Below are 144,179 nucleotides of genomic sequence, written 5' to 3'. Positions count from 1 at the left end.
AACCAATTATTGCGATTTTTTTATTATTCGAAGACTTACCCTGTCGCATAAAATGGGGCTGTATTTAACTTAAAATAGTTCTGTATATTATTGTCATCAAGAAACTGGAGCATTCTCTGGCTCTTAATGTTGTCCATTAGCGACACGTACAGGTCTTGCTGTCTTGAAGTCGACAGTCCAGCCCCTTGCAGTCATCTTATTCTTGACGGCTGTATTCCTGCAGGCATGTCCTAAAAGGTGGCGAAGATCCACCTCGGCGGCCGGCCTTGAAAACTTAGGGCATGTGCTCGGCACTGCATCTTCTTGAGAGCCGCATCGACACGTGACCGACGGGGTAGGGACCACCTCAGCCCGGACCCTTGTAAAGGACATCTCCAGTCTCGTTCACTTTTCCTTACAGCAGATACCAAGATTGGGAGAGCGGAGCGGGGATCGAATGGGAGGTTGTGGGTGAGGCAGTCGGGCTTGTCTCTTTTTGTGATCAATGTTCTTAGTGTCTTGTATTCAATGTACCTGAATTCAATTTGTTATTTTCTTATTTAAAGCATGCATCTAATGAGTAGTTCTTCGGGTTTTTGTAAATCTCTTGAGTTGCTTAATAGCCGCTAGAGAGTCGGTGAAAATGTGATCAAGACTACTGAAGGGAAGATTTAATTTTATTCATAAGATCTAACGCCTCAATACAACTAAGGCTGCGACATACATCGTTAGTGGAGGGCTCCGGATAATATCTACCATCTGCAGTTCCTAGGATGCACTGTCAATGCACAGCTAGTCCACGAGCGCCTAGCGTTACACCTCCATCGAAACGCAGCCGCCGTGGCATGATTTGAAACTTGTCTTCCATCTTATCAATCGAGTGCCTTTACGATTTTTCCACTGAGGCGGGATGATTAGCGGAATGCGTTAACACGAAGGTTTGTGAACGATTTTTGTGAACTGAATTACTTTCCGTCGATAACAATTTAGGCTCCACTTACACACCTTAATTCTTTGCATGTTTTCTAAGTATTTAAAATCATATGGGATAGTATACAGTTTGATCAAAAGTTTGATGGAGTACAGTCGAACGTAGGCTTCAAACCTGAAAAAGGCTTCAAAAAGCCAGACAGTCGGACTTTGGCTCGCTCGTCAAACATCAAGGTGGCACCGTACTCTTGCGTTTTGACTGGTATAGACTAAAAGTCCGCCATAGTAAACCCGCATATACCAAAGTGAAAATGAAGTCCCTGTTCCCCTTCCATGGACGACTGTACATTTTTCACCCTTTTATTAAAGACATTTTTGATTGAAATCTCTTTATTAAAATGTCTCTGGCCGCGGCCTCGTGCTTCCCAAGGATTTAAATCGCCTCAGGTGTGCTATCTGGGATCGCAAGGCAAATGTTTTTATTGAAAAAAAAATTAAAAAGAATAACACTGACCGTTCTTTTTGATTAGCTTTGCCACTATGCTTGTCTGCACAAAAAGAAGCCAGCTTTACGTAAACCTTGGAGTCGTGCGGGAAAGCGTACATCTCGTAGCAAAAGAAAAAAAAAAGTAAAAACGCTGCCTACAAATATGGAACGAAGTGGCGCAGTCCGCTCAGAAAGTAAAGGAGAGTAAAAATGCCGCAATAAATAGGGAAGAGAAGAAACAGTCGAACATTCGCAGCACAAGGCAGAGCTGGCAAAAAGTGCAGGCGAGGCGTGTACGGTTTTGCGCGGTGTTTGACTGTCGCCGCATTTTTTATCTATTGTGTCTAAAAGACAGAAACAGCGAGAGATGACGCACTGTTCATTCAAGGTTGTGGTTTCTACATTAAATTAAGTTCAATTGTATTCGTAGCCATATTTCCTTCATGCTTCCACAAGATGCAAACAAAAAATCGTTTTTTTTTTTTTTTTTTATTGCTACACAGGAAAGTAAACGCGCAGTATCTGTCGCACTTGTTCTGTTGACACCTGAATCGCGCCGTAAAGAAAGGGAGGAAGGCGGGAGCGGAAATAGAGAAAGAGGAGGCATAGTGGAGGGCTTCGGAGTAATTTCGACCACCTGGGGATCTTTAACGTGCACTGACATCGCACAGCACACGGAAACCTCTTCGTTTTGCCTCCATCGAAATGCAGCCACCGGCGGTCGGGTTCGAACCCGGGTACTCCGGCACAGCAATCGGATATCTTAACCACTGAACCACAGCGGTGGGGTGAAACAAAAAATGTTATAACTGAATAACTGAAAATTGCACAGAGACATAAGACTGGGTAGAATGTATTTTAGGGTGTTTTATTTTATTTTTATACAGCAACAAGACGTGTTTAGTAGGTAGCCATTTAATTAGCAGAGAGCATCTTAGGGACCATGTCATCACCAACACCTGATCTAGTAATGACTATGATATAGTAAAGTAGTAAATATTTTTGCTGGTTCGAATTATAAAGAGGTTCTACTATAATATAAATTGGTTTATTAGAAAGGCGCTGTATCTGTCAGAGCGTGTCCGTAGATGCCTGAACCGCGCCGTAAGCGTAGAGGAAGGTGGGATTGAAAGCAGAAGGAGAGAAAGAAGTGTCGTAGTGAAGGGCTGCGGAATAATTTCGACCATCTGGGGATCTTTAACAAGCACTGTCATCGCATAGCATGCGGGCGCCTTGCCTTTCGCCTTCATCGAAATGATGCCGCCGCGGCCGTCATCGAACCCGAATCATCTGGCCCAGTAGTCGAGCGCTGTACATACTCAGCCGCCGCAACGTAGCGGATCAAAATTGATTAAGGCGACGATATTGAAATCAGTACGCTAATGATTGACAATTTATTACGCGCGGGCAAAGGCTGCAGTGATGGCCGAATAGTCTAAAGCAGCGGCAAGCTTATGGTAGCCGAAGTGGCTGCATACAAGCTGTGTGCCCCGCCGAAGTAGCTCAGTCTTCGTTGCACTAGAGCTTTCCAGCCAGAGCTTCCACTAAGGAAGCTCTGAATGCCTGCTGCAACGTGCCAATGTAGCTTCGGATACCAGTGAACATGTCGCCACAAAAGTTCTAATACGTCATCAATGTGACATTCCGATACCTCCAAACGATAATGTTATAACTGTGATGTCATGTGTTTTAATGTGCAAAGTTCGTTTTTGAAAGTTAACTTATTCATTCAATAAAGTTAAAGGCGAAGGATAGGATACTCTTCTATGACTACTTCCGGTTCCAACTTCCTCTTTTTGCTTCATTGCAGTGAATGAGCTCGTGTTGACATCGCTGATTCATAAACTTATATGTGATAGTTTGGCATCGCTCTTCAATAGCATCGTTCTTCAATAGCGATGCCCATTTCTGCCTTTCTCTTACTTTGGCTTACCTCAAAACCAAGTTCAGCTGCCAACAACAGAAGTTGATATTTACTTAACTTCTTAATGTCCATGGTTGATGAGAGTCCACTACCAAGTCTTCAAACTAATCACACACCCAGCGGTAATTAATGAAGTATTCCCTGAACAGAACCCGGCCAGTTCTAGTTCGCCTGGCAACACGTAGTCGCTCTCACTCACCTAACCAACAGTCTGCGATGGCCGCTGTGCCTCCCGGAGCCACGAGCTGCAAAGTCCGGGGATCTCAGATCGTCGAGGTTGCCCCTTGAGCGGTTGCTTTCACGCCTTCACGTTGCGCTGCGACGAAGGTGACTGACTCCTTGAGCCACGTAGTGGAACTCCATTGATCTCATATCGTCGAAGACACTCTCCCGTCAGCAGTTGTCCATCAGCCTTGTTGCGAGGTACGGGCTGCAGACTCCGTGAAGGTTTTTAGAACGGGTGATTACAGTTGCGACCCAAAAGAAAAGAAGAGGTCCCCAGGCCCTTAAGAGGTAGCGGGCTCCCCTTTCAGCCGTTCTCATCCGCTGCTGGAGAACTTCTTCCTCGCTGCTGGACGCACTCCACACAACGTGGTCACGCGACCCATCCACGGTACCAGGAAGCGATGGTTCTTGGGTGGCCAAGCCGGGGCCACACCCGAATTCCAATGCTGGAGTTCCATGCACAGATCGAAACGTAACACTGGCTGGCTGTCCGGCCGACCGGCCGACCGACCGGCAAGTTTGTAACGGTTGGTTTAGGCGCCTCTCATAGCCTGAGTCGCATTGGGACGTCAAACGCCATAAACGTAAACCAACCTGAGACAGTTAAGGATTTATTGAAGGAAACACCTGGCTTGAGCATCTAAACTGCACTCACAACAGTTTTGTCTCGCTACAAGAATGTCCCGCGTCAATCCGGATTTTCACCCTCAGAGGTACTGTTCCGTTATCGAATACGCTCAAGAACTGACGTGTTTTTCTCTCAGGAACAAGCCTGTGCAGTCCAGACAAATGTGGAACGATGTCAGCCTGAGTTTCGCTACGGGGAAGCCAGTCACCCACACCGTAGCTATAAATCTATGGTGTGGGTGACAAGTAAACACCATCAACAACAGGAGCTTGACCATGCAGTTACCGTCGAGACGGAAGATATGTGGTGGTTCGAGGCGTAATGTTGATCGAGTGCGAAGTGCATTCTTTGGCCTGACTAGGCTACCTTATGCATCAGCGGGGTGCGGCGTATCCGCCGACAACTGCTTCCTCAGAATGAACTTAAAAGTTATCAGCTCAATGAAGTTGAGCCGGCAACGCGAGTTTCTATGGCGATGTCACGAAAGGGTTCCTCAGTAACGCTGAGATTTTTTTTAACAAACAAAAGCAGGAAACATTTCCGGAGTGGTCACTGTGTGCGTACCAGTGCTGGCAAAGAGCAGCGTTCGCCGGCAAGGCACGCTGAGTGCTGGGAAGGGCAAGCTTTTACGACCTGTGGACACTTGGCTCCGAGACGAGCCCCAGGGAGGCGGGGCGCGTGTATAATGCACAGCGTCTAGTGAGCTACGGCAGCGGCATATACAGTCCGTGCAATGGCATCGCTGATACCATTAGCGTCATTCGTGCTCATGCACACGACCACGCACGCAAAGGCGGCTCGCGTCCAGTGCCATAATAGGGCACGCCGCGAGCGCTTAGCAGATTAGGGCCGCCGAGTGAGGAACCGCCGCTGGCCGCCGTGCCCCTCGGCGCCAAAGTTTCGTGCAGTGGAGTCACGCTGTGGTCATCGCGGAATGCGAGGTTCTGTAGCTCGGCGTGGTCTTCTAGTCGCGGTTTTTCAAATGTGTAAAGTTTACCGTACAACGTGAAATTCAACTGTAGCGTCGATTCTTCGTCCGGTACAAACAAATTGAGCATCCAGGTTAGAGGAGTATACGTTGGGTACAAAAAATCAAAGGAAGACAGACAGGTGTTGAGAAGGCCGCCTCAGTCCACTAGCCAACGTTTCGACAAGTATATTTAGCGTTCTTTCCGAACATAGGCAAGCAATATGTGTGTCAGTGCAGGCAATGTAGCATTTTACCCGTGCTTTAACCACGTTTCTACCATTCCTGCAGACAAAAATTTACCATCTCTTCCGTTTCCAGCACCGTGCTTGTGCACAGTTAACAGTTACGTTTAACAGGTCTCATCGCATACTGACGCCATACGATCAGGAGCAAGTGTGTCGTAGGCTGCACAGCCTGCCGGTAAGGGGAGAGATGTTTCCGCTTGTGTTTTACATGTATTTCAACCAGAAACTTGAGGGTGCTCAATTTCATTGGACCACCTTGCAGAGTTTTTTTACGTGTTGTTTATCACCCTTAGCAGTTTTGCTTTGCATAGTTATTGTGCTCTCCTCTGGAGCGTTATTTACAAGCCACTCGGTAGGCGGACCGGGGTTGACCGAAAGGAGTTGAAGCAGCTGGGCTATAGAATCTCCAAGTTTTAACGCGGATTTCTTTTTTTCTTGTTATTGAGTTTCTCCTCCCTCCACATTCTGCTTAGTATCTAACCACCGGCCCGGAGCAGTACACTCTCTCCGACGTGTTGCACTGAATTGAGGAGACGCGGGATAACCCCCGGGGCTGCATAACGATGCGTCGACGACGACGGCGACTCTGCACCGAGCGGCTCAGGAACAATTTCCTGTGGCAGGCGCAGGACGGCCGTCGCGGAGGCGGCGGCAGCCAAAGAAAGACCGTCGCGTTCGCTTATGCACGACCGTGGCGTGCTTTTATCCTCGACCGCTCGGTGCGTGCCGGAAGAGTTCGACGAACGCTTTGGAGTATATGCCACACCGCAGCCACTGCCGGCCCGCTATGCATGCGCTGTGTATGCAGCCGTTGTTTGTCCTCGCTGTCGGTGCCGATCGGAGCTGCTGATGCGAGCGAAAACTGGGTGCGGGTGTGCACACGTGCACCTGATGTTTGCGAGGGCCGCTGGAGAACGCGTACTGCCAGGAGCACGCTAACACTACTCCCTGTTGGATGTTCAGCACGGAGTGGACGCCTGCCGCTTTTCAGAGGCAAATGCTCGATGACGAGATTTGTGTAGCGGCCGCTCTGGGCTGACTCCGGTGGTGTGGCTCCGCAGAGTTTTGAAGTTTATAAATTAATCGCCAGTTATTTTCGCATATTCGAGTGATGCCTAGCTCTAGAAATAAATTCGCTTGCAAATCGTGAACTATTAACGCCTTAAATACGGAGTGTTTCTAAGTTGCATAGGCGCGCGACGCAGGAGCCTCTTCTAATTGCCGCCTTCTGGTTCTCCTCTACGCGGACCCCGGGAAGCTTGCCCGGTGAGAAGTTTCACAGATCAATTTGTCTATCCCTCCACGCAAATGGTGGGCGCTCGTACATGGACAAAATAGAGAGAATCAATTTTAAATATGAGAAAATGGACTAGAAAAAATGGCAGCTGCATCTGAACAATTGACGCATTGAGAGATGGACAAGGTTCCTATAGAAGTTTACTTAGGTGCTAATTCACGTCTTATTGGGAAAAGGTAAGAAACAACTGCCCTATGCACGTTGCCCTACATATAATAGGCGGCAAAAAGCCTAATACCCACATATGCCAGTTCTTGGAGACGAGTGCGCGTAGGTCTATAACGGCAGGCTCTTGTGACATTATATAGTAGGTCTTTCCAGAAGTGGTGGCATTTTAACTTATGCATCAATACAGTGTAATGCGTCATGCAGTATTAATACCTCTGCGATTTTTTACGTCTTTTATGAGCAGTTCTAGCACTCGAACTAATTTTGAGAAAACGAAACTAATGGCCTGAGACACGAAGTGAGTTCGCCTTTTTCTGAAATCATTGCAAAGCAGACGAATAACCGTTCAGCGGACGCAAAGCAATCGCGGCGCTTCTGCTCCGTGCTGAGGTTAACATGACTGTTTCTTCGTGTGTACACCCCGATGCCTAGCCGCGATCTGTCAGACCACGGTGTGCCGAGGAGAGGCCGACCGACGGGCCGAGCCCTTATATGGCCGGCCGTGGATACAGTAAGGATAGAAATCTCCTCTGGCGCTCCGCATGTGTTTGCAGATAAGATCAGCTGCGCGCTAAGTGAGTTCAAATGCGCGCGCCGAGTGCCGGCCTGTCAGATAGCGGCAGCGGCGCGTTCTATTCGGCACACACAGCGTGTAGGCACACTCGTGGGCCACTCGCTCACACAGACCGCAGTCTTTCGGCCGCAGACGTCGACTGTTGAAGAACGACCGTGAGGGCTTTCTGTTCGGGGACTCAAGCAGCCGCGGCAGCAATCTCTTTTTCTATGGCGGCAGCACCAAGAGCAGCCGCGGGATGCAATCAATCGCTCGAAGAGGCGTCGCCGCATTGCTGTTCCTACTCGGCTTTGAAGTTTTGCATCCTGGTACTGATTCTTTAACTGGCCTTGCATTTCTAGCGGAGTTTCCGGGAGTGCTTCGCCCGTCTTCCACCTTTCAGTGACAGGAATTCTGCGTGAATGGTTATTAATCCAATAGCTTTAGAGCCCACATTCCAGGAAAATGTCGGAGCATTTCACGAAACTCGCAGGTTCGTTTAGAGGGGTCACGTGGCTCCCAGGTCTATAAACCTCTCGGCCAATCAGCTGTCAGCTATCTGGTCACAACGACAAGTGCCCTGAGCGCTGATTGGTCGACGGGGTGTGCAAAACGACGAAACCGTATCGCTTTGGTGCCATGGTTTTGATCTCGGACCTTAAGAAAAGCGCGTTTAAGATTTCCTATCACATCCACGAATTTGCTCATCCGTGGCATTTTTCAGCCTGCACTGCTGTCACATGGAAAGGTCGAATAGGCAGGAGTTCTGGCAGGTTGCAGTACACAGGTGATATGGCTGAGGAGTGTGATGGTTAAGTGCCTGTGCCGGAACTTGAGATCCAGGTTGTGTGGTGATCCGGGAGCCACCGACCTCTCCGCAATTTTGCCTGCTTGTGTCGCTTTTTTCCCGAGAGCAGGGTGCGAAGAAGGTGCGCGGAACGACATGCTGAAATGCGGGGGCAGTGTGCTAATTACGGCTACACGGACGCTGTTGCGAGGATGACGGGGGTTCTGAGAACGGGAAGAAAGGACCCGAGGTGTCAAGGCAAGCCGCAGAAGGACGGCGCGGCAGAGAGGAATGAGTGACGCGCTAGAGCAGAACCCAGCCTCGTGTCCCGAGGGACTACTGCCTGAAAGTATACGAAGATGGCTCGCCAGTCCTGCCGGCGCGTATATTGCCACGAAACCTTCAAAATTGTATTTGTTGTTTTTTTTAACAGCCGCCGGCATGCGGCCTTATCACTCTGATTCTGGATCGCGTATCAGTTCGGCATTCTTTGTTTGTTAATGCGCGATGTCACGAGACGCACCTTTATCAGTTTCTTTGTAGCGCAAGATGCACCGAGATCTGTCTCGAAAATTCCGGCCACTCGTGTGTCTTTCTAGAATGTTCCAGCTTGTGTTTGCAGTTGCGACGTTATCTAGATTGTTCTGAGCAGCCTTTAAATTGAGCGTTGACGAGTGCGACGGGCATTCTTTGTTCGACGATCGATGAGCACGTTTGTTGCTATCGCCGCCGCCGAGTTGCTTAGTTCTTTTGCAGGCGCAAGTCAGCCCAATAACGAGTTAATTTCAGTACCATCAAGCCTGTGTCTTCTTTTGGTGTCAACGGCCCTGTCACCACCACGTGACAATATTGAGCTCGCTGTGTAAACCGTTATCATTAGCGCTGCCTGCAGCTATGGTCATCATCTCCCACCTCAAGCACCGGATCACCGCAGCGGCATCCAGACACAGCCTCAAGACCGTCGGGTGAGCCGGGTATCTAGCTCTGATTAAATTTGTTAATGGCCCTATTTCGTGTCTGATTCTGCCCTCCACCCAGAAAAGAGCCTTATAGCCGGAACATGACACGAGTACTGGTCAGCTGCTGCGGTCGTGACATCATGACACGACGGGACATGGCCGGAAGTTTGCAGGTGCTGACAGCGGGGACGGTAGGTTAAGTCCACGACTTCGTATAAAAGCTAAAAATATAAAAAACACAAATAGTTTAGTTTGGTTTGTGGGGTTTAACGTCCCAAAGCGACTCAGGCTATGAGAGACGCCGTAGCGGAGGACTCCGGAAATTTCTACCACCTGGGGTTCTTTAACGTGCACTGACATCGCACAGCACACGGGCACCTTGCTTTTCGCCTCCATCGAAAAGCGGCCGCCGAGGCCGGGATTCGATCCCGCGTCCTTGGGAACACTAGTTGAGCGCCGTAACCACTGCGCCACCCCGGCGGGGCAAAAAAAAAACACAAATAAAAGAAGCGGCAGAGAGCATGCCGGACTACAAATGAAAAGAAACCTAACAGCAACACTGCATGCTACCCCGTTTCACACTTAGTGTTGCGGGGACTTCATCGTCCCCCGCCAATTTGTTCCAGCCATCTCTCACCTGGTGCGTCGCTCTCAAAAATTACTCCAGCCTTAGTTTCCGCGGGTGGTTTCTCGTGATGTGCGCTCCGGCACAGTGCTGATGTGGGCAGTACGTATGCGGCATGAATAACGTTTTCCTTTTTCGCTTTCTTTTTTCTTGTAACTCTGCACAAGTAATTTTTCTCACATTCGCTCATTTAAACGAAGGCAGTTCTTAACGCCTAATTTCTAGTTATCACGCAGCGTGCTGCATCAGAAAATGAAGTATATGCAAGCATTAACTTCGCAATGCTGTTCAAGAATAAAAGACAGCGTTTGTATGCAACATTTCCTCGAGCCCAGCGCATTTCACGAATTCGTAAGGACACTGTGAAGCGGTACAAGCCCTGCGACGTCGTCTGTATAATGGCAGAGTTCGAAAATGCCCCTACATGCTTACTTCATTCCTTGCAAAAGATCAGGCACGAAAAATAAGGTTTACTCAACTGTTGGGACGACCCCCGTATATATGCTCCTCGCAGTCTCCAGCCTTCCTGCAGCTCCTACACTATTTCTTCCCATACGTATTCAATTTTCACTTTTTAGTTAGTTTGCTTTTTTACTTCAATTCTCTTTTTGCTTGCCCAAGCCCTATAAAAGGGGAAGCATCAGCGAAGATGTCGTTGTTATTTTTAAACCCATATGTATAAACGCCAAAGTTATTTAGCAAGAACAGGATAAGCAGCTGAAAACATGCTTGCAAATGACACAGAAAGAACGCTACAGTATTCTCGGTGTAAATTATTGCGTATTATGAGGTGTTATTGATGAGAACAATTTCATTTAGGTAGTCAGTGCTATCACACGATTTTTTTTTTTAAGAGCTAAATTTAACTCCCTGTACGGAAAGCGTGCTGGCATTTACAAGTCTTTTTTTTTTTTTTTTTTTAAATCTAATATGCACATAATTATTGGCTTTACAAGTGCTTTGGAAAATCTTTGGATACAGATATTGGTCGCTAATCAGGTATCGCTCTGTTATGACCCCTGTTATATGGTGCAAAAACTTAAGCTGTCTGCATTTTAGCTGTAAATATCCCAAACATGAGACAAATATTCTTGACACGCATATCAAACCAGGTGCTATAATGTCTGAAAAGTGTTTTCTAGATGCAATCGGTATCCTATTAGTGCCACACGACGTAGTATTAAGTAACTCAATACAGTAAGCGTATTAGCACAGATTTAATGTAACACGTAAAAAACACTACTCGGGCATGTTACCTCAATATGGCGGCTTGCTTTTCCATCTTCAGTCATGACAGTGACACTGATATAATAATCGTCAAAACAGTCGGAAGCACATCGTTTGAAATACTAATGACATATTTATAATCTGCACGCTTCTGCGTGAGGGGAGCGCTTGATTTAGCATATTTTTACGTGACTGCAAACGGATAAAGACGGAACGACATGATTGATGGTGATGGTATGATTTAATGACTGCTGGCCTTGCTATCCCGTGCCACCGGCCTCTTGATCTTGTTCTATAGTCCGTGACACGACCCTGGGCAACCGTGTGGTCGTCCCGATCGCCAACTATAAGAGCGCTGACGATGGCAACCAGGGGTTGACGATGGACGTACAAGGGCAGCTGCACGGAAATAAGAGGGAGGACTTAGCCGCCAAGATCGATGAAAAGATGATCAGGTGAGGACTCACCCATGAAACTTCGGGACTACAGGCTGCCAGGAGCCTATGGTACTAGGCCCGCTGGCACACTGAACTATTTAGGCTTGGTGCTGTAGTCGTGGCTAGTTTTGCGCGTCCGCGTGATTCGAGACGTCTAGTCGCTTCGTCGTTTTCAATTCGTCGTGACACCTGATCGGGAGACGGGGCTGATGGGAACGATAAAGTTGGTTCCGGTCTGTCAGCTGTACGGAGCCGGCCAGGAACACGCAGCCGAAGGCCAGGGAAGGCACAGGGCGCCGAAACTCAAGGACCACGGCGATGAAGGACGCACAGTCTTCACCATGTGTTACATGGCGGGAAGCCGACTGATGTCATGATTTAATGGGTGCTGGTCTAACACTAAAGCGCTCCGTCCTGCGTCACCGCGCGGTTCGTGACAATATCATATATTTTTGATACGTATGGCGCTTTGAGCGAAAAATCATTAAGCAGGTGGTAGCCTTGGCCGATTATTTGGCTGTGGCCCTGACTGGTCGCTGGGTTGTGACCACACCTCCACACGATTTGCCACGTGATCATAATATGCTTACGAGATGCGGACACAGTTCACAATATTTATACATTGATAATTATTATAACTATTGCTAACACAGAACTCTCAGAATGCCCCCTTGAAAATCTCATAAAATCTCATGCAAAAGCGTAGGAGTCGTGTTCGCGTTTAACGAACTCCCGCTCAGCGGAGTATTCGATATAATGAACTGCGCGCCGCGCCTCTGCATGGTGCTCTTTTTCTAATGACGTCATTATAATCATCTTTTGTGCGAGCAGCCAGACCGGGTGTGCAACCTAGGGTACCTCTAGGCAGCGCTAACACTGTAAACCTGCTTGATTAAGTGAGCGTCGAGTCCGCTTGAAATTGGCCTTCTGTACGGCGTGGTTGTTTTCAACGCGACACCACTGTTATGAGAAAAAGCCAGAGTTCAATGAATTGGTTGTAGCACGGTGAAGCCGGCTTAGCTGACCGAAGGTTTGCGGCGGTTGTCGCATGGCCTACTCCGAGCTGAACGAGACGGAGAAATCAACAGTACTCTAGTTTAACTGAGTTAATATAGCATTTATAATGTACCAATAAGAGAATTACACCTCCTTATGATGAGCTGTGACGTTTCCCAAAGCAACGTCCTCAGCAGCTTTGATGGAACCCCAACCCTAACGGCACATGTGCCATGCGGCGTTAAACGCTCGATACGAGCAGCTTGATCTTCGACGATATGAATCATCTGACACTACTAAAAATTTAAAGCACGCGCTCGTTCGCGGTGCGGCACGTGGAGTTATGCCACTCTTTTAGGCGCTTGGTGCTGCCAATACGCTGGCGTGCAGCACATCATGGCAGGAAGCCTGCACACCGTATCGACGCTTCTGTGTTACGCATCAGATCATCACTTGGCATGATTTATACATAGAATTATCGATATATCGAACTTATTTCGTGATTCCCTTCAGTCTGATACTATACCTAGCTGGGATTAACAAGTATGGCTTTCCGAAGCTAATTATGCAGACTATTACTTCAAAGTCAAAATTCGTGTATATCTTTCAGATTACGTGACTTGACTAATTTATTATAAAGTATGGCCTCATATAAAATTTATTTTGTGTTAAAAGTACTACCCTGATCAATGATTTGCGAATATCCGACGGGTATAGAGCGAATGTGTCGCAGTAACTTTAGCTGAAAATTAGCAGAATAGATTCATACATCACTCCTGGCAACTGTGCGACACATAGGTCGCTAAACCGAGCGACCCAGTGAATTTCGCAACGACTGCTTTCGTGATTCGTTCTTGCGGTTATGACATTTGTGGGCGTCATATTTGACATCGAGGCCAGTTACTTACGTTTCTAGACAGGCCTGATCGACGTCTCAGATTATACCTTATTTTTATGTGCTGTATTGTTGTTTTGCTTCTGTACAGACGCTGTCACGACGAAAATTTTCTCCAGCAATAATTAGCTAGGAAATAGACAGGAGATAGAGTAGGGATTATGAATCACTTGCATGTCGTGACTCACTTGAGGCGGCCGAAGACGCCAAAACAGAACAGAGGGCAGGGCGATCGGCGAAGGGTTCTCTCACCCCATCGGAGCAATCTAACAAACAAAAAAAAACGCCCATAATTGATGCCTAATTGTTCGTGACGACTTAATACATTTCTGTAGCAGGAGCAGTGCATCTTGAGGCAGATTCGACTCGCGACTGTACGGCTCATTTCTCGTTCTTATCGTGATTGAGCTTCGGAATCTTCCGCTGTCATTAATGGCCAGGGCTTATTTCTAATGCAACTCGGCAAATCTCTTGAGTAAGCGACGTATTTGCGAAACTGGGGCAATACGTTTCCTGGTTTAGTTTCATGCTTGATTTCTTTAACTCAGTGTTTTCCGTATTTCGCTGTTCGTTTATACATATTTAATAGATACTCGCAACTCCTCGTCGAATATTCACATTTGCGTCCACAGGTCTCAGCGAGGGTGCTGCTTTCGGGGCTGCTGCTTTTACAAGCTTTTCCGCCGCTGCAGTCGAGCGCAAATGGAATGTCTATCTGGGCGATTAGTACACAGAGCACCAGTCCGAAGCACCTTCGAATCACTTGAGGAACCATTAATGAAATCATTGGTGATTCTTCGGTAGCTTTCTGCCTGATGTACTTATTCTCCCCTGGACACTTATGCGGCGCAATGTTGTGACCAGTAGGCTAATACCTTGCACGGAGAAGCAAACCAAACTGAACGATCAACGCCGCGCGCCCTCTTTCACCGCGCACCGCATCGAATTCAGCGCCAAAAAAAAAAAGGGGGGGGGGGGGGGGGGGGGGCTAAATATATTGGGTAGATTTCACCTTATGTTCTTATACACATTATTCTTCCTAGAAAAAAAAAAAGAAGGAGGAGGAGGAGAGGGAGGCGGAGCGGGGGCCGGAGGGGAGGCGCGCTTTGGCGAAGTTGGCACATTCCGTTGGTGCTTTATTCCGGCCAAGTGAACATTATTTTTTTTTAATATTACAGAATTTTATTTTCAAAACAGCGAGAGATACTTCGGCGCGGTCTCTGCAGGCGGTTCGCACAACATGGCGTACATTATGTATGTACATGATGCAGCCTAATATTTGAACGCTTAATTGAGTAACATTAACCGATTAACCATATATTTCTTTTCAGGAAGCAAAGTTACTCAGCGCAGTTGAAGGCCACCAACATCGAAGGCGAGCACAGTTCTTATTTTTGTTAATCGGCTGCGCTGATTGAAATACTAAATGTCAAAAATGCGCATTTCGCAACTTTCCTGAGCTATAGATCGCGTGGTATATCGTCGCCCGATTCATATTAACTACTTCTACATCATCGGCTACACAAAAGGCTTTTTTATTTGGTGCATAAGAAATACTAGTGTTAGTGTTTTATGAATATTTAATGCGAAAAAATCAACTCGAGGAGCTATCAAACGCGCATGCACATCAGACGTTGGATATCTCAAATCAAACTGCCGAGTAAGAGAATTAAACTTTGTTCGTCTTTAATGTTGAAGGTCTTCAATTTCACAGTATATTTCTTTCCCGTAGAATGAGAAGTAAAAAAAAAAAAAGCTGGCTAGTTCATTTTACCTAACTGTCCAAAATATATCGCTATGACGTAAACTCTTAGAGCCCATGGGGTCATGCTTCTAAGCATTGTAGAGGCGTTCCTTTCTCATTGTGGAAGTGCTTTCTCTCGGAAGTGGTAGGGGAAAAACATCTTCCTACCTTCAGGAAATTTGGAATACTGGAAACGCATTACGAGCCACAAAGTGTGGCTCAGAATCAAACATCGTCGGCTTTAAATTTTTGGCAAAGACTGCTCATGTCTGTCGTGCCTATAACACAACCTCACAAACCAATCGACGACCGTCAGATCGATCGATTGAACTGATTCGACGGCTACCGTATTCGATTGTCACTCACTGCCACTGAGTTTCTTGTTCGTTCAACAGGCATCAGCTGACAAATCAGTTCATTCTTCCATTTTTCCGTTACCTGCTATCTATATTCAAAGAATCACAAATGATAAAAAAGGCAGCCAATTTTTGTATTCACACCAAAAGTCACGCTTTGATGAGGCAGATTAGATAACATAGCCTAAAACGCCTTTCAGTGTAGCTAGCTGGCTATGAAATAAAGAGTATTTTTATTTGTAATCAAATAAAGGTAATGCACCGAAGGGCTTGCAAGCTTTTTGTTAACGGAGGCCTGCAGAAAGCAAAACTGGTCGCAGTTGTGCACTCGATACCGTGAAGGAACGGGTGGAGTGGAATATTTACAGATGCTCAGAAATATCTTTAGAGCGATAGGTATTTGTCCTGTCCGTTTTTGTCTGAGTCTGCACTATTGGCATCCCGCTATTATACCCGGGTGATTTTCTATAACGTTTAGAAAGTTGTGTTTTAAAAACTATGATAGGCGTTAGTCCGGTCTCTGCAGGTTGTTGTAATGTTCCGTTGTACCGGAAGGCGAACATTGTATGAGCTGTAAATCCTAATGAATGCACAAATAATTAACAACATTTTGTTGCACAGTAAGGTATACATTATGTACGTCGTAAATATTAATAATTGGAGGATTAATTAGCAAAGAATTTACTAATCAAGATATATATCTTTTTTTTTTTACTGTTAAGGGCAATATCATATTGTGAAACTAAATGTAATCAACCTTAAATGTTCGTTCGCTTGTTAAATTTTCTTGATCAGCAATGCGGCTCGAAATATCGAAAGTTAGAAATAAGCGTATTAAAGCTCGTTGAGCCGGCCTTCACACATTGCACGTTTATAAAATGGCGCCGCATGCTTTTCTAAGCATCACAACGTTCATGTATTTGATCATGCATGATTAGTCAATATGGATGTGATGACAATACCACGTGCAGCGACGTCACTTCAAAACGTACATTGTGTGGAAGCCAACTCAACAAGTTTTCAGATGCGTATTTTATAGGTTCGATGTTTATAGCCACTTTGCCGATTAAAGAAATCGAAAAGAGGACTGATAATTCATTTTGACGGCTTTCAATTTCACCATCTAATAATATCATTAATATCAGAAATAAAGGAAGCCTCAGTAGATAATTTATTTATTCTCCTGATCATTACTCTGGGTAGAAAACGAACGTAATATTCCCGCTGCTGGGCAATCCAGCTCTTCAGACCAAACCGACCATTTTTTGCAAGTTTTAAAACAAAAACATAAACTGTAATAAAAGGTCACTTTTTTATAACAAGCTCTTAAGAAAATCCAAACTTTCGCTTCTTTACCAAGCGTCAACAAAAGCTAAAAGCCAAGAATTTGGATTGAATGAGAAAGGATGCGGATGGGCCGATCGTTGCTGCGGCAGGAGCAGTAAGCCGTGTAGTATAGGCTACGAGGCAATCACATGTGCCATTTACGCTTTTATCCAAATAGTTGCTTTTTCGCAATGTTCCCGGAACAGAAATGGCGCTTCTCCGCGTGGCCGGCTTGACCGCGTACTTGCGCTACCGATAATATCCCGCGCTTTTCCTTTTCCTCCTTTCCTGGCGGGAGGTCAGATAGATAGGATCATCACCAACTCCGTGCAAGTCGAGAGCAAATGGTCATAACGACCTGTGCACTGAACGTGCCGGGCTCACAAGTGATGCCTGTCTTACCACATTCGTCGGCTAAGATTTATTTTATCGCGAATGGCATTTTTTTTTTTTTTCACTTCCTTAAGTTCGCGTGTCTTTGTTTCGCAGTCTCGATTTAGACGTGATCACGACGGCGTTCTCGAAACTAATCCGTCTTTTCTGTCCGCTTCTCTCACTCTTGCTTCATCCGCAGCGCTCACGTCTCAGGCTTATGGGATAGAGATTATGAATCGGTCGTGATCACATTACGCGCTGGAGTGCGCAGTTCGGCGACAAAGAGAGAGAGAGAGAGACGGCGTGCAAGTAGGGCTGGAGGGACGTCGAATTGCACAAGAATGCTGTCATCCTTGCCGGTCTTTCTTTGCCCACTCTTAAGGCACGAGGAAAATTGTTAGACCACGCGACGTTGTAAAATGGAAAGAAGTGCTAACGTCTTCTTAGTATAAGCCCCATTGACTGAGCAGCAGCTATCGCCGGCTTGCCGTGAACAAGGCAGGAAAAGGTCAAAGGTTTCTTTTTATTTTACCTTTTTGTTTTAACTTACCCAACCCTTTCATGTTCGAGCGCTCAGAGAACTGTGCTGTCTTTCTGCTGCTACGTTCCATCAAAGTGTCAATAACTCATTCATTCACTTTCCTTTAAACCAGCGAAGGTATTATAGAGTTTCGAGCATGGACATGCAGAAATAAGAAATAGTTATAACACAAAAGACGGCAGCCTTCACATCTATATGCGCGTTTAGCCTGGTTCCCTAATCCTCTTTACTAATAGAACCTTTGTTCTTCCTTTTTACCATTCGACCTTTGACATGTTGGACACAGATAATTGCAAGGCGTTCGACAGAGACGCTGATATAGCATAACTACTGGCAGCTATGTTGCTCGCATGCAATCGTCTGCAAGGCCGACGAAAACAAGCAGAGATTATGTCCTCTGTATTCGAAGGACACGGCAAGAGCCGGGCGCGCCTGATTCGAAGGATTTGCGTGCCTACTTTTAGATCAGCTGTTTTCTGGCCTGGTTCGGTTTATGAGGTTTAACGCCCCAAAACGATTTAAGCTATGAAAGACGCCGTAGTGGAGGGCTCCGGAAATTTCGACCACCTGGGATTATTTAACGTGCACTGACATCGCGCAGTACACGGGTGTTTTGCTTTTCGCCTCTGTCGAAAAGTGGCCGCCACAGATCGAATCCCGCATCCTTCGGTACAGCAGTCCAGCCCCCTAACCACTGCGCCACCTCGGCGGGGCGAGCAAGCAGTGGGCTGATACGTTGATTCAGTGATTTGGGCTCATGTTTCCTGTGTTATTATCAGGGATAGTTTGTACCACGGACCGTCTAATACGATCAAAGTTTCCAAGCCATGCGTTCGTGGAATAGTGCTAAAGGCAGATGTAAAAATTGGGTTTTGTTCTTCTGGGTGTTTGCCAGTAAATGTCGCAAAAGATGGCTAGTGTTAAAAGAGAACTGGCTTTTTAGTTACCACGTTTCTAAAGTGTTGGTTTCCTTATCCATTTTTTTTTTCTATGATTTAGCTATGGCCACCATTGGTCTTCAGCTGCAGCTAGTCATATTGCTATTTGGCATTCATATAGTTGACGTTGTTATAGGCACTACCAACTGCAAAACGAAGCAAGCAACTGGAATATGATGTCTCAACATGGTCCTTTGTTGACATTTCTCCGATCGCAGATAATTTGATGACGTTCAGTGACCGCAATAGCTAACATCATTCGCAATCGCTTGCAGCAATAACTTTTATCATTCGTTGTCTCAACAATGAATTGTCGCCTCCGGTACCCGGAATCTGTTAGTGGTGTATGATAGTATATTGCTAAATGCCTTAATTTTTTGGTTGTATATTTAAAAAATCGTGGTGTTAGTGCGGGGGGAGAGAGGAAGGTAAAATTGCGCGACATTTTTCCAAATCACCCTACCATCAATTTTTTTTTTCTTCAACAAAATACGCCTTCATATCAGCGCTCGTGTTTGTGCGGGACATATTATAAACCGTGTTTTTGTGTGTGATATTACACAAATGTGGAAATGGTAGATTTCACTAAAAGCTATCGAGCAAATCAGCGCCTCGTCTTCATTACAATTGTAGCGACTCGAGCGGCATTCGTGGCACGCAGTGTGGCACACGCATCGAAGAAGAAGGACCACAGCTCCTCGGGCAGGGGAGAATATTCCTTTGAAATAAGGCGGTAGTCATCACCTGGTTATGGCTAATTCCCCTTTTGGGTATACTCCATTAAAATATGTAACGAAAACAATAACAACGACGAGGAATAATGATCTGAATATTCAGGGGTGCAACTGTAGTTCGCAAAGCTTTGATCATCGCCAGGCTTCTATCCTGCTACAATAAACAATAAATATGGCCGCGGCCTTGCGCACTTCACATTTCTAGTGACCCGAAGAACCACACTCTCCATAACTCCAATGCACAGATAGGTGTCTCAACAGAATCGCACTTCGGCTCCCCGCTGTCCATGTTCCAGCCCCATGCCGTTGGTGTCTGGTTTCGACGCTTCGAAGTTTCACTCACCCTCATCTATACATGACAGTCCTGAAGTATATGTAGTAAGCACGGCCGGTCTCAAGCAGTGCGCCGTCGCCGCTCGAGTCCGGCCATGGTAATAAGGGAGTGATTACTCATTCGCAAGTACTCTCTAACGGTTGGCAAGACAGGAACCAAGCCGGCGCCGGCGAGTGGCAGTCGTTGAAGGCACCGAGGTGGCGGCAACGATGGAGGGCGTTTCTTTCACCTTATATTGCGGCGGTCAGCCACGTCGTCGGGTGGAGGGGATGACTCCTTCACATCTTAATCCTGCCTGGGGCTCCATGCGACCACAACGAGTAAATCTCCCTTTTTGTTGTTGGAAACAGAGGCGTACTGCCGAGGTGCTTAGGGGCAGAAGAAAGCATCTGCTCAGAGCTAAAAGCCGCATTGACCCAGCTCGAAAACCACTCCAGGCAGGTGTGTGAGATTTCGGGAGATGACGTTGGGCGATTGACTTTCGCCGACGACCGGCTTCTCAGACTCAACTTGTAGCTGAATCTGCTCCAGATCGCCATCGCAGCCAGGGAAGTTCACCCTTGCCACCGAAAGTGTGCGAGGAGGTTCAAGTATACCATCCCCGGTAGTGGATGACACTTCAAGCGATCGGCGTGTGTCCTACTGATTGCACTAACCGAAATAAACTCTTTCCCTAGCTTGTATTCACCAGCAGCTCTGGTCTCTTCTGTCGACGTGAAGTACATACTTCGCTACATAAAAGTTGTACATAAATGCTTTCTTACCTTCTTCTCCATGGCTGCTCCTACCTTGATGTCTAGCCTCCTACTGGCCACACTGCGGTGAAGCTCGCCCACCGGAATCCAGATCACATCAGTACGCGGAGCTGTCTACATACGTCTTCACACGAAAGAGCGCATGCAATATATATCCACCACCTCTCACAACCGTGTCACCGCATCTGCCAGCTGCAACGCACTTGCAAACTCGGCCATGTCACGTGGCCTCAGGACCTCACACACCCGGCGCGATCAATCAGCGCTCGGACACGTCATCTATAGATTCATGACGCCATCAGTCTGTCGGCCAGTCAAGGAATTCCTGGCACTGCCGAGTTTTTCTGCTAATGCTACCGTAATGCTCTCGCATAATAATAATAATAATAATAATAATAATAATAATAATAATAATAATAATAATAATAATAATAATAACAACAACAACAACAACAACAACAACAACAACAACAACAACAACAACAACAACAACAACAACAACAACAACAACAACAACAACAACAACAACAACAACAACAACAACAACAACAACAACAACAATAATAATAATAATAATAATAATAATAATAATAATAATTCAACGATGCAGCGTCCATTTTGGACTCCCAGAAATTTCGGTGCAAAACTTCATTAGCCTGGATAGTTGTGGCGGTGAAGAAGCGCCCAGTGTCCGCCGGTGACCAGTGTGTTCTGGATGCACACCTGCGTTAAAGAAGCCGACGCGCGCTGTCGGCACGCAGAGGGAGAAACGTAGCCTGAAATGGTCCCATCGTTCCCCCGCCCGGATACCCAGAAGGGGAGAATTCCCGCGCGGCTGCCTTGGCAGTAGCGGCCGTGCGAAGCCACTTGGGCTCTTTTGTTCCCGACCGTCCTCTCGTTGACCGGAGTCGCTGACCGGCCAAACAACACCGCATTCCTCTTCGACTATTCTGCGATGGCTGCAGTCTCGCCGTCGCCGTCCATGACAGCTTCACCGCTTTCAGCTGGATGGCTCCGAGTTGTTGCAATGGTGGTCCAAGGCGGCTGCTTCCATGCTCGACTGGTTGTCGTTGCACTTAAAAGTTCTTTAAAATGTCTTAAAGCTCACGACTTTGGCAGAGCCTGTTCAACACGTCAGTATAAAGGGACCCACCAAAGTTTCTCTCCAATGGTGTCAACGATGTACTGGTTCTGCACTACTAAACGTAAGCCTACTACGCCAAACGGCCTCACCGAGCGCCTCATCCGCACTCTCACCGATATACTCGCATTGCATCTCACCGCGTCACCGTCACTGGGCTGTCGCTCTCACTTGTGTTAGATGCGCTTACAGTCCCTCCTGCCACGGCACTGCCGATGGCCCCCATAGTTAGCATGCGCTTCTGATGACGGTTTCACTAATAATTTCAGTATGTGCTTTACAGTTGTCAGACGGCACCTGCAAGATCTTGAAAGCACGCCTTTCTTCTGAGGACAAATTTACATCTGCTGTTGATTTTCTTGTCACCCGCAGGACATATGTAACATGACTGCGTTTTTACTATTTTGATCGTTCTGATAATTTACCGTCAGCTATGCACGGTACTAGAGGGAGGGGCGGATGTTGACGCTGTCCCGCTTGCTTTGAAAATTACCTTTATAAGTGCAATAAAATAATCAAAGTGCAATAAAATAATCAAAACATTGTTTTGCATGTAAGCTTCTCTGCACGACAAGCACGGTGACGAAGCCACCTTGCGAAGCAAGAGACTTTGAGAGGCTCCGGCCCATTCTTCATTGCCTGCGATCATCGCTTCCGTCGTTAGGGGGCGCTCACTTCTGAAACCACAGTGTGAGGAAATATTTTAAGCGTACGTGCTCATCTAGAAAAATTCTGTAAGAGGTGCACGCGAACCGAAACTATACGCAAGGCTAAGACAGCTGTGGACGCGATTTGAGAACGTCGACGCAACTCGTCCTACAAAACTACGTTGGAGACTGGGCTGCTGCATTAAGGAGTCTCATTGTTATCACCCATCGTGAACTGCGGCTGGGCACTGTAATCACGCACAGGCTTCGAAGGACTCTGCTTGTACTTACACCTTTAAAAGCACCGTGTTTATCAGACGCCCTTCTTCATTACAGATATGTCTACCCCTGTACTTCTGCTGAGATGGGTTTGAATGCACGCGTTAGTAGAGGCTAACTGGCATCTCAGCATTCCATGCATCCCCCTGTAGCAAAAACAGGAGATGGAAGTAAACGTGTGTATGAATTCGTGAAATACGCTTCCTTTAGATAACAGAGTAAAGTGGCCCTTTTTATGCTTCCTGAATAAATTATTTGTGGGGTGCGGAAGAGCCTATAGAATGGGAGACAGTATTATGTTCGCTGGGTATAATTTATGCTTAGTGATTTTGAACTTACAAAGAGCTCATTGTCCTTTCTCATAACTTCTTGCAGATCTGTTTGCATGCCGATGTAAATAGTCTGCCTTCCTTGCTTTTCAATGATTTGTTCATATAAGCCGGTGGAATCAAGCTGGGCCCTTTAGGACCGTGAAGATTTTCAAGCGCAACGAAACGCAGTAGCAAATGGAAGCCTACATTTATTCAAGTGCACATAAGGAAGCGCTGTTGTACACCTTAGAATTTCTTGTTTGTGCGGAGAATAATCTGGGAGGATTGTATACCCTAGTGCGTGATACAAGGGACAGGGATTGGATGGCACGGATGTGTGTTGTTTACGACTGTAGCAAAAGCGCGCGACACGCCCATTTCCTAACGGCTTAGGGAGCAGACGCAAGCTGCGAAAACCTGCGTTTGTCACGCAATTCGGCGGAAAGGTATACGTTCTCGTATCCCGGACAGACCATCTAAACTGGCTTTAATAATATTATTATAATAATTTTCTCCTTCAGCACAGCCCCTAATTTATCACCCTGTCAGCACCCGAGTCCTGAGAAATTGTTGGACAGGGCGGCTGACCGGCATAAATCAACCACTGACCGAACGTGCACGAGTGCCACTATATGTGAGAAGAGCGCATCGTTTACCCAGAAATGGAGGAAAAAATAATAGGAGCAGAGGCGCACGAACGTCGAGCTACTGCAAATCCTGCCATAAATCAGGCTTCCCCCATATGGCTTTTCCGCCGGTGAAAATCTCGGTTCCGATGGCGAAACAACCTCCTTTCCGGCATAGCACGTCTGACGACTCCTGTCGGCTTTCTTTTCCTCAATGCTCCAAGTGCTCCAAGCGCAAAAGCGAGGAGGCGTTTCCCTCGCAAAAAGAGAGCAAAGCTGGCAAAGCAAATTCAAAACCTGAACGCGGCATCCAATCAGAGAGCAGCAGCATCGCTAGCGAGGCGAGCGCCGTCTGTGGAAAAGAACGTGAAGCAGCGTCGCCGACAGCTAGAGACGCGTGAGCGGCGACCGAAGACCGGAGACGGCGCGCGCGCGTTGGTACGCTGTTGGTTTTTTCTCTTGTGGTTTGCGTGTGTCAGTGCTATGCTCCCGGCATCTCCCCGGCGTTAAGACCAACAGTCGGGCTCAATCTCGGAGGATGCAAACAAGTGGCTGAACGAACGGCGGACGTTGGCAGTGCGCCCGACGACCGCCGGTGAAGCGGCGTCCGTCCGCGAGCTTCAAAATGGTCGCTGGCGACCGGACGGCGTCGTTGTTTGGAGCGGCGGAGCGTGCTCTGGATTTCGTCTGATCTTCGCTCCCGTCGCCTCTCGGAGAATTTTGTGAGAGCCTCCCTCTGCTGCTTGCGCTTCTCTGAAGGGCGAGTGTGTGCGTGGCGCGGCCGTCTTTGACGCGCACCGCCTTGGATTACGGGCGCGAAGAATACCACTTCGCCTTGACGTTTCGACTCATCGGCAGCTGTAACGCATCAATTTAAACCGGCGTACCACTCACGTGCACCTCCGACGACCGGCGCCTCACCGGTAAGTGCAGTATTCTTGCTCATACGAGTTCAGCCGTCAGTTACACAGCTGCGACTTCTAAACAAATATTGCAAACAGTGCATGTCGGGATTGCAATTTTTGTTACTCATCAAGCACTTGCGATCATATTTACCGCGATTTTTCATCATATTCAGTCCATAATATACTCTACTTGCGTCGCACTGATCTATTGTGGTCCTATTATGGTCTTTCTTTTGCATCGTCTGGCTCGAACCCTACTTTGTGCATGGCGTACAGGTACAGTTGCAATTGCAAAGGTTTGCACCAGTTAGGTGTTTTTTTCCTCAGTGTGGCTGGCTGGTACAGGTGTTAGCAACCGTGGCACGATCTCTGATTGGCGGGTACTTTGGTCGTAATCGCGCGCGTGCTGGCGCGAGGGGCGGCTGTTCGCGCGCTTCGCATCTGGCATGCCAACAAACTCGAGACAGGTGCGCGGGTTCTTATGCACGTGAACCACGTCCGCTCCTTTCGACCTCATATTATTACCGTCTGCCTTATTTTTGTTTTCAACGCGCGTCGACGGCATGTATGAAACTCAACCAGTGCCTAAGCGGCTGTTACAAATTGTGACCCTCACACAATCATTAGCAATTTTGGGCACTGCGATGTAAATGTCGTGTGTTGGTCATTTCCGTGGCGCGCGCGGTGCACATACAATACTGGACGTAGACTTTTCTTGCGCATGGAGGGGTGAAATGCGGTTGCACCAATGTTGCAATGCAATTGCTGCCAAATTTCCGCATAAATTGTGCTGCCAACAAGCCCTTTGGAGCATTCTGTAAGATGAGAAATGGAATAGTTATGTGGCGACTGCTTTTGCGTCTTCGGCTGCAGTACCAGTCGATCGTCCTGTGGAAACGCGCCCTTGCTTATTATCTTGAGGGGGCTAGTTTTATACAGTACTTGCTAAAATGCTGCTTTTCCGAACATAAATAATGCGGCGCTTCTGTGATTTCAAGAGTGAGCATCCTAAATTTTTCAAAATGCCACTGTGTTTAGCACCCGGCCTCGGCGGCCGCTTTTCGGTGGAGGCGAAAAGCAAGGCGCCCGTGTGCTGTGCGATGTCAGTGCACGTTAAAGAACCCCAGGTGGTCGAAATATCCGGAATCCTCCACTACGGCGTCTCTCATAGCCTGAGTTGCTTTTGGACGTTAAACCCCACACACCAAACCAAACCTTGTTTGCTAGGATGTATGCCTCTTGGGTTGCTTGTATTCACACCATCAGACAATTTGCCATAGTTCTATCGGTGCTTGCGTGTTAAGTTGTCGTCACCTGGTGTACTGCTTTCACTGTAAGGTGTACTGCATGGAGATAAACGGAATAAATGCATTAGTGTTTACGTCGTTCATAACTCATATTTACATCCACGGGTCATCAAGTACAACCAACTTGTGCGCTACTTCCCGCGGGTGGTGGGACCAAACGGGATCATGCGAGCCAACTGCCACGGTTTGTATAGAACATTGACAGAAGGTTGCGTTAAAGGAATGAACCTCAAGTAAGGAACCAACGTAAAGACGCGCCTAGCTGGGAGGGATCATGTAAGTAGCATTTTCTTCGTGTACAATGTCGACGGTTGCCAGCATTGTTGAAGCTTGGAACGTTCTCGACTTCGGCTTGTCAGTCGTTTACTACCCGCGTTTTACATCCAGCAACTCCTTCAGACTGTTGCCGAAGTGAAATTCCGTGTGTCGATTTCAGGCTTACTCGTGCGTGTGGGCGGGGCTTATCGCTTTTCAATACGTCGTTTCCTGATTCCCATTGTTCCGGAGTCATTGTCTTTCTCCTGTCCGTTCAAGGGGCCTCTTGTCGATGACGTTGTCCGTTCTTCACGATGGGGTCTGAGGCGATTTTGTTCGTTATGAAATCTTGCAGGTCTATATAGCGTTCTCTACTGAGAAGTACCCTTCCGTAGTATTTTTTCCAGTGCGATATATTATGCAAAAAAGCGATGGTACTGGCGCTTACTGACTGTTCTTGTAATAGAGAGCATGTCGTGTGCTTAAATGTGACGAAAGCCCCGCCGTGGTGGCGCAGTGGTCAGGGCGCTCGACTGCACAGTGCCCAAGGATGCGGTTTCGAATCCCGGCCGCGGCGGCCACTTTTCGGCGGAGGCGAAAAGCAAGGCGTCCATGTGCTGTGCGATGTCAGTGCACGTTAAAGAACCCGAGGTGGTCAAATTTTCCGGAGCCGTCCACTCTGACGTCTCTCATAGCCTGAGTCGCTTTGGGACGTTAAGCCCCACAAACCAAATGCGACGAAACGGTGGCAAAATATTAATCAATTGCGTCAGAAGTGTTTTCTTCGCTGTGCACGTTATCTAGCCAGTGCTGCGCAAAGAATCATAGCCCATCTAGATTCGTAAGTGTTGGGGCTTACATAAAATTTGGCTCACTGCATTGGGGGGCTTGAAATACCGCTGTCTTTCAAACGTCCCGACACGAAATGACGAAGGTCTAGTTTAAGCTCCTGTGAAGGTGTGGAAGGTTCCTTTTTCTTTAGAAAAAGTAGAAAAAGCATTGAAGGCTGTGTTAACAATTTTTCTGAGCTCGTGTTTTGCAAACGTTTGCGCAGTGGTTAAACGTGTACTCCGCATTGATATAAAACGGTTGATTAGCGGTAGCTTTATCGTTTCCTTCTTCTCGTCGTCACTTCGTTTTGTTTTTGCGTAACCACGTATTTGCTGTTCAGAAGTATCAGTATGTGTAGAATCAATCTATTCGCTCGTGTTGCTGTCCATTTCTTCTCGCGGTCATTATTGTTGTTGTTTCCTCATAAGCTTGACTGAGCGATGTTTTGCCAGGGAGAATCTCCCCCTCCGAAATTCTTAGTTGAAACGTCGCGATGTACGGCCACCCCGCGAGTGTATCCTATCAGCCGGGCTGTGCTGCTTGTCTCGGTTGGCCCAAGGTCAAACACGTACGAACACGCAAGGAAAGCTGAAGTACTTGCTCGACCTAATCGTGTTTCTTTCAACTGCCGTGTTCTCCTCCACAGTGTATTTATTGCTGTCTTTGAGATTCTCCCTTTCATTTAATTCCTACAAGCCGATTTCAAGTCTCTTATGATCATTAGCCTCTGGTAGGTACTGTTTGCCTTGAGGGCTGTTGCAATTTCCAGCCCTTCCTGCACTTGAGTGACCCTGACAGTGGCACTTTGATGTTTAGCTTTCTGAATTAATTTTGCCCACCCGGTGATATTTGGCTTGTACTGATATCGCACAGCACACGGACGCCGTTGTATCTTCGCCTCCATCGAAACGCGACCGCCGCTGTCTTGATTGGTCAGGTTGACATTGTGGTGGGTGCAAAGGGCAGAAGACGCCCTTATCCTGTAATATTAATATGACAGTGCAATTCAAGAGTTTTCCCGGGTGACCGAAGTTATTTCTTAACCCTCCACTCCGGCAACCCATTCTCTATTCCTCTCTCTCTCTCTCTCTCTCTCTCTCTCTCTCTCTCTCTCTCTCTCTCTCTCTCTCTCTCTCTCTCTCTCTCTCTCTCTCTCTCTCTCTCTCACACTCACCACATCCTTCAAGGCCAAGTTCAGATCCCCAGGTGGTCGAAATTACTCCGTAGCCCTCCACTACGGCTCCTCTTTCTCCCTTTCCACTTTCACTCCCATCTTCCTCCCTTCCCTTACGGCGCGGTTGCGGTGTCCACAGGAAACAAGTGAGACAGTTACCGCGCCTTTCCCTTCCTATAAATAAATAAATCAGCGATTGAGGGAAACGAAGAGGCGTCCGTGTGCTGTGCGATGTCAGCGCACGTTAAAGATCCCCAGGTGGTCGAAATTGCTCCGTAGCCCTCCACTACGGCTCCTCTTTCCACTTTCACTCCCACCTCCCTCTCTTCCCTTACGGCGCGGTTTCGGTGTCCACAGAAAACAAGTGAGACAGTTACCGCGCCTTTCCCTTCCTATAAATAAATCAGTTTCAGCTGTTGAGGTGCCCACCAGAGTGACGCAGTTTCTGCGCCTTTCCTATTCGCATAACCAACTTCTTCAGGGCTGATAGGGCCCGAAGAACTAAATGTGGCAGTGTCTCCCAATCTGATTTCGGGAACAAAATATGTGCAAGTATTTAGTAGCATCTCACTGCTTGCTTTCTTCTTTGTTTGTAGTTGCATTTTCATATAGTGTATATATAGAACGACGAAGAGCACTTGACACCCGTCTGCCTGCCCGTGGGGTTAAAGACCGGCTTGTTTTAAACCGTTCACGTCCTTGTCTTCGCCAACAGTGCTTTTCAAGAAATATCGTTCGTTGTCATCATCATCATCATCATCAGTTGTTGAACTGCGGTTGAAAGCCTTATCTAGTTAAAACCAGGTGCAAGACTTAACGGAGCTTTTGATCGGCGCTCTTTTTCAACAAAACGATTCTCCCTCATACCTTTCTCAAGGATAAGATAAGATCATTGGTTCACTGGAAGGGAAAGGCACAGTATCTGTCACACTTGTTTCTGTGGACACCTGAACCGCGCCGTAAGGGAAGAGAGGAAGGTGGGAGTGAAGGTGGATAGAGAGAAAGAGGAGCCGTAGTGAAGGTCTACGGAGTAATTTCGACCACCTGGGGATCTTTAACGTGCGCTCACATCGCACAGCACACGGACGCCTCTTCGTTTCGCCTCCATCGAAACGCAGCCGCCGAGGTCGGGATCGAGCCCGGGTACTCCGGCACAGTAGTCGGGCGTCTTACCACTGCACCACCCCGGCGGGTTCTCATATTTCGTCATTGTAAAATTTGCTATAGTTTGGCTAGGCGCTGTTTCCAGGCCAACACGCCCGCGTGGATTCGTCCAATCCGCCTGAGCCAAATTGTGTCTGTCAGCTTGAAATTTCGCAACCCTCCACCGACGACTACGATCACAACACGCCAACCGGATTGTCAGCGCCCAATGCGCGCTGAGGTCCTTCCTTCTGAATAGCTTCACCCTAGGGACGCCGTCTAGCGAGGACGAAGTGGTTCTACCTGTCCGCGCGCATGCTTAACCGGCGGCGTCTGCAGCAGTGGTTACGTACCGGCCGCAGCCGGTCGAAAACTGGCGCAGCGCGACCACCAGAGAACTGGGTTAGCGACGCACTTTACTGTTGTGCGCATATGCGCAGCCTAAACTTCGCCTGGCCTCGGCAAGGGGCAGAACCGCCGCCACACAAGACCGATGGGCTGCGTGAGCGCGGCGGTCGGCAGCTCCGCTGCCAGGTAGTGGTAGTGGCAACCGTTCCTAATCGCCCGATGGCTCTCTCTGTCTGCCGCTCTCCACCCGCTGCGCCTCTTTCTCGGTTCGTTGGTTGATACGCGTTCGAAAGGTGCGACTGCCCTCCCCTCCCCCTGTGCGGCGTCGTTACTTGGTTCTGGGCTTGATCGATGGCGCCTCAGGGCCCCTGTCCACCGCCGCCGCCTCGATCGGACCATGGGTGGCGGGGGATCGACGTTTCCCCTTTGTTCTCCTCGGTCGGTGCTTATGGGTGCGCGCGCCGTGAGAGCAGCAAGTCCTGTGGCCGACTGGCCGCTCCTTCGTCCTGACCTCGCTCGCAGCTTCCCGTGTTTCTTGGTTGGCGTAAAAAAAAGAAAAAAAAAAGGGTATCTAGCATGTGCGTTGGATCTCAAACCGCGCCTACGTTGTAACGAAAGAGGGTATGATTTTACTGTATAATTTCGCATACTCCGGCCTGGTCGACCTGGTCGATAATACGACTTCCGAAGGGCACGCGTTTTTGCGGTTCCGGTTTTTGATAGGGTCTCTCCATCGTTTTCTGTGCCAGCTTCTTTGTGCGAAAGGAGGGAGGAGGGACACTTTTTATTGCTCAGAAGAGAGTTTCGTAGTCCGAACACCTCGCCACATGGTCTGTGTCCTTAGTCCGGGACACCGCACAACGAGGCCCCCCGCCTCGTGCCCGCTTTACTATAGAGCCCTCTGGGCCTAGCCAGTGTGTGGAGCAGTTGAGGAGGGCAGTCTCCCATGCCTCTTGGTAGGCGAAGGGGGAAGGTGTGGATTCTGAGCACATGCCCACACCACGTAAGAGATATCGCAGGTCTCTCCACAGTACGGGCAACGCCCATCGATGTTGGGATCAAAGTGTTTGAGTACGGCAGGACAGGTTGGAGACTGCAAGCGCCGCAGAGTTCGCTGTGCATCGACGTTGCAGTTTATTTTCCCAAAATGTATGACATCATTGCTCTTACGCCTAGCGGCGACTCCCTTCGTTCGCTCTAGTGCTGCTTCATCCAAACGTTTTGGTTTGATTGACAGCAACAAGACTTGCTGCGCATTTTTCATCTGCTTAACATCACCACCATATTTTCGCTCCCAGCTTTGATAGATGCCGGATAGTATTTTCTTTTCTTTTATTTATTTTTTTATTTTTGAGATGTCAGCGCCCATCTTGTAGCCGCCTACCACGTGCTGTAGGGTCACAAAAATGGCCGCAAGGAACTCCACCACATCTCTGAAAGGGATAAGTGGCGCTTTATCAAGTTCTTCCGCAAAAGCGAAGTCTTAGCTCACTATGTTCAATGCTTGCGCATAACCTCACTTAGAACGCGCACAGTCCTGACAACATATGTACAGTGAGGGACAAATGATTGCAGAACATGAGTTCGTGAAAAACTTTTTTTTTTTTTTTTCTGTGTGACTAGGCAAACATACTGTAATAAATGTCCTGAATCACGAGGGGACATGCACACTTCAGATCAGAGAAAAATTATTACAAGAAAAAAAACTAGAAAGGCAACGAAAAAGTAAATACTTTTCCATAAATCCGCATCCCACAAACCTTTTTACCTGCCTGTACGTTCTTACGCAGTTCCAGCGTGCTCATGGTCAGCTGATTTTCCGCAGCGCTTGGCACCGCGGTGTCGTTATCGTCCTCAAACGGGCAAATCGCGGTGCCTTTCACTCCCACTTTCCTCCCTCCCTTTACGGCGCACTTGTGTCCGCAAAACAAGTGTGACAGATACTGCGCCTTTCCTTTTTTAGATCGTTTCATCGCATTTGTATAGCTTCCGCCCTCCGCTTTGCGCGCCCCTCCTGGCTCGAACTCCCCGTCAGTTGTCTGCGGCTGGGGCGAAGAAGTCGTTCGCCCGTGCACATCTCCATTCGAGTGTGTGCATAATGACGGGACAGTGCTCCATGCCGCTTTCAGCCGTAGACCCACACAATGGACTTTTTTTTTTTTTTTTTTTTTCCCCACCGCGACCACTGGTCAACGGGCATATGGGTCACACGCCGACGGTGCTGTCAGTTGTAGGGAGACGATCGTGCGCAAGGCGTGCTTACTTCGCCTGTCTATGCACGAAAACTGTGCGTACAAGTATCTTGGATACGGATACAGAGACGGTGTTACAGTACGTCGTTGTGCCTGCATGCTGTATCGAGCATGGTTTTAGCGCTTGCTCCCCTTCGGCCATTGAGAGTGGCGAAGTGCTTACATCCCTCAATTTATTTAAGCCTTCCTTTCGCCGAAACAGGGTTTAGTGCACGGCTCGATTGCAGTGGCTTAACGCAAGCCGAAATGTCAGAACATTGGAGCTCCCTCTGTAAGCCTGCGCCAGGTTACCATAGGGGTATTGTAAAGGCATATACCACTGAATAATGGCGGCTGGTTATTTGTGCATGCTTTTACTATTTAAAAAACATCGCGCTAAAGACAAGGGCTGATGCAACAGAAAGAGTCTTCGTTTGAGTTGTGTTTTTCCTAAAATTGTGAACCGACAGGTCCAAGCATTTACACTTTTGGCAAGTTTCTTTTTTTTTTTTTTTTTTTCTTGGTAGGCTTTGACATGCGTTCATTGCTATTTTCTTCCTGAATTATTTTCGCAGGCGCCTTAATTGGCTCTTAACTATAACTGCGATGGGCTGCCGAAAATGTTGGGGGAATAGTTGTTTACCTGATGGTTCTTACATAGTGTCGTGGATGCGAAGTAGGTGCTGGGCTCGCGACCCATTTTGGACAGAGCTTCATTTCCGGTACATCATCAACCAGTTGCTTTGTTTTTTTTTTTTTTTTTTCAGCGGAATTGCTTGGCTCTGACGCCACGCCCTTTCTCAACCAATCAATATATCCTCGACACAGCATGATACCTTAATTGAAAAAAAAAAAAAAGGAAGAAAGGAAAAAAGGAAAAAAGGGCTCGCGCTGAAAAATTACTGCCTACTAGAAAAAAAAAAAGTACGCAAAGTACGTACGTGAACACATAACAATGATTGCTACCTTCACTCAAGATTTCAGTTCTACAGCTTGGGCGGAGTCTAGAGCTGCCAGTCACGCAATATTGCGCCTATAGTAGCGTCAGCGAGGTTTGTATCGACGTCACTCAAAGCCCTTAATCAGCGTCACCTAGACTGCCTTAATTCAGTGGTACCGGATAGAGTGGAACTCGGGGACGGGTATTGTGTCCCACTCGAGGCGGAAAATCGATCTAAACAAAACTTTATTTTGTTTCAGCGAGCATTTGCTACGTTCATTAACGCGCCGTTAGCTTCAGGGTTCTTTGTTGGTCGGAGCGACAAATGGAAAGAACACGACGTGCGCGCTCGAAGACTGTGCGTTGTAAAGAATCTATTTCATCGATCACAGACACTCACCCTCTCCCCATTATTTGGCTGAAGGAAGGTGCGTTGCTGCTTGTTATTAACATGCCCGTCCTCTTATTGCCGGCAGATGTGTCCGGGGGTGAACGTTATAAAGACCATAGAGTTTCTTACTCTTACCTAGAGGGAAAGCTGTGCTGCCATCTATGGGAGTTTACATGGAGTTTCCAGACGACCAGTTCAGCCACCATGGGCTAATCATCATGGGCCGGAGAGCTACCGAGTGCAGAACAACGTTTGGCCAAAAATAATGCAAAGATAAACGTTGTTCTACCGTAAACAATGCTCTAACACTAATTTTGTGATTATAAATTGCAAAAAGAGAGATAAACAGCATGTGAGTGTGAGATTTATCCAATACCAGCGATGGCTCTTTCTCATATTGACTTAGTTTTGAGCAGAACAAATACCAATATTTTGCACGTAATAGACACAGTTTGAAAGAAAAAATAAAACGTTTAGGAAATATTTATGGTTTGCAATCACTTAAGAAAGTTTTTATTGGCATTTTGGGAAACAAAAACCTTTTATTGGCGACGTCTGCTTTTGCGCCTTCTACTATGGCTTTTGCTGTCTATTTACGCACCTCGAGATGATGATGATGATGAAAAAAGAAACATCATAGTAACGCCACTCCATGCACCCGAGAAAAGCCGACTGTCCCGCACCAAGTAGCATACCGGCCCATGATTCTTAGCGCGCCCATGGTGGCTGAAGTGCAGCGCCCTCAGCTTTCCCTCTAGTTAGCTTAAGAAACTCTATGATTAAGACTGTTGGTTGGTATGAAGCAACATGAATGAAAACTATAGTCTACGATCGTACGAAGTTGACTGCAGTCTAACCATACTAGGGGGCCCCGTCAGCGGACGGTACCGCACGCAGCCGCTTGCTGTGCTGCGCATACGCGAGCGACCGGCTACAGTACAGCGTTTTCAAACGAGGCCCGTCGGATTGTGTAAATCATCCACAGCCGTGGCGCATCGAGATCGGAGAGCGTTGTGCCGTTACCGATCGTCCCTCCCTCGGTCTCGTGCGTGCCCGCTTAGCGTTCTCGCCGCACAAAAGGGTGGCGCGAACCTGCCTCGGAGAAATAAAGCAGCGTGCGCTATAAAGGGAAAAGGGGCCCCCGCGTATAACGGTACGGCCGCCGAGGTGCGGTCTTCTTCGTGGACGAGAAGCAGGATGTGTACGCATGCATGGTGTGGGCTGGTGGAAGGTGCACAAAGGGAAGGAGAGAACAGACTCCGAGGCGGAAAACAAGCGCGGAGCGACCGCGTGCAGCTGCCTCCTTCGCTGTTGTTGTGCCTCTGATCCTCTCCCCTCCTGCTTGTCTCTCAAGAAGAGCTCCTTCGTGGCAGCAAACCAGACGCCGTCGTGTATGCGTGTGTGCCGTTGTTGTATGGAATCTCTCCGGGGTCGAGCCGCGCCGTGGCCCGCTTATGGTCGAGCTTCTTCCTGGCAGACCTCCCGGACGAATGCATCCTTCTCCTTCCAATCCGTGCAGCTTCCTTTCTTCGTTGGCTGCTGCCTCTTGCTTCTAGAACAAACCCGCTGCGTGCGGGGTGTGTTGGCGGCCGATGCACCGTTCCGTGTCCATTCTGGGCACGATTGGTGGCTTGCCCGATCGATACGTCCCGCGCCTCCGCCTGCGCTCGTTTTGCGGCTGTGATTGACGTCCGTCAGCTTCGATTGTCTGCTGCTTTCAAGTTTCACCTTTTTCCTGGGTGATGTAAAGCTCAGCCTGGGTGCACTTGTGGACACAACATGTTCCGTTGCCTGATGATGCCAGCATGTCTTTTGGCGGTCCCGTTCTTCGCGGTGTGTTATGGCGATGCGTTGCAGAAGAGCTGTCTTCTAAAAGCGATTAATGAATCCTTGAGGAGATGAATGAAACGTAAGACAATGGACCTCCGGGATGGGGTATGCCCAGGATAAGCTGTTGCTTAGCGACTGCAGCTTTTGTCACCGTATATTAACTGATTTATTTATAGGAAGGGAAAGGCACGGTAACTGCCTCACTTGTTTTCTGTGGACACCGCAACCGCGCCGTAAGGGAAGGGAGGAAGATGGGAGTGAAGGTGGAAAGAGAGAAAGAGGAGCCGTAGTGGAGGGCTACGGAGTAATTTCGACCACCTGGGGATCTTTAACGTGCGCTGACATCGCACAGCACACGACGCCCCTTCGTTTCGCCTCCATCGAAACGAAGTCGCCGAGGTCGGATTCGAACCCGGGTACTCCGGCACAGTAGTCGGGCGTCTTACCACTGCACCACCCCGGCGGGGCCGTCGTATATTCTAGGCTTGCTGCTCGGAAAAGAAGAGAGAGATAAAGTTGGTTTGGTTGGTTTGTGGGGTTTTTAATGTACCGAAGCGACTCAGGCTACGAGAGACGCCGTAGTGGAGGACTCCGGAAATTTCGAACACCTGGGGTTCTTTAACGTGCACTGACATCGCACAGCACACGGGCACCTTGCTTGTCGCCTCCATCGAAAAGCGGCCGCCGAGGCCGGGATTCGATCCCGCGACCTTGGGAACAGTAACCGAGCGCCGTAACCACTGCGCCACCCCGGCGGGGTAGAGTAAAAAGTAAGCTAGTAATGGCGCTGAGGGAGGAGCACTGGAGGAAGGGATAGAAAATTAAAGAAAATGAACAAGCCATGTGAAGAGGTCGCGTGCTGCGTGTGCCGACTCCATCCAAAACAGCGCAAGTTGCACAGCTCACGCATGCAGTTCCTCTCCGACCTTATTTGAAAAATACTCTAGCGCAAACGGGTCACGGCCCCTTCACATTGAATGGACTCCGTAAGCCTCATTGTGCTGCCGGTCGTGAACTGTCTTGTCACACGCAGCAAGGGGTCCTTCCGCGCGGCTCACTCAGAAAAGGGGTTCCCTGCCGCTCTTTTCACGTGGCTAACGCGATTCCTGCGGTACCCACCCGCTGCTCTGTGTGTGTCCATGTTTGGGCCTTCGAGGAGGAGGTGTACACAGTGCGTCTCTCCGGTGTGGAGTCGACGACCCGGCGCCCAATTGTGCGCGGCTCAACGCCGCCGCCGCCGCCGGTCGCGTCGACCTTTCCTCCCGTTTCCTCGAGGAGACGCGTGATCTCTTGTTTGTTTTCGTCTCTTCCGAGGATGCGGCTGGACGAACGCGCTGCGGTCGCGACTCGCGTCACGAACGGTCCCCTCTTCCGTCACGGAGCTCCGCTCACCTCTTTTTCTGCAGTTCGCGAAATGCGTCTGCGCCGCCGCTAAAGGAGTTTCGTGCCTTCGTGAGGAGAAGCCATGTGGGCCGTTCCGACCGAAACTGACCCGAAAAAAAAATATGTATAGAAATGGTGAAGTAAACAAAGGTGACCGGCCGCCTGCCGGCGGCTAAAGTAAGCAACCCCATGCTGCCGGTCGTCTTTTCCTTCCTTCCTGCCCGTGTGCTTTGTGCTGTTCAGCCCGCCAGGCTCGCGTCCGCCCCCTTCTTATCCCTCATTCTTGCGGTTCAGATGAGCTTGTGTGTTTTGCCTCCTCTGCGGAGTCTTCCTGCCCTGCCGCCGACACAAGTCCCTCCCCCATCTTTGTTTGCTTCCTATGGAGCTACCTCCTTTACCGGATTTTGCGCTTCTCGGGGTCTCTAACCCTCTCTATTTCTTCGCAGACCTACAAGCTTCTCCTTTCCCTTTTCACTACGATGTACGCTCGGCATGCGTTCGCACCCCCATCCACATACGGGGAAAGGAAGCAGCCTCTCAGACTTTTGATTGATGACCAGCCGCCGAACGGCAGTACCTGGGCATATTTTTCCCCCTCCGGCTATCGTTTTCTTCTGTTCTTGAACCGCCCGGAACGCTGCGCGGTTCCTTTCTAGCGTGCCCCCGTGGAACGTCAGGGTCGTGACCTTCGGGGCGGAGCAACACGAATCCGCGCGGGGAAAAGAAGCGTAGGAGAATGGGTGAACAAAAAGTTGACAGTGCTACGAAGGAACATGAGAATGGTATACGCGAATGCGTTTACGCCCCCCCCCCCCCCCCCCCCCCCTCATCGTTTTCGCGGGCACGGTCACTGCTGCGGAAGCTTGCGGCTTCGCTATGCGTTGCGATTGCGCTCGTTTTCACGGTGTCCCTCTGCGATTGGATTCTGTCTATTTGTCGAAGCAGTTTGTTCGCCCCCCCATCCCTTCTTTTGACAAGACGGTGCTACAGGGTACGTTAGGGAGTGGCCGTTCCGCTGTTTTTCCAGCATACGTTTTGGTATTGATTCTCCGCCCTATTCTTTACCTTTCTTTTTTCTTTTTTTTTTTTTTTACCATACAGTGCTTGCTATGCCCACGGCTGTGCTTGCTTTACTGCAGCAATGCGAGTAATAGTTCGTTTCGGTTTCGCCGCTATTCTTACGAGAAGCGCATATAAGCTCGTTCGGCCGACGAGTCGTCGCCGTAGTAGTAGTAGTAGTAGTAGTAGTAGTAGTAGTAGTAGTAGTAGTAGTAGTAGTAGTAGTAGTAGTAGTAGTAGTAGTAGTATTTGGTTATTTTTATTATATATCCAAAACGAAGGAAAACATGTTTGCCAGCCCCGGTATCTGATATCTGAAACACCTGAACTGGGGCGGCGGAAATAAAGGGATACTGGGGAAACGGTAGACGAAATCAATGAGGTGAGCGTTAGGGAGAAAGGACAGGGGACCGAAGTTGAGGAAAACGGTTTCGAAGAAAATACGCGCATGATTTCATATCCTAACTGAAAATTGTGTCGAGAAAGCGTTCTCCGCGTATAGTTACCCCGCACGTGTCACTGGCGCCCGACTGGTGCGGTACACGTCTCTGCTGTGATAAATTTCTATATCCTAGATACACTGTATGTCCCCACTGCTGCTCTTATATTCTCTACCAAATGCAGTGTGCAACCAGATGGAAGGAGTTGACTGTTGTACATTGAATCTCCAAGTAGTTGTAAGCTCTACGGTGAAACATGTAAGAAGGGTGGATTGCCGGGTGATAACGGTCTGCGGAAGGTCACTATTGGACCACACAGTGATCGGCGAGTTGGGAAGCGCGGCCTTTCGGTTCCTCTCACGAGGCTGTCTGCCTGCTCGCAAAGAGCACGCGTGCGAATAATAAACGAGGCGGCTGGCTCGTTCGCATACTACGCTTGCCGACGGAGAGAAATCCTTTCCGTGGCATCATTATCCGGCCCAGTCGCTTCCTCGATCGTCGGCACCTCTTGCGCGGCGGCTTTCTTCTTGCTCTCGATTGATGGCCGCGGAATAGAGCCGGCCGTTTATGCTTTCACCGATACCGCATTTATGTACCTTCGTTCGCAGGCTCTTTTGCTCTTGTAGAACCTCAGGGCACTCAGCGGGTTTACATGTGTGTGTTTGGCTATTGCCTGGTCGTAAACAAATAGACGACTGCTGAACGCGCGGCGGTGAACATCCTTTATCTTCAGGCTTCAAAGCTACAAAAAATATATATTTTTTCCCCGTTTTTATTTTTCCCCTTTCAGACCCCTGTTCGCATCCCTTTCATGTGTTCCGGTTGCACCGTAAGGTATGCTGTTACTGAGCCCTTCCTCTCGTCATAACCACCTCTTTGCCCTCTTCGCGAATATAGAGAAAAAAAAGAAAAGTAGACGGGCGAAATGTTGTTGTGGCTGTAGGAAGAAGGAAAATAAAATGCACGGGCCTGCTACTGACTCTGTAGCTGAGCCACTTCCGCTGCCTCGTGCGGACAAGAGAAAATAGAGAAGCAAGGAAAAAGAAGAGGGAGAGAAAGACGCGCGCCGCAACAACAGCCGTCGTCCACCACCGAAGCAGTGGCGGGTGCAACGACGGCCTACAGCAGATAAAAATTCGGTGGCAGGCTAGCCCCCGCAGCAAGCGGCGTTGACCTACCAGTCCCAACCCCATCAGGGCCCAGCCACCCTTCACCACCTCCACCCTCCCCGGGCGATGATTTCATTAGAAGCAATCCTTTTACGTTCTTGTTAGAGGCTAATATATTTTTATTGCGTTTTGTTCTGCCCGGAGTTCTGTATTTATGTATGGACAACAGTTGACCGACCCCCACACATTTATATAAGATTTGCCTTTTTTTTTTTTTTTATTGTTACCCCGGGAACGCCCAGCTACGGACTTCGTCGCGCGAAGGTGACCCGTACTAGGAGGCCAAACAATACGGTCACGTCGGACCACTCTCGGCTAACCTGTATACGTGTTCATGCAGAGCTTGGCAGGGTTGCGCAGAGTTAGTCGCTAGCGCCTTCTGCTGCATGACCTAGGGTATCAGTCAGATCAGCGAGGGAGTCACGTCTTTATCATCTCGCAAACCGTGCTAGAAAGTAAACCGCCACAAAACACGTAAAATGGGATAGGAGTGGGGGTCGGGGGAATATTTGTTTTTGTACGTATCCTCTATTGCACAGCCTTCTTGTCCATTGCTTCGCCTTGTTACCGCTCCAATATTTTCTTACCTAGTTTAATTTATTATGTACACTGTATACCAGCGCAAACAGCTAGCAGCCTTTGCGGTACTTCCAGCAAGAGTGAACGCAGAACTAAAGGAAAAGCATAACAAAATCCAACTGCATTTGTGCCCTTTCCTCGTAAGGTTTGGGCTTTATGTGTGCCACTGTAGAGCTTATACCGTCTGCGACCATGGGATCACGAATGGCAAGATGATTTTGCAGGTAGGAGTAATGTTCGTGCCATTATAGTGCATAAGATGTCTCTCTAAGGGGCAACCCAGAAATGCAAAAAATGTGTGTGCTGCGCGATGTCAGTGCGCGTCAACAGGCAGCCAAGCGGCTTTTTGAGGATTCTGCATTGTTCAGGAATTCAAACCTATGTAAGATGTAGGCAGAGCATAACATGTTTTCTTCTTTCTTTTTTTTTTTTTCTTGCGTTGTCTTTAAAGCAATCGGCGATTACAGCTCCGACTTCTCACAGCGTCGGAGAAGCTGGAGATTTCAGATTTCTACCGTTGTCGTCCGTACGCCCTTCTGTCCGTCGTTTTTGGATACAGACAAATAACGCTTCAAGTACTTTGGATTCGATGACTTTGCTTCCATTCTTCCTGTGGGAGCGTTTTGCATGCGTTGCTGGAAATTTATCAGTGACGTAGATGACGTCATCGTGAGCGCCCCCACATGACGCTGTGCGCTTCAGTCCGCGATGTCGTCATCTTCTGAAATTCTGTAGCTCCAAGGGTACTGCGTAGGCCCACGTGCAAGTTTCAGACATTCGACCCCTTTATTGTTATCTAATTTTGAGAAAATCCTTAGTTGTCCTAAAGTAATAGCCCCCGGCAGTCAAAATTCAGTCTACTAAGGCACCCGTTCACAGCCCAGCTGCGGCTTCAAGACATGTTACACTTAATGTTCCGTGCGCTACCTTACAATACCGTACGTTACCATGCCATACCATATCATGCCTTGCCGCGGTGGCCATGAGGTTAAGGCGCTGGACTGCTACTAAGCAGGTAACATGGGCTCGACCCCGCCGATAGCGGCTGTGTTTCCATGAAGGTGAAGAGCAAGGCGCCCATTCACGGCGCGATCTCAGTGCACGTTAAAGCTTCAGGACGTTAAACAACATAAACCGAACTGTACGGTACCTAAATTGTGCATGTTGCCAGTGTTAGTAAGCGGCTGGAAAGCGTGTGCTCTACGCGTTTCCCTCATCACGGATGGCTCATGAGCCCTTCTTGTAGACTGGAAAAGTGTTTTACACGGCTTCAGACTGCATACTTGGAGACAGGATACCGATCCATCACCGACGTTTTGCCGTCAAGTAGTTTTCGCGTTAGTTCTGTGCCGGTCCACCTCCACCCACTTTTCTGTTGAACCGCCTGAGGGGAATTCCTGGGGTGTTCTCAAAGTAATGCTGAAGTCCCTCCCGCTCCATTTTTCCGTCGCGGGGAGATGCGTCTCCTCGAACAGACCGTGCGCCTTTTTCTCTCTTCTGCGGCGGGCGGGCGGGCGGCTGTTTTTCTGCGGATTACCGGAGACGCGGCTTTCGTCAAAGCTGAGTCGGGGGTCGTCAAGCTGTCGCTGGGACGCGCCGCTGTCTCTGGCTCGTTTGTCTCCGTCGCGAGGCCGCCAAGTGCCGCGTCTGGTGTCTGCGTAGAGAGGGTCCACGCGAGGCGTCGAGCGTTCAAGAACTGCCGGTGGCGGCCCGTGCAGAGCGGGCTTTTCCTTTCTTCGCTTCTCTTCTCTACCTTTCCGACTTCTTCGAAAGAAAAAAAAATTCTAGAGGCCCTCGCAGCGAAATCTTTTCGAAGTATCTGCTTTGTTGCGGCGGCCTTCTTTAATGTTTTGCGGCAAACAACGAGGAAAAAAGAAAGCTTCGTCGTGGGAGCTGGAGGGGGGTATATGTTTCTTTATTCTGGACGTGCGGCTGTGCCTTTATTTGAAGAGGCAGGGGTTTGCGGAGGCGCCTTAGCGAGGATAAAACTGGCAAAGGAAAAGCAGAACTGGTGAGTGCTTCCCCTTTTCTTTCTGGAAAGCTGCCTTTCCTGAACGGATCATAACCCATAAGTGGCAGAGCACGATGCCTCTCGCGGTGTAGCGCCGGCCTCGTCTTCCGTCCGCGTTGCTGTTCCCTCTTTTGCTCTGCCGATCCTTGCCGTCCAGGAAGTACCAGCTGGCCTCCTATTCCCCTGCGCACGTGGTTTCCTGCGGAGGCGCGACCGCTGCTAAGTTATGAATCGTTCCTTTGTTTCGGCTCGTGCAGTGTCCTTGGCCGGTATGCTTAGGTGACGCGTGCAGACTTGCTTTTGCGCTGCCGCAGGTTCTGTGGCGGCGGGACGTTGCTTTCCTGCACTAGTTTCTTCTTTGTGGTCATATGGCGCATTCTGGTTATTTTCTTTTTTACTCGAAGGCTTGCCGTGTGGCATAGGCGGTGCTTAAAGCCTGGTTCCGCTATAGGGGAAAGTCTTATGTCCGAGCGCAAGTGGAGAGAGAGACATCGTTTTATACGAAGGGGAGAAGTCATTGTTATTGTTATGTTTCGCTCGATTTGGTGTAAATACATGAAAAAAGTGGTTCCACGCATGCTGTGTCAGTGTCCTCGGCGGTATCTGACGTAAAAGAGCTGACAATTAGACGTCGGTACTTCTAACGCATGCATTATAAGTTAGAACCCGCGAAACAGTTATTTGCACGTCGTCTTGAGGTCGAATGTAGCGTTTCTGAGCAATCCTGAAGGGCTTGTGCGACGGAGCCACCGTAAAAGTGAAATAATGTATGTGGAGACAGATGTGCTTTAAAAGAACTTTACAGAGGAAAAGGGAGTTTTAATTGAAGTCAATCAAGATGGGGAAGTACTGAAGGGGGGTATAAGGTTTGCGATAAGCTAGATATAGGTCATGGAGGCTGTTGTGCAGGAAAAGAAGTGGGGCCAGAATTGCTTCTGCTTCTAAATTCTTAAAACCCTCCTAAAAGGATTCTTCTATGGCTGTCATCAGATCCATTGTGGTAAATGGAGCTTAGTATTCCTCAGTTATTTGCCGCATCCTTTGTCGGCGGTAGGGCGGGAAGCTGCGCGTGGTTCGCTCATTTCGCTCTTGTTCCAACTGTCCAGCAATTGTCCTGCCGTCATGGCGCAGTGGTTACGGCACTCGACTACTGTTCCCAAGGACGCGGGATCGAATCCCGCCCTCGGTGGTCGCTTTTCGATGCAGGCGAAACGCAAGGCGTCCGTGTGCTGTGCGATGTCAGTGCACGTTAAAGAACCCCAGGTGGTCGAAATTTCCGGAATCCTCCACTACGGCGTCTCTCATAGCCTGAGTCGCTTTGGGAAGTTAAACCCCACAAACCAAGCCAAACCAAACCCTTCTGTCTTTTTTTTTTTCCTTTCTTCCTGCTTTCTTTTGCACTAGTATAGCTGTGACCATGACACATCCAAGAGATACAGGGCACTCGTAGAAGTAGTCGAAGCATGTTTCGAATGTAACTCGTGTCGCCACTGGTCCGGGATGACCCTTTCATCAGTCAGTCAGTCAACGTGCTATCTGTGGTCATGTGATATTGGGTGGGGTACTGTTATGCGCTCACTTGTTTAGAGCAGGGAACATCAAAAATGTGTCAGGTTTCTTTCTTTTTCTTTTTTTTTTTTTCAATCAGCTGCGTGCAGAACGGAGAAATCGTGCACATTAACACACGAAAGGCATAAAATACGTCGAAAGGAACCACCGATACTAATGTTTGGTGATTTAGACTGGACTTCCCGAAGGTTTTCTTCATACCTCTACATATGGGCTGAAAATTGTAACTTGCATGTCAAGGTGGCTTTTTCCACGTCCCCTGCAAAGCTGTCCCGTGGCTCTTTGGTGCGCTGAAATGCATCGCATTCGCAGGCCCTCGACAGGGTCACAATATCCAGCCAGATTCCCTGTCCCATCCGGCCGCGGTCGAATAGGTGACCCTGATAACATGCCTGAAGTCAGAAGACGACCGAATAAACCGGCCCACGGTGGTCGTTCATTGCCCGTTCAGCTGAGGCGAGCGAACAAAACGCTCACAACCCGTCAGCAACAGTGCACGAGCACGGAGCGGATCTGGCACGAGGAACGGCAGCTTCAGGACCGATGACCGTCTTCTCTCTCGATTCCAATCGAAGGAGAAGCCAGTCTCTCCAGTGCGCCGGTGCGCGCTTTCTATGGATGCACCGTGCTTCGGTGCGTGGCGGGCCTTTGTTCCCTGGATGGTGCACGGTCTGCTGCCCCTTACGGCGGCGGTGGCAGGTTGACGCGCACGCATGGCTGCCTTCCTGCAGTACAGTGGCGGCCATGTGCCTCGCTAGGGGTCCTCCGCGCTTGTGTACACTTTCTCCTCCCTCTGGTGGAGAGATACTGTGGCCGGTCTTCCATGGCGCCGAAGCGGTCGATCTTAGTGGCCTAAACAAAGCGTTGTGTGTGTGCGGTTAGATTGGCGCCACTAGGCTTTGATCTGCGGACATCAGTTGGGACCCACTAAGCCGCCGAGATGAAAAAAAAAAATTAAATAAAGAGACATGGCCTGCGTAGATGCATACAAGGCATTTGATGGCATGCTACACAAGTCACCTTGGCTCTTGTTTCACAGCTCGCTGACAAACATTTCGACTAGCCGGCTTGTCCCCGTCTGGACGAAGACCCTGACCCGAACAAAGAGTTGGTGCTTTTGTCCACGCGTTATAAGTTTACGGTGTCCTCCTCTCTTATCAAAACGTTATAGTCAATGGACGGATACTTTTCCCCTCTCCGCTTGGTTAAGTTCGGACTCTCTGTTCTCTGTTGGTATATATACTGGAGTCCTGGACTGTCATCCGAATTACTATGGTCTGACGTCCGGGGACTGAATCACAGGTGCGCGGGCGGGCCTCCGAATGTCGACGCGCTATGCAAACTTTTGAGTCTGGAGAAATGGCGGCGAAGCCCTTTCGCAAGTCGCCAGAAGCTGTTCCGCACCCGTTCTGGTGATCATGCGTTCAGCTGCGTGGTGCCATCGTGGCGCGAGCATTGCGATCGCACTTGTCGATGCTTTTGTCGGGCTAATTCAAGCGCCTGAAGCAGCTAGGTGTGTTCGGTGTGTAACATGCGCTGGTATACCGTTACGGCGGCAGCGAGCCTGTCATTGACGTCGTCGCGCCCTCTGATTGGCCCGACGATGCACGACTACCACCGCAACACCTGCCTCCGCGCTTTGACCGAGCTGTCTCGTGCATCTGTCAAAAGCATTTCTTTGCCTTTATGTAAGTGAGACATTGTTGACGAATAGCGTGAAATGGCCGGTTTGCCGCTATACTGTTATTGGATGACAGCTGGCATTTTCCCGTCGAGCAAATTCGGTTCCCCCAGCGCGAAACCTGCAGCTTCTGCCGTTCACTGGATGCGGATTGCTGTTTTAAAACGTCCGCTGATTGTTACCCTTCAGCCCCTTCCGTGTATATCTCGTTCGTCTCCCACCAGAATCACGGTCACTTCGCTGTCCCTGCTTCGATCCTTCACTGTCTTTCACTCGTTTCCGGCTTTGCACGCGTCCCGGGAGTGACAGAACGGGTCAACATCTTCTGTACTGCTTGCACCGTGAAGGCTTGTGCAGCAACGTATGCCTTGCATGTTTGTTTGTTTTTCTAGCGCCTTTTCTTTTTAGAGGCATAGACTTTGAAAGTTCCCGGGGCTAGCATGAACTCGCCGTACTTCAGGGTCGCGCGAGCGAGTCTGAAATTTCGTGCCGGAACGACTCCCGGTCGCTCTTATATGAGGCTTTTATGATGCCGACCAGCTGGCGGCAGCATGTGTGCGTCAACCGCAAGCTTTAATTCATGAAAGCGCGGATTTGTCTCACGAGCTGTCAAATTTGTCTAGTGCTTATTTTTTTAAATTTATTCTACAGTCACGACGTGGCAGTGCCTGGCGCAGGCCGAAGGTCAGTTGGGTATTGCTGCTGCTTCTGATTATGATAACTGTCGCGCTGGTCCCGCTTACCGGTGGCCGTTTTCTGTGTTGGGGGCCCGGTAATATTTTATCGCGGATCCGTCATGCTTGGCTTCGTAAACATCACTATGAAGAGTATACGGGATAAAGTTATAGCTTTCAAACAAGTGCAACAGAAAGAGTGTCTTTGCTGTTACAAAGCTCGATTTTTTTTTCTTCTCTCTGTTAAAATGCGCTATGCTGATAGTGAAAGAGCCGTCTTAGAATACGGCTCAACACCGTTTCTTTTTTTTTTCCTTTGATATGCAGCCGCAGTGTGCGTCCGATACTGCTACAAAGTGTGCTTGCAGCTGGGCGCTTTCTTTTCCTCGTACCGTTTAGTTACGTTGCGTCTTGCATATCGACGCGCGCATTAGACAGTAACCGTTCTCGTGAGAGGAGGCGAGCCGGGCACGAAACGACGCTCGCACTTGTTCATCGCGCGCAGCCAGGGGTCGGCAGTGTCTGCGTACAAACACCCCTTCCATATTTTCCGGGGTCGTGCGTGGCGGCGGAGCAGCGTGCCGCCGCGTCTACTGAATAGCATCTTCCTCCGTCCCTGTAATCAACCTGCCACGCGACCGTCGCCGTCACGCTATGCGATATATGACAACTTCTGAGCGGACGGCTTTGTTACTGTCTTAGAGGTCTCTCTCTATATATACATACATACACGCGCGCGCGCGCTCGCTCATTTGTATGCCCATAGTCTGGGTTGACACGTGGCAGTTAGGGTTCGTGCTAGTCGCTCAGCGCTTTTTCTTATGCATTTTTGTGGAGCTTTCTTCTGGATCAGTTGTAAATATCAAGATCTGGCTCGATAAGACGCCCCGTGAAATCACTGCTTGAGACGAGCGTTTCCTACTTCTCTTTTTTGTACCAGGTGTTCTGCGTAGATTTTTCGGCCGTGGGGCCCTAACTAGTTGTTACTTCTATTGGGGACTATCCCGTAGTCCTGACCTACGTACTGTCCGCAGGTCTACTTTAATTATTTGTGCATCAGGCTCGCATCAGGGCATTTGGCCTGAATATACTCTCGAAACGTATCCTGCATCGCGCATTTGTCCATTTTTTTTTTTTTTTTAAAGAATGCTCTCTTCCCTATATAGCGTACTGCGTCCTGCGCCTTTGGTTCTTTTATCCCCTGTTATGCGGTTCTGTCTTGGTATCATTAAGAAGGCTGTCATGTTACTTGTGCTCGTTTTCTCTTGCGCAGCTCTCTATTTTAATGCATTTTCTATCGATTACAGAACACTCTGTGGTATAGCAGAAGCCAATTAAGCCGCGTTGTTATCGAGCAGTGCTAATTAGTCGCGCGTGGAAAACGGCTTGCAGTGGAAGGCCAAAGATGTAATCTGCACAGGAGGCAGTGGAGCCCGTTAACCAAGCGCGCATGACACTCACGGCAGGGTTACCTGTGTTTACAGTCGTTCTCTTTTGAAGACTATACTCGAGGAATGCGGAAGATAGCGCCCTTCCTCGATCAGTTGTTATAACGCGTACTAGGTAAGTATCGTAAAACGCGCGATGCGCCTGGGTGGCGCTGCAAATCAGTTGTTCAAGTACAGGTTATTGAACTACCTTTTCAACCTAGATCAGTTCGATAGTCTCATCTGTGAACGCGTGTGCAGGACACAAGGGAAAAGCAGCTGGGAGGATACTGTTGTTTTCCACGCATAGCTTTACGAATGGCGTGTGAACAGCTGCGAAAACCGTCGTCAACTGCTCAAGCATGCGCCAGTTAAATTTGAAGACTTGTGATGTACAATATAGCTTGTTCGATATATTTTCTTGTGGCGACTTTTATGTTCGTTCTTTAAATGACAGGGTTAGGAATCACTGTAACAGTGCTTTTTTTTTTTTTTTTATTCTATTCGCCACTTTAGTTTCTCCAGTCATATCTGTTTTATATGTAAAATTAGGACGCAGAACAAAGTTACGCTCACAAGGGAGTTTATCCGCAACCCGGTTAAGGAACGGAGTTACATCATTAGCACCTTTTCTGTGGTTATCTTGAACGTTTTGGACTTCTCTGATGAAAAATAAAGGAGGGGGAGGGGGGGGGGCTCAGCATGGTTTTCATATGAAACATTTTTCGCATGAGGAGGGGCAGGAGGGCGTGCGACCGCCCTCCATAAATCCGCCCTGGTTTAGACTGATCGCTTAAAGATGTCGCTGCACAGTACGAGGCAAATACAAATATATATTTGACAGGGCAGGCGCTAATTTTCAACTGTCAATGATTCAAATTAACGTCGCCCTCCTTCATATTTGTATCCTGTTTTGCGCACATCTCCCATCATTTTGCATTCGTATGTCATGCGGCTCAGGTTTACATCTCGGCCACAAATGAAGCCTGTGTGTACTCAGAATTGACGAAGACCGCCTTCATTTTTCGTTCGGGAAATGGCACTCACAGTGTGAGAAAGCCTCAGCAGGAAGCATCGTCGTTCCGCTGATCGGAGGGAAAATTCAAAAGAGAGATTGCGTACCGCCTTGCTGTATGCATGCTGTCAGTAGGATTGCTAAGCGTCCGTCATAGCACGGAAGCTGGTGCGAAATTGTCCGGTCAAGCTGCCTCTCAGGAAACTAAACTTTTTTTTTTTCATCTCTCCTATACCAGGTCTCCATCCCGCCCTTCATTTTACCTAATCCCTACTTTTTAGTGATGTCTGACGGCTGGCCATCCAACAATGCCTGTCTCCGTCTGTCGCTGACAACTGAGGAACGTTCTGCTCCGCCTCGCCTGAGGAGTCACTGTCCGTTCGGCTTGAGTGAGAGCTCGGGGTAAAGGGAAAAAAAAAATTTAGCTGCGCTAGTTTATGAGTTTTCAAGGGTTCAGACGTATCAGTTGGTGCGCGAAACACACGCGCACACACACACGCGCGCGCACGCACAGAACATGCAATGTGCACAGTGCTATTGCTATGTCCAGTCTGTCGTTCGCGCTATAATTATTAGGTCTTCGCTACTCTGAGCATAAAAAGCGTGAACGGAAGCCTGTACAAGTATTTATGCCTGTAAGTTATCGCCTTCGCTCAAACAGCGCATGGCTGGTGTGCACTAGTTGGTCTTTTAACCACTCATGGAATGAACGGTCTAGCTGATTCTCAGGTATTCATCCTCACCTAAGACTCATTGAAACACGGAAGACGTCAGCCGTTCCCGCCGTGGTGACGCACAGCACCCAACATGCAGGGACACTGGTGAAGCCCACTTTTTCAACAGTTTTAACTCTTCCTTGCCGTAAATAGGCTCGCGCTGCATTTCAGGTTCAGGTATAGGTTCAACACGACCGTACACCGACGGCTCGAGATTGGTTTGTCTTCTCGCTCTTACCAATCGCGATGGCCAACGATGGGATAAACTCCAGGGCATGGTCATTTCATACACGCTAACCGTTCATCCCGGTTTCCAGCCTGCGATTTGCTCCGTATTCCTAGTTTGCGTCGTTATCGAAAATGTCGTTATCTCCCTGACTCAAGCCACTTCCGGTTCCGGCGTTTCCACCAATCCGATGACTCGAGGTCAGAGAGATGGCGACACTTTCGATAACAACGCAAACTTCTTTGCAACGAGGGCCTTCTGGGCGTCACCATATTGATCGCTGGGCTGTTGTGTGCGCCTGAAGTCAGTACGGTGGAGGCGGCAACAGAACCAGTTTGCAACAGTCCAGAGAGGAGGCATTTCGACAACCTCATCGCTCGATGCAGTTCCAACTCCCGTTACGCTGCTGCCTTGAAACGATCCGTATAGCGTTGCTTTTCGACATTTCATTCATGAAATCGAGCATATACATAGCTAGACTGGCGCGCAATGGCTTGACAGCCCCTAGTTGACCGTACTCATAGTGAGGCGATCCGCCACCTTCCCGCCGACGACACAATGAACGGTCTCTGTGTCGCCCAGCCAAGAGCTGGCTGCGTCCCTCGCTGCATTTAGTGCTGGCGGGCACCGTGACAAAAAACCGTCGCCGAGCACGGTATAGTGCGCCCATTCGCCCGTACGTCTACGGCAGCGAGGTCCCTTGAAGGTGCCTGTCACAGGCGTCTTTTTGACGAGGAGGCGTTGCCTGCGCTGGCGAAAAGGCTTTTGTCACGTGCCATTTGCGGGGGCTTTCAACGACTGGCGCTGGTCCATAATGGGCGAGTAATGAGGCCACGGTGGCCCTATGTGGCTGGTTCACCTCCAGAGATAAGGACCCCGGAGCAGCATACCGCCTCAACAACTCGGTCTCGCACAATACGACCTGTTCCAGTTTTCAACTTGCGTTGTTTGGAATTCAGTTTTGGATCAGGTGAAAGTGGTCGCCAGTAGTACAGTGGCAGTGGCAGTATATAAGAGCAGTTGCATAGTGCGTTAGCTGTTCTCATGTTTTCGTTAAGTTCAAGAGCAAAGCCTCCTGGTTTGGTCATTGCTACAAAAAGATCATGATGTCTGATGAAACAACTCCGCTAAAGCAGTATTCACCCTTAACGACCGCCTCTGCATTGCCTCTGCATTACTTGGATGGTACGACGTCACAGTCTACGCGTCGAGCATCAGCACTTCTAAGATGTCGTTAGACCATATTGCGGAACATTCGGCGAAACGTTTTAGCTTCTGTGGCACTTGTTTTCAGCGAATTTTGTTGAAGGCTTTCAACTTCAACCGTCTCTTTCAACTTTCGGTTGTCTCTTTTGGTTTCGTAGTGGTACCTGCTTTTCGACCAATCAGATCACTCGAGGTCACGTGAGATAGCGGCATCTCGATAACGACGCAAACTCAGAATACGGACCCTATATAGTCTTGCCCCGCGATACCTATCCAGAAATTACTTCAATGAATTTCGCAGTGCCAACACATTCCGCAAATTCTACAGGCCTGGATCCATGTGACCCATATTATATACTTCTGTAACTTGAGAACCGGCGTACAGAGTTTTATGAAACTTAACAGTTATTCAAATGTCCATGCTATGAGCCTGCCCTAAGAATTTCATTGAGATATCTTGACAAAAGAAAAGATTAGCGTTCTCTCAACCTTGTAGGGCCGTTTTCTCGGAATCACTTTTTTGCCTAGTGTGGCTGCTTAGGAAAGGCATATCTCGGCAACCGCTTATCAGATTTTCATTAGGTTTCTTTTATACTATACCTCAATAAATTTAGTGGTGCGGGCGGAGTCTGTCTTTGGACTCCATCTTACCTTACGTCTCTTCCGGTCACAGCAGAAGTGGCCAGCGTTGCGCTTTGGAAAAGCGCCGGCCGCCGTACTTCATGCCATTCTACCTTGTTTTTATGGCGTCGGCGTCTTGCGCTGCGGTGACCGCGTCAGCGGTGTCCTGTGGCCGGCCAAGCGTGACGCGAAGCTCGACTCTCCCTCTCTCTATCTACGTCACTCCTTCCCCATTGAAAAAGCTCTCACCGTGCGCCTTCCATTCCAAGGGCGCGACGACTTGCTTTAGCCGATGCAAGGTTCCTTTGATTGCTTACATTCTTTCTTTCTCTTTTTCACGACCGACGCACTCGCAACACACAGTGTATGCAAACAGCGAACAAGCAGGCGCACAGCGCCGCCACTCGTGGCCGGCCGAAGCCCTTCACCGCAACGGGCAAGAGCCTTCTTCTTCCCTCTCCTAAGGTATCCAGCTCGCATTGTGCGAAACAAAAGCGGCTCTTACGCGCGGTAACGTACTGCCTGCCTGCCTCCTTTGCTGGGAAGCGCTCCTCAGGCGTGCGTGAGAATCGCGCGTGCATATAAAAGATATAGGCCACGAGCTGTGTGTGCGTGCGCCGATAAGGCGTCTCGTCTGCGGAGCACCGGTTTTTCTTCGTGCGCATGCACTCGATGATGCGCGGCGGCTGCACATTGTTGCCAGCGCGGTTCGAGATCAGATGGCTCCTTAAGTTCCGTATGCCGTACTTTGTTGTTCTCGGTGACTCCGTCCTTATTATTATTATTATTATTATTTTTTTATCGCTGCGAGTCTTGTGTGGCTGTTTGCGCTCGCACCGCGGCGAGAGATAAGGCCTCATCCGCCCCGTCGAACCCCCCACAGTGCTCAAAAAGACGCGCCCTTGCGTTTTATCTCTGTGGTCTGTAAGGCGCTAAACTGCCGTTGTGTAACAGAACAAACTGTATACTTCTCTGTTTACGGCGTCCGCCACGAGGGGAAGTCGTCGTTACGTGGCGCTTACAGCTTCGCCCTTCATTGTTCGGCATCAGCGGCTCATATTCATTCACTTCGCCCAGACGCTCGGTCCCTCATTTAAGCCAGTTATAGTAAGCGAATGGTTAAGAAGAGCGCGTACTTCCTCGGGCGTGGCCTTCGTATTATGTCGGACGTTATTCTTCTGTAAGCGAAAAAAAAAAGAAAAAAGAAAAGCTCGTCCTCGTCTATATAACCGACTAAGCCTGATGTCTCCTAATGCCTTCCATTGTCCATTCGTTCTCAGAGCGTCGGCTTTGCGGTGCCCTTGCCTTTCTTTGCAAATGAACGGAAGCCATAATAGTAGCATAGTGCGCGCTGTGCATATGTAGTATATATGCTTCTTTGTCGCGAGCAAACGCCGCTTCCAGAAGCGGCTTCTTAGAAGCTGTTACTAGCTTCCTCAGATATACATGTAATATGAATAGACCACGTCGGATGCGGGGCATCGCCTAGTGCGCCGCGTCAAGTGTAGCGTGACGGAGTGCGCGCGCTTACATAATACGTGCAAATCGCGAGGCTGCTATACCCGAACATTCGCCTGAGCTGCAGGAGAAACGGGCACCCGAGAGAGACCGCCGCCTCTCCCGTGTCATTGCACCCGCGCCTTATTTTAATGCACGCGCGCGAGTGGCGCCTGCGGCTCGAATCGGCTTGGCCGCGGTACTCTTCAAAATAAAAGATCCCCTGTCTCTCTCTCGCTACCGCCTCCGTTTGGTGGCGGTTCGTCCCCGTGTGCGGTTAGTGTGCGGAGCTTCCACTAATAGAACTGTGCGCCGTTGTGCAAACTTAGTCCGGCACCAGCCAATCACCGGTCGCTTGTACAGAGCTCAGCGCCAAGTGATTGGCTGACGCATTGGGGATATACAATCGCGAGCGATCAACAGTGTCCACTTGAAGTGACTTTAGCTGATGTTGGGCTTGGAGCTTGCGCAGTGGTGCACGGATTTGTGGCTGCCTCCGTCCGCGTGCCTCGATCTGTTTGTACCGGCGCTTCCCGTTTTGCAACTTCTTTCCGGTTGGCCAGCTTTCTGTTCTTTGTTTGTGCGCTTCGTTCATTGCTCCGCTTGTTTATTACCGCGGCCGCCGAATGAAGTGCATGTTTTAGTCTGGAAGGGCTCGCATTCTCCCGTACTGTTTTAGCCTACAGCTGCAGAACTGAAAAGTTAAAAAAGAAAGGAACAAAAGAGAATACGTGCCTAGAAGTAATGAGCATGTCTTTCGCATTCTGCCTCGCCATAGGAGTTTATATTGTGATGAGGGTTGCATGTATGTCCGAGCATTTCCTTTTTTTTTTTTTTTTTTTTTTTTTGCGTGATCGGCAGTAATGGGCCTCGCGTTATAATTTCTTTCGTGAGTTTTTTAAGATTGTGGCCGAGAACCTTACACTGCCAGAGAAAAGCAAAAGCCCCGCGAATTTACCTATTGGCGAATTTTGAGGCGTGCGGCTACGCTTTGCCCACAGTTCTCGCGTCGGCGTGCGAGATGCAAAGAGCACCGGTCATCCGCCTGGCATCTGTGATTACTAAACCAGTGGAGGTAGAGAACAAGTCTCTAACAAAACTTTGAAATTTGATTGACTGCGTAGGAGCCACGCTGCATATAGTACGGCAGCAAATCGGGAGAAGTCGCAGAAACTTTTGCCGTGGAGTGGACGTTTCGCATAAGGCGATTATCCATACGAACGGTCACTTCTCGGTCAGCATCCTGATCGCGCTGCTCTCGACTGACTCAATTGCACTTCCTTATTTTGTGACATGTTCCGTCATCATCGTCATCACAGTCGACATCTGTCAGGTCGACAGCACTACTGGCAAAAACATTCTTCTTACTTCTTACTACCTCGCCGTATTTATACATCTCATGTATTCATTTCGATGCTTCCCCGCCTTCACCTTTCTCTTCTCACTCTTCTATTATTATCCCAGCAGAGTGCATGGCCGCGGATGCTTCATCCCAGCAAATGCCCAAAGGCCGTCGCTGCATGTAACCCTCTACGTTATGCCATCGATTGTATGTTTGTGTATATTCGCACGTTCGTTTCCTCCTTTTGATTTCAGTCTAGGGAAATCATTCCTTGCGCTTACGCGTTGTTGCGGTGCTTTCTGAGCGTCGCCGTGGGGAGGAATGAGGAATCCAGGCTGTTTTCCCCTCAGTCAAGAATAATGAGCCTGCACCAAAAAGGAGGCAGCGGGATTTTCACGCTCAACGGAAACCTGCACTCACAGACAATGCCGGCACCATTCCGGTGAACAGGGAGCGGGTGCGCACCTCATCGCTATGCTCGAGGCACGGGCAAACTGCCCCCCTCCCCCCCCCCCCCCCCCCCCCTAGCAGTATGCTGCTATTGCATGCATGGCTCTTGCTCCTGGACTCGGACGCGTCATCCGCCAGGCGGTGTGTTTGAGTGCGCATGAGCCTCCGGACAGCTCGGAACGCCTCCTGCGCATAGCGAACGAGACGAGACCCGCAGTAGCAAAAGCGCGGAAATGGATTCCGCGCACCTGGAGCGAACACATCTTTATGCGCATGCGCGATGCTGCAGCAACTGCAGGACTCTCGGCGTTGGGTTGGACCCGTCACGCTTGTTATGGCATAAGCGAGCCGTGTTCTGCGAGACAATTATAACCGCTAAAAAAAAGCGCCGAGTGGTTGCGTGTAGGTTGTGTTCCCGTAGACACGATGCAAAGAACCCGCCAGCCTTTTCGTTCATTCGTGCGGCGTTGACTGCGTGTTGCTATGTTCAGTTGGGACACATGCCGCCGCTGGCAGTTTCACATTTGGTAAAGGCTAATGCGATGCTTTGTATTCCTCGGGTAGAGCCTTTTGCCAGCCCGAACGGTTGCCGGAGCTTAGTGTTTGCGAAGTTGCTAGCATGTCTCGTGCGCAACACTCCCCTTTGTTCGTTTATATATACCCTTGGTGCAGCCGTAGTGCGTGCGTTGTGAATGCGTTCTATGCTGCCTGGGTACAGCGACAAAGCATTTCTCAGTTTCTCTACTATCGCGTCCAAGCAGTTGAATCATCGCGGCGGGCGGTGATTTATTTCTCCGCGCATTGCTGGACGCTCGTAGCTGGAGTCTACACGGCTCCTCGGCGCTGAGTTTCTCTGCAAGAAATGGGCCGCCGCGCGCTCGTTTATCACCGGACTCGCGCGGGCGCGCACCTGTTCAAAGATGAGGGTTGCTCGTTGAAAGTGATTGCTCGTCTAAAGGGTCTCGGTGCTTTCGCGGTGCCGCCGCTGAGTGCTGAAAACACGCCGCGGAGAGAGCGTTCCCTTGATCTTCGCGCACGGGATTGACCTCTGCTTGATGGTCGTACGTACCATAGCCGCCTGCTCTCCAACAGCAGGTGGCTGCAGCTGATTCGCATGTTTTGACCCGTAAGGTGTGTGTGTGTGTGTGTGGGGGGGGGGGGGGGGGGGGGGGGGTCGGTCTATGGCAGGGCCGGAAGTTATACGTCCGCCGGAATACGCGCTGTAAACGTTATGTGACACGCGCTTTGTAGCGCGCTGCCCCCATGAACTGACCTCCAGATATTAGGTCTGGGTACGCGGTCCGTTCCAGGCCACGAATTTTATAGCTTTGAGACCCGCAGAGCGGTTTCTCTCGTGTTCTCGGCGCTTTTCGAAGATCCAGGAACTTCCCATCCTGTCAGAAGCTTCAAGTGCTGCTACTATGTGAGCGTCTGATACTATACGCACGTTGTAATGTGAGGCGCTCACACCGGAAGAAGGGTGGGGGGGGGGGGGGGGTTGCTGAGATGTAGTTATGGGAAAGGGGAGGGGGTGCGGTAGAATAGCGCATGCAGACGCATTAATTGGCGTAGACGTATGTTAAATTAAAACATGCCAGTTGCGCATGCGCATCAGAACTATGTTATTCCAGTGAACTTATATGCTGAAACCCTCATCGGGGCTCTGTATCTGGAAACCGCTGGTTAGTTTCCGAGGAAGAGTAGAGCAAGCCACGGCCGCTCAATGGAGGCGCACTTGGTGCGGCCCGTCGCGTCGCGCCTCAATGGCTGGGGAAGCGCGTATTTGGAGAAGTTACAGTTTCCGCCGGCATTCTCCGCGGTGGCGCCACCACTCCAGGACAAGGCGCCGCCGGCACGGACGAGCAGACGACGCGGAAGGAGCGCGCTGGCTGGGTTGGCGTGTGTTATCGTTTTGACTACTCAGCATAACCGCGTGGTTCTGATAGTTCTGCATGCGTGTCATCGATGCCTGTGTCAACAGCGTCCTAAGCGTATGCAGCACCATGCCAGGCAACTGCTGTGTGCCGCTGTGCACCACGAAAGCAAGAAAAGATCGGTTACCATGAGTTCCCGTGCGATTCACAACGTCGAGCAGCATGCTGAAAAACATATCTCGGGAGGGCTAGGATGGAAAAGGAAGCCGGTGGGAGTCGAGTGACAAGTCACTGGTATACTCACTGCACTTCGCAGATGACGATTACAGGAAGAACATAAAACTGAAGATCCTGCTTCCTTCAGCTGTCCCCTCCGTGTTCCCGAACTGCCCACATTACAAGTTAAGTTACTCACGCGGGCTCATGTTGAGCCAAACAACCTTGAAAAAATTAATGTGAGCAGGTCAATAGCTTTATTTTCCCCACTTGTTATAGCTACACTTCATTTCCTCCTGGACAACCCCCCGTGTCATCCTGAAGCATGTGTGTTTCAAGATAGCTGTGCCACGATCACTTTTATGACGATATCAAAATGGTATGCCTTGCCCAACATCGCATAAGTGAAGCCATGGAGACACCAAGAGGAACCGCTCTATTTGTTAGATGACGAGCGACTCTCTTGGTTAGAGTTGGACTTTGCCATATCGAAGACATTCAGGTCCAAGGAGGCACGTCGAAGCAAAGGCTAACCAAACAAACGTACGAAGCAACAATCATGACAACCAGATCCACAGTGGCGCAAATTAAGTACCTTCTTGATCACATCAAGTATCTTACAACAATGCCTTCTGTGTGCCTTACTAGTGCATTGCATTTAACCGAATTTTATTTTCAGCTTCCGATACGCCCTAAAGCAGGCTCCGAAAGCGGGTCTATAGTATCGCTTTTTAGCAGCCTAAGGCAATTCAAAGGCGGGAACGACAAAGTTGACGCAAGGGCTGCCGTTTTCACCTCGGAGAAAATACTGAAGGTACCACTAGCGAAAAAAATATATATATCGACTGAGATTATACACATTTTGCCATGCTTTGTGCAGGTTAGCAACTTGCAAGCATCAGTCTGCAAATGCACCTATCAACAATAGGCAGCTATAAAACTTGGCATTCGTGATTATGAAAGTCGTACCTTGCCAACTGCCATATCACGTCTGCTGCGAGAGAGTTTTCGAGTCAGCTTGGATTCATTCATGCGTGGTGTGAACTAGCAGCTGACATAGAGTTAGCACCGATTGCATTCTTGGCTGGTTACCTTGCACGTCCATTTGAGAGAAAGTATGAATATTTTTACAGAATCTCATGAAACATTTTTATTTATTCTGTTTTCAGTGCCTGCCCGTGTTTTCATTATTTATATATTACCAAAGTTTAAATAACTTCTAGTACTTACTTTAGAGTGTCAATAATTTTATTTTATTAGTCCCCATCCATTTATTAACTCTGTGCCTTGTGATTCCTGCAAAACCCTGGACTTATCAAAATTCTTGATGATGGACGCCTAAGGTATCAGAAAATCACCATGCACATTTGTTAGCAAGGTGATGAAGTGCCCGCAGGTCATAAGAAGCAGCAAGCTATGCAACATGTTAACTTCATCCCGTCTTCCCTATTTTGTGCAATTTCCGGAGTTGATTTGCGAGAGAGAAGATCGCGCAGTCACACTAAGGACCTAACCAAACTAATGCGACCACTGCTGACCAACTGGACGGACAGGCAACATCAATCAGACAGTGGAAAAAATCACGCTTGCACATAAACCTTTTTCGAGAAAAGTTCTTCGCATGTAAAATAAGCTTGCGTGTCTTTTGAGCATCACGCGGCTTCATAATCAAACGAGAAAAAAATTGTCTGAGCCTGCGGGCGTGTCGTTGAACTGGCTGTCTTGTGTTGTTTATTTTGCAACAGTTTGTGTTAGCTAGTATGTTTTGGTGGTGGTACCCACTTGAATATTATTTCCAGTGAAAATAGAGGAACAGGCTGAACAATAATGTTGAACGCTACATCCTGAATTGTAAGTTTCCAGAAAAGTGCACGCAGAATAATGACCCCAAACCATGTCCCGACTTCAAGATTGCAATATCTACTACGTTATTACAGTGGTTGAAACGCAACTAAATGGGTGCGCACTCAGCGAAGCACACGACTGTCTCGTTCTCGTTGTAAACGGAAGACCACGAATGACTTGGAAAAGCCTAGTGATGATGACTTGCCGCTATCACCTTATCAATAGCAAACTTGCACATAGCACCACATACTGTGTGAAACGCCGCTCATAATCCTAAATTGAGCAAGCGCCGACCACGCGGACGCCGAAACGAAAGCACAGCCACGGCCGCTGCGCGCAGCTCTCCGCCCGGACTCGTCCCGGAGCGGTGGCGCCGCAGCGGTGGCGATGAGAACTAGGCGCAATACGGCTCTTCTGGGCGACGCGACGGTATAGCGACGGGCCGCACCCAAGTGCGCCTCCATTGAGCGGCCGTGAGCAAGCAGTGTAGGAAATGTATGACTACCAGGCAGTGCTTACGGTTTGTGCAGGGCTCAGGGATGTTGTATGCAGGGCAAGCTGGAACATATATATGTAAAATGTTTAATTTCTTTGGCAGAGTAAGCAGAGCCTCGGTATATGTCTAGTTTGCTGAGAACTGTGTGCAGACTGGTATTCGATACTCCATTCTTAATGAAGAGCATCTTCCCATTCTGACACGAAAGACCAGCGGTTTTTCTGTGAACGATGTCCGTTCGGCATCACAAACGTTTTATTCAATTAGCTGGAGATCAGCTCCACTTTTGGATGCAGCTACCTGAACAACTCTCTGAGGCTCTGTCCTAGCGAGCGCAGAGCCAGCCTTACTCGTCCCGTGCGGACCTGCGAGCAAACGGTCATTGTCTCCGAACCGAGCACCTTTTGCAGGCGACTCCTTTCGTAAGACGGTCGTGTCGGAAATCGACGCCATACAAAAAGTGTTGCGGGAATCATCGTTATCGCCTGCAGGAACGACTAAAAGTAGATGCGTCATCTCTTACCAAGCGCATGGACATTTAGCAATGGCTTATTATACAGACGCGTCAAGATTCCTGCAATTGCGGCAGCGACGAGCTTCACTGAGCACTCTGCGCGGTCACGCAAGTCTCACGGCTTTTCGCAGGCATTTCGCAGCTCGCCATTTTTTTTTTTTTTTTTTTCCAGAAAGGCCGCATTGGCGCACGTTAAGGCAGATACAGATGGGTGTTTCCGGAGTTATTCTTGTGCAAAAAGCAATTCCAGGTGGTCCGATACAGATGAACGATTGGCCCGACGGGCGACGGCCAAGAAAAAAAGTTCGGAGAAGTAAAAAGAAAGACGGAAGGAGGACGAAACTACGGGGTGGGGCGTGAATAACCTGCGATAGGCAAGCCGCGCATATAACGAGAATAAGTAGCTCAGTTCACCGACCGGACGAGCCGTTGTTCAGCGCCAGGCCGGGAAGCGCTATAGCTTAATTGGCGCTATCGAAGATGATGCAGACGATATACACGTATAATCGATAGGTCCGAAGTGTCTGGTCTTCGCCGTGTTAAGTGCGCATGCCTGGGCCTGCCAGCTGCGCTATTCTCTATTTCTTTCTGGCTAGTCGAAGCTCCCGTAATGAAAACTGACGAGGAAGCTGCGTGAGGTAAAGCCTATAGCGGCCCTCGTTACGACACCGCCGCGTCCTCGAGAACAATGCTGTAGCTCTTCCGCGGGCAGGCGCACGCGGCTCCGGCAATTATTGAATTTGCGGCGCTTTGCCTCGCTCGGATTAGCGCGGTGGTGGCCGCTCTGTTATCGTTATACATGGTTGCGGCTAGACGTCTCGCGAGAAGTGCGGCTAGTCGGTTGCCTAGGGAACTGGTGGAGGGGGGTCAGCTCGACCGACCGGCGCGAAGACTTTAACGGACTGCTGACGTGCTTTGCCGCGGGGAACGCATAGGAGTGAAATGTTGTTCGCACACCGCTCGCTGATTAGTGTGTTGTGTTGTGTTGTGTTGTGGGGTTTAACGTCCCAGAGCGACTCAGGCTATGAGAGACGCCGTAGTGGAAGGCTCCGGAAATTTGGACCATCTGGGGTTCTTTAACGTGCACTGACATCACAGCACACGTGCACTGCACACGGGCGCCTTGCTTTTCGCCTTCCATGAAAAGCGGCCGCCGAGGCTGGGATTTCATCCCGCGTCCTTGGGAACAGTAGTCGGGCGCCGAAACCACTGGGCCAGCCCGGCGGGAATATTATGAGAAATGAATGACAACTAGAAGAATCAGTCGGAAACTCTAGAAAACGTGATGTTAGTATTAGACCCTTTTAATGTTTTACTCGATAAGGTAAGCGTCTACTGATGCCAGAATTAGTTACGATAAATGGGCATTTTTCGGCAGTATTACTGTTGAAGAGGTGCAAATAAAAGTGACGATGCGGCTTCTATAGGTGTCAGTGCTCCTGTATAGCTGGCAACAGAAGCATGTTACCAGAGAACGGGTATCGAAGGGCTCTGGTATTACCGCTCTTGGACCACTCCCACATTCCAGTACGCGCTCACGGCAGCAATTGAAAGAAGAGAATGAGCGAGGCGCAGCCCCTTGGTGTCAAACCGAAGCGCCCGAGCTTCTTTGTAGCGATTTTCCCCCGCCTTAACGTGTAGGCGCATAGTAAAACAAGGCAGAGAGAACCTGGACCATGGTTGATAAGACGTGACGTCTTCGCGCAGTGTTTCATAAGCCTCTTACTCGTTTCTTAATTTTCTTTTGGCGTCTCTCTATGGATTACCGACATGCCGTCAGGGGCTTCACTTTTTGCTCAGCCAGCATTCATTCTTCCTGGCGGAGTGCACCCCTGCGGGGATTATAAGCGGGCAGTCGAGGCCGCTCGCTCTTCGTAAAGGGCTAGTGCGGACTGGCCGCCCCAGGGCTTCTGGAGACGCTGCGTCAAGCCCGCCGGTGAAAACCCTCGGCCTCTGGCGGGAAGCTCTCCGCCGAAGGCTCAGGAAGCCCGGCTGGTGAGGGAGTCTCACGCGCGCACGAGCCGCTTTGGCAACCGGCGGTGGGGACGGCATTTGGTCGACAAATTGCGTCATCATCATCGCGATCGTATGGCTGTCCCAGCAGCAGCATGTGTGCACGTCAGAGATGTCTCTCGAAGTGCCCGCATGTGCGGTCGGCAGGGCTCCACCAAGGGTGTATTTTTCTTGCCTGGAATTACGCGCATCGAGAACCGCGCAACAGAACGAATGCACGATGTGTAATCACAACGCGAGAGGGGAGACTGTTTTTTTGCGAGGTGGTGCTGCGAGCAGAGTGCGTGGTCGTAATAAGAAGAAAAGGGCAGAGTCCTTTACTGCGTAATTCGCATGATCCTAGTGTGTTCCTCTCTCTCTTCTCTCTCTCTCTCTCTCTGCGGCTGGAACAAATACGGCCTCGGCGGAATGATGCTTGCCGCCCAGGGTGTGGAACGACCGCTCCGGCTTAAGGTGTCCGCTGTTTGCATACTCGTTAACACACCCTTTTTGGAGGCCCTTCTTTGTACAACCGGACAAACCTAAGGGCGATGCGCCCTGTGGACCTTCCAAACAGCAATCAGCGACACTTACGTTATAGCAGCATTTGCTCAGTTGCTCGGAATTAAAAGGCGCCGCTTAGTGAGTCCGATTCACCAGCTGGCACCACACTCTGTGCACGAGAGTTCCAGGGGCGCACCGGCGATGTTTTTCTTGTGCACTCAAACGATGTGCTACTCTCATTTGGGGCGACCACCGGGTCAGTGCTTCGTGTAGAACTGCAGATCGCGTGAAGTTGCACACCTCAAAATATCGGGCGGTATTCTGCACGAACACATCCATGGCTTCGCCTACTTCAGATATAGTAGCCCCTATAGTTTACGCCAAGAACGATCAGAGACGCCAGGCCCAGGCTTTTTCTTCCCCTCTGCGCAGCGGAGATGCGCGGCAAAAGATGACATGACGCCTCATTCCCGCTCATCGTGTCTTGGTGGCAGACAATTCCTCTGAGCACATTGAGAGCCAATCAGATTGCGTCTCCATGACTGTAGAGGTAATGTGGGTTCTTGTACGTTAGACTCGCCTGCAGCGGTGCACAATCTCATCGCTGTATGCTTCTACAGATTGGGAGCAGCGAGGTAGACGGGCACAAGAGAAGCTTTCGTGGCGTTCGGAAAAACCGCCCGTTGCTCACGACTGAATCACCTGCCGGCAAGTCATCAGAAGACATTGCACCGTATTGGCTGTCACCGCCTCCCGCCGTTAGGTTGAAACTGCTCGGACGTTGCAGGAATGGGTGCAACGTTACATCCCGGGCCCTGCTGCTGATCCAGAACTGTCGTTCTTATCGGCAACCAACTGAATCCGGCCCGCGCTGTACGCGCTTCCACGCACCTTCCTCCTGCGAGTGATTGGCGGCTGTCCCCGCCTAGACGGTGTCAGCCGAGGCAGAGCGACGACGCTTGCTTTCTTTCTCCGGCGTCACCCCGCCAGCCTGTAGCCCCGGGGGCGGCAAGGAGCTTTCAATCAGCCTTCTTCCTCGCTGACGCGCGTCACTCGGCAGCGCACACCGCGAAGGGGCGCCCCGAAATTAACTCTCCGGCCCTGCCCCTGCTGCCTTGGGGAGCCTCTGTTCTGCTGAAGGCACTGCCAAGCTGGCGGTAATAGGCAATAAGCCTTTTTTCTTTGTTTACTTGGCACGCCACTTCCGTCGCCTCACACTCATTTAAGTGCCGTTATTTCATTGCGCTTCTTTTATCCCCCCTCTCCCATTTCTGTTTTTATGTTGAGCGCGGTGACGGTGGCGACCACCCTTCCGTCACCCTAGATAGAAGTCACTCTTTCCGCGCTCGCTTGCTCTATTTGTTCTTCTTCTTGCCTTCCGATTTCGGCCTAATGTCACCTTCCGGGTCAAAAAGCCGTCTTTCTGTCGTCGGCTAGGTCGGTTTGCAGACGTGGCTCGAACGTCTCGAAAAGAGCAACTCGGTGGCGAGGACCGCTTAGAAAGCGTTTGAAAAAATCTCTGCTCGGGTCGTTAACCTCCCGGAGCACTTCGCTCGCACCCCGCCCTTCTCGTGAAATTCTGACGAGCTCCTCGACTGCGCGAAGCTCGCGCGCGTCCGTGCGTGGCGCGGTGCGCTGGGTTTGATGTATTGCTGCCAGATTTTCTTTTACCGAATAAGGCGAGCGCCGCCAACTCTGCGAACGGTAAAGGACGCTTGAAACGGACGCAGGAGTAGTTGTCGTGCCTGCGTTGCGAGCGCCGTGTGTAATGTCCTAGCTCGAAAGCGAACACTGACTGAGGACATTATAGTCTGGCACGTACTACATATATGTAAAGTGTGTGCTTTAGCAACTGACATCTGCAATTCAGCGCATGCCGGAACTGGAGCGTGGTTGCAACCACGGGGGCCCAGTCCCGGTGTAACATACTTTTCTTCCTACTATTCCTCGGATAAAAATGTTTCAGAATCTGTGGGGTTCAAAGCCTGTGGTTTTATACTAAATGTATAGATTGCTGGATACGGTAGGGTGCGGTGAATGGGGTTTAACATTGCAGAGGCTTTGCGAGACGCGGCAGCGGAGGGCTTCTGACTAGATCAAGACCCCTTGATCGCGTACTGCACTGGCGTACTTAACGACTCGCCGCATGCCCACATAGCTATATAGGCTCAAGGAGCACGTGACTTTTGTGTTCTACGACATCCCTCTGCATTTTTTTTTACTTGACGCTAACCAACGCATACAAGCTAAAGAACGCCGTGCATATGTATCAACTCCGTGGCGAAACAAACCTCCGCGCGAGGACGCGGTTGCCGTAATCGGCCTCTTTGTTTCCTAGTCGCCCACGACCACTTAACCTGGGCGGCGCGCTAGTCACGACTCTCCTTTCCAGCACGGCACTGCGCCTGTAGCGAAGGGGCTTCCGCGCCTCCCTTTAACGCTGTTACCGCCGCTGCCGGCATTCGTCGTGCGAGCACGGTCGAAAAATTGAATAACGCCTCCGCGTGCTCTGGTGGCGCTTGGAAACGGCACGCGGTCCTCTCCCTTCACTGTGCAAGGCTGTGAAAAACGAGCACCCTTTTGTGAGCGCGCGCACAGTATGCGCGCTGCCGGAAACCGTGCATATGCGCGCGCATCTAATTTATACTCGTGTGCTACACGGAAGCTAGCTGGTCCTTCTCTTCCACGCGGCGTCCTCGGCATCTCGTGACTGGACCGCCGAGCTTCTGAGAAGAAATGCGCCACGCCACCGACCGGTACAGCGTGTGGCGGTATTCTCGAGATCCTATATTGGTCGTGGGAGATCCGGCGCCCATGACTTCGGCCGGTTAGTTGGCTGGTGTGTGGGGGCTTTATTACAAATCGGACGAGGGCTTCTGTCTTTTCTGCCTTTTGCTCGTGTTCCCTCCCTGAAATGAATCCTGGTTCGACGAGCACGTGCGCAACAGAACGCTTCGTGCGCAGCTGGCTGCCGTGATGTCGTCGCTGGTCTTTTATTTCTGTGGGGAAGAGATAAGATAAATTCGTTCCTTCGGCGCTGCCTCTTCTTCACGCCGCCTCGTTTGATCGTTATTATCATTTTTGCGCGTTGCTTTCGGGCTATTGCCGGCGGGTCGTCGTCTTTAATTGGCAATTTATTTCGTAGACTCGCGGGATGGGTTCTCTCCGGGAGAGGCTGCAGCATGCGTGCGCTGGTACACATTGCGGCGCTTCCGCTGGTATTTTTCGAGAGGCCGCATCTGTAGTCTCCATGGCGTGTAGTGGCATCAATGAACCCTTTGCCGTGCCCGCAGCAGTAGGCAATTAGATTACGCTAATGAACAGTCTGATGTAACGAAATAAAAACTCTGATCCTGTGTTTCCCTACAGTCGCATCTGCTAAGTATCGGCGGCGGTCAAATTGAATGCTGCTTGCGTCTATGCGAGAGCTGCCGAGCGACTAGTACCATGCTCTTGCGTATAGGGTAAAAAGCAGCAGAAAGGGCGTGGTCAGCGTACCCTTAATGGGGCCCTGTACAGGACAGCTACGGATGGCGCCAAATCCGGCCATGCCAAAGGCACTAGTTTGCAACAAAAGGGAAGTGGCATGCGCCAGGCGACTTGGTACCTTTCCGGCTTTTTTGCAGATTTGCCCCTCTACAAAAGAGCTTAATGGAATGAGATAGTTCGAGTAGATTTTCCTTCGGTTTGAAATTCGCATTAATATATGATCATTAATGCAATGCACGTAGATATGTACTAAATAATACTTGCTACGGTATTTGTGTGTGTGGGAGGGGAGGGGGCTAATTGGTGCATATTTCCTTGAAAAGATGTAGCGTCAGAACGGACAACACGTAGATAGATACAGACAAGACCTGTCTGTTATTATATGCGTGTTGGTCGTTCATAACAAGCGGGGCGGCTTCTTTTTTTTTTCTTTTTTTTTTGCTTGTTATATCACGATGCTTGTCTGCTTATTTCACTATTGGATTATGTCATTTATTGTGGACTAGTACCACCACGACATTATATACATTTTTTTTATTTATACTGCAGTGCAGTCGTCATTGAAATGGAAGCTGTTGGAGAAATCATTAAAGATGGCAATTGAGGAGAACTGCATATGTATGAAATTGCCGGGGACGAAAATAAAAAGGCTCTACGGTTCTTTAGAGCTTTGGTATTTACTGGCGGTCAAGCGCTCGGCCTGAAATCTTTGAGCGAAGAGAAAGAGAGAGAAATGATTTGACCAGTTCGTGTTACAGCAGCTATACGAGTCCCGTCGGCGCACTAAGCCGGGACCACCTTACCAATATGATTGCGAAAGCAATACTACTCCCATTTTCAGCCCTTCGCGTAGCTTCGGTCGGTAGGTACGTTTGACCTTTAATGACCCCAAATGGCTGTGACGCCATATCAGCTGCGAGAGATGGGCTACCAAGTAGAGTCGTCTGGTGGCGGCGGTCAGTAGGCACGGCGCGCCACGGATGAGATGATGACATCACTGTGACGTCATACCAGCGGCGAGAGATGGGCTACCAAGTCGAGTCGTCGGGTGGCGGCGGTCGGCAGACACGGCGCGCTGCAGCTGGAGCCGCGCTGCTAGCGAGTGGAGGCGCTGCTGTCACCTCTTCTCTCGCAGTTGAGAGGAGGAGGAAAACGGTGTGTATATAAATGCTCGCGCTTGCTCAGTTGAGGCACTCGCTATGCATCCTCATCCTGATAAACAGAAAGAAATGTCACGCCGTCTCGATGAGCCAGGAAACGACAGGGGGCTACAGAGACCGATAAAGAACGCGGGAACAGCGTCTCGCTTGACGCGCTCAAGATGCAGCTAGACGAGCGCGTCGCGCTTCTCTTGAATCGTCCTCAATCGGTGACGACTCCGAATTAAATGTAATGGACTCTGTCCATTACATTCAATACATTACATTAATTACATTAATGTCATTACATTACATGTGTGTCCTATGATAATCGTACGGTCAGCATGGTACACCACAATTGGCTACAATACGAGCTGAACTATAGCGTAGCCATGCCCTTATTGCTTTCGCAACCTACCGGGCTAACTAAAGCTAAGCTCCAGCTAATTTTTATTTCTTTTGCCCGATTCGGGACTTTTGTGGAAATGTGGTGTCACTGCGATGGCACTTAACATGCCCCGCACTCTGCCATGTTTGTGACACGACCCACGCTGCACTGGCGCATCGGTATAATGGCGTAACAAGTTTTGCTTGGTCAGCAAAAAAAAAAAGAAAAGAAAATGAAAGAAAAGAAAGGAACAGCATAGCACGTGCTGCCACCTTTGTCAATGCACTTGCATTAAGCTGAAAAATCCTGGTTCGACTCACCATTTGTGTATATATATAAAGAGTCTCAGCGAGCTTATTTGAGGTTGCATCTTGTGTGCGCTAGTCTTGTGGAAACGATTACCCTGATTTTCTCGTGTCACGAGCTTTAAGGCCAGCAAACCTTATTAGAGAGATATGGCACACTTTCAGGCCTGTCTTATGGACACGCAACCATCATTAGCAGCAACAGCAGGGAAATCGCTTTAAGCTTGATGCTGCCTTTACTTTTGTGTCGTGTTCGTTTAAAATTGTGAAGCATGTTCGAACAGCCAGCCGACTAGAGTTCTCAAGACATATTCACTCCTCAGGCTTTAAACGGCCAGCGTCAGTGGTGACTCCATGTGGCTCTGTAAGTAAGCGAAAAGAACTCTGACGTGGTGATGTCAAAGCGTTCAATAATTCCGTCCATGGGCGAGGGGAGACATTCTGATGGTGAGGGTGGTTCGACTCGGGGACTACTGCACCGGCTTTTAATTTCTTTTGCGTGACCCGAAATCATAGCACGTGGGCTTCTGCTGCCTCACTCGTTCATGTCACTGCCCGTACCTGGCCAGGGCGGCTGGGAGATCTAAGCAGTGATACCGAGACCACCGCATGCAGCGTCTGATCGGGGTCAACGACCTCGCCTTTCTTTTAAGCTCTTCGTAGCACAAATGGACAGCTTAAACGGGCTCCTGTGCTGGCCGCGGCCCCTGTAACTTAGGAATTCATCACCTCCATCGACGCAGCGCTCTTGAAAAGCACTTTGTAATCTCGATGCGGTGTTTATAGCTCGGGACGTATAAACGCGGGGTGGTCATTAAGGGCGGTCTCGCCATTAATTAGAGGAGACGAAGTTCACGTCAGAGGGGCTGTGCGGCCGTAATCAATTTTACTACCACCTGAAGTCCTCCTGCACCTATGGTCACTCAACGCTGGGATGCCTGTGAGCTAACCGTCGTCTGTATAGTTACTTTCGCACATGCGTTGAGCCAACGCGGAAGGGACGCGTATCTATATATCGTGGCCATTCGGTGGTCACTACCGCACCGTAATTCTCTGGCTCTTCGTCGGTCAACTCCGCGTAGCCGGCAGTTGGGTCGTGTTACGAATGAGGGTGCATGTTTTTAGTCAGCCAGCGCCACATGATCGTGTGGAAGCAGGAAACCGCGCACATGCCTGCGATCACCACTATATGCTGCACGCAACCTTCTTGTATGCTTTTGCGCGGCGGTTTTTGTGAACAGTGAACCGACAACGCGATGTTTCGGGGTCCGACTAATAGAACTATATATGGTAGCGCTAAAGCGAGTGAAGGACTGCGGTACTTAGGATTCCTCTCGGTACTTGACAGAGAGAAGGAAAGAGACAGTTTGTCTTTGCGTGTCGTGGTTGGGTTCGCTATTTCCTCTACTTTTATCTGCGTCCTCTGTGTTTCTCATCTGTTTGCTCCACGCTGGGCTACTTCACCACCTGGGACGAACAGTCAGTCAAAAGGGGCTGTGGCCGGCACGGTGATGGTGTGATGCTGCACGGCAGCAGTTTCTCTATATTTAGAGATGTCTATAGACGTACCCAACATCCCCATAGTTGTAAGCTTGTAACTCGCGTGACATTCACTATTAGGCAATGTCCACCGTGTCGTTTCATTACGGTGCCAGTCTGTATACGGCGAAGAAAATCAGAGGCCGCTCTTAGCCAGCTTTCCTTGCACGCCAGATTAATGGGGAAGAGTGCGTCGATCGAGAGCGCATAATAAAAACGCAAAGAAAGAGGGAGGAGGCAGAGAACTGGCTATCCCCCTCTTCTCGCGTATACAAGAACTACTAAGTGTTTATCGCTTCAAAGACATGGGAGAGCGGCAGTTATAACCGAAACTAGAATTGGGATTTCATAGTAAACGGAGAGGCGTCTATCTGCATGCGTAACGGCACACAGCACCCAAAAAGATGGCGGCTGCCCAGACCTTTATTTATTAACATTGCCCGCAGGTTGGGTGCATATGTGGCTCGCTATCTCATTATTCATGATGGCGGTTCCCAAGAAATCAACTTCCGTACCGACACCGCTGGCATCATCTATAGTGCGGTCGAGGGGCGCCCGAAGGTACGCTCAGCGGCTGCATGGGGGAGAAACGGGGAGTATCTGCTGTGCACCTCTAACCGAAAAATGTGCGAGCAAGGTGCTGCGACAACGCAGCGCAGGAGAGGAATGTGTCGCGATCGCTTTGCAAGCAGGCGTAGTGACCTGTTCCAGGATAGCGGCTCCGGCGGCGTTTTCTCGCGCATGTTTATATGCAACGCGCAGCAGGAAAAGGTCGGCGCCGCTCTTTTGTGTCGGAATTCCATTAAAGTGTGAAATCGATTGTGTGAAAAATAGCCCCCATTGAACTTCGCGCTCGTATATAGAGGACTGATACGACCCATGTATAATACCTGCGAGCAATTGCGAGACGCAAACTGGTCTCCGCTTTGTCCGCCTGCATCTTGCTCTGTTTTGGAATATAGGCGTTTTGAAGTCCTTTCTTTCGTTTTCCCCTGAAGTCGCCGCTAATGTCAGGGAGTGCAGATGTGTTGGTCTTCGCGTCATCTGTTCAAGTTTTGGCGGACATTGCGTCACGGTTAGCCTTTGTCACGTGAATTTTGACTTCCGGGTCGTTTCTGTGGTTTGGTTTCTGCTGGCATTGCTTGCAGGCATGTGGTTTCAACCTTTATTTTCTTGATATTTGCGCTAAATTTGCTGGAAATGTGGTGTTGTGCTGGCTTCCAACGGCAACTCAACTAGAACGCGATACAAGATGTTCGGAGTGCCGTCGAGTTGTGAACGGCGATAAAAGTTGGCCATTGCGATACGCGAGCTGCACGTCGACGACGAGATACATGTACAGCACGAGGCTTTATTTCGAGTATTTTATCAACGGCAAGTGTTGGATAGCGCTGTGAAAGCTCGGGAATTTTGTTAACTAGGTTGTTTGCTCTCGTTCAGGAGCACAATGGATATGCGCTACAGCTGTTTTCGCATGATGACGGTAGCAGCGAGCGGTTGTTCCACGTCTTCAAAAGGTTCGCAAATTGTGTTTGGTCTCCGTCAGTACAGCGTGAAATGGTATTATAAGTACTAAACAATTTTTTACCTCGGCCATTTCTGCTAATTATGTGGCTTCTGCTAGCGAAATACATCTCTAAAAAATGTTTACTCTAGTATAGCTTAGAGATACTTGTAGCGACTGCATGATAACATCAACGACAAACGAACGTTGGCCGAATGAATGATGCATGTTAAACTTCAGCGCGAACAGACGACACACGTTGTGATGGTAGCACTTGCAGCGGTTTTTTTTTTTTCTTCAAATATGAAACGTTAAATAGGGTCATAACTTGTGTGCAAATCGTTGTGACCTTTTCTACGACTTCATTCGCGCTTATAAATCGAATTTCAAGCTTGTCGATGCCGAGTTTCAAGCACAGCGCAGCAGACGCGTGTCTCGCAGAAAGACCCGGAAATCGGAATTACCCGGCGTGCTTTGTGGCTCGTTCAGATTGGACACCACGTATCAGAAGCCCTCTTCAACAGCTCTCTTTCGTTTTTGTCACCACGTACTTCTTTCGTGTTTTCTAAGTTCAACTTCGGGTCACGACGCAATCGGGCCGCGCCGACACCACTATAGACGGAAATAGAAAAAATGGATTCACTTTGCTCCTTTAATGAACTTTTAATGTTTGGTCGGGTTATAACTTGCCGTGGTTAATCTGGTTCTACTTCGAACTCATTAATCGTATCTTAGTCCAGCGTAAATGATTTAGTCAACGCCCGATAGATGCTAGGTAATCGCTCCGAACTATATACACTTCGTAGAATGATTGAGAAAGCTGCTAAAACGAATCGTATTTTAGAGGGTAAAAGAAAAACAAACAGACCGGAATTACCAAATACTTGATTTCTAGACGGAGGCGCCAGTAAACGGAGAATTAAAGGACAATGGAATTGGGAGGACTTGGAGCACCGCGCATTTTGCAGTACTACGAGTGTGTTTATCCGGTCTAGGTTAGGTTGGCTTTTCCCAGGCAGTTCTAAAATACGGCCAGCGTGCAACTGACCCGCGCTCGCAACCCGCGTGAGGCCGGCAACGTGAACCGCGTCTGCGGGTCGTTTCCTTCGCTGGGCCCGCCTTTCGCGACCTTTCCGAAGAGCGCAAGCGACTTTCCGTTCGGTTTCAAGAAGCGCAACAACAGACGCTGTCAAACCTGCCCTCCAGTGGCCGATCTATGGACTTGCGGTTTTAAAACTGGTTGCCCAGGCGGCCGACATTGTAGGCCGCAGCCGACCTCTGTCCGCGGGCGCAATTGATATCAGACGCTGTCCTGTCGACGCGGAAGAGAAAATACCGTGGAAACCGAAGTTATGCTCGCGCACCCGGCCGCGACCTCTCCGATGGCGTGGTGGTTCGTCGTTTATCGACAACTGTTCGTAAGATAAGGGCGTTTGGCTCACCGCGAGAAAAGCCTAAGTGCTGTTGAGCCGCAATCACCGAGCCAGTTAAATCGTTTCTTTCATGTATTTATCTATTTTTACTTTTTTTTTAAATGAGCCACATTTTTGATAGCTTCATTGAACGCTCTTGACGTGAGAACGGTCCGGCAGTAGCAGCTAATAGCACCGTCCGAGTTCCTGTATAGCTAACTAAAACGCGTACTCAAGTTGAGCTTCCGCTCTCAAAAGAGCGGAGGTCCCTTCGCAGTTTTTATACATCTCTAGATGGAACCCCTCCCCTCTTTACAGTATATGCAGGAGGGTAGCGACAACTCATGTGTAGAGAAGGGGCCATTTTACAGCCTCTTTCGGCCGCTCCCGTTTACAACCGCTCCTTGCCTGCTTGTTTTTGTTTGTGCTGTCTTTATTGCGCGGCTTCTGTCTTACTTGTTGCTTTCCTGCCTCATCTTGCATATACGTGACGCTTCGCAAAGGCGCTGTGTCCAACATGTGCGCCTCGTAAAAAGTTTATTGAGCTGCTTGCGCATGCGTCGAACCTTCCGTTAACCGCTGCACCAATTATATGACGGGCCCATTACGGGGAAGAGGGCCTCTCGCTGGCGAGCGCTCCCATATAGGTCGCTTCTTCAAGTAAAGCACGCCTTGCCGTCGTTTTATAAGCATGAAGCGCAATCGCGTTCAGGTACACGCCTCCTCGACGCCGTTTAGCGGCCGATGGTGTGATAGGAAATCGCGCTCATACATCCATACATGTGCCAGGCTATAAAGCTGAATTCATATATGGTCATAGAGATATACGAGACTCCGCCACCGTGCATTATTAGCTGCACCAGCATGCTGCTTAAGCAGGTTACCGCGAACCAATATGCCTGTAGTCGATGTCGCCCATGGAGCGGCGATATATATGCTTAGAGAAAAAAAAGGGGAGAGAGGGGGGGGGGGGGGGGGGTATTGTTTATGTATGCCAAGATAGCATATTATTATTAAAAAACGCTATATATTAGTTCAATAAGGGAAGCTGCGGTTCGTCGTGCTGTTCGGGTACCAGGTCATCTACGGTACGGGAGGGCCTGCGTTAACGACGCGAGGTAGCGCAGGCCAAATATAATAATGAGAGCCGACGGCATATATGTGCCCCTCGTGGAAGAATAACTGCCAGGGCAGTTCCAAAGGGCCGTCCACGAGGAGGGCGAAGGAGAATGAGAGAAAACGCCTCCACATATAGTCTCGCTGTGTGGTGCCTCATGTATAGCAGCATGCATATATTCACTTTTTGTTTGTCTATCTTTTGTTCTGCCGTCTACCGCGCTGCCCGGTCACACGGTTCCCCACGTGGACGAAGAAAAGGGGCGGTTTTATTTGCATTCCGCGGTCTCTTCGGCGGCGGCCCCTTCTTCATTCCCTTCTCCATTTTTTTTTCTCCTCTCTCGTGCCATCCGCATCTTAAGCGCTGGTCATTTCTTTTGTTTGTTCATCCAAGGATCTATTGTTGATGCGTGCCTGCGGCCGGTGGTCGTTTACCTTTCGTTTTACGGCTTTCCTCTCACTGCTCTTTTCTAGCTTTTGGCGTTCTGGGGTCTACACAATGCTTTGCCTGTCTTTGTTCGCGGGGAAAAGGTAGATAAATTCGCGCTTATATAGAGACAAGAAGAGGACAGGGAGAGATTCGTGATGGTGGTTGTGGTGGTCTATAGTTCTTTGGCGAGGCGGGATCTTGGATAAAACCGCGCAGTGCGTCGACGACGTTACCGTATATAGGACGACTCGTTGCATTCACCATAGTTTTCGCCGTCACTGCCGCACCGTCCTGCTGTTTAGTTTGTTTTGGGGTTGGCCGCGACAGTCGGCCAGTTTCGTATAGAGCGTCGGTCAATAAATGGTCCGTCTTTCGAATGGGGCTACTTCTCAGCACAATAGGTCAGGAATAATGATGATATTAAAGAGAAAAACTGGCTGAAGAAAAGGGGCTCATCGGGATCCTTAACCTAGGACTGTTATCAAAATTCATTGTGGATATTCGCAAATCTTCTTTCACTTTTATTGCTAACTTTTCCTCTTCCACCCGATACAAGTTGGCACTCGACTGTAAGTGTTGACCTAGTCCGCGGTGGCGTTTCACCAGGTTCTCACGCCTAAACATATTCAAATGCAGGAATACTGCATGGCCAGCTGAACTCAAATAGCTAGTGACAAAGTTCGATCGGTTCTTCTTGCAATGCTGACTGTCGGTGGTCTGCCAGTCCAAGACGTAGCCCACGACACGCCATAAATATGCGATCGCTGTCACTTATTCCATTGTAAAAAGCGAGAAGTTCGCAACTTTCAGCTTTTCCGGTCTCTGTAACCTGTAGCTTGTAACGAGAAGGTAAAAGAAGAAATGCACTGAGGTGCTCTTATGAGTGAATGGACTGCCGGTGTAGTTGTCGGCTTGCAATGGTATACCAACAGCGTTTTCTCACGTTCATTCTGTCGTCATAGCAGGCTACGTAGGAGTCATGCTTCGTTGCCTTATAGAGTTCTGAAGTCTCTTTCTTTCTTTCTTTCTTTTTTTTTTTTTTTTTAACATGCGCGTCTGTTAATGTGAAGTTAGATACAAGACGACGGCTGCCCGCGCAGGGCTCGAATTATGGAGCACATGTGGTGGTGTTGGTGAAAGACTCTTAATGGCTCGAAAAGTGTATGCGTAGGGGAGATTTGATTGGACCGGCCCTTAAGGAACCGGCCCTTGGAGACCCTAGCGGCGTCGGCCGCTGCCCGGGCGTGCTCGACCAAGGCCTTTTTTCAGCGCAAGCCAGCAAGATCGCTTCCCAGTGCTCCCAGGTGGGGTTGGGGTGAGGTTGAATGGCAGGCCCACATTATGTGTCAGATGTCTGAAAACTCCTCTGCACAGTGTGGAGAGCTGCCCGAGAAAGAGTCAGAATGTTTTGGAGCTTCCGGGCACAGCAAAGTAGTAGTATTAAGGCGGTGCAGAAGCCTCGCCTCCGTCTTTGAGAGGCCTTTACGCGGGCGGGGATTAAGGCTGGAAGACGTGGTTGGCAGACCTTGGACAGTGCTTGAAAGTCTCAAGAAGAGGATTCGTACTTTTTAAAGGCCGCGACTGTAAATATAGTTACGAATTACTTGTTTCGCTACATGTGGTATTTGTGTTCAAGGCAATATTCGTCTCGGTGCTATTCTTGCCTTTCGCCCTCCTCGCTCGCCCGCACGAGCAGCACACATTGGGGTCATCGCCTGTCCCGTTCCATGCTCAAATGATCATGGTTACGTCGCCCCTAATCAGCGTTCCCGCCGCTGCCACTTGACAGGGAGGTTGCTGCGTCCCAGATCATGTTGACCGCTTCTCGGTCTAGTCGGTCGCCGCTGTTGATGGGCGTCGCCGCCTCGAAAGTTTCGTTTACAGGCAGGCGGCCGCTCAGCCACCCCGTAAACAACAAAGGTGCTAGAACGGTCTGCGATACGAGCATGGTTTAAAGTCGGCGTATAACCGAAGCCGTAGAAGCGAGAATCGCCGTTTTCAAGAATTGCCCTTATCATGCCGCAGCTAAAGCGGTTTTGCAAGGGCTACGGGCGGCGTCTTTCGTACACCCTCGTAGTCTTCGTGGTCGCGGTCTCCTCAGAGAGCGGTCCAGTCGGCCTCATCCTCTATCCTCCGAGTAGTCGACCCGGCCGGATCGCGGCACCTGCGGGCGGAGCGAGCCCTGTTAATCTGGCGTTGACCTCGTTCCGAGAGCGACCGTCGTCCCACGGCTTTTTATTTTATTTATTTTCCTCGCCTCCCTCCCCTTCTGCGACCGTGCACTGCGGACTCGCGGCCGGTCGCGACCGCCTCTGCACATGGGAGGAGTACGTGCTTGGCCGCCGCGTCTCGCCAGCGTTGCTTTGTGCGCACCGAGCTGCCGAAGCGAGAAAACTCGCGCGCGTCGTCGTCGTTGGCGGCGCTGTTTGCCCCTGATGGTCTCTGTTTGGACACTGGAGATGGATGATCGACGAGATATGATCGCCGCTCGCTCGTGCTCACCAAGCCATTCTGTATCTTGTGCGAAAAGCGACTGGTTCCCTCGCTTGGCGCTGTGTGTGTGTCTGCGAGCGCGATATAACGGAACTCTCGCGCGCGGTTAAGCGCTCGGCGGGGTGTCTGTAGGTATGGTAGCTACGCTAATGGAAAATTCAGTAGTCTCTTCTCGCGCGTTGCCCTAAAGCGTCGACAAAGGGTGCGGGGACGGCTCTCGAAGGTGCTGCAGTAATGCATTCTGTGGTGTGTGATCGGTTTTTATGAACGTACTCCGGGAGGAAATAAATATGGACGAGGTGTTAATCACGGCTGAATCGCCGATGGACTTGAGAAAGGAGCCCCGCGCCTTCGGTCATCGCTTTTTCTTCATGCGACACCGCACCAGATATATTCGTTCCGCGTTGGACACAGGGCGTTAAGAACGCGCTGAAAGTGTCTGTCGGCAACGCCATCTTCTCCTCCCTCCCTTCCCTTCCGTGTCGAGCTGCTAATTCCGGCTTTAAGTAACTTTCACCTTTCGAAAAGCCGCACATGCGTGACACTTTCCGCGTTGTAGGTTCGTTGTGTGTAATTGTCGCAGCTGTGTTTGTTCCTGGGACGTTTGTTCCAAGGTGAAGGAGCCGACTATAACGCGCCTACTGGAACTGCTCCTAAGCGCACTGAAGGTGCATTCCTAGCACAGTTTTGTTGGGCATCGTCATTCGCTGATCACTTTGCCATGTCACATATTCCACAGCAGAAGTATAACAGCTACACGAGCTTTAATGCGTTCGGAACGTAGGGAAATTCAGCGAGTAGAGACTTTGTCAAGTTTGTGCTCTCCGTGTCCCGCATCCTTTCTCCGAGTATCACGTCACGGCCGTAAGAAGGAATTCCAAGTACCGTGACCTCTCTCGGTTCTTGGCTGCCTCCTAGGGTTGTTTCCAAAAGTACTACATGGCAATTTAGATGCATCTTGAGTATTTGCAAAACTTTTGTCGGCTTTTTTCATCAGCCCCTCGTTTTGTTTTCGTTTTTTCTCTGGGATATTGCCCGCAGAGAGCGACTCGGAAAGAAAAGTAGGAGGGAAACGACGAGTCCTTGCGGCGCATGAACTTCGCCCCGCGTCGCGTGGAATGTTTCCTGGCGGTGCATCCGCGCGCGCGCGAAACCATGCGCCTGTTCGGTCTCCCGCCCGAAAAGGCCGAGCATGCAACGAGCCCAGCTTGGGCGCACATGCGGCGTCGGCGGCATGAACAAGGCGCGTGCATCCGGCGTCCGTCGTGTGTATATTTACGGCCGGGATGCGTGCGTGTGTGCGTACGCTCGGCCGCGTGGGCCCCCTTTCGCTTTTTTCCCGACCTGCGTGAACCGTGAGGGCTCCACTTATGCGCCTGGGTTTGTGTTACTCCGCCGGCTCCCGCTCTTACCGCCGCGCCCTTCGCGGAGATGCAAGAGAGACGCCCGATGCATACCCCTGGAGAAAGAAAGAAAGGGGTAAGTGAGAGAGGGGACGGGAAAATAAAGAATTGCGCCTGACACAGAGCTGAGCTCGAGTGAGTCCCGCGTAGGCGGCCATATTATACACCCTTTCGCGGGCCCTTCCTCTCCGGCCGTCCATCTTGACTGCGCGACTTGTACCAGCGGGCTTTTCTTTTCTTCCGCGGCGTAAATTTATGACTGGCAGCGAGCGAGAAAACAGCGTCCTCCCTCTCAGGCCCTCCTCCATTCCCACTGAACAGTAAAAGTGGTCTGCTTTGTGAAATAGAGATAACTTTTACGCGAGCCTCTTAGCGGCGTCGTAAGTAATCCACGCAGAACTCATTTTGGCCTCTCGACGCTAAACGCGCTACACTCTGCCCTCAGTGCAGTGTTCTCGCGCATTCGCCTCCTTATCTTGTAATGAGATCTTCCATGCTTTGAGGACCGCGATGGCGTCGAGTTATGTTAATCGTCCGACCCGCTAAAGATCGCCTGTCGAGCCAGCGGAGTGACGACAGTGCAGCAGAAACACCGCAGAAAGAGCAGGCACCACTGGACTGCCTCAGTACCGGCTTAACCCTTGCTGTGCGTTTTTTTTTTCTTTTTTTTTTCTCCAAGTAGGGGACGGCTTGTCTTTAGCGGGGGCATCGGTTTGTTTTGAATCTGCTTAGCGTCCGGCGCTGCCGACCGACTAGATTTATGCGTGTCTGCGCGCACGTACGTGCCTTACTGGAGATTAAACGCGGTTGCCGATAAAAGGTCGCACCGGTAAGAATTCGCGGTTGGGGGTACAGCAACAGTGCGACTAGGAGCGCTCGCACCGCATGTGTGCATCGCGGCGTGCTCTGCATGCGTGCTCCGCTGTTGATGGCCGAGGCGGTTCTCCAGGATGTTCGCGGCATCGCCGAAACGACCGCGACAACTGCCTTGCGTGCTCTCACGACTGCGGTCTCCTTCGGGGAGGGGCGTTTCAGGAACGCCGATAGTCGCCGTCCCGAATGATTGTCTCCCAGAGAGGTTGGTTCGGTTGCACGCGCGCAGAAATATATGGCGGCCGATGAGGATGCAGATCGGCGATTCCTGTTTTCTGTTCGTTGTGTATGTACCTCTTTTCTCTTCTTTCGCTCCCTTTCTTTGTCCTCCGGATTTTCTGACCTAGACGTAAAGATAAGAGCAAGTGTGTCACGCATTTGCTAATGGGATTTAGAGCGTCATCAGCGGAGAGCAAACGTGAGCGGCTGTCACGCTTCCGCGTACATTTTTCACTTGACTCTTCCCAAGTATATACGTAGCATTTTCGGTCTTCTGGAGGGATTTCTCGCTTTTTCTACCTCCGGTATTTCATTTCCCCGGATTTAAACTATACGGGTGCTTGGGATGTTTATACAATCCAACAGGTGCAACAGGGTAACGCTGGAAAGAGTGTTGACTTTGATCCAGCAGACCATACGGCTAATTAAGCGCGTGGCGACTAGGCGGTAAGGTATAGGTGAGCGCGACGCATGTCGGCTCGTTCAGGCTTTTGTCCTCAGTCGGCTCGTGTATGCCACCGCCTACCTGGACCTCAAAAAGGCCGATAGTGAAAAATTGAATTACCTGATAAACCAGGCATACAAAGCGGCTCTCGGTCTCACCTGAAACACGTCCACCGCGAGACTCCTGTCACTGTGGGTCCACAACACCCTCGAAGAGCTCATTGAGGCACAATTGACATCGCAAGAGCAGCGGATCAGGCAAACTAAGGCCGGGCTGTGTATGCTGAGGTTTAGGTGTAAGGGGCGAAGACCCTTCAAGCCAGGGGATCTTGCTGGTAGAGATGCGTGCACGCATTCGGGTCAAACCACTCCCCAAGAACATGCAAGCGGATCGCCACGAAAGTCGGAGGAGGGCCAGGGCGAAGACGTTAGGCAAAAAGTATCAAGAAGATGATAGTGCCGTGTATGCATTGATGCGGCAAATACAACATTACAGGAAAGGAAACTTTCGCTGTGAGCGCGGTGAGCATCTCCAACAGGGTAGAAGCTACGGTAGTCACAGGCCGAATAGAAGGGGCAGAAGAGGACGCAATAGCACTAGGAATTGTTCAGAACGGAGCCAGCACCATTCTCAGGGATTCCAAAACAGCCCTTCGCAACTTCGCCAGGGGTGGTATCTCCGCCACTGCATTCAAAATTCTTAGCGTGTTGCCAAAAGATAGGAACGTAGTGGATCTCCTATGGGTCCCGGCTCACTCGGCGTCTCGGGGAACGAGGCCGCTCACCAATATGCTTGAGGTTTTGTCAGCCGAGCTGGTGAGGGGACCTCGGACGCGGGTGTTCGATGGGGTGAGTCATTGAATACGCATCATACCATTACCATTTATTATATGGGGCTCAGGGCGAGCCTGCCTCCTCCGCACGCTTCGCTCAGCCGAGAGCAGGCTACCACGCGGCGACGGCTCCGAACGCGGTCGCAGCCAGACCCCTGAACGTATATGCCAAAATCTTTCCCGACATCGTAATCCGTATACTGCCAACTGTGCGGCGAGCCTGCCACAGACCATATAATCTGGGACTGTGCGGAGGATCCGCCTGCGGCAGATCTAGTACCATCTCCCTCGCTGGAACACTGGTAAGCTGTCCTCGCCAGCCGTGAACCAGACGTCATGTGCTGGGCCTCGGCAATAGCGCAAGAGGTCGCTGACAGACTTAAACTACCAACCACCTGGAGATTGGCGGCCCGCTATTACATCGGTTGCGACATCATCGCCACTCGCGCATGGGAGCGGCGCTGCTCGAGTACGAGCAGCTCACCAATGCAACGCCCCCCTACGACCTCTTCTCGCCCTGGCCCGCTGCTACGGAGGTTCAGCGAGAGATTGTCGGAATCGCGGGGAAACGCACCACACCGCCCTGTGCAGTGCAGCAGCTGACCAGAGCCGTCATCTACGAGGAACTTCAACACCACCTCCTCGTTTACACCGACGGCTCCGTGGCCAGAGACAGTTGCTCGCTAGCAGCGGCGGCTACCATCCCCGCCCTGCAACTGCACAGACAGCTGCACCTGTCATACCTGGGTTCTTCCACCACGGCGGAGCTGCTGGGCCTACGCCTAGGCCTGGATCTACTGCTTTAACTGACTCCGCCGCCACCCAGGTGTGCCGTGCTATGTGACTCCCGCGCTGCCCTCAGCCGCCTTCGAACCACCGACCGGGGAACTCCGCTGCTGTGCCAGATTCGCGCACGTCTCAACACTTGGCGGAGCGTGGCTGCGCTATACGGGCACAGTGGAACCCCGGGCACTGCGGCACAGAGGGCAACGAACGTGCCGACGAGCTCGCGACCGCAGCACATGAACTCCCTCCTAGCGACGAGCAACTCGCTTTGGAGGATGTGCGTGCGATAATCGACGATCACCTCCGGACGCAGCACCCCGACCCACGCATCGCAAGAGGTGAGCGCATTCACAGTGTCAGCGGCCGCTCGCTGACTCGGCTGCAACGCGCAATGGTCCTCCGTGCACGCATTGGATGTGTGTGGCCTGGGGAACGACGGATGCGCCACGGACTTGCCAATAGTGACGTGTGTGACGGCTGTGGCGAGGTAGAAACTCTCGAACATCTTCTACTGCGCTGCACCGCGCTAGCCGAACCACGACGTGAGTTGCTGGCGGCTTACAGAGCGCAGGGGGTAATCCCGGACAGCGTAGCTGTGCTCCTGTGGCCGCCGGGCTGTGCGCGCGCCCGCGAGCGAGCTCACGTGAGCTTGTGTGAGTACATCGAACAGGCGGGCTTGATGACCCGCCTATTTCACCTCGCCAGATAGTGCGCGCTGGGACTGAACGCTCCACGTGTGCTATTTCCCACAATAACGGCCGATCGCCCACGACAGCCGTCAGTGTTTTGTACTGTTGGCCAGTGCGTGCGTTGTGAACTGTTGCCTGGACGCAAAGCTATTGCGGAGGCCCGCCCGATGGGCCGAGTGCTCAGTGACTTAAGACATTTGCGGGTGGGCCTCAAGCAAACTACTGCATACTGTACCATAGTGTATATATTTCTTTTATTTTTACCTACCCTTTTCTTTCTCCCTATCACTCACCTCTTTGATTTCCTCTACCTTCCCCTCGCTATCCCTTTATTTCCGCCGCCCCAGTTCAGGTGCTTCAGATATAAGATAGCAGATACCGGGGCTGCAAACATCTTTTCTTTCCTTTTGTACATACAATAAATAACCACTACAACAACCAACCACCTGGAGCAGCTGAATGCAACCCAAGGCAAAAACCATCTAAATCGCTTACAAATGAAGTTTTCTCTATCTCTCTCGCTTTCTCTATAGCACGCTATTTTACCGGTTTTCGAGCGTCAACGGAACGCTAACGTCCCGCTACGGATGAAGGCGTCGTTTCTGGTTTATTAGCTTTCGTGAGGAACGTAGTGCTATTTCGTTACTGAGGCTGTGGCCGCATAGCTCTTCGAAGATAAGTCGTGGAGAACTCGACAAAAAAAAATAATAAAGTGGCCAGCCCTTTTTTCGTTTGTTTGCGTGCCTTCTTATTATTATGTTTTTTTCTCCTCTTTTGCTCGGGGATCATACCGCCGAAGGCGGCATTATTCCGGTTCACGAGAGAGCATCAACGCTTGCTCTTGTTCGCTGGTGATTTAGGCTGAAAACGCAGCAAGCGGTTTACTGTAGAGAATCATGAGACCGCGCAGCATCCCCCGAGCGCTTTGGTTCACCGCGCTAGCCACTCGGAAGCCTTTCATTTTGCTATTATTTTTGAAGAAAAGAAACGAACAAGCGACTGAAATTCTCGAAAGCTTTCTCCCCGCACTGGCGTGGAACGGTGCGTGGTGCCAAACCCTCTCCGAGAGCGAAATCCTCTCGCGCGCTCGAGTGATTGCTCTCACCGATGCCGTAGCGGCAGAAGATCCGCTCCTGCGATGCGAAGAAGGAAACGTGTGTGCGTGCGCGCGCGCGTATGTGTGTGCGCGAGCGTTGATGGGCTCCGCACCGTCGGTCCCAGCTCCTGATCCATTCATCATCGGCTCAATCCTCGCCTCCGCCGCGGCCCCAGAAGGAAGCGCCAGCCGCCGCCGCTGTTTCGCACGAGTGGATCGCCAGATTTCGACAGCAGCGCCGCCGTTTTCAGCGTCGCTGTGCACTCCAGCCGATTGGGGCTGGGCGTGTAGCAGCACTGACTGATCCGCAGCCTCCTTCCTCTTCGGTGGGGAGCAGAAGCAGTCTGCGCAGTGATACGTCTGTGAATCGAGCGTGTTGCTTTCCCCATCGTTGTCACTTTTCTTTTGTGCGCGGTGTGTGCCGCGTTCTGCTTTGTAGCGCACGACTGCTGTTGTTCGTGTATTGTTCTTTACGAAGTTTTCTTCCCCCGGCTGTTACGATCGGCCTCGCGGAGCGCAATTGTGTTCGGGATATCCGTCGCCCTGGAGAGTCGTTGGATCAACGTTACTGCAGTTTTGTTGCCTCATCTTTTCTTTTCTCCCGCTCGTTGTTGTCGCCTTCATTGTTGTTCGGCCTGGTTCATTTTTGTTTCCGCTGCTCTCGTCTCTTGGGTTATTATACGTTCAGCGAAGAGGTGTACAGAATGAAAGAGAAAGAAATACAGAAGGAGTAGTGCAAGGCGTGAAGAGATAGTCATAAAAAAAAAATAATACTAAACGGGAAGGAAAGATCCGGCATTTTCTGGCGACCGAACCAGCGCTCGGCTTCGTTGTGGGCCTCGAGGAAGAAAACGCTTTTCGGCGTTCGCCGTGTCTGCGGGTCGCGTTCATTTAGTAACGACTCCACCTAATGGCAAGGCAGACAGAGGGGGGGCACGACCGATTCGTCTGCGGTGGTTACCACCGGTGAGTCTCTCTCTTTGATCGCCGCCGCTCGGCGTGATAGGTGGGCGCCGGAGGCATGTGGAACCCCCACCATCTACCCGCCGTTTACAGTTCCACACGTGAACGCACGTCATTTATATGGACGCCAGGTGGAAAGGGGACGTGATTGGATGCAGGGAGCAACCAGCATCTTTTATTTCTTACTATATATTTTTTTTCTTCCTTTGCGTGCTTGGTTGTTCTGGCACCCTTACTGAAGCTTGACGGGAGTTATTCTCGAACGTGTGAGGGAACACGTGCGCCAGACGTATCTGTCATCGTTTTCACAAGTGCGCCCTACGCGAAATGATTGCACATCTATAACGACGGCGCCGTTTGCACGTACGAGTTGTGCGGTCTCTTGCTTTCGTATCCTGCTCACGACGATACAATGTTTTGTAAACGCCAAACACTGCGTGAACGAAAGTCTAATTAATCTTTAAGTTGGCTTTCCGGCATAGCACTTGCCCAGCTAATGAGAGTCAGTTTTCCAAGCATGATTTAAGTCCTCCTGATAACCCGGTTGTCCCACGGCCGGAGCCGGTGGTGGTTTTTCCTGGCATTTGTTGCTTAAAGTCCATTGTAGAGAAGCCAATAGCAATCACGAAATTCTGCTATGGATCGAGCCTTCCTGCTTTTTTCGTCATTTAGTCATTGGAGGCTTATTTTTAGTATTATTACTTGTATTTTCTTTTCTTTTTTCAATTATGACAGCACCTCACTACTGCAAGCCCTATTGCTTTTTGAATGAGGACGGCTCACTTGTATCGCGATGCTGTTGGCCAAGACGGAGTCGACGAAGTCCAGTCGAAGGACGCGTACATTGCAGCCTCCTTATTACCAGTCAGCAGGGAACTGTTTGCTTGACGAATTCTTTCCCCTAGGCACGGCGCAGCTTGGGAATAGCTGCTGTGCTGCGCCATTAGACGTTTTCTCGCCAGCACCTTGACCGCGTGAGAGCACTTTTTGCACGCAGAAGCTGCAGCTGCTGCCGCATGCGCATTATATGCATTAGACGGTCCCGAGGACGCTGCTGGGAAGCGATGTTTCGCTGTGTGCGCACAGATTCGCTCGGACTCGTGTGTGCAGGGCACGTGACCAGTTGAGTCCAATTTTTGTGCGCAGAAGCTGCATCTACTGCCGCATGCGCATTATATGCATTAGATGGCCCCGAAGCCGCTGCTGGGAAGCGATGTTTCGCTGTGTGCGCACAGATTCGCTCGGACCCGTGTGGGCAGGGCACGTGACCAGCTGAGTCCGTTCGCGATTACAACGCGGTGCGTTGTGACCGATCGGTCGGATCGCCGTCGCGTATTACACGAAGAGGGCATGTGTAGTTGAATGCAGCGTACGTATAGGACTCCCTCTGAAGGTCTTCGTGCTGACCATAGCGCCTTAACACTTCCTTTGAGGTGTGCTCGTGCAGTCAGGGAGGCTTCATTTAGGCGCCCGAATCATGAATGCTCCCAGCAGTTAGTCAACCATTTCAGATGGCAACTCTGTTTCATAACGCCACCTGCCCGAAAATATCGGCAGTCATGTCGGAGCCACCTGGACGTGAAACTCAGTGGTTGGGTGTCCGTGTACTTGTTAGTGCGTTAGCAGTAAAAAAGTGCCCCCCCCCCCCCCCCCTTCTTTCTTCGGTCCGCTTGGAATCTCTACGCATCACCACCACCCCCCTAGAGCCAACTAGGAGCCCACAGCGAGTTCAAAAACGCACTGGGCAAGCGGTCAGTGTAAGAGCAAGACGAAGAAACTAATTCTGTACTATCGCAGACTTTCAATACGCATCGTGTGGTCATCGCCTGTACATTTAACACCCGTATACACTGGTCGGTGGATGAACCTGCAAAATCTCGCTCGCTTTTCTTGCACCAGTTGGGGAAATTGATTCCAGGCGATTCGGTATAAAGGGCACTATAGAAGGAGTAAGCGGAAGCACCGGTTTTCAGCGGAGACGACCGAAAGATTCCGCCGCCACAGCGGCCGGCACCGGTTTTCTCTCGCGCTGCACTGAACCTTGGCGATCGCGTATGCGCATGTATAAGTTAAAAAAAAACTCGATCGAGCACTTCTCCTATGTGATAGCCACGCGGGAGGAAATATACGCGCAACTGGCGGCAGCAGCAGCAGCGACTCGAGAGTGCGAAGGGCGCTCGCCCTTCGGCCGCTGTTGCTTTCTTCACTCTCTCTGGCGGTCGGTAGGAGGGGATCTCGCTCATTCACTCGTTCATTTCCGCGCGTCGTCGTCGTTGGCGCGTATGAACACGCGCGGGCAACCGCATCGGCAGCCAGGCTAATCGGAGTTCAGGCGGCAGTCTCTTCTTCTGGTTAGATCCGGCGGGTCTCTTCCATCTCAACTCGGGGCAGAGAGAGGCGAGACGACATTGAAGAGGAAAGAAGGGGAGGTTAGGCTCAAGCAACGGCGGGAGCTGGCGCTGCAGCCGTGACCGGAATGCATAATGGACGAAGCGTGGGCCCCTGTCCGTGTTTTAGCGGCCGCTCGCTCGCTGCCTCTGTATACTGCCCCCGCCGGCATTGGGCCAGATAAGCCGCGCGACGACGACCGCCGGGGCATGCGGCCGAACGGCGTGCTGCCGGCCCTCAGCGACGTTCCTCCGGAGTCACCTCGTCCATTACGGAGGCTACCAATCCCCAGACGGGAGCTAGAGTACTACATGTTTCTTTCCGCCGTGGCGGCGTGCGACTTGGCGCCATTTCGCACTTATTTCCTACCCACTGGCGGTGATTTTCGTTACAAGGGTGGCGAAGGCCTAGAAAAGCGAAGAATGCGGGCGTCTGCTCGTGCGTGCGGACAGTGATGAAATGCCGTAAGTGCAATCCTATTGAGCGTATGGTCCCATGTTCAGAAGAATTCCTCAAGGTGGAGTATATTTGTGATAAGGGAGCTGTGGTGTAGAGTTCGAACCCCGGATTGCGACGAATACGAAGTTCCTGCGAAAACTTTACCTTTTCTTTGCGGCCGTAAGACCGTGTTTGGGGTGGATTCAGTTGAGTAATTACTTTCCCGTTTCAGCCGAGTTCGGCGTCTATGGCTGTATACGTATATTCATCAGAGAGCCTCTCATCCTTTTTCCGCGTCTGGAGGGAATCCATGTAAGCCAATCTACTAGCGATCAGTATAATTCAGTCTCGACACTAGTCTGTCTTCTGCATCATCGGTGCTTTTTTTTACGCATTTATAGATGTGAAAATATTGAAAGACAAGCAACGTGACGATGTGGGCGTCCCCTTTTTTGGGTTAGAACGTCGCAAGGGGAGTCTGTTGATCTTTTTCCTATGTCTGCTGCTTCCACGAACTTTCTCACCTGTAGTGGTCTCAAATATATAAGCAGCGCATCATATGTCGGTTAGGGAGTTTTATCCTGTCGCAGCAGTACTCCGGAAGCCACTTCGGTCATTGTGCGCCTTGTCGGGCACGTCGCGCACGCTTGCGCGTTAGACCCCCGGGTGAACTCGGCTGCGGGCTCGCATGCGCGTCGCGCATGACAGATGGGGCCAGGCACCTTCGGGGGCGTGCGATCGGGTACGTACACGTGAGCGCCGTGTCGACTCGGAAACTGGAAAGACTCCTTCGCCGCCGCCGCGAAGCTGCGCGCACTTAAGTTTTCTCCTCCGCGCGCGGCATTTCGAAGGCGAGTGACGCCGCGTTGGATTCTCTTTCGCCCATAACTGGCAAACAAAGTACCGCTGTCCGACGGCGAGTGTAAGATCATAAGTTGCGACGCCCTCCGCCGCCAGCGGTCGCCCTCCCATGAAGAAGAAAGAAGTGCCTCCTTACAAATGTGCTGCGGCCGACGGGGAGTCCGCACAGTCTGCCGCCGCTCGCTGCCCGCGTTACTTATTTGCGTGCAGCGGCAGCAGCGGGGAGCGCAGCGCCGATATTTGAAAACTATACTGAAAGGGCTGCAGCTGGTAACCAAGGGCTGTTTTCGCTCGAGTTCTTTTTCACCCGAGAGCACGACATGATCGACCACCTCACAGGAGCTCTTGACAAGCCACGGTAGCTCAGCCGTGGCTCACCAACAAGGAGAGCTCTGACCGCTCACGAAGGCCTCAGTTGCACATTGCAGTCGTTTCGTGGCTTTCGCCCTGCAGGAGCCGGAATGCACACGAATGGCCTCGCTTAATTAACGACGCACTTAATTGTTGTTTCCAGCCACGGTATTCCGGTGTGTATACGGTATGAAGGCCGAACCGTTGCGCAAATTTTGATAACTGGCAGTCTTCTCATCATTGTAAGTCAGAAGGTCAGATAATCTATTGTTGACCTGTAATACCGGTTGCTGCATTGATATTAAGGTGGGAATTATGCTCATAGGAACGGTTTGCTGCGTGACGGAGTTTGGTGCGAGTGAGCGACTAAAGCCCCTTGATACCTGGTTGGTGCTCCCCCTGGCGTTTAGGCGCAAGTCATGACTACACGTAGTCGTAAACTATCGCGATTGCTGATAGCATCGCTTTTAGTGATGCGACAGATAAGTGGGATGTACCGGAAGTGAGGAGAGGTTTGCCGCTGACGCGTGTTCGTGTGGCACGCGTGCGCGCCAGGCATAATGTGAAAGAGTTAACGCGTGATTTTCCCTCGGGGAAACTGTACACGGGCTAATGGAATGGCTAGACGCTGTGGTCAATTTATGTGGCTCGTCTGGCTCTCTTTTATTCATGCGTCTATAATTTCGGCATTTTCTCATTTCTCCCTTCTTCTTACTCTCTTTTCCACCCTTCTTAAGCGGCCGTTCTCGCGACGCCTCCGACGTGCGGTTTGCTCGGCGCATAATCGATTTTCGGAACTTTGATCGGCGTAGCGCAGCCTTTGCGACTGAAGCGAGACTCTTTTAAATAAGTGCGGCAACCCGCTGGAAATCACTTTCCTATCATCTTTTCCTTTTGGCTGCAGGGCAGCTGCCCGCGCAAATGATTACTAACGAATGCGGCGGCTGTCGTTGGAAGGACACATTCGTGTCACCTCTCTCATGGTACGTATCGCAGTCTCCTCTGATAGTCCACTGCCGCACGGTGTACATGCATCCACAACACTGCACGCTATTTGCCGAGGCGTCGCGCTAGCTAGTTTGCGTCGCAATAACCGCGTCAGCCGGCAGCCCGTTTCCGTAATAAAGTGTACAAGAACGAGGTGGCGCTGTAACGCGCCTGCGATCGCATCGTAGAGGGAAAAAAAAAATAAAAAAAGCAGCGCGTATTTGGCGGATGCAGGCGCGCGGCGCGGGGGTAACTTTGGCGGTAATTACATGAGACGCGGAAAATTAAGAGAGTGGAGGCGAAGGGGGTGTGGGAGCGGGCCGAAATGGGAGGGAGGGAACATGAAGACAAATGTCAGGCGGGAAAGTACGCCGAGGCATGCGGTGCTTCTTGGTTCAGCAACCATGCCTCCGCCTCCTCCTGCGTCACTGCTGTTACGTAGCGGACGCTTGGCGTTGCGGCGAGTGCGGTGGTGCGCTCGTCGGTGTGAGCTGCCGCTGATCCTGATCCGGGAACGGAGAGACGGGCTCGGTCGACGAGAAAGATAATCTGCAATGACATGAAAACGATGATAAAACGCTTCAAACATGCGCTATATTTTATTTTTGTGTTTGAACGATGCAGTTATTGAGTTGTGGAAAAAAAAAGAAAAGGAAAGCGATTTTGCGATCTTAAATCGATCGATCGATCGATGTCAAGATGACAACGGTGCTGAAATTATCTTGGCCCGTTGATTACTGTCTCGCCGTGGTACGGGTGACGGGTTTTTCCGCTTCGGACGAACCCACCGTCGGGAACATGCGGCGCAGGCCTCTATGGGGAACACTTTCTCATAAATGATGCATTCTGGGTGGCTAGTATGCAGCCTGGAAGTTTTCATGCGGAGATACCAACGTAATTTTCTATACTCACCGGTACGAGGTACAGGAGGGGGACATTTCTTTAATAAGAGCACGACCAAGAGAATCAAAGAATGCTGGGTATTGAAGGGGGGAGCTCTGCTGGGTGGACAGACTACTACAGCCAAGCCCCCGTCAAGTCCCTACGATATGGTAGCTAGCCCGGAATGGTGTATGTTTCGGCTCATGGCGGCAGTGGCGACTGTCGATTTCAGACACGGGACAGATTATAGGACGGTGACCATGCCGTAAGTTTTGTAAAGCCGGCATGATGCTGTATATCTATGAAGCATCACGATTTGGCGGGATCCCAGCCTGCGTGACTTGGGGTGATATCATTCAAAATTCTTATCAACTGCTCATTAAACTCGTAAGCTGTTGCGTTGAGCTAACTTGCAGTGATTATATACTTGTGCGGGGTGTTTGCGAGTGTCAAGTGGAGCGGAATCTCAGTGTTTTACAGGGGCGTAATATAATAGGTGTGGCATCGTTTTCGAGGCGTGGAAGATGGGTCATTAACAAGAACCTTGTACTCAGTCGTTGCATTAAGTCAGTTGCTCGTTAAAGTCAGCGACATTCTGAAGGAGCCTACTTTAAAAAATATATATATAAATAATTGCTTCACAGGAAGGGAAAGAAAGGCGTAGTATCTGTCACACTTGTTTCTATGGGCACCTAGCTGAACCGCGCCCTAAGGGAAGAGAGGAAGGTGGGAGCAAATGTGGAAAGAGAGAAAGAGGAGCCGTATTGGAGTGCTTCGGAGTAATTTCGACCACCTGGGGATCTTTAACGTGCACTGACATCGCACACACTCGGATGTTTCGCCTGCATCGAAACGCAGCCGCCGGCGGTCGAAATCGAACCCAGGAACTCCGGCACGAATCTTGGGTTTCCCGCGAACGTACACAGGGTGGGCCTTCTCCCGCACCATTGGTGCCCTGCGAGCTGTTCTGGAACCGGCTCCCGATGAGAAACCGAGCGCCCACACAGCATCGGGTCCGATGAACACTTTCGGCCAATTACGTAGTTAGGGCTAAGCTTGCTCAGAGAGCGCGATGTCTGATTACAGACCGTCTCCCCGCTCTGTGTGCGAGCCGGCAGAAACCACGTTGTACCATCTTCGTCGGCGGCGACTCCGGTGTAGGAATTAAAAGAAAATCCGCCCGTGACGTTCAAGAATCGGCTGACTCTGCTCGTGTGTCGCTATTTGTAGCGTCTACGAGCGTACGAACTTGCTGCTCGGGAAGCTTACCCGAGAAACAACGAACCGACGTCAGAGATTGGAGGCGCGCACTGCAGAGGATCCGACTGCGAGAAATGAAACTGACAACTTTCTTCTTGCTCTGTATGCTGCCTCTCTGTGCAGGGCGCTTCTTGCTTCGCTAGCGAGTTCAGCAGTGAAAGGGAGAGAGCGGCGGGCGGGTGTTTGTTTTCTGCACCGAGCACCCCTCCTTCTCTCGCCGAGACGGTTCGCTGCCTGGCGAGCTGCAACGAGGAGCAGCGGCGGCCGGGGGAGTGAAGGTCCAGAACTGGTTTCTGTCCAGAACCAAGACTCCGGAGAGATTCCTTCTTTTTTCTTCTTTTTTTTCTGCTGGCTGCCTTAATCGCTTGTATTTTATTTTGTGTCTTTATAATGTTGTTTTTTTTCTTTCTCTGCTCTTTTTCCTCCCGCCATTTTCCTATTGGTCTTCGACTTAATATTCTGATGATGCATTATTGCGTTAGCCTCGCACGACTTTGATTCGTCCGCGCAGCTGCATCCTTTTGCTTCCGTCGTTTTCCTCCTCGCCCCTTGTTTTTTGTTGTCTCATACCTTTTTATTTCTTCCTTCTCTCTCTCTCTCTCTCTTCTTCCATTTTCTGTCTGTCTCTCTCTGACGCGCCTCGCGTCTTTCGTGAACCACGACGAGGACTTCTCGGAGCGTCGCTCGTTCGGTTCCAGTCGGCCCATATTTTGCGTCACGCGAGACAGACGTCTTTGCGAAGGAAGAGGACAGAGAGTGAGGGCTTGTTGAGGCATTAAAGATGGAAAGGGTAGAAATGGCTGGTGGTGCTGAGCCAAGGAGGTTTGCTGAGCGGACATCGCGATGCAACTTCTCCGTGGAGGGACGCCAGTCGGCGAGAGAGAGGTCGGCGTGTGGCGGTGAGATCGGGGCCGAGGGAAGAGGGGGAGCCGCCGAGACGACGGGTGGCGCCTGGGAGCGGACGGCGTCCTGGACCTTGGAAGGGCGCTCCCCGCAGTGCGGCTCCTCCGGCTAGACGACGTGCCGGAAGCGCTGCTCTGTCCGTCTCCTAATTATGAGATATGGCTCGTCGCTACCTCCTCCCTTCTGTCCGAAGTGCCCGACTTCCCTCTACCTTCTTCGCTTCTTCCTCTGGTCTATCCTTTGAACAGCGTTTGTTCGCGTGTTCCTGAAGAACCGTACGACGTCCCCCTACGCTGCGCATTTCCCTTCATCGGCCGACTAAGTGTAGTTCATATTATATGTGCGGCTTCGACATGCAGGCGCGGCGTAAGCGTCTCCCGTGTTACCCGCTGCTTGTTTTTCCTGATCGATGACAAGAGTGAGAACGTTATTTCAGGTATTACGTGTAATTAGAGCAATTTCGCTGGTTAGCCAGAAGTTCGCATGAGAAGAGGAGGCTGCGTTTCATTTTGCAGCGCCTGGCGGTTTGTGCTTGCCTGGAGCCTTGTTTTTTGAGCGAGTATACCATCCCGCTGCAAACGTTCCAGGCAACTAAGTGTTCTGCTTCTGCAGCTCATGCAACATCCCCGCCGCTCGGAATTTCGCAAGTTAAATAGCAACCTTTTTGCTTTGGTAAGCAAGTTACGCCTCTTTGCTGAATCTCTTCGGCGCAGCATTTGTGTGTCAACGCATTTAAAGTTTCCGAATTTCGGTTGGTCTGCGAAATTAGCTCACTAATGAAATTTTTCCGATGCAGAACACGCTGATGAGTTTGCACCTTGTGTCCTGGTAAGAATGAGGTGGCTGTCCTTCCATATCTCAGACTGGAACTGTCCTATATACCTTTCGACGCCGCCGTTGTGGTGCAAACACTGTTGGGTAGGAGTATATTTTTGGGATGTATTGCAGAGAACGCTAGTGAAAGATTTTCCGCTAGCCCCGCATGGCATTCGGTACTTACGCGTAGAAAGTGAGGATGGGGTACCATTTGATTTGATTATGCTCATGGGCCTCCACTGTATATGGCGCTCAAGAATGGCGGGTTACCATTGCGATAAAGATGCAAAGATAAAGAAAAAAATGCCGTTGTGGTTCAATGGTTAGGGCGTTCGACTGCTGTGCCCAAGGATGCAGTTTCGAACCCCGCCGCGGCGGCCGTTTCTCGATGGAGGCGAAACGCTAAGCGCTGGTGTGCTGTGCGAGGTCAGCGCATGTTAAAGAAAACCCAGGTGGTCGAAATTTCCGGAGCCCCCCACTACGGCTGCTCTCGTAGCCTGAGCCAAATATTTTTCGGGCGTCATTCCACCTCTTTTTTGTTCTTTCGTCCGTGGTTGCGGACCGCAGGCTAGCTTTGTGACGCGAAGTGTACGTATAAAAACTGCGTGCACGTGGAACGACCGGCAAGCACGTCCCATGACGTCGCCAAAAGCACCTGAAGGGCGACGGAGGGGAAGATAGCGGATGGAGATTCAAAATTGCGCGCGCGCCCTCTCCTCGCGGGTCACACGTTCCGACAGAGAGGGAGGGGTCGGCGCTGCAATTTGGACTTCATTAGGCGCGCCTCCCATCGCTCTTGTTTGGAGCGCTCTTCTTGCTTATATATATGGATGCATTTCCTTTTTCTTTTTCATATTTCTCTCATTATCTTCGTCTTCTCCTTCCTTTTCATTTCCTCTTTATACTGTCATTTTTGCTGTCTCTGAGCTTGGCTTTCTGATCGGCGTGGTAGGATCGTCCCGCCCGAGTTGCGCGGGAATGCGCCGTGTCTTCGCTTGCGGCTCGTCGCAGTTCTTCCTGCAAATGTTTCGTCCATCCTTATCGCTTCGTTTATGATCTATGGATTTGGCATCTTTTACTGACGTCCGGATCCTTCCTCGCGCACTTGGCACGCGCAGGCAATTTGCGCTGCATATTATCGTCGTTGTCTCATTCAACGTCCTCGTGTTTACTGAATGCGACGCACTATACCACGTCGAGCCTGTTGCTGATCAGGGCGACATTGCGATGGTCATCTTCGCTCTTGGCTCGCTGCGTATTGCTCATCGCTATTAGGGGGCCGTCACGAAGCCGATTTGTCGCGTCGTCCTGCTGAAGTGAAACCAGTACCGGGCTGGTGGACAGCACTCTTAGGGTATAGTATATGGGGGAGAGGAGGCGGAACGTGTTCAGCTGTCACGTGGCGTTCATCCCTGATAAGATGAAGGAGTCACGACGTTCTTGACTTTAATTCTTCACTGTAATGCAGTTCTCGCTCCGATGGACTATTGGAGGAAGTAGGGTAACGGGAAAAGCACGTCGCTTTTTCCACTTGAAGTTCAGCCGCGCACTAGCCAAACGGGCGAAGTAACCGATTCCAGACCGTGATCTCGACATCACGATTCATGACGCTTGATCGCGAGTCATGAATGAGCCGTAAAAGCTGTGGATTGCCTGCAGTGATGTCGACGCACACGAATCACGGCAGCGTCTCTCTGAATTTGTTTGAAGCGGCCTCCGGTATACCCTACGATTATTCACGCAAACCGAAAGCTAGATCGCTTAGCCCGTTTGCAAATTGAGAAGAAAAGGGAGAGTGAGAACGGACTCATCCAATCAGCATCTTTCTTGGTGATGACGGCCAGCCGGACCTCCCTGATAAAATAGATGCTTTCGAATGCAGCTGAAAATACTTCAGAATTCGACGAAGGTTTCTCTTGGTAGAATGTATCAAACTTGTCGACGAAGCACGCGATGTTTTCACGCTGGTTAAAGCTGCCATGACCTTCAGACTCCTCTGCACTGCACAGCGCCGGGCACTGTGCACGTGACCAAATTATTGACAGAAATAAGGCCTCGTTGAACGTATGCCCGCGCAGCCTTGTTTAGCGGCTTTTCTACAAGGCGCGAAAATTCGTGGGTAAACGTACCCACCACCGCAAGTCAGAAACATTCCCGAGCTTGACATCTTCAAGCTTCTCCGCATGACGCTAAGCTGTGAGGAGAAGCCTGAAGATTGTGACAGCTTTAACCGATGTACGCACGTCGTCGTTTTAAACGCTGGCGTGGATTGATTGCTCACAAGCTTCATATATTCGAAAGGCTTAATCTCGCGTAGTTAAAAATAACGGATCGAGCGCTTCAGGGCAGTGTACTATCAATATCTGCTTACATTTTTGGCTCAGCTCAAGTAGCATACTTAGGGTTCCTTGTGGTTGATGAATGCTCAAATCGCTGTTGTTTTGTTTTGTTTTTCTTCGTTTCTATGTCGAGTTATGCTTCTATCGACAGCGCAGCGTTCACATGTGGAAGCAGTGCCACGCACAATTGCCGACTTTTTCCCATGGCAGGCTGTAGTTTCTCCATATCTCCCAGTTCGCGTGGGAAAGCCGAGCCATCCAACCCGCCACTTCTTAGAACCCGCCTGCAGCCTCATTGCTACCCAAAACAAAACAGGAAAACACACACACACACACACACACGCACGCACGCACGCACGCACGCACACACACACACACACACACACACACACACACACACACACACAAACAAACAAACAAACAACGAAGGCATGCGGTTTGCATGGACGCTTCTGTAGCAAAGCTTACCCGCCCTAAACTTAGCGACTGTCGGTTTCAGCGGGCGGTATTCTAGCCGGGATCGTCGTCTGTGCATTGACTTTTTGAGCGAAGGTGTTGAAGACATGGTCCTGTGCCTTGTGTTTATAGCGACCGAACAGTGTGGGTGGGTCGAAAGAAACTCAATTTGGCGCTGGTGATGCCCTTTTCTGCGGGCTAAAGGCTCTATTTTTTCTTTGCACGGCACCTGTGAATGACATGGTGCTTATATTCGATGCAACGCCTACCGTGGCTTACCGGGTGCCCAATGTGCACGCTACCAGCAATAAAGAAGGAGAGTATAGACGGAGAAGGGGAGGGGGATATACGCTAACCCAGGCGCGAGCAGCGTTCAGTAATCTGGCCGTGGAGATGAAGAGAAAGAGGAGAAGAACGCATTACCGACATGGGAGACCGTGGATGATGGTCGGTCGCTTACACATGCCGCCCCCTCCTCGCCGTGCTCGGCCACCGCTCATTATCCGCGCAGCTTGCTCGCGCATATATCGACGCGCTAATGCTCGACGGCATCCTGCCTGCCTTCTCTCTCTCCCTCCTCCTTTCCGCACATCCCTTTCTTCGGCAGCCGGGCTTCGCTTGCGCAGGGGGCCAACGACGAAGAGCGCAGCACCTGTCGAAAAATTCTTTGGGGGAAATGACTCGGCGGTAACGTCTTTGCCTACCTGTAATGTAGCCTTACACTCGGGTATGGAGGAGGAGGAGGAAGGAGAGGGGGAGTTCATGCGCGCGTCATTACCGACGTCGGAAGCGAGGCACACAGAAAACAGCGATAAAAAGCTAATATAGCTACATTTATGTCTGTGGAGCGGGAGGGGGAGGGGAGGGGGGTATTCTATCTGCGTTCTTATTTTTTGTTATATACACAGCAGGCCGCTCTTTTATTGTCTTCCTTTTTTCTTCGGCTAAAGCAGCGGGTATTGCGCGCAGAGAGAGAGAGGATATTGGCGGAGTGGAGAGGAGACCTGAGAACGTCCTCGCCTAAGGGATGTCCCTGGCACTGCAAGCTGTAATTTGCGGCGCCGCACTACGGACGCATGATGAGCGCAGGTATAGCGCAGGGGTCGGCCAACGTTATCCCCTCTTTCTCCGTTCCTTTTTCCGATAACGGAGTGATCGTCGTTCGGCTGGCCCCATCGTTTCTTCTGTTATGCATCTTCCCAGTAACTTACTCCGCTGCTGCCCGACGCTGCCAACGCGGCTCGGCTTGGCTACGGGCGCGCGCCGTTCGAAGCCGGTCTCCTTTGCAGGTGGCATGTGCAAGATGCCGAATGAACGACGGCCTGATGTTGCGAGACAAGCCACCTCTTTATTTCGTTGTGCGGAGCTGTTGGCTCCTTGTGCAGAAACCTTTCGGTTTATATTTCATTTTTGAACCATCGCAAATTTTTGCAGAGCCTAACACCAAATTTTCACTCTCTCCGAACAAATCCCCGAGTGGTTGCGGTTAACTCGAATATCATCTAAGTATTGGCGCTGTGTAGAAGCGCTATCGACTCCGACCTCAGCGTTAAATGTAAAGAGTACTTTATTCCCAAACTTACTCTAAAACATCATCTTGCTTTGTGTATCTGCTTTGAACTATAGTTTCCTGAAAAAAAAAAAAAAGGAAAAAGAAATATGCAATGTTTCGTATTCTTTTGGATGAGAGAGAGAGAGAGAGAGAGAGAGAGAGAGAGAGAGAGAGAGAGAGAGAGAGAGAGAGAGAGAGAGAGAGAGAGAGAGAGAGAGAGAGAGAGAGAAAACTTTATTGTCGGGAGTAGTCTTAGTGGAAGAGCCAAGTGGCCGTTAGCTGGTGGGTTGCGGCGACTTCTTCAGCGCGGTTTACGGCGCCCAATTATATATCGGGGCTCGCGTTACGCAGCACTTCCTCCCAGGATTTAAGTGAGGGAGCTTCTATGAGAGCCTTGGGAGGCGGGTCCTCTGAACAATGCTACAGGATATGATTAAGATCGGCTTGCTCTCCTCACTTAGTGCATGATGAGCTTATGCTTTCCGGAAATATGTGTGAGTAAACCGCAGGGTCGAGGTTTTGTCGGCCGAGCGGTGAGACCTAATGCCGAGGAACTTGGAAATGGAAGGATTGCTCACATACAGCGACCTTACACAACACTTCAAACTCTCTAGGAGAGTATACTCAGCCCCACACAAATCACTGACAAGGCAACAAGAAATTGTTTGGAGGAAACTACAAATGAACTCTTTCTTTTGGCTGAAACAAGTTCGATGTCATGTTTCCCTGTACGAAATCAATCCGTGTACGTTCCGCGATAGTGTAAAATGATGTTATTTACTGCTTTCTTTTCTTTTTTCTTTTTTTTTTTCACGTGTCATGCTCTGGAGCAGGATGAACGGGACATCTACGCTAACATATCAAAGCCGTGCGTTGCAAAGAGAACGAATGCCGTAGAAACTGGAGAGAACGTCATTGCTTCCGTACAGCCCCTGGCGAAGAAGGAGAATGGCTTCTCCGTAAACTGCGGGTGTATAGCGTTTCTGAGAACGGCTCGCTGCCACAGTGGTGATTACGGGAACGAAATGGCAAACGGACAATGCAGGCAGTGGTTGTCTCGCTGTTTTTTATTTTCTTTTTTGCCTCTTCTTGCGCTGTCAGTCTACGTTGAGAGAGAGAGAGACTGTGTTCGTCTGTTTAGGCGGGCAAGTAATACGGGGTGGGGAGATGCGAAGAATGCGGGGGACACCTCCTAGAAAGAAGTTTTCGCTGCTTATGTTCTTCTGATGTTCTCCTTATGTTCATTTTTGCACAGCTTGCTTTCTGAGAGCTACGTGTGTGATATATAAATAGCAGCGCTGTGCGTGTTGGGTTTCTAAAGAAGTTGGCCCTTTTACGAAGCGTCGACTGCTGAGGGGTCTTTCGTTTGGTGGTCGTGCTTGCAACGGTGTCGCGCTGGCTACCATACTGCGTGACTCCGGAAGCCAGCCTCGAGCCGACACCTCGATCGTGGCGGTTATAAGGACGCCAAGCGGTTGGAGCTGCGACCTTCTTCAAAACTGCGTTCTGCTGTGTGTACATCTCCCGTCACCTCAGATGTCCCTCAAAGGCTTTGCAGCTGGAATCCTCAGACGATGTAGTTGTAGGAGAGAAAGCTATAGCAGGACAGGAGAGCGTCGAATACCGGAGGAACGCAGAAAACGACGCGTAACGGAGTGCTACTTTTGAAACAAGATGGAAAGGGGGTGAGTGGGATAGATAGAAGAAAGTTGTTAAGTCGGTCGATTCGGAGTTAATCGTAAAGAAGCCGCTATACAAATGCCTTTAAAAGCGCCGATTTATGTGAGGACCTCGCTGTCAGATGAACCAGCGACCACGAGTGCGCCCACGTACGTATGCCACCGCCAAAATCGTCTTTAAGCCGTCTGAAAGTGCACACTGATGCGGCGTAAAGTATCGAGAGGTAGCGACATCACATTAGAAAAATAAATCGTCGAAGGAGAAAGAGACGTGCTATTTGGAGCCAGAGTGCCTGCTAAGTGCAGTTGTGCATTTGAAAGTTGCTTGAAAGCTCTCCCTAGCGTCCTTCTATAGGTTTACGAGACGTTGTAATTTTATCGAATAGTGCACCAGCTGTTCACTTAGCTTTAGCTATTGTTTGATGTGACTGCGCGTAAAACTGTGTGCGTGCTTCATAGCGACAAAATAATTTGGTGCAAACTGTCGTTCGAGCTCATTCCGGCCCGAATGGCTCGGTTGAAAGCGCTTATGCGAGATAGCAAGTACTGAAGGTAGAGACCTTTGAGCAATGGTCATAAAGGTCGTCATAAAATTCGCTTTTAGACGATTCGTGGCACCTCGTCTTTCGTCGTCCTCCGCGCGACTGTGTGCTCAGATAGAGATCGGGTGATTGCAGCACGTGAGTCATTTTGCTATAGGAGGGGAGATCAGGGGCTGCATGCGCGACCTTCCCACCGCTCAACCACCCGGTCAGAAATTATCCGTGAAGAAACCACTATACCGTCATCCATGTTTGTCTTATAGGAGAAAGGCTTCGTGAAGGCAATGACGCGTCTCTACTGCCTTCGCGAGTTGCCTTTGCGCTCTCATCCATACCTTTCGAGTTCCTTGCGAGGATTTGAAGCAAAAGCAGCGGAATGAACGGACGTTGACCTCGCGCAAGACGAATCCAAAGGGACTGCGTTATTGTGTCCTACGGATCACAATGATGACGCGTTGAACTTCAGATTCTCGAGCTGTCATTTCATGGGACCACAGAAGCTATGCTATTAAGCTTCAGAGCAATGTGACTGTGAGCAAGCCATCGCGGACGTTTCTCATCAACCGGCTAATATAGGAAGGCGGATTTATTACTGGAATTTTCACAATGACTCAGCTGCGCGGTGGATGTCGGTAGCTGCAGTTCTTGCCGGCCGATTCACGACAACCATGCTTGATTAGCGAAGTTTTATCAGAAAACGACACGGCGGCCTTATAAGGTCAGGTCCGACTCCGATCATCTGTTTCCAAATCGAACTTAATTTATTTTGAAAGGATAACAAAATGACTAAAGGAAGTGTGTCTGCTGTCTTTTTCTCTTAACTCACTGCCGAAAAGTAATGACGTGCAAAATATACATCGTTAATTTTGCCGCGCCCATTCTTTGGAAGCATTGCTCTCTTTATGAGTGCACCAAACACTGTCAGGCGAAACCCTCTGTTGTAAGCTTCAGTGGGTGTATTGGGTAATTGTTAACTATCTGAAGCTCAATGCAGCGTCAAGCCACTAACGCACTCGAAAGCGACACAGGAAATGAAGCATGCTGTAATGGAGAGCGGCGGATAATTTCTACCACGCGGGGTTCTTTAACCGTCTTGCACATCGCCTTCATCGAAACGCAGCCGCCGCGACCGTGATCGGACCGAACCCAGGTTCCTGGGTTCAGTGTTATCTTTTTCCCTAACCAGTGAGCTATACCACGGTGGGATTAAGCACTACAGGCGTCGCAGTCGTTGTGCAACCTACTCACTTGTGTAAGAAGCGCGCGAGTTTTTAGCTCTGTAACATATATACTGAAGTGTTCATGGGCCTGACGAAAGCGCTTGACCAGCCTTATCCTTGTTCAATAAATTGATATTGATCGGCTTTTCCTGCAGTAGGTCCACTCGGCTGTTCGCAGTCGATATATCAATTGCCACTCAGTCGATCAAAATATGCTACCGCGCTGTCCGATTCAAATCTGTTTCGGACAGCGGTCGCGCGTTTCTATTTCGCCTTGCCAGTTTCTCTGCAGTTGGGCGGTCGACTGCTGAACCCAAGTACGCGGGATCGAATTCCGGCCGCGACAGCCGCTTTTCAATGACAGCGAAAAGCAAGGCATCCGTGTGCTGTGCGATGTCAGTGCACGTTAAAAATCCCGTGTGGTCGAAATTTCCGGATCCCTCCACTACGACGTCTCTCATAGCCTGAGTCGCTTTGGGACGTTAAACCCTGTAAAAAGTGAGGGAAAAATCATGAACGTGCCTCTAACAGATGGTAGTTGGCATGGCCAGGCACTGATGGGTTACCGGGTTGTGTAAGCTGCCAACTCAGGTCATTTGAGACGGGAATCGAACCCGCACCCTTGGATGCCGAGTCAGACACGCTTCTCCTATAGGCCACGTATGCAAGTTCGTACGCTAAGTTAAAGCAGTGCTTTATATCTGTTTCGGATGACCTTCCTTATTATGCAGCCTATGACGATATGCTAATGAGGGCGTGCGCGGTAACAGAGGCAATTAGAGGTAATTAAGGGATTAATGATTTAGCGGATAGCAAAGTATATGTATGCGAATGGGGATCTGCTAAGGGAGCCGGAAACGAGCGCCATATAACGCCGTCGCCTCATAAAGTTGAACTTAAGTTCCCCCAAAACTTGTTCCGTAGATATTTTTTTTTTCTCATATTTCTTGTTATTTATCGCCACGCATAAAAATGACGCTGTGTATTGTTACTCTCGTCTTTGTTAAAGATTGCTACGATATCTTCGTTTCGGTTTAGGGTGTTTTATTTTGCTCTTTACACTAATCGGGGTGAGCGTCTGAAATTGCCGGATCCTAATGCCGCAATTTTATTGGACCTCCTTTTTTATGCGCTGTAAAGAGCGAAAATTTTCTATGAAATGTTTCTTTTTTTTTTGTCCCAATATTTTTTTTTATTTTTCTTTTCACAAAGCGTGAAACTCCTGCTGCAAGTTTCGATTTCTTCTGTTGCAATAACTTACTATACGAAGCCTGTTGTTATCCTCGTCTGTGCAGTGGTAAACTAGGCTTGCACCCAGCGTGTGTAGGCTCAACATGATATGCCGTGTTACCGGTTCCAACAGTTTGCAGTTGGAACGAATTTCGGGGCAGTGTTTATAGGTGCCTAGCAAAGTTGCCTCATTGGATCACCATTGAGACTTACTCCCGAGATCATCATCATCATCATCATCATCATCCATATTACGCCCGCTTCAAGCTTCTGTGGTCTTCGTCATCGATTTCCAATTACCCCGGTCCCTGCCCCATCAGATTTCGTGCTGTTTCCACACCTCGCGCGCTTTCACTTTGCCGTTCTTTGTTCTCCGCATTTGTTTACCTAGCTAGGACTCTTTCCTGCCGCTCTTGCCGCTCAATCGTTTTCCTTTTTAACATTATTTTTAAATGCTTCGCTCTATTTTACAATGGAACTGTCCGGGAATTTTCCGCAGCAGCCCTCTACCGGCAGTAATTAACCATGCCTTTATATATATGCTTGATACTGCGTACGCCTGATGGCTGTTAATTGCTGGGATTACTGAAACGAAAGCAAACTGCCGGTACCGTGCGCAGCAAATTAACACAGTTGGGGGGGCGCAGCGTGCGCTATTTCGCTGATTGCCAGCGGCACAACGAAGGGGGGTCAACAAAAGACCCGCCGAGAATTCACCAGTGGAGCAATCGCAAAACTAAGCTAATGAACATCCAGAAGAACTAATTGCCTCGTCGAGAAGAATAAACGCTTCTCGAGAGTGCTGTGACCCGTGCTACAGTTTATTGCTCTTTCTTGCTTGCTCCGTTTGTTTGTCTCGCTAAGTAGAGCCAGACAATCAGTGACCGCATAAGCAAAACCGTCGTCGTGTACCGTTGTTGCTGTCTAAGAGCAGAACACAGTCATTTGTAGATCAGTTCGTATAGTTAGCCAGGGCGCGGACTCGCTTAACGAGCTCAGAAGCAAGTATCGAAAGCACACGCTACTAAAGGCAAGACAGAAGCACTCGTTCGCTAACTGCTCGTTAATGCCCCGCATTGTTGCGCATCTGCCATTGTCTAGTCGCTTTGCCACGCCCACGATAACGCTGCAACGTGCCGGTATAGTCTCCTATTTTTCCTGCGCCTCCCTTTCGCTCGTTTTCGCCTCAGCCCGTAATGACATCTCGTTCTCCGGCCATTCGAGCGCGCGCATGCAACTCTTGTCCGACTGAGACGACGACCGCGCACTCTCTTTGAGCTCTCTCTGTAGCGGGCTTCGGTCATTTGTGGGTTGCGGCAATCGGCCCACTAGCTCACGGCTTAATAACGATCTGTAGGAGCCGGGATTGAGGCCTGCAGGTTGTCCCCGGTAAGCCGAGCGAGGCTCTTCTCATTGGATACGTAGCGTGGATCCCGGCCGTACGCCGCAGCTTCCGCGCAGGCGCGGATCGTGCCATCACGCATGCCCACAGGGGGGAAATTGTTGGGAAGAGACCTCGTGGCTTAAGACATTACATCGTTAAACAAGCCGGGGACTACGATGACGCTAGGGCAAACAACTCCGCGCTTCTCTGCACGCCGGCTACGTCGCTTATTACGCGCTTCGTGGGGTGATAGCGAGAGGGTAAAGGGAGACGGAGGGGGAACCCGGAAGGACTTGGAGGACGCTTAGCTAAGGGTGTTGTTCCAGAGAGGCATTTTGCTGAGGTCGACGCAGACTCCTAGCTCCGCTGTATAGTGGTGAGCAAGCGAGAACGAGTCTTCAGTGGTTGAAAGACAGTAGCAGAACCATTTGCTCTCAATTTAATGCAAGCGACGATTTGGTTCCAACGCTTTCAAGGCTCGCGAAATAACGGCGCGTACAGTCGTCAGCGAATGAGAACCAGACTCCGAGCGCATTATGTTTGGCGCTATGTACGATGCCTGCATCGGAAGGCCCGTGAAAGGAAAGCTTTCAAATGAATGCTCTCGTTAGAGAGCTCGCGCTCTCTCCTTTAAGCCATCCCGAACTCGGCTAAGGCACACTCCAGGGTTATCGTGTTTCGAACTTTGGGCAGCCGTCCCAAGTCGAGATTCGAAATACGCGAGCTCATAACGAAACTAAAGTTCCATGTCCGACGTTCGCTCTGTCTGAATCTCTACTTTTTCTGTCTGTCTGTATGCGTGTGACCTTTTCGGAAATCTTCCCTCTTTTTTGCTGCTCATTTACATATATTCGTTTTGCACTAGGTACTTCTTGGTTAACCGTGCCACTAAATAAAGCTCGTTCTTAGGTCCCCTTAGTCAAAGGTACGCAGCCACTTACAAAATATCTGCATGCATGGTGTTAATTACCACACTTTGTTTTTATATATGCTGGTGAATGACTGCTGCTTGTTTAGCCAATTTCAACAGTGCAATATGGTCATCGAGAAGCCCGCAAGGCGAAGTAAATTTCGGTATGTTTGGGAGGTTTGACGTTACAAAGTCGCAGTGGCCATGAGGAACGCTGTAATGGACGGCTCCGGGTTAATTTCGACCGCCTATGGTTCTTCAACCTGCACCGACATCGCACAGCACACGGGCGCCTTGCTTTTCCCCTCCATCGAAGCGCTGTCGCCGCCGGGATCGGACCGCCTTTCTCGAACTCAGGGAGTCAAGTGCCCTAACCACGGCGGAGTGGAGTAGAGTTGCAATAAGGGAGCAATTGCTCATTAATGTCTACTCGAGCGCAGCCATGCGGCTTCAGAGAAAATCTATACCACTTTTGCAGAAACGTTCAAGTAAAGACGAAAACTAACGTCGGGGAATCGAACCCGGGGTCACCGCTTGCCTGGAAAATTCGCTGCGCCGGTGATATCAGTTCCTGAACTTCGCCACATGATCTCATCCTCTATTTAAGCATATTAGGACACTATGAAACGTAATGGTAATGAAGGCGCCCCTTATGCCGCTTTTTTTTTCCACACTCCACAGCGGTAACCGATCAAACTAGGCAAACCAGCTAGGCGACAGCGGGTAGTTATACGCGAGTCCAAATTCATCACCGAGTTCTTCCTTAGCCACGACGTTTCTGGGAACGTTCTAAAGCTTTCCTTTTTAGTCATGCGGCTCCGCTAGGGTGGGCGCTGACTAGTAATTGCTCGCCTATAGTTTCCTACTGAATAATGCTCGAGTGAGGCCGCCTTTGCACGTCATTCTCGGCGGTACAAAGCTAACTGGACGTATGTACTCCGTAGCCTGTGAGCGGTGCCATCCGCGTTGTGTCTCCCAAAGTGCGCGAGCATTCGCCGCTGGCAGTTCTTCCGTGTTTTGTTCATATGAAGCGCTATAGCGAAGATAGAGGCTGATGAAGAAGGAGGTGAGGGTGTTGTGCTCGGGACGGCGAGAACGTCGCCAAGAACCATCCATCTTGGCTAAGTGGCAGTGTCCCCGCGCCGCTAGAAGGATGGGATTTCGTGTCTTCCGAATCGGCGCGCGCGCCCTGCGGCGCTGTGTGCATACGAACGGCATCGTCTGTGGGCATGGGAGAGCCCAAGTCTCTCAAAGTGCCCTAGGCAGTCGTGCGTGAAGTCGCTTCGGGAACGCCACGTGGTCGGCTGGTTCCTCGTCTACAGGTGTGTCCTGTCCGAAGGACTAGATGAAGAGGACGATGCAGCTTGAGAGAGAGAGAGACGTTGCCGGTGGTGCCAGGTTTTCCGAGCGCACTTTGCCGGCATCTGGTTATATCGTTTGAAGCGTAGCCGAGTCTTTACAAAGATCGCATCTTCCTTTGCACAAAAGAGCCTGGGAGTGGCCTTTGTGCCGGCGGCGCTGCCGGCTGGCCAGGGTTTTGAAGACTAAATTAAAGTTCTCAAGTATCGCCGCTGTCTTCCCACAGAATTAGCCGTTCGCACCGCGGTTTACAAAGATGTGAAGTTAAATGTCGTCTCTCTCTCTCTCTCTCTCTCTCTCTCTCTCTCTCTCTCTCTCTCTCTCTCTCTCTCTCTCTCTCTCTCTCTCTCTCTCTCTCTCTCTCTCACCACTATCATCATCATCATCATCATCACCACCACCATTACCACCACCACCACCTGCATTTACGATGTATGACCACTGCTGCATTACGGCAGACGAGCGACACGTTATCGACTCGCCTACCTTTTAGCCGGCCAGTGGTCAAGGTCCAAGCGAATGTTTGAGACTCCTGCCTATATTCAAATGCGACTTGCTTATGTTACGTTAACAACAGATGAAACAGCATATGACCGTTCTCGATGTGCGGAGGTATATGGGTCGAAACGCTAGTCCCAGGACCGAGAAACATACTCTTCTCTCTTTTGCAGTGTGGTAGTTTTTGATGACAGCCGTCCAAAGAACGTTTCGTAGCGGTAGCTCTTAATGACCGGCCGCGCCTCATAGAGTCCCCCCCCTTTTTTTTTTTCTGCGAACAGAGAGATAAAATCGCCGCGTTCGTATTATTATGCCTGTCAGGCTGATTAACTTTGAATCTTCCCTTTTTTATTCGTTTTCCGTTCGCGCTCCTCTACCACTCCTTTTGGGCTGGGCGTTCTTGAACGCCTGTGTGCGCGCGGCCAGCTAGTGCGTGCGGTCTCTCTGCACGGGCCGGCGTGTATTAATAGAGAGTTCTGCGTCTTGCGCGGGGCTCGTTGCATGCTTCACTGGCCTCTTCGCTCTGTTAATCGCGTTCGCAATCAGTTCGGCTGGCGACTATTTCCCCCGGGTAAACAAAACAACGGCGTGCCCATGGGAGCACTGCTGCTATGCGGCGACAGCGTTTAAATACGGAAGCTCGATCGTGTTTCTTGTCGCGACCGCGTACGCGAGTGCCTCGTGTGTGTTCGTGTTAGTGCACGAAGTGCACTCTTGTAAGAGTTTATTACTAATCCCGGCGCGGCCGCACTGAAGCGTGCTTGATGCTGGCCGAAGCGGCATATATAGGGACTGCGTGGGGGTTAGGTTGCGCTTCGCCTGATTGCCTGCGCGCAAGCGTGCGCTTTTAAGTTTATTGAAAGACGATTGATTGTACACAGTGGCTAATGCGCGCTCGACTAAGAGCTCTCGTGAGCGTACGCACATTACGCCGGACTTTTCGTGGGGCTGTTGAAGGTTAAGGGCAGCGAGCACCGAAAGGTGCTTGAATTACCTTCGTTTGTTTGCGGAGTCGGTGCCCCGGCACCTAGTTTGAATTTGGTGTTGTGCACGCTGTAGCAACGCTGCAGATGTTCTGAGTTTGCTTAGTGTCCGGCGTTGTCGTGCAATAAGATTTGTTGAATTTGGAACTGTGCTGACTTGTCTACCCGTTCCTCTTTCCAGGATCCAGCATGGAGCGGACAACGTGCGAGGAGCTGACGGAGGACGAGTCGTCTTCGTCTGGTCTGACGTGAGGTAATGACGGTCACGGATGAACAGAGAACAGATTTTACAGAGGAAACGCTATAGCTCAAATCAGTATACCTTCACAGGCAAGAAAGACGCGTATAGTGCGTGTGCAACAGATTTACCGAAGCAGGTACTTGTGTAAATGCTCGGCAAGATAGTTAGCGCAGGACTAAAGAAAAAAGAAACGAGAAAACTTTGCCCTGCATTGGACAAAACAGTAGCAGGTGCTTGTGCTGTGTGGTAACCCTGATTAAGCTGTTTTTTAGAGCGTAAGCACTAATGCGCCCATGCCGAACATCAAGGTCATCTGGCTCCGAGCATTTGACCTTGAACTCACACACTATGCAGCAAGCATTGTCGTCTTCATCAAGTTACACCTCGAACACACTCTTGCGCTGTGCAGGGAACACCGTCTTCTTCATGAATTTTCATCTACGCCGCTCCTCCATTTAACCTAGATAAATATATGCTTTACAAGTACACCATCCGGTCGAGTGCGGACGAGGCCCGCGAGCGTAGTGTCGGGCGAATTAAGTCCCAAGGCAGATATCGTATAACCGTGCCAAACAGAGTGCCGAGACCATCGGGCAACAAGAAGCCATACTAGCCCGTTACGGAGAAGCTTGCCAAGCACGGAAGCGAGCCAAGATCGAGGCGACTGCGGCTGCGGCCATGGGCTAAGCTCGTGAGACTTCGTTCAATGATAATCGAACCTCTACAATTTCTTTGTTGTCGTCAGTTTTTTTTTGTTTTTCGTAAAGAAAAATATGTTCACAAGTAAACTGAAAACATGTATTTCGCATAATTATATAGGATAAATGTGTCAAAAAACTATCCCGCTTTGTTTGTCAGCCTTGCGCAAGCTTATTCATATAATCTCGCCATGGAGCCATGGTAAAGTTTCACTAATGGGAAACATTGTTTGGCGGCAGTTATATATTTTAACCCGGTGGGCGTGTCTTCTATGTCGAGCATCTTGAAACCTATACTTCCAAGACCAGTCGCAGGCACCACATATAATATTATAGTTCCTTCGTTTGCGCCCGGTAAATTTCCAAGATGCTGCGGTGGCTTTCCACTCGTTCTCAAGAGCATTCGCTACCTGGCTCCAGCTCGGCCACTGACGTTCGACACTGCCCAATGGAGCGGAGATGTATCTGGAACGTGTGAGAGCTCTCACGGCAACGCATTCCGCGACGTGTTCGTTCGCAAGATGCGCGGTGGAAGGCGTCGGTGGCTCGAACTGCCTCAGACAAAGAGCACAGATAGTGCGCGCGGGCACCCGCGCGCCCCTTATCGGGACACGGACACTGCTGTTTCTTCCGCATTCCTTGTGCGCTCACCTTTAAGACAAATGCTATAGCTTTCGTCTGGCAATGCCTTGAAGAGTGATAACAACGTCGGCGCTCACCCACGTTTCTTCTTTGGGTTGAATACTTGTCATGTAGTTACTTCCCATTCTGTTCTGTTTTGCTCGTTTCCATATGCAAAGCAGCTCGTTGCATCGATTTCTTTCCGGTCCCTGCGGAACAGCTCCACTGAAAGAGGTCCACGCTGGCCGCGGGAGAAACGTTTCTCGAGGCACTTTTAAAGAGCCAGCTTCATCAGATAGTTGGCAATCGCACGGGCCAAAGTTGCGGCAGCCGGTCGTCAAGATTATAATCGCAGTGGCCACTGACCACTCTGTAAGAAGGCCGCATACACTTAACGGTGATGATCTTCAGTGATTGAGCGGGACCACCGCTGACCGGCCGCCACTCAGCATTGCCTTTGTACTGCTGCTTGGGAGTCAAGTGCTGCTCGAACTGCAGAAGCACTGCAGAAGAACTGCAGAAGCATGATAGTATATAGGAGTATGGCTGTTGGCTCGGCCGGACACTCACTGGACGTAGGATTGTGTGACGTCACGAGATCACGTGACATGGTTGATTTGGCACGCGTTCCCAACTCGGGCTTTCCGTTTGAAAATAGGAGGGCGACTTTGGGATGCAACCGTCCAGGGACCTTGGATATTTGAGTTGTACATGCTGCCCCTATCTAGGCGGCCTAGGCCACGCAGGTTTTGCCAAAGTGGGGCTCTATACTTATGTCGGGTGGACTTTTATACTATGTGGCAGCGAATGTATAATAAAGGCATCAATTGAAATATTATGCCAGTAGCAAAGTGCATGTATACGGGAAGGGCGATCCTCAAAGGGAGCCTACGAACGGGAGGCGTTAACGCGATCCCATGCATCGCATGTGCGCTCAAAGGTGAAGCTTTTTTCCCCCGCCTTGTTGGCTCAGGGGCCGTGGTGCTCTGATGTTGATCTCGCGAGTTAGCTCGTCCGACAACCGGTAACCACGACTGCGTTCCAGCAGTATGCAAACGCGCTGCCTGTGCATTGACATATTCGTGCGCGTCAACTCCGCCTGTATTCGGTCGGCCGAAACTAGTCGTTAGCCCCTGCATTGCGAGCGACACGCGGCGTAGTGTACCTCAGGATGTTCAAAAATTAAGTTTTTTTTTATTATTATTAGACGCACTGCGCGTGTTTTTTACCGCTAAGCAAACTGCCACCCATTTTAGAAAAAAAAAATCGCTCTTTCACGCAAAAACAAATATATTAATCCATATGCTTTTGGTGCATGCTTACACGCCATATAACATAGCATCAGCATCCTCGTGTGTTTTCTTTTTTTTTTTTTTTCTAATCTTCAATTGTCTTCTCAAACTGCTTATTATGCGGCCTTTGTCATTTTGCACCTTCTTTGTTCCTTTAGCTTTAGCCTCGGATGACGATCTTCGGTTCCCAATTCATCGAACCATACTGGCCTGCAAAGCAGTTCTTCATGTTCATATAGGTGTTCTCCGGCCAACGACTTGTGTCTCTCTGTAGGTTTGCAGCATAAAGCTATGACTATAGGGAGTATGCACCTATACTTCACAGTGGTGGCCATTTCGTGCTGCATGTAGCACGGCGAAAGCCTGCGGGCATATCTTATCGCACATGCAGTGCTGAAGCTGTGTTCCGCACCAAAATGGGGTCCGTGACGTCACCTGAGTAGCTCCTATTGCGGTAGAAATGAAAGGTAACGAACTTGTAGAGCGGAAGCTATAGATATGTACGTTTAACATGTGCTCTGCTGAGAGTTGCGAAAAGCACAATACCCCGTTCTTATTTGCCTGGATATTGCGCGCTCGTAATCCTAATCTGCGATCAGCACACCTGTCCTACTAAAAGTACAGCCTTTGCCAAAAATATGCAGCCCAGTGGTTTTGCTTTGAACCAATATGGGATGAGAACGAGACTTGCTTTCGCCATATACGGAGATTTCGAACCCTGGAGATGCATTACGCGCCGCACAGCATGTCCAGAAACTAAAACTGTGGACTGTATACATTGGACAAAGGACGCACTTGTGTTTGCTTACGACTTGTAATGGTTCGCTGTCTGTTGCAAACTGCTGCTCTCTTGAAACTAAGAGCGCTTGTCGCTTATCATCACTGAGCGTGTGCTGGCTGCGCTGCGACACTTGCTCGTTCGTACCGCACGCAGACTCTTCGAAAGAGCTGCATTTTCTACCGGTCCCATTTTTGAAGTGGCTGCTTCCAGTTATATAAACGACGAAACAGAAGCGTGCCTTGTTTCTGTATACTATGGAGACAAACTGTGAGCTGCTGAGAAATAATTGCCGGGTTGTGGTTTGTTCTGTGAATATAACATTCCTTAATAGCCAGTTGTGCATCAGCTGCTCGTTTTAAAGTGGCAGTGGCACTTATTTTAACCGATTGCGTCTTGCGTTGAAGGGCTGGGGGCCTGTCAAGCTATTTTAAAACCTCTTGCCCCCTCCCTCCCTCTCTCTCATCCGCATAGCTGCTTTGCTATACACCTTTCCAAAATAAGGGACCAGTGGGCGTCGGCAACTGTGCTGTGCACTCGGTTGTAGAAGCAGCAGTGAAACCGTTTTGCAGAGGAGGCGTATCGACAACCGTACTTCGCACGATTTAAAAGGTATAGAGGTTCTATTTCACTTATCAGGAGATAAATTCAAAATGATGCTGAACGTTAAAACAATCATGCATTTTAAGGCTAAAGTCTTTAAGCGCTCATATTCACGGTGACCGTCTGTCCGTTACAACCAAAGGCAGGAGGAGGAGGAGGAGGAGGAGGAGGAGGAGGAGGAGGAGGAAGAAGAAGAAGAAGAAGAAGAAGAAGAAGAAGAAGAAGAAGAAGAAGAAGAAGAAGAAGAAGAAGAAGAAGAAGAAGGGTGATGATGATGACGATGAAGAAGTTTTGTGAGGCGGTAGCTGGCAGGTGACATGGCCGAGCCATATATGGACGCAGGGCTTCTTGACATAACGTTTCGCAGGAGCTAGCACCTCGGGCCTCTCCTTTCAGGTGGTATTAGAATCAGCTTGCCAAAACCTGGCATTCACGTTATCCACGCAGGCACGTTCATACGGCTCGGTTAAAGCGGGGCTTTATGTGTTGGCTGGTAGCTTACGCTATCGCGTCATCGCGAAGGTAGGAGTGAAAATAGAGAGAAATAGGTGCTTCGGACCACCGCGCGATAGAGGATTTCGCTTCATCGCAGTTGAGGGATCCAAAGTGCCCCCTAGAACACTTTTAATCAATCATCCTGGTGCTTACAAACGCGTCCTGTTGCTCACAACGGGTTCACAAACTCAAAGCAAGAGCACTCGAGGTCAATGAGGGGGTAGGCACGCAAGGTACGGAGGACGGTGGCTACAAATGGTTACCCCGCCGTGTAATCGTATGTTCACAGATCACGGAGGAACATCACCAGAGAACTGAAATCAACGCTGGCGGGGTGACGTCATATTACCGTTTCATATGTGAACCGCTTCCCATTATGGGTCCTCGCAAAGTGGTGCGCATCAAGACGTGTGGGCCGAAAACGCCCGTCGTTTCGTGGCGTACAACCTGTCATTGTCTTTCTAATGACTCCGGAAAATTGCTTGCGCGCGGGCCATTTTGACTTCGGTATAGAGAGCTCGCGGCAATTTCATTATGTGAAGAGGGGCTTTTTCACCGTACACGTGCTCGGCGGTCAGTGCATAAACCGCGAGGCAGAAAACGAACGCCCTCTGCTCCAGCGCCTTGCTGTAGAGATTTGCTGAAGAGCCGTGCACTTTCAATGCCAGTTCAAGTGAATTTTTGTGTGCTGTAGCTCTGGCGCTTCATAAGTACACGCGAACAGCGCTCTAACTGGTCGCGATGCGGGGTGGTCTATACAGTTTCAGACGTGTCAGCGACAGGGCATGTTCGAATCGTTGTCGTATATAATACGACTGATATGTACGGCCAGTTCCTACACTGCTGAAGAGCGTAGGCATATAGATGGATACTGAGATTTGAAGCACTCAGTTCTCATGAAAGGCGACTAAACAACTTGAAAAAAAAAAAAGAAATAAGTAAATAAAATCCGCAGTTTCAAAAAAATAAAATCAGCAGTTGTTAACTACTGACAGTGGTGCACGACGTGTGTCAGCTGAACAGAATACGAAATTAGTTTGTGAAATTTCACCTCACCAAAGAGTCCACAGGCATCGAAACTCTAGACCAATGTATTCTTATGCTTAGCTTTTTTTTTTTTTTTTAAGTTAGGTAACCGGAGCAGCTGGCTACTTTCTGTCAGGGAGGAGTTGTGTTTGGCGGTTACTGCCGAGTTAAGTTGTATCCGTCTGTATCCATTCGTGGATTGCGTAGATAATAACTAACACATTAGGGCTTATTTACCTCTTGCAGTACACGACACAGTCATCAGATATCGTGCACTATGAACTCAATGGTGCGGTCATTCAAGTAAATTGGAAAGCAAGAAAAGTGAGCGGTCATTTATTATATTATTATTTGCCGGAAATAAACGCAAAAGCGTTTCATATGATTCATCATCAGAGACGGCCTTGGATAAAGAGTTTCACGGCTACCGTTACGATAACGGCGCTTCATTATAGCGGTGCGCCGCTTTATGAAGCTTATCAAAAAGTGAGAAGGGCAAACTGTCAAGCAAGTATAGGAAAAATAATCTCTCGGCATTGGTTTACGTTGTACAAGGTATAATCCTGATTATCCGCCATGGGTGGGGCATAACCTAACCTTCAGTTCAGTTCAGTCGTTCAGTCGTGTCCGACTCTTCGTGACCCTATGGACCATTTCACGCCACGCTTTCCGGTCTCTCACTATCTTCCTAACATCACATAACTTCATCTGCAGTGCCTCGAGGATGCCATCTAACCATCGCGCTCGCTGCCTACCCCTTCTCCGGCGACCGTCAACCTTTCCCAACATCAAATCTTTCTCCAGCGACTCCTCTCTTCTCATCAGATGACCAAAGTAGCTGAGTTTTAACTTTAGAATTTGACCCTCCAATGAGCAGTCAGGGTTTATGGTCGACAATATCGACTGATTTGATCTTCTGGCAGTCCAAGGAACTCTCAAGAGTCTTCGCCAGCACCACAATTCAAACGCGTCAATTCTTCGGCGGTCAGCCTTTTTCACAGTCCAACTCTCGCATCCATACATCACAACTGGAAAGACCATAGCACGAGTTATACGGATCTTGGTTGGCAGACTAATGTCTCTGCTCTTTACTAGGCGGTCAAGGCTAACCATTGCTCTCTTTCCCAGAAGCAGGCGTCTCCTAATTTCATGGCTGCAGTCTCCTTCCGAGGTAATTTTGGAGCCCAAGAAGAGAAAATCTGTCACAGCTTCCACTTCTTGTCCATTGATGCTCCAGGACTTGATAGGGCAAGACGCCATGATCTTTGTCTTTTTAATGTTCAGTTTAAGCCCAAACTTCTCACTCTCTTCTTGTACGCGCATCAGAAGTCTCTTGAGTTCCACTTCACTTTCTGCCATTAAAGTGGTATCATCCGCATATCTAAGGTTGTTGATACGTTTTCCAGCAATCTTCACTCCATATGAAGACTCGTCCAGACCGGCCTTCCTCATGATGCACTCTGCATATAGGTTAAATAGGCAGGGCGACAGTATGCAGCCTTGCCTCACTCCTTTCTCAATCGGAAACCAATCGGTAAGACCATGCCCAGTTCTGACTGTGGCCTCTTGTCCTTCATACAGGTTCCTGAGGAGACAGATGAGGTGAATTGGAACTCCCATCTCTTGGAGAGCTTGCCACAATCTGCTGTGATCTACGCAATCAAACGCTTTCGCATAATCAATAAAGCAGAAGTAGATGGGTTTCTGGAACTCTCTTGCTTTTTCCATGATCCAGCGGAGGTTGGCAATTTGGTCTCTAGTTCCTCTGCCCTTGCGAAACCCAGCTTGCACGTCCGGAAGCTCCCGATCCACATACTGCTGCAGCCTACCTTGGAGGATTTTCAACATCACCTTGCTAGCATGCGAAATAAGTGCGATCGTGCGGTAGTTGGAACAATCTTTGGCACTGCCTTTCTTTGGAATGGGGATGTAAACTGACCTCTTCCAATCCTGTGGCCACTGCAGAGTTGTCCAAATCTTCTGACATAATGTATGCAGAATGCTAACAGCGTCATGGTTGAGGTTTTGAAGCAACTCAGCTGGAATGCCATCACTTCCGCTGGCTTTCTTCTTAGCAAGACTGGCTAAGGCCCATTCAACTTCACTCTTCAGGATGCCCGGCTCGAGATCAGTAATCAGAACCGTCTTATGTTGGGTTTGCACATTCGGGTCCTTCTTGTACAGTTCTTCTGTGTATTCCTGCCACCTCTTCTTTATCTCTGAGGCGTCAGTGAGGTCCTTGCCTCGTTTGTCCTTTATCACGCCCATCTTAGCACAGAAGCTTCCTTTGATATATTTGATTGTCTTGTACAGAGCTCTTGTGTTCCTTAATTGGCTGTTGTCCTCAACTGCTTGGCACTGTATGTTCAGGAAGGCATTCTTATCTCTCCTTGCTATTTTCTGAAAATCCGCATTGAGAACCTTGTATCTTTCTCTTTCCCCCATAACTTTTGCCATCCTCCTTTCCTCAGCTATTTGCAAAGCCTCTTCAGATAACCAGTTTGCTTTCTTGCATTTCTTTTGCTTTGGAACTACCTTAGTAGCAACTTCTTGTATTATATCACGAACATCAGTCCACATCTCTTCGGGCTCTCTGTCTTCTAGATCTAATTCTTGAAATCGATTGCTCACTTCCACAGCATATTCTAATGGAATTTGATCCAGATCATACCTGAAAGGCCTTCTAGTTTTCTGAGTTTTCCTCAATCGAAGCTTAATTTTGGCAACAAGAAGCTGATGATCGGTGCCGCAATCGGCCCCAGGCCTTGTTTTTACTGCTTGTATAGCGCTTCTCCATCTCTGCCGGCATAGAATATAATCGATCTGATTCCTGTACAGACCGTCCGGTGAAGTCCATGTGTACAGGCGCCTCTTGTGCTGTTGAAAACGAGTATTCGCTATGGTCAGGTTGTTTTCTTGACAAAACTCTACTAGCCTCTGTCCAGCTTCATTTGACTCGCCAAGACCGAACTTGCCTACAATTCCGGATATTTCTTCACTCCCGACCTTGGCATTCCAGTCTCCTACGAGAAAAACGACGTCTGATGATGGGGTGCGGTCTAAAAGGCATTGTAGGTCCGCATAAAATCTCTCAACGTCAGCTTCTTCAGCAGTAGTGGTCGGTGCATAGACTTGGATAACTGTTATGTTGAGAGGGTTACCTTGGATCCGAAGTGAAATCATTCGGTCGTTTTTGGGGTTGTACCCTAGCACTGCTTTACCCATTCTTCTGTTTACTATGAGAGCGACCCCATTCCTTCTCTTGGATTCGTGCCCACAATAAAAGACATAATGGTCGCCGGAGTTAAATTCTCCCATTCCGGTTCACTTGAGCTCGCTGATACCCAAGATATCAATGTTCAATCGGTTCATTTCTCGCTTGACGACATCCAGTTTACCTTGCGTCATAGATCTTACATTCCATGTTGCTATGTGATATATCTCCTTGCAACATCGGACTTTCCGGTCGCTTCCCGACACATCCACAACTGAGCGTCCTTTTGGCTTTAGCCCAGCCGCTTCATTCGTCCTGGAGCTACTAGGAATCGCCCTTTGTTCATCCCCAGTAACATGTGGGACGCCTTCCAACCTGGGGGGCTCATCTTCCGGCGTCATATCATTAATGGTATTGTGACTGGCCATAGGGTTTTCTTGGCAGGAAATACTGGAGTGGGTTGCCATTACCTAACCTAGACTCCCCATAAACACTATCAATGGGGCGCCTTTTGTGAGCGTTTTAAAATTTGTTTGATGTGAGGATCACGGCGCCTCATCTGTGTAATCCTTCCTGTGCCTCGTTATGTGTGCGCGTGTTGTTGTTATCTCTCTCTCTCTCTCTCTCTCTCTCTCTCTCTCTCTCTCTCTCTCTCTCTCTCTCTCTCTCTCTCTCTCTCTCTCTCTCTCTCTCTCAGCCCACTGAGATGCTTCGCCTCAGCGGTCGGCAACCGGTAGTTTTTCATGCCCTTTCACGGCCTGACTCCTTGCTTCGTTGAGCTCAGCCACGTGGCCACGGAAGATGGACGAGTGCGTCCGAGGATGAAACTCGGCCATCGCGGTCTCGTTCGTGTGCATACAGTCTCGAAGCTCCGTTAGGATCCGCGCGTACTCCTCACTCGCTCGCCGTATCTCATGAGTGGTGGTGGTTTCCTTCCCCCCCCCCCCCCCCCTTCCGTCGCGGAAAAGTTTCCAACCCTCGTCTCCGGACTGCACCGCTGCCCGCGGGCGCGAGGGAATCGTGAGCGATGGCTCTTTGATGAGGTCCCCCGAGAGGTATTAGAAAGAGAGAAGGAGGGAGACGCTAATTGCTCCCACCCGGTCGGCACTTCGATCACGTTTCGCACTCCGGTCGCACGAGCCAGCGTTCTCTAGGCACGAAGAGCTGCACTGCCTGCTTCTTTTCATTGTGTTTTCCTTCAATCGACCCGCCAACGGTTGAGAACACTCACGCACTCATTCTGCGAGCAGCACTGTATGCACCACCTCCCTGGAAAGTCCCCAAAATGGGACAGTGATGTATAACGCGTGGCGTCCACTATAGCGCCCGCCTGTATAACGGACTTCGCTCCTTCTGCTCTTGCGTCCACATAGTTTTTACTGCATGTGAAGGTGGTCAGAAAACGGGGGAGGGGCCTCAGCGAGCTGCCTCTGCAGTGGGGGGCGCCCTATGAGCCTGCGGCGCCTTCACTCTAGATCGAGTGCAGGGAGCGGCGGCGCCTGTGTGCCGTGCTCCTAATGTATCGATGTCCCTTGCATGACCGTGAGCATTATAAACACACGTGGCGCCCAGCGAAGTCCTATACCGAGTGCGTTCATCGCGTTCCTGGCCGCCTGGACGAGGAAGACCCACCTTGGGTCCTCGGCAACGACGGGCGTAATTTCGCGTGATCAAACTCGGGAACCGGCATTATCGGCCCTGAATTTGACGAAGCGTCTTCGGGGCTGTGCTTCATGGTAAGATCTGCATCTGGTGTGTCCTTGTTGTAAACGCCGGCGCCTGCTCTAGTCGATTCGGCGGGTTACTTCTTGCGTAAATGTGTAAATGCTTTCTGCTGCTTTTAGCCGCCCTTGGCGCAGGTGCCCTGTTTTGATGACATAGATGGTTAAAAGAAAGGAATAAAGAAAGGTATTCTTGGGTGTTGGTGTTATACGCCAGTCCGCTGTATCCCGAACCATCGCGTGCCCTAGTCGATGAATGTGTATGCCTCCGAGTAGGGTTTGATCACTGCCAATTTATGGTCATCTATCGATCTACATGCTCAAGCAGTCCTCGTTTTGTGACTTGAGCGTCCAAGATACCGTAGAATTCTTAAGACAGTCGTGTTGCCCGCTTTTTTTTTTTCCTCTTTACCTTAATACTTGCGTGTCTCTCCTTGCTTATATGCTGTATGCCGTCGTCTCTTGAGCGCTGTCCGGACAATTAGACCCGCGCCCGTTGTCTCTCTTGGTTGTAATTATTGCTTTTCCTTCAAAGAACGGGACAACGAACGGCCCCGTAAAACTCTACAGGAATGACTGTGCGGGGTAAAGCTAACGGCCGTCTATAGGAGGGGAGGGGGGAAGGGCACATAGGCAGTCGTTTACTTCGCTGGAGCTTTTATCTATAACGCCTATAATGGCGACGTGCGCCCGTAATCGTCGCGTTGTGCCGAAAACCTTGCACGACCCGTTTTGTCTTTCGCTCCGTTTACAGAGGCCTCTGGTCGGCATTGTTTTAGTATACTTCGCGTGCCCATGGCTCTGCAATTTCGGCAGCTCAGCGAATCCGCGGTAATTGCTGTTTTCTGCTCTCGAATCCAGAGGGATCGCCTCGAAGGTCGTTGTGCGCAATGGCACTCTTATCGCGGACTAGGCGCTGTCGTTGTACGCGCGCGTACTCGACCACAATGCGAAGCTTTGTTATGACCGGTTATATTGCGCCTAAGTATGCGTTAGCGGTTTCTGGGAACAACGGAGAGCGGCATATTATATGTGATACGAATCAGGTCTAAGCACGTGTCTGCCGGCTAATTTCGGCCGTGTTCTGAAAGAACGGCCGTTTGTCCCTGTTCCGCTTATTGAAGTCACTGCGCCCTGTTTAACGTTACTGGGGTTTATTTTGTCCGCATTTGAGCGCAAATTTTATTCGAGGGCGTATTTGCAGCACTCTTGGCCGGGCGTGGCAAAGCATGACTATAATTTTGCCCCCGCGGCTAAATGGTTAGTCCGTGGCGCGCCTATCTGTGGCTGACGATCCCTGTTTCGGTTAGCATCCGAGGGAATAAGCTGTTGTTCCCTGAGGGACCGTTGTTTACGGAACCGCACAATTACTCTCGCCCAAGAATCTACGCGCCTTTTAATCCATTCTGGCTTGGATTGCATGCGCAAAAGCACAAGCGCATGACGCTCAATTCGCGGAATTACCGCTCGTTTTCGCTCGCGACTTAAATTGCAAATTTCACGCAATTTATGGGGACAAAGCTTCGAATTACGAAAGGTCACGTCTCATGCCGACGAAATGCTCTCGCGCTTTAGGCTTTCTTTGCGGGCGCGTTCAAGTTTTACGAATCTTGCGCGCAAAAGACGACACCGTATTGAGCGCTGGTGTGTTCGCTTAAAAGACGTCACACCGCGTATGTAACGTGCCCCCCCCCTCCCCCCCTCCCTATTTTTTTTTTTTTTATCTTCTCTTCTCTGTCCCTGCGTTTCTACGTGTGCGTGAGCGCAGTCTTCCGCGGAGCGACAGTTTAACGCCATTGTCCCCAGCAAGGGTCGCGAGCGCGCGTGCTCGCTGGCTTCCCATTCTGGCATTATTCAGTCTGACACGACGACGATGCGCGCAAGAGCGGAGCGAGACACCGCGACGGGGCCGCTGCGACGCGGCGAGCGACGACGTGGTTGACCCCGGCGCCGACCGAACGGGCCGCGCCTCGTCGCGCTCGGCGTTTTGCCGCCGGCCGTCCTCGTCTTCGTGCGCGGCTGTTCTCGCAGCGGAGGAGCGTCGTCGCTGAGGCTCTCGCGATGTCGAGTCGGTGCCGTGCACGCTACGGTGCCGCCGCCGGTAACGACCGGTTAGAGACCCCTCTCCGCTCCCGTCTTTCTTCTCTTCCTCGTCCGACGACCCGTCTCGCGTCCGCAACGGAACGAACTCGAAAAGAAACACAGAAGTTGAGAAGAAAACAGAAAGGCCAGGGAGCTAGGATCACGCACGCCGGTTTGTTGCTCCGATTCCGGGGCCGGACACACCGAGTTGCCCGGCTGTGCCTCTCTTGTCACCGTCGCGTTTCTTGCCTGCCTGCGGGTTAATCACGTGTGCAAGAACCCTACCCGGCTCCGGTATCGTAGTAATGACGGTGTAATGGCGGCTCGCCCTGGTGCAGGCACGTAGTCCCCTTGACCCCGCCCTTTGGTACCGTTTTTGAATGTTTACCATCAGAATATCGCTGCCCTGAAACGAGCGGGAGACAGATAGCTGGTCCTGTTGCAAGATTCGGAGCGCGCTCAGAAGCGACGGACTACTTGCTCGATGAAGCAGAACGTTGAAGGCGCGAAGTTTCTATTTGTTTTTTTTTTTTTTTTCTACGCCAGCACCATTGCGATAGCTATATGTGTGCGCGTCTTTCTCCAAAACGTAATAGTCGTCCCTGACTCCTCCGAATGAGCCAGAAGGAAAAATGCGATAAAAGCCTGCACGATCTACCGGATATGCAGAAGAAGGTTTCGCACGGCATCCTCTTGCACCTGAGCCACAGCGTCACTGGTGAATTTGTCTGACCTTTCAGCCGTTCTGGGAGTGCCGGTGTTGTGCGGATCACACGCTATAAAATATTACTCCGTCGAGCGATCTCTCTAAGTTATTTTTACGAGGCGAGAGGAGGGGAGATTACAGTCCGATATTCTTGTTAGGGAGTTTTTACAACGGTGTGATACAGTGAAGTGATATGCGCATGTAGCCGAAGGTTAGCGATGTATTTTGGCTGATCAGAAAAATAGCGCCCGCGTTTTAGAGCGTTGGCTCCACAGGGAACATTCGGCGGATTTATCTCTTTCGACTGGCATCGTCCCTTCCTCGTGGAAACTGGCCACTCTGCTTCCACTCGATAAATCCGGCAAGAAGCAAATTCTTTTCAACTATAGACCCATCCCTTTCACAGCACATTGATGTAAGATCTTAGAACACATGATTTATAAACATATTATGGAGTTCCTAGGAACAAATAATCTTCTGTCAAAGGCTCCAACGCGGGTTTCGTAGGGGTTTTAGTACAGTTATTCAGCAAACCGAATTTTCATATGACATTCTTCTCGACATAGATGCCGGCAACCAAATCGACATCATACTCATCGATTTCTCAAAAGCTTTTGATACGGCCTTAACATTTTAGGTAACAGGTAACATTTTTAGTGCGTAGAAGTCTCACGCCTTGGTTATACGGTAAAATCTGAAGCGCAAACTAGTGGCTGGTTTCTTGAGGCGTCAAGGTGTCAAAGCTCGTCCGTCGTTGTTGGATCGCGATCGGTGTTCAGAAACGGCCCCCCCCCCCCCCTCTCTCTCTCTCTCTCTCTCTCTCTCTCTCTCTCCACCCTTCAAAGCACGCAGAAAAGTAAACAGAAATGAAGTAATTGTTGGAGTAGCGCTCCTCAACTGGCGTCGCTTTCAAGACCTCACGCGAAGAGGGATTTCGGAACTCAGTCACATCACGGACATAAGTAATCCGCACGGTGGTCAGAAAGCGGGATGTGAGTGCAAAATAATAACTTCCCGGAGCGTGCTTTCCTTCCGAGAACAGGCAGCTGTGGCGCAACGCCGGTGCACAAAACTCACACCTTGCTTGTCGGCTATCAGCTCCGTAAAGAAGTCAAGGACCTTACTGTTGCCGCTTGATTGGTTGCGTTGACGCCGGTGCAGACTACGACTGGACGACAGCTTTCCAGAGCGCGGCCTGAGTGCTCACGTGCAGAAAATTCGAAAAATTGAGTTTCATGTGGAACATTGAAGTATCCTTGAAGCGTGCACACCACGCGCGCTGGTTTGCGTGCAGGACGTGCGACAGGCATGTTGCAGGCATTGCTGGTTCTCGTGTTTTTCTTATTGCGGAGATATGCATTCTTGTGGGTGTCTTTTTTTTGTTTGTTTGCTTTTGTTTTTTTGCTCAATATCTCGTCCACACTGCTGAAATCATCTGGATATCAAAGTTAAAGCTCGCTCGGATAACAGTGCGTACACTATACATGAACTTACATTGTGTACATGGGTCATCCATGCTGTTAGGTGAGCTCGTAAAAACAGGAAGATGAAATAGAGGAAGAAGCATTAGCTCTTGAAAATAGCCTCGACCGGCCTCCATAGATCTCGACCTATAAGGATGCTAAAGAAGACGCGCAAGCGGGCGCTATATACAACTGTTTATCCCACGGAACAGGACACACATTTATAGACGCTGGAAATCACGTTACGTGACATGTCGCCTCAAGACCAAGAGCCCAGCTGATCATACGATAACGTGTGAGCCCGTAGGTCAGCAAAACAAGACGGTTTTAGACGACATGCGCAAAAGCTGGCTATTTTATGACGCACGCATGAAGGCTTCGCTTTGCCTCGAGCTGATGGAGAGAGAAAAATTGAAGATAGTAGCAAGAACAGTGCCACATATTCGTAGCAAAAACAGTATTGTGATTTAAAAAAGTAAAAAAAAAAAAGCAATATAAACTGCCAGATACAAAAAAATAAGCGGTCAACAAAATAAAAAGTTTCGTGGACCAGCAACTGAATAACTGGGGAATTACAAATGTCTCACATGAAGAAAATATCGTCACAAGAAGGTTTCGAGCAATTAAGTTTTATTCCTACGGAGAGCCCTTATAGAAGCACCACTGGCAGCCGCGCCCTCATTGTTTTTGATTAAAGCGTCTCGATTATTTCGCGCACAATCGCATTTGTGCATCGGCTCGCACGGACAGGTTCTGTATAGTGCGGTACCAAATCACACCAGGATGACAACTCGTGCTCCTCCGTTGATCAAGAACATGCACCAACTTAACCATTCTGAACCTTTTGTGCATATTGTGGAGCGCCTTTGTGTACATCTCTTTTTGCCTTCTCGGCTTTGCAAAATTTTTATTTAACAGGCGTCCGAGCTGCTTTCAGATAAATTAGTGCGATGATCAGAGCACCGTCTTTGCGGCTGGCGGCCACCATGCAGGAGTTAGAGCCCAGTTTCGCGAAAGCCCCATATAATGACCTCGTCAGCTATCCTCCTCACTTTCCTCGCTCTGGCGGTGCACCCCGCCGGTCGTAACAAGGAGACTGCAACAGTCCATTCACTTGTCCTGGGGCAAAGCGCACTTGCCCCCTCGAGTGAATAATTCAGGGCGTCGCGTCGTATTTCCCCTCGCGCGGGATGGGTGCGCGAACTGGCTCTCTGGCCTGCTGCTCCCGCCGTGAGCATGACCCCTCGGTTTTCTCGTAACATGCTCCTGCACGGAGAGCAAGTATTGCGGAATTGAAAAAAATGAGAAGGGTTCAACGCTGCTGAAACAAACGTGGAGCGAAAGCATTAGCGTTCTTCTTCTTCTTCTTCTTATTCTTCTTCTTCTTCTTCTTTCACGGTACTACGGTAACACGGCGCCACGCCGACGGCTTGAAAACCTAGCGTAGTGTAGCTTTCGCCATTAATAAAAAAATTGCTACCCCTTTTCGCTGTCCCTCGCTTTCATTTGCTGGTTTGCTCCTGTCCAACTATGATGGTTTGGTTTTGGATTTGTGGGGTTTAACGTCTCAAAGCGACTCAGGCTATGAGAGACGCCGTAGTGGAGGACTCCGAAAGTTCGACCACCTGGGGTTCTTTAACGAGCACTGACATCGCACAGCACACGGGCGCCTTGCTTTTCGCCTCCATCGAAAAGCGGCCGCCGAGGCCGGGATTCCATCCCGCGTCCTTGGTAGACTATGATGGGCCCTGTGTCTGCTCATGAGCCCAGTGTAGGATCAAATACAGTCATCATTCTCTGCGGTTCTGTGCCTGCATTTCCTATCGGGGTTTTGCGGGGAACGTGGAAGCCGCATTGAGTTTGAGGCTTCTGTGCGCAGAATGGAATGTTGCAGCTCGCAGTCTTCGAGCTCACGGGACGTGCTTCATACATATTCATATATCAGTCAAAAAGGATGGTTTTATTTCGTCTTCCAGGCACTTTTCGGCATGCTTCACTGCACAATATGCTTTTTAGCTAATTCAGGGCGTCGTCGCTGTCTCTTATATTAAATGGACTAACCTTGGCCGATTGTAAGAGAGTGCAATGTTTGGGGATTAATTCGTATTACCAGCTGCATGTAAGAGACAAAGCCACATGCGAGAATGCGAGCGCTGTCCCAGCCCTTTGGTCCGTGGATACTCAGAAATTCTTGACGAAGGCATTTTTTCCAATGGAAAATGTGTTTATGAACGCACTTTTTTCGCATATCGTAAGATTTTGCCATAAAAAAAATCAGTGTATCCATAGGTACTCTCCTCTGGCCGCTTGCAGTTTTGTACGAATTATTGTCAAAAACGCGCTCTTTTGTTTTTGCTCTGGTAGAGACCACCTAGGCGCTTCCTCGTGGAAATTATTGAATTTTGGGATAGTTGTTCGTTCACTGTTTCTTTGTGGCCCACGAGGAGCGTAACAAATCAAGGACGACATATTCAAGAGACTAGCAGCTAGGCGGGGCATCTCGAAAGAAACTGTCAACACATCGTCGACTTCGCGCATGCCGCATATGCTAAGTTAACACAGCGCAGCATGCATTTTCCGGCAGCACTGAGTGAGCGGTCCCTCGTGTCTTGCACTCCGCCAGTATCGATCGAGGCTCACCCGGTGTGCGAAATTACCTTCCTCGGTGCGCGGTGCTCGGAGCCCACTTCCCCGCACACCTACACATCTTCCGCGCGCCCTTGCACCCCCGAGTGGGAGGGAAGACCCTCCGCGACATCGTTGCCAGGCATGTGATGACGCTGGCGAGAACCGCGAGGTTCCCGACCGACGCGGTTTCTCGGTGACTCATTCGTATAGACACGCCTCCCGTCTGGGGGACCGTCGCTTGAAGATGGCGGCGACTGCACACTGTGCGTGTGGCGGATGGAACGAATCCACGTCACTTCGTTAATGTCGTTGGTTGTGGCTGAAAGAAGCAATAAAAGGAAACGAACGAAATAAACGACACCGTATTGAATAAAAAAAGAAAAAAAAAAGAAAACGTAAGACCAAGACTACCGCCAAGGATTCGCCCTGGCTTTCCATCTACCATGGCCCTGCCAGAGGCTGTTTTTCCCACCCAGCGAGCCTGTTGCGATGTGGTATATGGAGACGCGCGGTCACGCACAGTCCAAGCATATATCTGTGCCACGACGCTTTTTGTTCTGGTGACTGAGGCTGGAAGTGCATTGCAAAGTACAGAGAGGAAAAGACCGCATGTGTCGCGAGAAGGGTTGGTCCGGCTCTCATGTAGCCGCGGCGCGTCGGTCAACGCGGCCTAGGCCCGCCCAACTCGGCCGTAAATAAAAATGTCTGCGTGTATATCATTTCCGCTTGTACACGGTCACGTGGATAGCTGGGCGCGGCGTGTGGTATGAACCCCGTCGCCTTCAAGTATTTTGCGCGCAAGGCTTCCAGAGGGGTGGGTATGGAAACCAGAGGGAAGGAATCGTGGAACAGCGGGTCTCCGCAAATATTTTTTTAATTCTTATATAGAATGAAGCTGCGTTAGTTCTCTCCTCAAGGCAAAACATTTGTTTTAGACGCGTTGTGGCTGTCGCACATGCACGCAAGCAGTTCCAGAGGCAACTGCGAAGTTCGAAGATGTAGATAGCACAACACCAACAGATCTTGGACACCCGCCGCGTCTGTAACCGCACTCTTTCGCATGCGGACAGCAATGAGATCTTAGATGCGGCAACGTTCTAGCTGTTCTTGAAAAGTTGGCGGCTATACCCAGAGTTTGTAACGTCAGCACTGCCACACGGATTCGAACTCACGGCCTGTCATTACCGAGCGCCATGTGCTCGAGGGTGGATTTATGAAAAGTGCATTTCAAGCCAGAAATTATAGGGAGAACAACCATGCTTTCAATTATAGGGAGAACAGCCAAGCTTTCACCCATTCTGCTTTTTGGACTGAAAAAACTACAAGAAATTCAAGGTTCAAACGAAACCGCCTCCCGACTGCCCCTTTCAAGAATCAACCATTAATTCGCCCCTTCCTGTTCCACGACTATGAGGGGCATATATTCCAATATATTCCGGTTATGATAACTTACGTTGAGCCTGCTCCTGGGCTGCCATCTATAGGCGTTCCGCTTCCTCCGCACAGCCCTAACTCCCGACCGACATCCCTTACTTCTCGGTGTGTTGGGTCGCTGTCCTTGCGTTCCTTCAAGTGCTTTCATGAGTGCAGTTAGTGGCACGCACTATACTTAAATCAGTACGAACGTCACCCGGCTTCACTAAGCCTAGCTAATGACACCAGTTACAACAGGATTCGCGCCAAGACCGCAGCTTGCACTGAGTTATTTGGTTAAAGTGTCTTGCTTTCTCTTAGTATTCGAACGTCGTTCTTTAATAACCAAGACTCGTGAGCATATTCGCATCCCTGACACGTAATTGTTGTATTCGATTTGTCGTCTCTACATTGCCTACCACAGAAGACTAAGAAGACTCCCAGAAGGTCGATTTGCTCTGCTGTTTATGTTGTTGACACAACTCTTTGTTTTCTTTTTTAAACTGGCATATACATCGGGCGAGCATTTTGACCACACTTACTGGTCACGCTAAACAGGCTACGAAAACCTTATCTGCGGCAGAAGTAAACCAGAAACAGAACACAGGCGTGAAGAGGGGTGCCGAAAAGCCAAGGGGCGTGGCACTGCCATATTTTGGTCCAGCATCGCATCTTTGCACGGGGCTCTGAGAAAACAGGTCCGCCCGCAGCCCCACGCTCTCAAGCCCTTGTGCAACCGACTGCCTATAGCCGGCCTCAAGCCTAGCCACCTCGCTACAGATTCTACAGCCTCCCATCCCAGTGGCAACGATGGTCTCGTTGCAGAGTAGCGGCGCAATCTCCCGTCTTCCGAGACGAAGGAGGAGCCGTCCATCGCTCCGTCGCGTGTTCTGCGCGGACGGGGTCGACGCGCCGAAGCCACCCGGCGGCAGCAACGCTGCTTCGCCTTGTTCTTTTTCTTCGATGGCGTCGAGTTGCTTCCCGGTCTTATACGGTTTCGCGCTGCGTTCCGCGACGGGGGTGATTTACTCTGAATGGAGCGCTCACTTGTCTCGCTTGAAAGATGAAGAACGAGGATGTAATGTGCACCGTTTCTTGCGGCAGCAGGCAACACGCACGTCCCCGATCACAGGACTGTGATAGCTTTGCGAGACGAGAACCGCCCGCACCCGCAACACCTCTTTAGCGCCGCCACCCGCTGCCGCAACAGCAACAACAGCTCGTGAGTGCGTGGTATACTTGGTCCGCCGCTTGCGTGTCATGGCTCGACCAAGTGGATTGCGAGAGAAAGAGAGAGAGAAGACAGTGAGGTTAACCCCGGTTGGCTAACCCTTCACGAGGGGATAGAGATGAGCGAATGGAGTAATGAGTTTCCTGATATTGCCTTGAAGGAAGTAAACGTGACGGCGCTGCACTTCATTCACAGTGACAGTGCCGGGCAGATGAGATTTCATATTTGGCTTCGACTTTGTGAGAGCATACAACGTGGACTCTTCTCGAGGCAAACTTCGAAGAAATGCTGTCAAAGTTTCCTAATGCTAATACTTGCGTTCGAGTTATCGGAAAAGTGAAAAATGCACTGCTGAAGTAATTTAACACGCAGATGATAGCATCACAACGCAGTTGTTGCTTCCTAAGTTTTCGATCCATCACTGACCAAGACAATTATGCGAAGCATCATCGTACCGGTCACTCCTGCTGTGGATGAAGTGCCCTTTAAGAAACCCTCATGGGCGGCGACAAAAGCTTTCCCTATAGCATAAAGGAATTCTGTAGACATATAAAACAAGCAGTTTAACGCGTACGTTGTGTTGAATTAGCGCTGTAATTTGGCTTTAATTATGGCCATGGAAAGACAGTCAGCTCTCGGCATGTTTACGAGGATAATAATAAAAATAAAATAAAGATCCACCGAGCGCCAGCAGTATGCGTTTGCGAGAGACGTACATACACAACGTCTGCTAGGTGATAGCGTGGCAAATCGTTAGTGCACGGTTTACCGCGCGTTGCAAGTTCGCACATTTAGCTCACGTGGAATGCATCTTCGGCAAGTCCGTTCAGCTAGACCGGCATCGCAGGCCGCTCCTCAATACGCCGCTGACATATGGTACTGCTTCTCTGTCCATGTGATCGGAGCAATCTTACCCAAAGTTCGCGCCGGGAATTAGAACAGTATACAGAAATGCGTTCACGGCGAAGTGCAAGCAAACCTTGGTTGGCATCTGTGGGCATAGCTAACTATGTATGGATAAAGACAAAATATTTACCTTGCGCCATAAATAACGGGATTTTCTGCATCTGGTTTGTAAACAGTGAGGGTTTTTTTTTTTTTGTTTGTTTGTTTGTTTGTTTTTTGTTTTTTTTTAATTTTCGGGGCGCGATATATATCCACGCTACAATTAGCGTGACCGTTCGGGTTCGAACATGAGAACATGCAAGGCGCAGTGCTTCTTTCGCTATTTCCCATAGTATTGCGTGGACATCACGAATAGCCGGAGACAGATACGTCTCCGCCGTCAAGCCTCGCCCATTACTGCGCGCAAGTGTACTAACAGACTCGTTCGAGGTCATGGGGCTTTTTGTGAAGACGGCCGGGTCGCGGCACACTTCGCGAGAACCATAACAAAACAAGAGAGGAGATCCACCAAGCGCCAGCGCAGGTCATAAATAGTGCGGCCATGCTGTTTAGTTGGCTGGAAGACTGTAATATCCATTGACCTGTCTGTGAAACCATTGAGCGATGCGCAATAATAGGGTGTTTGAAGAAATGGATCTGCTGGAGTGCTGCGGGTTGCCGAGAACAATGCGGGGAGTGGCTTACAACAACCTGCAGATGGCTTGTCAAGTGTTCGTGTTTTGTAAACCACTGCGAGTATGTTCTACAGTTGTGTCCTATCTATTATTATTTTATTTTTTTATTTTTTCTGGTTATCTGCCAGCGAGTTGATTGCGATCCATTCAAATCTGGCGCGTTCTCACGTCTCGCACGCCGAACAGCGCCCATGTTGGTGGCGCCATCTGTGGACGCCGTCAGAAAATTTCGAAGTTGCTGGCCACAGGGATCTCGGAGGTTATGCCGTGCCTTTGTACGCATGGACGTAATTTGTGCGTATGCATTTGAGCGGTTGGCTGTTAGCAAGTTGCAAGCTAGGCATCGAGCCTTTAAGTTCCTGAAACGTTAAAATGCGGCTTTCACTCACGGCGATGAAGGTATCTCTTGGAGACTTCGGCATTTACGACTGTGTGGTAACTCTGTGCAGTGGCGACATAGGCAGCGTGCTCTACACGTGAGCTAGAGGTCGTGAGTTCGAATCCCTGTTAATGCTGTTACAAATTCCGGGTAGTGTGCAACTTCCACTATCCGTGCCAAGAACAGCTACAGCAATGCCGCAACCAAGATCTCATTGATGCCCAACGTCTTTGAGGCGAAAGAGTGCGGCTACATACGGCTTTTAAGATCTGTTGGCGTTGTGTTGTCTTCGCCTTTGCCGCTAAGACACTTTTGTCATACGTGACGGCAGCACTAGCAATACGCGTGCTTGTTGCTCTCTACCCTCTAATGCTTTCTTCTTTGTCTTGTGGGCGACATTGTTCGCTCTTCATTTCATTCAGCTCCATATTGATATGCTGTGCCGATCGGTTAACACTAGTTACGGAGCTGATTCAACATGATGATTGCATTAATCATCGTCAGTTTACAAACACGACCATCGATTCTATCCAGCAGAAAACCTTTAATTGTACTGACTAGCGCATCTAGAAACGGTGCTTTGTTTCTTGCCCCGCCAAACACTAGATCGGTTAACACTAGTTACGGAGCTGATTCAACATGATGATTGCATTAATCATCGTCAGTTTACAAACACGACCATCGATTCTATCCAGCACCCTCCCGACCACGGTGCTGGAGCAGCTGGAGCACCCAGGTTCGATCCCGACCGCGCGGCGACTGCGTTTCAATAGAGGCGAAAAGGAATGTCCGTGCGCTGTGCGATGTCGAAATTTCCGGAGTCCTCCACTATGGCGTTTCATAGCCTGGATCGCTCTGCGACTTTAAACCCTACAAGCCAAGCCTGAAGCCTTGTTCATGTGTTTCCACACCCTTATTTTGGTCTTTCAAAATCAATTCCATGCATGGGTAGGGCTTTTTTTTTTCTCTCTCTCTCTCTTGCAAACTTCCTATAATTTATATGATAAGAAATCGTGTAAACAGTTTTCTTGCAGAAACCGGAGATGGCTCCTGCTTTTATTGTTGTCTGCCACTTCGGCAAATCTTCCTCTCTTGTCGCCGGCAGTCCCACTTTCTGTGGAATCTTTATCCTTGATGCCCTTGTCCCTGCACAAATCCACAGCAGGTAGCAAATGTTTCTGCAGAGTGCAAGGATGAGGAGGAAGATGAGGAGGAAAGGCAGGGAGGTTAACCAGTAAAAGCAACTGGTTTGCTACGCTGCACTGGGGGAAGGGGATGAGTGGATATAAAAGTTTAGTTCAGTCACATAACAGACACGCCACATCATGCCCCAGTCATGTCATAGCAAACTCATAGTCTTTCGATTAGGCCTGTGCTTCTCATAAAGTGGAGCAGTGCCTGGGAGACCTTCACCAAGACGATCGCCGTGGCCAGGGACCTAAAATCTTAATTTCACTCAATGGGCGTCCATCTAGATGCTCTAGTGTTTGTGCCGTACCAGCGTACGGCACAGACACTGCCTTTCCTCACTGTATATCGGGCACTCACAAAGAATGTGGCCTATAGACTCGCTGCATCCACAGTTCGTACATGCAGGGTTGTTTGCCATGCCTATCATAAAAGAATACGAGTTTGTGAATGCTACACCAACCCACAGGCGGCACAGCAAAGTTTCTTTGCGTCGAGGTAGGCCAGGTGGAAGGCGGAGCTTCAGGTCAGGGTCCAGGGATTTTAAGCGGCAGTTCGCAAACTGGCCAGAATTTTACAAGGAAAGCGTGTGTTCCCGCGCATGTGCGCGAAGCGTGCCCTCTGCGTCTGCCCTGGAAAAGGGGATCAACACACAAAGAGAGCAAGGCAATCACATCTGTGTGTTGCTCTGGCATAATTGGGTGATGCCACATTGTAGAATAATTTATATTCTGCACTGGGACTTAGTTTGCTGTGTCTTGAGTTATATGCAGTCCATATTATAAGGGAAGTTACAGTAGTGGGACATTTGACGAAGTTTAGAGCCCAGACAATTTGGCTTACTGTGCGTTCCGGCATTCTCAGTCTCTAGAAATGGAGAGGAACTTTTATTCTTGCTCCTCAAAAGTTTGGGATTTCTATGAATGCGCTTAGAAGCCAACTGCCCAGGTCCTATACTTGTGGCAAAGGCTCTATATAGTTTTTAGGTGCTTGTATATTTTTTCATGATTCACAGCTGGTGATTTTGGAAGAAAATATTTGGAACTATTCAGCACCTCAAAAACGTTCGTGAAAATCATGGGCTTGGTGAAGTGTTCAGCAAGCGAGACAGGCTAACAGTGTTCTTTGCCCCATTGCAGGCACACAACAGAGGCTGCAAGAAGGGTGCGGGTGAAAGCAGCGGCCTGGCGGCCTGGCCATGTCCCTCTGGTCGGGGGAAATCCACGGGGGAATCCAGCTACCACCTAACTACAAGATGTCGCATGACAACGAGTCAGTCAAGTCTGGCCCCAGCGAGCGGTCACGGAGGTCCTCTGCTTCTCGGCACCACAACCACAGCAACAATGTCCAGAACCACCACCAGCCTCGCCAGCAGCAGCAACAGCAGAAGCATGATGAAGGCCCACAGCAGTCATACCGTGCCAGCCGGCGGCACTCACATCGCTCCACACGATCATGTCCGACCCAGGTCAAGGTTGGTGACCGCAGGGATGAAGTCATTGAGGTGCAGATCCTTCCACAGGATGACAACTGGGGAGACAACACAACAGCCATCACGGGGAACACGAGCGAGCGCTCCATCAGTGCCGAGGATGTGTCGAGACTCGGTCGTGAGCAGGAAAGCACGCCCGGAGGGCTCTTTCGCTGCCACATGTGGGCGGGCACCGTGCTCACTAGCATCCTCTCCCTGGCAGCATTCCTATCGCCCATGGTGATGGTGGCACTGCCACGGATTGAGATGCTAGAGTGGAAAGTGCAGAAGTGCGGGCCAGAGTGTGATGGTCTTCTCATCAGCTTTGCCTTTAAGCTACTCATCCTCGCGGTTGCCACCTGGGCCCTGTTCGTCCGCCGACCGCGGGCAACGATGCCGCGCATATTCATCATGAGGGCCGTGGTTCTTGCCCTGGTGTTTGTGTTCATCTTCTCCTACTGGCTTTTCTTCAGTGTGCGCATCTACGAGCGGCGTTACCAGGACTATGAGCTAACCTACCTGAGCATTGTGCAGTTTGCCCTGTCGCTGGTGGACTCGCTTCTTTTTATTCACTACATGGCCGTCGTGCTCGTGGAAATACGCCAGGTGCAGCCTCAGTACTATGTGAAGATTGTGCGATCCCCTGATGGGCAGAGCAGAAGCTACACAGTTGGCCAGCTGAGCATACAAAGGGCAGCGGTGTGGATGCTGGAGAAGTATTATCAGGTGGGTGAAAAACCCTATCAGTCTTAGGCTTAGTCATCACATGGCAGGTTCATTTATACACAGAGTCTAATGCGGTCCAAGATCCTGCATGAAGGAAGGAAGTTAGAGCAATCAGATTTGCATTTCCGACACAGCGATAGTACACTGCATACATGGTTATGAGCCTTGCATAACATGGACGGGCCCACGCAAGTGACAACTTCTGGGCAGCATTAAGGCGATTTACTGATCCTGCGTCAACTAAATTTTGTAAGCACACTATGTACAAGGCTGTTTCAGTGGTGGTGGTATTACAGTGCAACGCAGCTCTTACCATTACTTCTTCCTTGAGGGAAGGGGCCGCAACACATGGCATAGATTTAAAATGTCCTTACTTTGTGATCAAGCTGCACTGTTTTGCCATTCCTAAATGCCTACCACAGGCTTGAAGTGGCCCTTCGTGTTATGTTGTACGTGCAATGTGCACACCTTGACAATTTCAGTTTTATAATTCTGCTGTTGCATTTTGCAGGATTTCCCAATTTACAATCCATACTTGGAGACAGTCCCCAGCCGCCATCGAAAGCAGCAACAGCAGCAGCAAGCTTTCAAGGCAAGTGCGAAAATATTTTTTGTTGAAGCACCACTTGAATGATTTCGTCGAGTTGAATTTCAACATCTTTAATGGAACAGGATGCCAGGGTGAGTATCCGGGGAGGGAAAGTATCCAGAAAAGGTGTCCATTTTTTTCCCCTTTATTTTGCTTGTCTATGAAAACGATGGTGGCATCCTCTTCTCGTGCAAGAATCGATCATTGCTCTACGACAATGAATAAGTGAATAAAAATGAAACACTGTGAAAGGATAAATGTAGGACCAACAAGTGTAACTCTAAGAATACAAAAATATAGATGTCTGGCAACAAAGTGGGAGTTTTTATTCACGTGCACATAGGATGCACATTCACATGGTCTGATTAAATACATGATATGAGCTGGAATCGCTAACATACTGTGTGCAGTCTATGGAAACCGCAAAAAGCAAATTTGTAGTCATATCATGTTCTTATTACTGACTTTCAAAAATTTATTTGCCCAACTTCTCCGATTAAGGTTTGTGTTTAGAAAGCAGTTTATTTTGCTTAATTTTTTTCAGCACAGCTGCCCACATGCCCTCAAGGTGCATGCAGGCAACCGTTTTGTAACAGTGTGTGGTGGTTTACATGCTTGCAGGTGTACGATGTTGATGGTGTTGTGGAAGAAGACCAAGCTCCACTGAACCAGACAGTTCTGCCTGGCCGGCGGTCAGGTCACAATGATCGGTTTTATGAGGAGCACGAGTACGAGAGGCGGGTACGCAAGCGCAGAGCCAGGCTTATATCGGCTGCTGAGGAGGCCTTCACTCATATCAAACGGATGCAAGAAGAAAATGGTATGTCACTCTTCTCGTCTTTTTTTTCTTTCCCTTTGCTTTTTCTTGATTCAGTTCTTGTAACATTCTGGACTGCTGTATGATAGCAGTGAGGGCCATAAAGTCACAAACATACTAGATAGGCTTTAAGGAAACAGTAAAAATGTAGCACTATATGGGATTAATGCAGCGGCAGTTTGTAATAAAAAGGAGACGACATTATTCGCCTGTTTTATTGTTCTTGCTAAATGAGGCAATTCAATGAATTTTTCAGCATACTTCTTATAAACTGCCATTTTATAGTATTTAGGAATCATTCACATCCACCGCACTATAGGGTATCTTTTGGGGAAAATAATTATGCCTGCAGCTTCATGTACATGAAGAATCCAGAAAAGCTATATTATTTGATTCCAGAGGTGTTGGAACAGATTCAAATCAGAGCATTACTGTTAATTATAGCTGTTCTATTTTAACTAATAGATGCTAGCACACATCTGCCAGTAAAAATATATATATAGGATGAGGTAAAACTGAAAAGAGTTGATTTTAGGGCATAAACGAAACTGCCCCTCAACAGCAAGTCCTCAGTCTTGGTTTTCATCAGGCTCTCGCCAATGTTGTGAAGCATTGGTACCCAATTTCGCCATTTCTCAAGACCGCTCATACCGTTGAGAAAGCAGCCATAAAATTGCGGCACTTGTCTAAAGTCAGAATATTCTGAAAATCTTGTAAAAATGGCTTTTCTATATGAGATCTGCCTCATTACTTTTGTGAAGACTCTCTAGTTGGAAAAAAACATAGTGTATAAGGCGTGTCTGGTCATTGTGTTGTTCTAGTATGTTCCAGCACAATGAAGATATAGGCAGAAGGATATACGATACGGGTGTTGCTATCCTTGTCTTTGTTGTGCTAGAATGGAGTGATAAAAGACAACCAACTCGCCCTATAGTACCACATATACTGTGTATTCTTGATGTAAAACTTGTCACTCTGTTAAAGAAGTGGAATCGGGCACCAGCAGAAAGGCCCTGAAGCATAGACATTCCAATGAGCATTGTGGACAAGAACCTGAGAATATAGCTATCACCACTTTTACATCACTAGACAAGTTGCTTTAGAACATCCAGTAGAACACCCACTACTGTTTGCAGTTCACAACCGTCCCTTAATCAGCGTCCAAATTGTGGATCGTCATGAGAATGGAGTAACCAGGCATATTTTTCTCACTATGAACACACCTGCGGACTCGTGGTGCAAGATGTACATGGAACTAGGAGCTTCATCCAGCGCTACAAACTTGTGTTGAATAGGGTCAGCGCTGGCATTGTCGCGCGGAGGTACTGGGAACCGCATGTGTGCAAAAAGCCCAAATTGTCCTGAGCATTTTTTAAAACCTCTAGCAATAATGTTTGATGCATATTTTCAAAGTTTGGTGGTGTCAATACATTTAAATGAAGCAAGGCCCACAAGCCGATCACTGCAACCAACTGTCTATAGTGTATGTAACAGTGAGGCAAAATGTCGGTGGGGTTCAACCCAGCTGAGCCTAGTTAATCAGCTGAAGCTGTGTAGGCCTTGCGCTACGCTACATGTACACTAAAAAATATGCGTGAGATATTAGAGGAACAAATTGAGGTATTAATAATTAATCGGGCAGCAAAGTCCAAAAATGTACAAGGATAGTTAGCAAACAGGAGCGATTAAATTGTTATGTATACATTTAAAGCAGCTTAGGTGTCCCCCAAAATTTTGTAGTTGCACCATACAATTAACCGAAAAACGTTTGTTTTTCCAAAAGAAATAAACATCAAAAGCAGCCACAACTTATGTAAAAAAAAAAGAAATTCTTAAAAAGCGTTCTGATAAGGTGGATAGTACTGACTTCATTGAAGTCATTGACCAGCCAGACCTTGAGCAGCTTGAAAAAAATTTAGACTTTTTCTAGCTTTATTGCTATGCGACTCCTTATAGAGAAGGACATATTTTTTTTCTGGCCCTGACACGTACATAAAGCCTAATCTTATGGTAGCATGCCTGAGCTGCACTGTGTGTATTGAAAAATCAACATACAGAATAAACACAGCTGCATAAAAACTCTTGCAGGAAAGCACTGTAATTTTGACAGTTGTCTGGAAATTCTGAATGCCCTTCTTCATCTACAGAAGTGCAAACTATCCAAGTGGCTGTCTTTTTGACTGCATTGGATTGCAGATATAAAAATTCCAGAAATTTCGAGGGCTGGAAAATAGCTAGGAAAAAAAAAAAAAACAAGAAAACACTTCTTTCCAAAAATTATGGGTGCGTAGGGAAGCTACACGAAACAAGAATATGCAGATAATCTGTATTCATCTACTAATGTGAAGTTCGATGCCAAAAAGAATTTTTCATGGGTTCTTGCTTATGTTCTTGTTCACAATGTGTTCATGTTCTCGTTTCATGGGTCCTTGTTCAAGATATGTAATATTGTTTGCTGCTTTGGCTTTCCAAAGACTGCCATCTGCTGGCTTGTGATGCCGATTGTGGATACTGTTGGCTGTATTCACAACCACAGTAAAGCAAATAAGGCACATGCAAATCAACACTGAAAGGTATGAGAAGTGGCTACCAGAAATTCATTGTGCAGTCTCTACACGATCGTGTTTCAAGATACTCACCTGGATGAAAGAGAACCAAACAAGGGCTTCCCCCTTCCCCTCCTCTGCTTTTCTTCTTCAAAATCAAAGGCATATATAAACCTTTGGAGTGATGATTGCGCCGCCCAGATGAGGACAAGTCCCGGTGTCGAAATATTGCCTTGTGAATTGAGGCTTCTTTTCAACCCTTGTTCAGTTCTCTTTCATAGCCATCTTCTTCCCCTCGTTCTACCCAAGGTACTCATCTGGTTACAGGCAAAGTCTAGTGAAGCTGCAAGATCTTGGTGTATGCTAAGAAAAGCTGACTGCACCAAGGAAAAGAAGGAAAGTGGCAAAATAGCCACTCAATCTACATTTAGTAACATCTGTTGAGCAAATTGCACCAGAATATTAGAGCATGCTTGGTGGGATGCTAACACAAAAGATATATACCTCTAGGACAGCTTTACTGCTAAGAACCCATACTTCTAAAGGTTCACATTCCTGCTGTCATCAATTGTGGAGTGGACAACTCTCGGCGGTTGGCTATGACGAACTAGTGAGACAAAGATAAACATTTCAAAGCGAAAGTCCATGAAAAAACAAAGCCCACAACTTGCATCTTCCTTTCTCATTTCTGCCTTGCAGGGCCAGCCATTCCCATGGATCCAACTGAGGCTGCGCAGGCCATCTTCCCATCCATGGCTCGCGCCCTGCAGAAGTACCTGCGCATCACGCGTCAGCAACCACGGCACACCATGCAGGGCATCCTGGAGCACCTGGCCCAGTGCCTTCACTATGACCTCAGTCCAAAAGCATTCCTCGAGAAGTACCTCCAGTCTACACCTGTGCTGCAAGACGACCGCGAATTGCGCCCGGTCCAGACATGGGCGCTCGTCTGCGATGTGCTGCTCTCACGGCCACTGAAGCACGGAGTCACCTTCCTCCTCAGGCAGGGCGAGGTATCCCTGCTGGTCAGCGTACACGCCCTGCCGCACTTCAACGTTACCGAGGAGATCGTGGACCCGAAGTCCAACCGCTTTGTGCTTCGGCTCAACTCGGAGACTTCAGTGTGACGTCGGGACTGGTAGGAGTACCCTGGCCAGTCGTTGGACTTGTGTGCAAGCAAACCTTAAATGGAATTTTCCATCCCAGGGGAAACTGTCTCAGCAGCGGTGCAGTGTGTGAATATGCGGGTGATCAGGCTGAATAAATTGCATGCTGGTGTGATATATACGCTGCTGCTGTTCAGCCTGTATCTCTTTTTTAATAAGCAGGAAGTCGTCCACTGATAATTTCAGTATGCTTCCAGGTGAAAGTGTTAAGCTGGCTTTTCTAGTTTACTTTCAAGTACCCTTCCGCATCGTGCTGTCACTACAGAGCTGTTCAATTTAAAACAGTTGGAACAGTGTAAATGCATTACCCTTGCTTGGTGCAAGTGTATATGAAGTGTACATTAGGTCACAAGATATATATATATATATGAGATACTTCATTCTTAGTTGGCAGTATTTGCCAAGTGTCACTATAAATTCCAGCAATTCTAGTGTAGCTTAGGGCTGTCTTTTGAAAATGGCTCTGTCACACCTTCAAGAAGGCATTACACAAGTAATTCAGGTTTGTCTGTATATCTGTTGCACTATAAGCTTTTAAAACCTGCTATTATCAGCGCACAAGTGTCAGAATAATGGAGACGTGTGCAACAACAGGACATGAGTCAGTTGTGCTGCAGATAAACCTGTGTATGTTGAGGAAGGTAGCTAGCTGTATGTTGAAATTTCAAAAACCAAGTATGCTTCAGAAATTCTTCAGACATTAGACATCAAATGCAGTGTTCAAACGGATTTCATATGACACATTTAAAACTATCACCTTGCTTTTTCTGTTAATAATTTGCTGCTCAGCCTTTCAATGCGAAAAGGGTCACATATCCAGTTACAGTGTTAACATGCATTGCCATGTGCTGCTCTTCGTTAGTCTAACATCAAGCAATACTTTTTTTTCTTGAAGGGACACTGAAGACAAATCCATCAGCATTTCGTCCTTAGTAAATTTTCATACCCAGACTGCTCACAACTATATTGACGTTTGTTTTGAAGCTAAAAGTGCTTGTCTCGCTGATAACTACATAGTTAAATTTAGGTTACCTTTTCCTGCTAGTTCTGTGCTAACTTGCAATGGTATAGATGTTTGCATCAGGCAAGGGAGTTGTCAAAATTTCTTCTCTCTAAACGGTTGGAAACTGGTTCTGCTGTAGCCTTCACTGTGCTAGCGCGAAGTGTGCACGGCAGTCCAGTGAATAGTATTGTAGCATCCAGGGAGTCCTCATTGCAAAGTTCTATAGTGATAACATCAGGTGTCATGGAGTTGGTTTGTTTAACTTTAAATTCTTTTAGCATTTTTTTTTTTCCAAGTGTAATATTGGAAGTCATGCAAAAAAAAAAAACTTAATATTTAGGGCCTTAATATTTCACCTGTTCTTTTTTTCTTCAGGAAATCTTACCTCATGTGAAATAGCAAGAGGTTGAGATGCCTATCAGCTTTTTCTAGCATATAAGAGCTCTGTTTTCTGTGAAAACACTTTTGATGTCTATACTAAACGATAATTGATCAGCCTAGGCCAAATTTAGTTTATCTTCAGAGTCCCTTCAGGAATTCGGGGCCATCAAAACTATATGGCACCATTGTATAGCAGTGATACTCTCCCACTTACATCATCTGGTGAAGACCATCTGACGAGTTTGAACTGCAAGTTTGGTAGACTTTGTGTTTGAAATGTGTGTCACAAAGCCTTGTGACAGTGGTACACCATTTCAGTATGTCAGGAGCACAAAACAGCATTCAAAGAACATGACCATTGCCTCAGTAATGTAGCTGATATGAGCTGTCAAGACTCAGCCGTATTGCATGAAGAATTACTGAAACTTGCACATTTTCTCATTTGACGTAGCACTGCGCTGTACTGTATAGCTGTATGGTGTACATGCGAGTGATGTGGGTGTATAATTTGAAAGTATGCTGGAATGTATATATAGTGAGGACATTGTTTTCTTTTCTCGCTACAAGAACAGCTATAATGCATATCAGGCAGATATATAGAATGTAATAAATGGCTGCCAGCAATGCCATATAAAGAACTGTCTTGTGGCAGACAGCATGCTGCCTTGTTGTGTGTCTTTTTTTTCTATCTCATGAGTGTTATTTTTTTATTAGAATGCCAATGCCAAACTGTCCTGCACGACTGCTGTGCAAGTATGCCATGATTATTTATTTGACAATTATAGGTGGAGCAACTGGCAGCAGGAGGGCCAACATTTTTATTTTGTAATTACTCTTATCAGAATGCATACCCAACTGATGTCGAGTATCCTGGAGGTAAAGCCACTATAAATAATTCTGCGTCATGAATAAGCCCAGTTTATTATTTGAAAGGCTATCATAGCAATTCTGGTGGTATTTCGCTTGCAGTCGCTTGACATGCGTAACATCTAAAGCTAGTGTTGAAAGTTTCTTTCTGAAATCCCGATGAGCATTGCCAATGAATGAGTGAAATTGACTCCTACACAGTATTTTGCATTTCCGGCCATGCTAGTTTGTTTTTGTAGTTAGCAAAGCCATATGCGTTTCTGTGCCCAATCTCTTGGTAACTGCATGTAGATGCAATGTAGCTTTCAGGAAGACGAGATCTGAAGGTATGGCATTCTGAGCGCGAGATGTGCTGTTGTCAAACGTCTTCCAGCATAAGAGATGGTGGACACAACAGCTAGTTGACCATGCTTAAGTCATTCGTGTTCAACTAAGCTAAGCACTGTTTCCTAAAATACTCATTATGTGCCACATTTTTAGTTTCACTGAGCTCATGTCTATATGCATCTTTATACCTTCGCTACCCCTTGACCATAGCTTTTCAGGGATGTACACATCTTGTGTGACGAGAGCACACTAGCTGTTGTCAGCCTGGATGTCATCTTGATATTTATAATGTGTTCAGACCCTTTTAAATACACAAACATGGTGTCAGCAGTGCACAGTTGGTAAAATCATTTTCAGCCACGCTCTGCACTAATACAGAGTTGTAGTGGCCGTCATTATGTAGGTTGCGCATACCTGTTTCACAGTGCATTCAAGTTCATGAGTATCGAACTGAATGTGTGGGGAAGAGGAGACATTGTATTAAAAAATACAATGACAGTAGGGTCTTAAAAATGGTAACATCTGTAATTCATCAATTATGTTCAATCATTACTTCATATCAAATGTTGATGCCGTTTTCCGACACTACATATATGGCAGTAAGACATTCTTGCTTGAAATAGAGTTGTTGCTTGCTTTAAAATGCCAAATAAGTTAGCCGAGTTTTATTGGTTCATCGCATATAAGTAACCTTCACTGATACCATCTCTATGTAAATATGCGAGTTGGACACCAAGAAAACATGAGAGTAATTCTTCTGCCACAAATAAAGTGTTGATACAAAACATTGATGTGATATGTTTTTGCTGCTGTAGCTATGTGTATCATGTTCCTGTAACATAATTTGGTTACAGATTTACAGAATTGGAATCATACAAATTGTTTTGTAATCATCAAATATGCTTCCTTAGTTAAAAAATGCATCTTGTCTTGTTCTCAAGGCGTGAATAAGTGCTTGAAAAATGGGAGTCTTATTTGTACTGTCGCTGTTCAAGCACCACAACAAACAGGCATGAAAAATGAAGAGTTCACCTTATATTTCTCATGAATATAATATGCAAACACCTCTTAAAGCACATTGTTTCGGGCTCTCCATCTGAACTGTCGCATGTTTCTGGTGTGACCAGTTATATGTTGTTGCCGAAGCACACTGCCTCTTGCAAGTATGTGAGAATGCAATAAATGGACATGATTATTCTTGGCTTCTGTGCTTGCCTGCCATACTCGTAGTTCTTTTCCGGGACAAGCAAGAGTGACTGGGAAAATCCTGCACTTTCAGGTTTAAAGCAATTTTATCTATTGCAAGCACTTTTCAAATGACATTTAAGCATTGATGGCAATATTATACATCAGGTATTGAACACACTTTTTATCTATAAAATAGTAAGATCAATATTAATAGCAACAGCACCTTATTTTAGCAGCCCAGAAATTGATGCGCTGAAATTGGAATTGGCCAAGCACAGAGTACTCGCACTCCCACACACAAGACGCAGTAGTGGCATCTTTAGGTTCGCACGTTTCAAGCTTTTGTTGTCGGCAAGTGCTCGTTCAATGAGAAGACTTCTCCCAGCACAGCTTTTCTTTGCTGCAAGGGCAGAGTTGCTCCAACTGTGTCGTTTCGGAAAATAATTCGGCCTCATATGGCCACCTTGCAGAAAAAAATAATGGAGACAGCGTGATGTCACGCGGCCAAACTTCGCAAGCCAAGTGCCAAGGGCGTCGTTTCCTCCCCCATTTTTTCGCTCTCCAGGTCTATTCCTAATGTTTTAATTCCGGTATGTATTAATGCTTGCGTCTGCCATGGCACAGGTGCACAGCTGTCTGCTGTGGTAAGTTCACCTGTCGTTTCGCTGGGTATATGCAATTGTTCTGTCGTTCTAATCAGATTTATTAGACATAATTTGCATCTTTGGTGCAACATGCATGTCGTACACCAATGCTATCGACCCTTTATACATATAAGCAAGAGATTAGAAAGTGCTCGTTAGGCAGAAGGGCGTGCTGATAAGCCTCGCAACGATGGCTTGTGTGGATTCATTACTCAGTCAGGTGATGAATATAGTAACTCCTTCCGGTTAGTTCTCTCCGCAGTTTCGCTTACATTTTCACTGTACTATGGTTTCATTGAAAGACGTGGCTTTGGAGGCATCCGTCTGCAATGAAGTGAGGTCAGCGCTTTGCCTTGTGTATATGTATATGCACACCGTCCTCTCTTCCAGCAGAAAACAAACTAAAGATCTGCTGCGAATCGTTCATTTAGATCTATGAAACACAGCTGCCCCAGTAAGATAAAGACTGAAGCAATCATTTGCGCATTGCTTTTGCATCCAGATCTGGGTGGATAATTGCAATCCCAGCCATTTCTGCTACATTTCGATGGAACCTAAACCAATCCTGCAAAACAAGATCAAACCATCCATCAGTTTAGTTCAGAGCAACATTCTATGATATGCGCGTAATTTTGGAACACGCCATAAGCAAAACTTGCATGTCGTGGTGTAATACGAACCGAAACGGCAATGCGTGAAAATTATAAGCAACACATTTTATTTTAGGATTATGGTGTATACACAATTCCGAAAAATAAATGTACACTAGAAAACAATATATTTGGATGCATATGAATACAATGCACATTATATGCATGCTTGCATATTCGGCTTATCCTGTCATTAGAAAGTTCTGAAGTGAATGCTATTGCACACACTGTAGCAAAATAAATAATCTTTGACCTTCATTAGCACTTTAACTGCAGAAGAGCTATTATTTTACATCGCACAAAACAAAAATGTGAGTGGTAATGTTTATGTGATCTATCAAGGGCATTAAAAACAATAACATATTGCTTGGTTGCACTTCCCTGTGTTGGCTCTTGAGCATATGCAACCTATAAATTTAAAGAACATAAAACTACTTGCATATTGCAGCACATGACAAGGATTTAGTAGTTGAAGACCTCATTTTGTAGAAAAGCATTGACAGTTCTCGGAACATGATAATTTAATCCAAGAGGTAAATATTAAAGCGAAGGACGAGCGAAGACTTAAAACAAGTAACTAGCACCCTCCGTATGAAACGCATTCCACGATATGCATTGGCAGCTCTGCATATTAATGCATATTGCATACGCAACTGAATGTTTTTTGTCTGAGCTTTTCATGATCTGAGGAACCAGCAGGTTTTCTTTGGAGCCTGCAAGGCTTCATAGTGCAGCAATATTTTCCTGAATGATAATAGTTTTCTCTGAGAGGTCATTTATTACATTTTTGAGGTTAGCAACCTTGCATTTGAGATGGTACTGTGCTTGCTGCAGTCTTTTTATCTTCTTTTTGATGCAGGCATGGCATAGCGTCTTGCCTCGTGACATGGAATGCTTTTTCAGGAGTATCCTCTATTGCCCGAAGCTGGAAATGATAGCACATACAAATATCAAGCACTTTGTCATTGCATATTGCTGATTTGTTGAAGATATGATTTCCATGTCTTCCAGCGATGGTTTTACCCCATCGCTGGTGCACCCTATCAGTGGAAGCTCGTAACAAGATGTGCTTAGCAAACTCATTTTAACCAAAAAAACTGCTTTCCTGATTAACTAATGTTTAAACTTGGTAGGCATGTAGAAATGTGCCTAGTTTTAAGAGAAAACTAACTGGAAACGGGGGCTGCTACTGTGTTGGAAGAGAGGTCATACTTCAGCTCCAAAGCTTCTGCTCCATTGCCAGAAAAAGTTACTGCAGAGTATGGTAGTGTACTACCCTCAAAACATGACAGTTTATGGCCTTCAGCTGATGTATTCACATCGTCTCCCTGTGGCATATACATACGTCTGATATGCAAAACAATAAAGCGTACAGTCTCAGGGCCCTTTCTTTTTTAGCATTTCGGTCTGGTTCGGTTTCTGGGGTTTAACGTCCCAAAGCAACTCGGGCTATGAGAGAAGCCATTATAGTGCAGGGCTCCGGAAATTTCGACCACAGCACGGTGCTCGACAGCGTCTGTGCTTCTAGAAAAGCGGGTCAAGCGAGTTAACTTATCCCCTGCAGGCCCTGCAGGAGAGTTAACTCAACTTGCTTTGCCGCCTATTTTACTCGACCCGACCACGTATACATGAACCCGACAACTGGTTTTTTACTCGACAGCTTTACTCAACCCGACTTTGTCGCCTTGTTGTGTCGCCTGCGATCTTCACGGTCTTGGAGGCACGTATTGACCACCTTCCCAACCCCTACATTTCCTTTCAATAATAAAGATGTACATACTTTCGAATTTCTTTCTCTACTCTGAAGGCTCAAAGCAAGCAATAGAAATATTTTTTTCTGAGGACGTATGTAGTGCTGTACTTCCGTGCCACATTAAGTATATTGTTTGGACCAACACCCTTTTCTCAACAATTTCACCCCTAGATTGAGCAGGGTCGTTGTTGTTGTTGTGGCTGTAGGAAGAAGGAAAAGAAAAATGTACGGGCCTGCTACTGGCTCTGTAGCTGAGCCACCTCCGCTGCCTAGTGCGGACAGAAGTGAGAAAGTAGAGAAGAAAGAAAAGGAAGAGGGAGATAAAGACGCGCGCCGCAACAGCCTTCGTCCACCACCTAAGCGGTGGCGGGTGCAATGACGGCTTACAACAGATAAAATTTTGGTGGCAGGCTAGCCCCCGCCGCAAGCGGCGTTGACTCACCAGCCTACCAGTACCAGTCCCAGCCTCGTAGGGCCAGGAACAGCCACCCTTCACCACCTCCCCGCCTGAGCAGGGTCCAGGCCGTGGTCTACTGCACGTCCTTTCCCCAACGCAGCAGGTAGATACGTTTTCTTTGAATTTTTTTCACACGATACACACATAAACAGTGCAGTTCGGCATTACATACAAAAAAGCCAAAGGAAGAAAACATCCACCTAATCAGTTAATAATTCACTAAATACACACGAGTTACGTATTTTGCTTTGCACCACAAAAAGAGAGAGAAAAAGAAAAGAACCAGAGGGCGGGAAAGCGGGAAACAAAGTCCACTAAATCTAAAATTATCAAGGAGCTGCTGCCGACTGGCGTCAAAGGGCGACAACGAACCAAGATCAACTGACAACACCGACGCGGCCTGTCGCTGTCGTCGCTTTTGGAAGGCCATTATCCAGTCTAGCGAAAAACATTCAGGCTGTGCGACGGAACGCATGATGAGGTAAGCGTTGCGTTTTTGTGCGCTTTTAATTCGACGCCGTATGATTGGTGGCGCTTCACCGTCTACTGCCTCAGCCAAATCACTAAACTAAGCATGATGGAGAGCAGTGAAACCAATGCTAACGGCTTTGTCCTGCCCGTGTGCTGGAAAGATGACGTACGCATGCGGGCCCTCTTCGCCGAGTTCCGCCCGAAGGAAGCCAACCCGGAAGGCTGGCAGGATAAAATGGACTTCTGGGTATCACTTATTCTTCAGTGGAGCCGCGAAACAAGAACGCCAGTATTTTCAGCCAGTG

The 144,179-nt window shown here is 49.3% G+C and overlaps 2 protein-coding genes across 3 annotated transcripts in view; both read left to right on the top strand.

Annotated features, from left to right (window-relative positions):
• The first annotated feature begins 23,842 nt into the window (after window positions 1-23,842).
• Vang (Strabismus domain-containing protein Vang) lies at window positions 23,843-139,908 on the top strand. 2 transcript variants are annotated; one of them, XM_084606455.1, is made up of 6 exons: window positions 23,843-24,362; window positions 105,641-105,712; window positions 129,958-131,015; window positions 131,527-131,607; window positions 132,226-132,424; window positions 135,667-139,908. In XM_084606455.1, the coding sequence occupies exons 3-6, from the start codon at window positions 130,017-130,019 to the stop codon at window positions 136,092-136,094; spliced, it is 1,707 nt and encodes a 568-aa protein (XP_084462581.1). In that variant the 5' UTR covers window positions 23,843-24,362; window positions 105,641-105,712; window positions 129,958-130,016; the 3' UTR covers window positions 136,095-139,908. The 2 variants fall into 2 exon arrangements, with proteins under 2 accessions (XP_084462581.1, XP_084462582.1); XM_084606456.1 differs by lacking the exons at window positions 23,843-24,362; window positions 105,641-105,712 and adding an exon at window positions 127,517-127,650.
• A 3,903-nt stretch (window positions 139,909-143,811) lies between these two features.
• LOC146185504 (charged multivesicular body protein 7) overlaps window positions 143,812-144,179 on the top strand; it is a 1,768-nt gene continuing 1,400 nt past the window's right edge. Inside the window, exon 1 of the mRNA XM_084606453.1 lies at window positions 143,812-144,179. This exon is cut by the window's right edge and continues 1,400 nt beyond it. Coding sequence (XP_084462579.1) covers window positions 143,978-144,179 — 202 coding nt within the window. The 5' untranslated portion in view covers window positions 143,812-143,977.

Source organism: Amblyomma maculatum, chromosome 6 (assembly GCF_055883805.1).
Source record: "Amblyomma maculatum isolate TAMU_Amacu chromosome 6, ASM5588380v1, whole genome shotgun sequence".
Taxonomy (NCBI): domain Eukaryota; kingdom Metazoa; phylum Arthropoda; class Arachnida; order Ixodida; family Ixodidae; genus Amblyomma; species Amblyomma maculatum.
Note: the sequence above shows the minus strand (reverse complement) of the source record. Positions and strands in the feature narration are given on the sequence as shown.

Bases quoted from the DNA above. Each gene is read 5' to 3' on its own strand.
- Vang (XM_084606455.1), top strand. From the start codon at position 130,017: ATGTCCCTCTGGTCGGGGGAAATCCACGGGGGAATCCAGCTACCACCT. The intron at 131,016-131,526 runs GTGGGTGAAAAA...TGCATTTTGCAG, and splicing joins TGCTGGAGAAGTATTATCAG to GATTTCCCAATTTACAATCC. The intron at 132,425-135,666 runs GTATGTCACTCT...TCTGCCTTGCAG, and splicing joins ACGGATGCAAGAAGAAAATG to GGCCAGCCATTCCCATGGAT.